At 43.1% G+C, this 129992-nt stretch overlaps 3 protein-coding genes and 1 long non-coding RNA gene across 6 annotated transcripts in view; 3 read left to right on the top strand and 1 right to left on the bottom strand.

Annotated features, from left to right (window-relative positions):
• Window positions 1-12419: 12419 nt before the first annotated feature.
• On the top strand, window positions 12420-22821 carry LOC306914385 (leucine-rich melanocyte differentiation-associated protein; the record flags this gene model as incomplete). The annotated part of the gene is made up of 5 exons (XM_079491380.1): window positions 12420-12455; window positions 13132-13286; window positions 15402-15584; window positions 16674-16751; window positions 22677-22821. 5 exons carry the CDS (start codon window positions 12420-12422, stop codon window positions 22819-22821), a joined length of 597 nt encoding a protein of 198 aa, XP_079347506.1.
• Window positions 22822-39333: 16512 nt separating this feature from the next.
• On the top strand, window positions 39334-114082 carry rap1gds1 (RAP1, GTP-GDP dissociation stimulator 1). Of its 3 annotated transcripts, XM_079491441.1 has the most exons (15): window positions 39334-39978; window positions 44500-44616; window positions 56649-56774; window positions 65943-66068; window positions 75128-75274; window positions 82174-82302; window positions 83104-83229; window positions 89384-89527; window positions 91094-91225; window positions 91804-91938; window positions 96698-96823; window positions 101584-101723; window positions 103170-103296; window positions 109822-109950; window positions 112264-114082. In XM_079491441.1, exons 1-15 carry the CDS (start codon window positions 39975-39977, stop codon window positions 112389-112391), a joined length of 1836 nt encoding a protein of 611 aa, XP_079347567.1. In that variant the 5' UTR covers window positions 39334-39974; the 3' UTR covers window positions 112392-114082. The 3 variants fall into 3 exon arrangements, with proteins under 3 accessions (XP_079347567.1, XP_079347568.1, XP_079347566.1); XM_079491442.1 differs by lacking the exon at window positions 75128-75274; XM_079491440.1 differs by lacking the exons at window positions 91094-91225; window positions 91804-91938.
• Window positions 114083-118636: 4554 nt separating this feature from the next.
• LOC306914182 lies at window positions 118637-119024 on the top strand. The gene is made up of 2 exons (XR_013788662.1): window positions 118637-118760; window positions 118794-119024. It is a non-coding gene; the product is annotated as an uncharacterized lncRNA (long non-coding RNA).
• Window positions 119025-126979: 7955 nt separating this feature from the next.
• The window catches only part of LOC306914384 (tetraspanin-5-like), a gene marked incomplete at its 5' end in the record, with an annotated part of 11190 nt that continues 8177 nt past the window's right edge, over window positions 126980-129992 (bottom strand). The window contains 4 exons of the mRNA XM_079491379.1: window positions 126980-127161; window positions 127278-127305; window positions 127341-127530; window positions 129578-129622. The remainder of the gene's footprint in view (window positions 127162-127277; window positions 127306-127340; window positions 127531-129577; window positions 129623-129992) is intronic.

The raw sequence follows: 129992 nt of genomic DNA, 5'->3' as shown, positions 1-129992 counted from the left end.
AAACAGAAAACGCCTCCACTCCTATAGCTCTGTCATCATTATAAATAGACATTGTCTTTATCTGTTATAAATACTGCAGTCTTGAAACACATGTTTCACTGTTTCTGGATGCCCACACTGACATAGCCTTGTGTCGCATGTTTCCCTATTAAAAACAAGTTCTTATTTAACTCAAGGGACCTCTCCTCACCCCTTTAAAAAACACAATGTATTGTGCCTTTGTTGTAAATATCCGCAGGTTGACAATCTAGACACGGCTAATATGCTCTGGACACTTCATTATATATCGTGAAAACATCCATGGATATTTTTCTACCCGGAAACACCCGTTTGTTTACAAGCATTCAAACATTTTGATGGTCTATATACAAATTACAGAACCAGCCTACAGCTGACTTCCCCTTCAAGCTGTTACTTGTGTGTGTCTAACAGAAGTAACCCAACCGTAAACCCATGGTAGTCGATGTAGGCCTACCTGCAATGTGCAAGTGAGTAGGCCTAGTTGTGTACGTATGTGTAGCAACCCAGGACTCTCCTTCGCGTTTGAGTAAATGCTCCACGCCTCCCTCGTGACTTTCCCTATACTTGCGGGGACTTTACTTTATTTGTTTATAGGCCTATCTCACAGCCCCCTTTCCACGCCCCCTTCCGGTAGATAGTGGTGTCATTTAACATTAGCATTTACACGGTTTTTTCTCTGGAGAATCTAAGTACATGTCCTAATGTAAAAATGTGACAGACCAATATTATTTTGAAGCAAACAAGATGGTAAATCAGCTCGAACAGATAGAACAAACCTTACCTTGAGAAAACAAAAGTTGTAGACTTCTTATACCTCTGTTAACATGTAGTGTCTATGGAGTGACGTCAGTCATGTCACGCTATCACCACTAACTCCGAAAGGGGGCGTATTAAGGGGGCGGGGAAATTCTGTGAGATAGGCCTATTTGGACAGGACAATGCATATTCATGGACGTCACATGGACGTAAATACACCGGATATAGCACAGTTGCTAATTTTCATCCGCAGTCCTCACAAGAAACACAAAACGGAAAAACAGACAGGCAAACAGTGGAATACATTTACATAACATTACATAGGGAACACAGCATGAAAAAATAAATACACCTAAAATAATCATGAATGGTTTGCAGCTTTGGTTTTCAAGCAACCAGGACGAGGATTTACTGTCCATATCGGGTTGCAACTCGAACGGGGCCGAGTCGGCCGAAGCGAACTTCGCAACGCTCGAAACGGCAACGTGGCTCAAGTTCCCTTGAGACGGCGCCCCTCCGCCGCGGCCTAAAACACCGTACTGTATCCCCTACTGCTAGTAGGTGAGGGGGCGTGGCCATTTACTCAAACACGAAAGAGATTCCGGGCAGTATTATGCGTGTCTTAAGTACCAGGTCTTATTACTTCACTTAAGACCTGGAGGCGTGGTCAATGCCGTTTGGCCACTCAGAATAGCCAAATGGCATTGATTACGCCTCCAGGTCTTAAAGGACCACTTCGCCACTATTCAACCTAGTCTGTGTGTTTTTAATCATTAGCATATATGCTAAAATGCGCCCGTTTATTATCATTGGTGTTCTGTAGCTCCGTGGGCGCACTTCCAAAGCTGTCCACCATGTACGTATTTGTCCAAAAATGACGTAGGTGGTGGACACTCGGTAGGCTTTCAGAAACTACAGGGACAATGGACAGGTAGGCTTGCCGTAGCTAGCCTAGCCGCGAAGGACACCCCTGTCTACACAACAACAAACGAAAACAACGAGTCAGTATGGCTGCTCCAGGGGATTTTTCCCTTACACATATTGGCAGAATCTGCGTTAGGGTCGTTATATGAACCAGAAATATACGGAGGAAGAAATGCAGTGACGGGGACAAGAGCAGCTGCTAGTTGCCTGCTGGAGCGACCTAGCTAGTAGCTTTCCCTGGTCCAGTGCGTCGCACATGCAAACCTTTCTGCCCAGGAAAAGTTTTTTCTGCCCAGATAGTGTTTGTTGACTGTGTTACTGGGAACCTGCGTTCAGGATGCCTAAATAAACTGGAAGTTGCAACCGAAGCCTGATGGACGAAGAGGGACATTCAGATTGAAGTAAGTGTTCAATGTATTTACAGCTTATTTGTGTACGTGTGTGTCGCCACACCGTATTGTTTACATAAAGTGTCAGAGGCTAGGCACGGCTTCAGCCTACAACTTTTCGGTCCAAACATCTTCTATTCGTTCAACTATTCATTAATTCAATTCAAAACTGTATGGCATGCCATCTGAAGCAATGTTAGCCATGGGCTCGTATGTTTCAGGGCTAGCAATGTAAACATTCAAGTGTTATACCTGTGTCCATTAGGTCATGGGTACAGAAGGCTGATGAAGCTGAAGATGTCTTTGATGGACTGATGGTGAGCCATACATACTCAACTCAAACTTTATACATAAAGCACATTACTGTATTTGCTGTATTTTGTTTGACCCCCTAGAAAACTAGATGACACGTCTCAAGGGCATATCATTTTCAATAAAGGTTCATATATTTATATATGCTTTTACAAAGACCAGTCAGTGGTCAACCAAAGTCCTGTAAAATGTAGTAAATATACTGTCATTTATACTATAGGCCTACTGTGTCTCACACAGACGGTTTCACACTGTAGTATTGAATTGTATCTGTAAATCACACTAGATGACAGTGAATTGACTTTTAACCTTTTGTAATATCTCAAAAGAAAAAAGATCATTACTGCATCAAAAGTAATCAACAAACTATAAAACTGATGACAACATTGTACAAATTACACAAGCAAAGTGCCTTGCACTGAATAATAATAAAACTATTTGTATCGCACCTTTCATGACATGCAATGCAGCTCAAAGTGCTTTACAGAGCAATGGTGAAAAAAAAGAAACGCAAGGCATAAAACATTGAAATGGCAGTAATGCAATAGTGAGGACATGAATAAATCTAAAAGCAAGAGTGTATAAGGTGGTCTTGAGCTGTGCTTTAAAATGTCTAGAGACTGCCTGTCAAAGGTACAGTGGGAGTTTGTTCCACGCCGTCGGCCCGTAGAAGCTGAAAACTGCTTCACTGTGTTTTTTTGTTGCCATTTGTTAGGCACATCGAGCAAGCCAGCTGTGAGGACCTGAGGGGGTGGTTTGGGACATATCTAGGCAGGCAGTCATGTAGGTCGGTAGGTCACAGATGCAGACCAATAATTGTAAAATCAATCCTAAAAACAACCGGAAGCCAATGCCGTGACACTCTTAGTTTTAGTTAAAACTCTGGCTGCCGCAAGTTGTAATCGGTCAGTTGTTTTCTTTGGCAGTCCAGAATAAAGTGCATTGCAGTAATCAAGCCCAGAAAAAACAACGGCGTGGATCAGTGTTTTTGCATCATCTAATGACTGACAGGCTCTGATTCATACAATATTTCTAAAGGTGAAAAAGGCAATCTTGGTAACATGATTGTGTGAATTAAAATTCAATTCAGAATAATGACCCCCAAGTTCTTTACTGTACTGTTACTTTCTACAGTCAGGTTGCCAAGTCTGCTTATTATTATGATTGATATGTGATACTCAGTTGTAGCCTACCTACTCATTTGATCAGTAAAGAAACATACTGTACATAGCCTACACACTCAATCGTCCATTCCAGTAATCCTTGAGTGCTTTCACCATTACTGACTCTACGTCTCTCACCACAGCATGTGCGTCTGCTCCTGTCCTGTCTCGGCCAGAAGCAGCTCCAGTGACGTGTCATCATGCAGAAAGCCTGGAAAAACCACCTGCCTCAGTGACCTCTGACTATAGAACATCTAGTTTGTTAGTTTCCAGTTCAACCATAGACCCCTGTTTTTATATATATCTGTAGATTTATGTAAATCAGTACTATTAAAAGATAGTTGATTTGATGACAAGTTTGTTTTATTTTATCTCATGTAGGCGTATGGTATTTATACATTTTGACCAATTCCTAATACTCATTCACATCTGAATGCAAACAAGACCACAATGGAAATAAGTGAATAAGTGAATGTGTTTTATTGTACTGTAACATAAGGTTTAAAAAACAAGGCCACACAGGCAAAGTTTGTAAAGTATCAATATTGCTATATAGAAATACAAGTAAAAGTCCAGAATTTAAAATGTACTTCAGTAAAAGCACGACAATATTGGTAAAGGCTTAAGAGTAGTACATTGATTTATCAATCCAGATTGTGTACAACAGCAACATACAAAGTAAATTGTATCTATATAATATACTGTATACTTCATGGGAGTTCCTTGAAAGCCACTTCTTCATCTCTTGAGTCGAAGACAGCCACCGAGACCTCAGCTCCTGCATCAAATAAAGTATTATGCAATTATGGGCCTATCTGACCAATCATGAGACAATATGGTAAACAATAAGGTTTTTCATTTTTGCAAAAATGTTGAAAAATAGCAAATGTATACAAGCTCGCAGCACGGCACCAAGTGACGCACTGAGCTTGTATATCTGCTATTTTTGAATAGCCAATGCTAATACAGATGCTTTCCCGGTTTTAAATGCTTTTATGTTTGGTTTGTAGTTTGAAGCTTGATATGGAAAAATGTAGCTCTGGTCCATAGCCTTCTGCAGGGCTATGGACCAGAGCTAGGAAAAATGGTGGTGTTTATGTGGAGGGTGTTCCAGTTACAAACAGCAAAAAAGGTCTTTAGCTGTAAGCATCAGAGACACTCGGCATGTCAAATTCATTTATAGACATCACAACAACAACCACGTGTAACAACAACCATGTATTTTGAAAGGAAATGCATGTGGTCGTAGCTTAGTTTATTACGACATACCTCTGTTCTGCTTCGATGATGATGATCCGCGTCAATTCTTCCATTAGATTGCGGTCGAACTGGAAGATATCTGCGGTGGTGAAATGTTCACTGCACACCCAAAGTGGTCCGAGTACAGTACAGAGTAAAGCTGGATGATTGCATCTGTATTTTCGTCATAACGAGTTCTAAAAACAAAGCCAGCCAGTGGCATCTCGAGTCCGACGCACGTTCGAACTCACTACTATTACCGCTACTTACTTACTACCAGAGACTAGGCTACTAACTACTATACCACCACTACTGCTGTTACTATTACTACCGCTAAATATTAGCTATTATTACTTCTATCGCTTGCAACTCCAAACAACAACAACACGAGAAACTTTCAGCTTCCTGGGTGCCTGGGGCTGCCTGTCTGTCTGTCGCGCAATGCACTGTGGGTAATGTAGGAAATGAGCGCACCGTTCCTCGGCTCGTTACATGAGCCGTTGTCAGCCACTATATCGCCAAATGAAAATATTTATATTTTTTTCATGAACGCATATCATACTAAAGCATGACAAATGCCATGTTATAGTGGCGAACTGATCCTTTAAGTTAAGTAATAAGACCTGGTACTTAAGACACACATAATACTGCCCTCCATGTTCACGACCTATAAATGTAAGCTAATTATTAATTTGTAAATGTATGAGAAATTAGTCATTTGAAGTGACATTATTACTGCTGTATGTATGTGTTGAAGATATTTAGTTTTTTAGTACAGTATTTTCTATTTAGTGTTTTTGTTTGTGTTGTGCTTATTTTAAGGTGTATGTAGTTTGTCTCAGAGATTACATACATTTCTGCATTGTTTAAATATTGTGAAATATCATTTTGTCTTTTTTATTTTGATTTCGTTTTTTTTTTTACACAAATCATGTTTTGACAAGCTTAGCGCTAAACTACTGTATACAGAAATACATATTACAATATTAATTTGTGATCTAAAAGTGTGTACTGAAGTCCTGACGTCACTCGCTCATCCCCTGGGTTGCGGAAGTCATTTCTCTGTGGAGAATAACATTGGGTCATCTTGGAACCGTCTCATTTAAAGGGCCACTTCACCCCTTTTGCAACCAGATCTTATTTTAATGTATGGGAGACAAGAAGAAACACTTTCCTGGGTTTTTTATGTGGGTAATTTGTGTTTTTAGATATTTCAGTATTTCAAAGTGTCCATGGACTCCATGATGTCATGGACACTGGGCTCACTTCCTTCCTGGACTACAATTCCCATAATGCTCTGGTGCACTGCTCCTCCTTGTGGATAGTGGGAGGGCTGTCTTACTGAGACAACATATAGTCCAGGAAGTAACTGAGCCCAGTGTCCATGACATCATGGACACTTGGAAATACTAAAATATCTAAAAACACATATTACCCACATAAAAACCCCAGGAAAGTGTTTCTTGTCTCCGAAACATCATTAAAATAAGATATGGTTGCAAAAGGGGTGAAGTGGCCCTTTAAGCATTGTGGTCCAAAAATAAACAATGTCTCGTTCAGAGTATGGGTTTTTATGCCGTTCAGACTTCCATTGGCTTAGGAGGCAGCCAATCACGACTAGGTCGCTAGGAGGCAGCCAATCAGGACTAGGTCGTGTTTAGAGTCGTGTTTACAGTCGTGTTTACAGTCGTCAGTAGTGGTGCCAGGTGCGTGCTTCGCACCTGGCAAAAATAAGATCAAGGTTCCAGTATTTCAAATTCATATATTACATATTCACTCACATTTTATGAACGTAGTGATATGTGAATGTACATAAAGACACATTAAAGCCCTTTTAAATAAGATGAGAGAGCGATTATCAATAAAAACTAATTAAGCGTGAACTCGGAGAAGGCAGGCTGTAAAAGCCATCAAGGACATTCTGAAGCTATCGGTTGTTTGAGTGAGACAGAGCTGATGTTTGTCTGAACTTTTACACACTCGCATGCACTGCTGGCCGGTGGTGGAAAAAGTACTCAAATGTTTTACCTATATAAGTCAGGGGTTCTCAACCCGTGGGTCGCTACCCCTCGGGGGGGTCACCAAATTATTTTAGGGAGTCCCCAAATTATTTTCAAAAAAAAAAAAAAAAAAAAGGGGGGTTTTTTAGATTTTATTTTCACGATTTTTCAAAAATAGCAGACCTACAAGCTCGTAGCGCGCCACTCGGTGGCGCGCTATGAGCTTGTAGATCTGCTATTTTTCAATAGCTAAATTATAACAATGCTTAAAACACCAAAAGGGGTTCCCGCCCAAAATGGTTTAAGGTTATTGTAGCAGTCAATTTATATTGGGGGTCGGGAGGGGGCGGGGCGGGGGTCCCGAGACATTGCCAAAGCATTTCCGGGGGTCCCCGGCCAAAAACGTTGAGAACCCCTGTTTTACACACTCACATGCACTGCTGGCCAGTGGTGGGAAAAGTACTCAAATGTTTTACCTAAGTAAAAGTATCAATACAGTGTATAAATACGACTGTTACAAGTAAATGTCCGGAATTCAAAATGTACTTGAGTAAAAGTATTGGAATCAAAATGTACTTACCAAAAGTAAAAGTACTCATTATGCAGAATGTCCCATTTCACAAGTTTTTTTTTAAATAGCACTATAACAGAGCATTAATTCATGAAAAGAACCTGAAAAGATGAATCACAGAGATGCTGTACTAGTTTTGTTGACCAGCAGTGGCTACGTATATAAGGTATTTTGGTTGAAGAGATAATCGATTTGAACGTTCAAATTGTCCGTTTGATCTAGCTAGCCCTAGCTCTTTTCCGGGTCAAGTCTCATGCCAACACTTTTTATTTTTAATACCTTGTAATACCTTCTTTTTTTTTACTATACTATAATACAATTGTCGAATAATATACTGCTATTTTGTATTTTCACGATATTTATCTGTGAAACCGAGTCAAACTAAATGTAACGCCTCAACATTTTAGTTTGACTCATTTCCAATATTATCAAAATAGCTGATCTACAAGCTCTCAATGCCTTGCAACGTGAGACGTTGTAAGCTTGTAGATTGGCTATTTTCTCAATGTCTTTCTCTTTCTTATAATTATTATTGGAGAATTTGTCCAATGTTTGACCAGTTTTCAAGTTTGTTGATTACTTTTGATGCAGTAATGGTCTTTCTTTCTTTCTTTCTTTCTTTCTTTCTTCCTTCCTTCCTTCCTTCCTTCCTTCCTTCCTTCCTTCCTTTATATTTTGGTATAACCCCTTTTGGTATTTTAAACATTACGTTATCATTTAGCTATTGAAAAATAGCAGATCTACAAGCTCATAGCGCGCCACCGAGTGGCGCGCTACGAGCTTGTAGATCTGCTATTTTTGAAAAATCGTAAAAATGTGGCGCAAATCTTTGAATATATGAATGCCACAGACGAAAAACAGTCCACACTATTGATCCATAATGTATAAATGATAGATAAGGGTTCAGGACAACGAGGCCTTTTCGTGGAGGGGTCAGAATGAAATTTGGACTTAGACTGTTTTTCGTCTGTGGTACTATTCTTCCAAAGTTAATGTTTTTAACTCAGGTCTAAATGGGTTAAATTGTTGTCACTTCACGGTCATCCCCCCTCCATCTCTCTCTCTCAAAAAAAAAAAAAACATCCTGGGGGGGTCCCGACCCACAGGTTGCCCAGCGGTGCATGGTGTATAGAAGTGGGCCAATGGGGTGTTGCAGCATGCCTAGCGGAGCCAGATCGAGCAGCAACGCGGGGTTAAACCAGTGATTATGGTCCGTCATGTGATCCGCTGCTTACTGCCATGAATGAGCTCTTTTCTTCAAGCCTATTTTTTTTTTCCTTCTGACCATCTCATGTTCCTGACCGTGGTCTGCTTCTGTCTGGCCTGTACACTGCCTGCCTGCGTCCGATAGCTGCAACATGGTGAGTCCAGTTATTTATTAATAATAACACAAAATGTACTGAGGGAAAGAGAAGGCTTTCACCCAGTGGTTTTCAACCCTTTTCACATCGAGGTACATTATTTATTTCCGATTCGGCATTTGAGCCACGGACCACTATCTGATGAGATACTGTACTGTAACCTCTCAGACGCCAAACTCGGAATACTGTATGTTGTTATCGTTGGATTAACATTTTGTCCCCATGCTGTATTGATGTTGGTATATCATATAGGAGCAGGCAAACGTTGATCAACATAACAATTCTTCTACATCCTCTAATTGTGTAGACTTCTTGTAAATCAAGCAATGCTTATAATAATCAAACTCTAATTATTTCTAAAATGAAACTGGTCCATTTGTCCATTTTCACTCTCACTCAAGAGTTAAAGATCTAATATAAGGGGTCCATCCATTTGGTTATACCAACTCTCCGTGATTTAGCTGGGGGACCACCTGGATCCCCCTCGAGGACCACTGGCGGTCCCCGGACCATTGGTTGAGAACCACTGATTTCAACTAACATAACTGTAGCTTGTAACTTTTCATTATAGGTAAAAAATCCACAGTTCCAAAAAGATAAGTATATAGCGGCAACAGCCGATGTACAAGCTTACAACGCGTCACGTCGGTACAGTAGATCAGCTATTTTCATTACGTTTGCAGCGTGACACTCTGTCATATGTGACTAAATTTGACTGAGGGACTGCCATTGGATTTTTTTTAATTTTAGTTTTTTCATGTCATATGAAAGCAGGGAATCATAGCCTCAAATTGACATATTGGTTGTTCAGTTTGGCCCAACAGTTTTGGAGATATGGCTTATAGAGTAATGTCTTGCAGAAAACAGCGAGTTGAGAAAACAGGCTTGAAAGGTTCACTTCTGTGGTCCCTAACATTACACCTAGCTACATGTTTAAGCATTTATTTCATATTTACACATTCAGCTCTGACACTTATTTCAGACATGCTCTACTATGTGAAGAGTCTGCCTGTGCTATAAACTCATTTTTGGGGGGAAAAAAGGGACAAAAAAGTTTTTCTCCTCTGGTGAAAAGCTGGAATTTGCGCGATGGCAGTCTCTCAGTCAAATCTGGTCACATATGACAACGTGTACAAACTCTCAGTGAATCACACGGGTCATCAATGTGTCATGTACAGGGGTCAGGGGGTCATCAATATGTCCATGGTAATTAAAGACTTGGTCTTATCCGTGGCAATTTTCATATTTCCATTTTCTATGCACCATTATAATGTTCTTATTTTGATCATAAGACCCAATTACTGAATGTCAAGTCTCCAAGTTTTCGTGAAAAAAAATATGTATGACACTTACTTACTATACGACACTATGACATTATCCCATTTTGGGGCGGGAACCCCCTTTTGGTGTTTAGCATTATGTTATGCTTTAGCTATTGAAAAATAGCAGATCTACAAGCTCATAGCGCGCCACCGAGTGGCGCGCTACGAGCTTGTAGGTCTGCTATTTTTGAAAAATCGAAGAACCACTGACACATAGAAACATTAGCTTTTTCCGAAAACTGTCAGGTTGTGGAAGACATTTTTAGAATCTGATCTCAGGTCAAAATGGGTTATAGGCCTATAGGAGTCCAACTAGTACTAGTGGTTGTCAAATGTTTTATTTGCAACTAAGGACCCCCTTGACTCTCTGAGGGTGTACAAATGGACGCTAAGGGTCCATTTAGTTCCATTTATACACTCTCAGAGTTACAGACCTGTTATGGTCATTCAGGCCAAGCTCATTATGTGTTTCTGGTAATGTTATTGTCCACTCATTTTGTATGTCCGTGGCAAAAACTAATATTTTTGACAAAAAATGTCCAGCCCATGGCCTGGGCCATGGCTCAGTGGTCCAGGCACCTTGGCTGGTAATCCAGTCTGGCAGTGTGCCGCGGGTTCGACTCCCGATCCCGACGGCCTTCACTGCATGTGTTCCCCCCCATCTCTCTCCCCATTTCCTGTCAGCCTACTGTCTGTCCCTCCATAAAATATATAAAATAAAGGCGAAAGCCACAAAAAATCCATCCCAGGCCAGCATGGAGATGACCCCTGATCATGGAGAGAACATGTTGACTGTCTGTAACGCCAAGGCTCTCCTGTCATTTTGACACTGCCTTGGATTGATGGCAACTATACAGTAACTAATCTCGACTATACCTTATTAAACCCATTCACATATCTTACTGTTACAATTTAGGCATTTAGCAGACGCTCTTAATCCAGAGCGTTCTTTGCCTTCAGGTCTGTAGGAGGCAAAAACAAAGGAGAATTTTCTACCCCTTTTTTCTTTTCTTTTTTTTACCAAATATGGGTACCATATTAGGCGGAAAGCATTAGTCAAATCCAATAGGAGAGAGGGAGAGAGAGAGAGAGAGAGAGAGAGAGAGAGAGAGAGAGAGAGAGAGAGAGAGAGAGAGAGATACATCATGGCCTAATAATCATCTGAAATCCCTGATTCCCTGCTGATTAATGGAATGTTGGAGAAAGAACTCTTTGAAGTTGTTGTTGTTTTAGCCTCAGTTGTTCCCAGGGCAGCAGCACCATGAGGCCCATGATAGCAGCAGGTTGTTGACTGTGTTGCTGTTGTTTTAGCCTCAGTTAATTGTTCCCAGGGCAGCAGCACCAAGAGGCCCAGACCCATAGCAGCAGGCTGTTGACGGCACTGTTGTTTTAGCCTCAGTTGTTCCCAGGGCAGCAGCACCATGAGGCCCATGATAGCAGCAGGCTGTTGACTGCACTGTTGTTTTAGCCTCAGTTGTTCCCAGGGCAGCAGCACCATGAGACCCAGACCCATAGCAGCAGGTTGTTGACTGTGTTGCTGTTGTTTTAGCCTCAGTTGTTCCCAGGGCAGCAGCGCCATGAGGCCCATGATAGCAGCAGGTTGTTGACTGTGTTGCTGTTGTTTTAGCCTCAGTTGTTCCCAGGGCAGCAGCACCATGAGGCCCATGATAGCAGCAGGTTGTTGACTGTGTTGCTGTTGTTTTAGCCTCAGTTGTTCCCAGGACAGCAGCACCATGAGGCCCATGATAGCAGCAGGTTGTTGACTGTGTTGCTGTTGTTTTAGCCTCAGTTGTTCCCAGGGCAGCAGCGCCATGAGGCCCATGATAGCAGCAGGTTGTTGACTGTGTTGCTGTTGTTTTAGCCTCAGTTGGTCCCAGGGCAGCAGCACCATGAGGCCCAGACCCAGGGCTGGACTGGGACAAAAATTCGGCCCGGTCATTTTCGCGCAAATTTGGCCCAGAACAGCCCACCACAACCAGCGCGCAGATAGCAGAAACTATACCGCCCGCTCCGTCGAGGCACACACAAACAAAGCCCTAATACCACTACTTTTACAGAACAACATAAATTATACAAACCAACAGACAACTACAGAACCCTTTGTTGCTCTCACAAGAATGATGCTGGCAAAAGGATTCAATAATAAGATAGAAGAGGGTTTATTTGTCACTCACTGATACAGGTACAGTGAAACTATCATGATGGCCTGCCGCCTATTGGCCTGCCTGCCTGTTTATTTATTTTGTATATATTATGGCGGCCCCCTACGGCCGCGGCCCACCAGGAATATGTCCGGTACGTCCAATGGCCAGTCCAGCCCTGCCCAGACCCATAGCAGCAGGTCGTTGGGGGAGGCATACTATGGTCCAACGCAGGTCCAACGCAGGGAAGCTGGAGGTACCCTCACTAAAAACGCCGGGACAACGCTCCACACGTCCCAAACTCTTCTCCCTTCTGGCTCCAAAACTATGGAATGCACTTCCCATCACAGTCAGAACTGCAGCCTCACTCCCAATCTTCCGCCGTAGTCTGAAAACCCACCTCTTCAGACTCCACCATGGCCCGTAGCACTTGCCCTAGCCTAGCCCCTTAGATAGCACATTATGTAGACTTAGATAGTATTTTAAACAGACTTATAGCTTGTTACGTAGACAGCTCTAGAATTGCACTTTATGTAGTCATAGCACTTTATAGTACACATGTATAATATATTATATAGTATAGTATGTATAGTTAACATAGATACTCCACTGTTACGTTCTTAGTTTACGCATGATTCATGATAACTACTTTTTATATATGTGATGTATGCCATGCTTTTGTTATTGCTTGATGTAAGTCGCTCTGGATTAAGAGCGTCTGCTAAATGCCTAAATTGTAAATTGTAAATTGAAGGAGCATTGGTCCGAGGTGCGTTGGGGGTCGGGAGAGGGTTGGGGTTAGGTTTAGGTGTGCTGCCCCGGGGGAGGTTAGGGTTAGGGTGAGGGTTTGAGGTAGGTTGTCGTTCGGACCAATGCTCCGTCGGACCAAACACATGAACCCGGTTGTTGACTATGTGTTGCCCTTGTTTTAGCCTCAGTTCCCAGGGCAGCAGCAGCAGACCCATGTTCCTCCAGGCTCTCCCAGGCTGTCGTTGGCCTACCAGAACCTATCAGAGATCCCCTACGACAGCATCCTGAGCCGTGGACGTCTGGAGGTCCTGGACCTGAGCTACAATCTGCTGGACGAGTATCCTTTAGAGCAGTATAAATGAGCGTTGGACTCCCACTACGACGCATTTATCGTCTATCAATCGATTGTTTTTTCCACACAAGCTCCCTACAGTTGGAGGCCATCGATATTGTCCTTTTCTTTTTGCTGAGGTTTGCGTGATCTGCGCAAAAGGACAGTTAACCCATTTTGGGCGGGAACCCCTTTTGGTGTTTTAAACATTATGTTATAATTTAGCTATTGAAGAATAGCAGATCTACAAGCTCATAGCGCGCCATGAGCTTGTAGGTCTGCTATTTTTTCAGGATTTAGAAGGATTTTTAAAAGTTTTGAGGTCAGGCCTAAATGGGTCAAATGATAAGGGACAATATCGGTGGCACCCAACTGTATGTTGTTAATGGAAGGAAAGCAGGTCAGGTGCATGTTAAATATTCCTGATATGAGGTATGCTGTGATTGGTCTTACATATTACATTTGATTCACTTTCATTTAGTCACTTTTCAAGTGTGCTGTTGTTGTTTAAGTAGGCCTACAATCTATCTAATAATTTAGCGATCGCTGTCTGTCTGTCTGTCTGTCTGTCTGTCTGTCTGTACACTTCCGGGTCACCAGTGAAATGCATGTTGGGACGGACACAGATTAATACTGGGACACACTTTTCCACGTAACAGACCCACACGGGGAAAACAACCGCCCCCCTATCAGTAATGTGATCTATTACATTGCATTACCCACACTGAACATCATTTGCTGTTCATATATTCAGAACGGGTAAGGACTAGTATATAAAATGTATGTTTCAATTTATTTTGATACATCTAACTAAGGCACATATATTTAACCCTAGAACACTAAACCCAACTTTTGTCAAACCATCACTAAATCTGGGTATATATCCGGGTAGATCGCACCTGTAATGGCAGCGGACGGTGGGGAATCATTTCATTGACGGACCACAGGCGAGCTGAGCGTTACCTAGCAACGGAGACGCTGCTAGGCGGTGGATATCAGCGAGACCGTTCTTACTTAGGCTCATTAGGTCCACTGGCAGAGCCTGACCAGAGCCTTTTCTTGCGGTTCTGGACAACCATGTATCCGACCGACCGAAGGCCGGGCACTGCACTCCCTGTGGTAGTGTGGCACGCGTGTGTCAAGTCTTTACAGATGTACACATCTGTACACACACACACGTACAGACTACAGAGACGTGGTGCATTTATTTGTAAGATGCTATACTCCCCAAAACAATAGCGGAAATAGCTGATCTACAAACTTACAATGCATCACGAAGTGAAGTAAGCTTGTATAGATCAGCTATTTCCCCTTTTTTATGTATGAGAACTTTTCAACATGGACACGATTATGACAGAATAATTGCGATTATCTCAAATAATTACAATGAATTAGACAATGATATAATAATTGTGGAATCCAGTGGGTTAATGATCCTTTGTGCTAACTGGAACCCTGCCCTCCTGTATTAGTGGGTTTATGATCCTACATTCAGTGTGCTAACTGGAACCCTGCTCTCTCTGTATTAGTGGGTTTATGATCCTACATTCAGTGTGCTAACTGGAACCCTGCTCTCTCTGTATTAGTGGGTTTATGATCCTACATTCAGTGTGCTAACTGGAACCCTGCTCTCTCTGTATTAGTGGGTTTATGATCCTACATTCAGTGTGCTAACTGGAACCCTGCTCTCTCTGTATTAGTGGGTTTATGATCCTACATTCAGTGTGCTAACTGGAACCCTGCTCTCTCTGTATTAGTGGGTTTATGATCCTACATTCAGTGTGTTAATCGGAACCCTGCTCTCTGTATTAGTGGGTTTATGATCCTACATTCAGTGTGTTAATCGGAACCCTGCCCTATGTATTAGTGGGTTTATGATCCTTCATTCAGTGTGCTAACTGGAACCCTGCCCTATGTATTAGTGGGTTTATGATCCTTCATTCAGTGTGCTAACTGGAACCCTGCTCTATGTATTAGTGGGTTTATGATCCTTCATTCAGTGTGCTAACTGGAACCCTGCTCTATGTATTAGTGGGTTTATGATCCTTCATTCAGTGTGCTAACTGGAACCCTGCTCTATGTATTAGTGGGTTTATGATCCTTCATTCAGTGTGTTAATCGGAACCCTGCCCTCCTGGGCCAGCTGGAGCGCCTCAGCACGCTGGTCCTGGACTGCAACAACTACACGGCGCACGTCAAGTTCCCCTACATGCCCAGCGTGACCGCCGTGTGCATCAACAAGAACCGCATCACCAACCTGCCCGTGTTCGTGGAGGAGATACGGCGCAAGTTCCCCAACATCAGGTAGGCCCAGTCGGCCGCGTCCGATTACCTTTATATCGGCCATTTTGTTCCGTGATGTCGTTAACACCATGGAGTTATAAAGGATAGAGAGTGGGCCGGGAGCGACAGCCTCGCCCTCCTCGCTATTCATTTCAATGGAAGTTGCTCAGTGGCGCTTTGAAGCACCCGGAAGACTTCCGGAAGTATAATTATAACTCAATGGCGCGAGCGAGCGGAAGTTTAGCCTAGCCTAGCCCCGGACCTCAATTTTGAGGTCCGTGCTTTTCACGTGACGTCATGAACGTCCGTCCACTTCCATGAAAGTGCTGCAATTCCACATTTCGCCAGTAGGTAGTGGCATCTTCAACGTTGGATAGCCTTACTGGGGGCTTGGGAAGAACGCTCTACTGTACTTCCGCATTTGCCCAGCAACAGTTGGTGTTTAAAATGCGGAAATGCTAACGAGTGCTCAATGTTAAACCTGCAGCTGCGCAGGGTTTGCTAGTGCTAAATGCACTGGCCGCCTGCAGTACCAGCTTTGACCACTACGTCTCGGCGGCTTCAACATTGGCCAGCCGCTCTGGGGGCTTTTTTGGTCCCGATCCGATTCCGATCATTACATTTTTCCTGATTCGATATTTATATTTTTTTATAGAACACACAGTATAGGGTGTGTTCTTTTTTATAGAACACACACATAGTACAATATCCGAAATTACAGACAATATCCAGTCTAATATCATGAAATGGATATAATATTGATACTAGGGATGTCCCCATAAAGTTTATTTTGCTGCCGATCTGATTCCAATCATTTAAAAATGACATGAAGGACAACCCTAATTGATATCAAATCAATAGTTCTCACATTTCTTTGTACCAATGGCCAAAATGGAAACAAGACCGCAAGGGACTAAAACAATCAATCAATCAATCAATCAAGGACGTAGGCCTATTTACGTAACCCCCAGAAGAGAATATAATTATGTTGTCTGGAATTCTGAAGTATAGAAGCCATATATAGTGCGATAGAGGACTATATTTGAAGGCCTGGGAATCTACTCCAGTAAACGCACCGTTTATTTACCAGTTGTGTTTCTTTACATCCAGGATCCTCAGCATGATGAACAACGAGGCGGCACCGAGTTATTTCAACGGAGGAAGTCTCACGCAGTATAGAGATTACAGGTAATAGATTACAGGTAAACTCCATCACTCTCACTAGAGATTACAGGTAATAGATTACAGGTAAACTCCATCACTCTCACTAGAGATTACAGGTAATAGATTACAGGTAAACTCCATCACTCTCACTAGACATTACAGGTAATAGATTACAGGTAAACTCCATCACTCTCACTAGAGATTACAGGTAATAGATTACAGGTAAACTCCATCACTCTCACCCAGTATAGAGATTACAGGTAATAGATTACAGGTAAACTCCATCACTCTCACCCAGTATAGAGATTACAGGTAATAGATTACAGGTAAACTCCATCACTCTCACCCAGTATAGAGATTACAGGTAATAGATTACAGGTAAACTCCATCACTCTCACTAGAGATTACAGTATAGAGATTACAGGTAATAGATTACAGGTAAACTCCATCACCCTCACCCAGTATAGAGATTACAGGTAATAGATTACAGGTAAACTCCATCACTCTCACCCAGTATAGAGATTACAGGTAATAGAGTACAGGTAAACTCCATCACTCTCACCCAGTATAGAGATTACAGGTAATAGATTACAGGTAAACTCCATCACTCTCACTAGAGATTACAGGTAATAGATTACAGGTAAACTCCATCACTCTCACCCAGTATAGAGATTACAGGTAATAGATTACAGGTAAACTCCATCACTCTCACCCAGTATAGAGATTACAGGTAATAGATTACAGGTAAACTCCATCACTCTCACTAGAGATTACAGGTAATAGATTACAGGTAAACTCCATCACTCTCACCCAGTATAGAGATTACAGGTAATAAATTACAGGTAAACTCCATCACTCTCACCCAGTATAGAGATTACAGGTAATAGATTACAGGTAAACTCCATCACTCTCACCCAGTATAGAGATTACAGGTAATAGATTACAGGTAAACTCCATCACTCTCACCCAGTATAGAGAATACAGGTAATAGATTACAGGTAAACTACATCACTCTCACCCAGTATAGAGATTACAGGTAATAGATTACAGGTAAACTCCATCACCCTCACCCAGTATAGAGATTACAGGTAATAGATTACAGGTAAACTCCATCACTCTCACCCAGTATAGAGATTACAGGTAATAGATTACAGGTAAACTCCATCACTCTCACTAGAGATTACAGTATAGAGATTACAGGTAATAGATTACAGGTAAACTCCATCACCCTCACCCAGTATAGAGATTACAGGTAATAGATTACAGGTAAACTCCATCACTCTCACCCAGTATAGAGATTACAGGTAATAGAGTACAGGTAAACTCCATCACTCTCACTAGAGATTACAGGTAATAGATTACAGGTAAACTCCATCACCCTCACCCAGTATAGAGATTACAGGTAATAGATTACAGGTAAACTCCATCACTCTCACTAGAGATTACAGGTAATAGATTACAGGTAAACTCCATCACTCTCATCCAGTATAGAGATTACAGGTAAACTCCATCACTCTCATCCAGTATAGACATTACAGGTAAACTCCATCACTCTCACTAGAGATTACAGGTAATAGATTACAGGTAAACTCCATCACCCTCACCCAGTATAGAGATTACAGGTAATAGATTACAGGTAAACTCCATCACTCTCACCCAGTATAGAGATTACAGGTAATAGATTACAGGTAAACTCCATCACTCTCACCCAGTATAGAGATTACAGGTAATAGATTACAGGTAAACTCCATCACTCTCACCCAGTATAGAGATTACAGGTAATAGATTACAGGTAAACTCCATCACTCTCACCCAGTATAGAGATTACAGGTAATAGATTACAGGTAAACTCCATCACTCTCACCCAGTATAGAGATTACAGGTAATAGATTACAGGTAAACTCCATCACTCTCACTAGAGATTACAGGTAATAGATTACAGGTAAACTCCATCACTCTCACTAGAGATTACAGGTAATAGATTACAGGTAAACTCCATCACTCTCACTAGAGATTACAGGTAATAGATTACAGGTAAACTCCATCACTCTCACTAGAGATTACAGGTAATAGATTACAGGTAAACTCCATCACTCTCACTAGAGATTACAGGTAATAGATTACAGGTAAACTCCATCACTCTCACTAGAGATTACAGGTAATAGATTACAGGTAAACTCCATCACTCTCACCCAGTATAGAGATTACAGGTAATAGATTACAGGTAAACTCCATCACTCTCACTAGAGATTACAGGTAATATATTACAGGTAAACTCCATCACCCTCACCCAGTATAGAGATTACAGGTAATAGATTACAGGTAAACTCCATCACTCTCACCCAGTATAGAGATTACAGGTAATAGATTACAGGTAAACTACATCACTCTCACCCAGTATAGAGATTACAGGTAATAGATTACAGGTAAACTACATCACTCTCACCCAGTATAGAGATTACAGGTAATAGATTACAGGTAAACTCCATCACTCTCACTAGAGATTACAGGTAATAGATTACAGGTAAACTCCATCACCCTCACCCAGTATAGAGATTACAGGTAATAGATTACAGGTAAACTCCATCACTCTCACTAGAGATTACAGGTAATAGATTACAGGTAAACTCCATCACCCTCACTAGATATTAGATTACAGGTAAACTCCATCACTCTCACTAGAGATTACAGGTAATATATTACAGGTAAACTCCATCACCCTCACCCAGTATAGAGATTACAGGTAAACTCCATCAGCCTCACCCAGTATAGAGATTACAGGTAATAGATTACAGGTAAACTCCATCACTCTCACCCAGTATAGAGATTACAGGTAATAGATTACAGGTAAACTCCATCACTCTCACCCAGTATAGAGATTACAGGTAATAGATTACAGGTAAACTCCATCACTCTCACCCAGTATAGAGATTACAGGTAAAAGTATGGAGATTACAGGTAAACTGCGGGAGTCTTTAATGGACCATTTCATGACCACGCTAGACATCACACATCGGTTGGAAACCTCTTATGTCCTAAAAAACTGTTACTTTTCAGGATTCAAATTCAAACGCAGCAGATCGAGAAGCTCAAAGCACAAGGCCTTGTTTTAATGCATTTAGGGCAGCATGTGGGTGCATATCTTTGGTCCGACGTCCTAACAGCCCGACACGCAATAGTCCGACACCCTAACCTAACACTTAACCCTTAACCCACGCGGTCTTAAATCGGCCACATATGTCGGAGCCATGCACGGGTGAGTCTTAACCGGCCACGCATGTGTCTTAACCGGCCACGCATGTGTCTTAACCGCGGCCACGCATGTGTCTTAACCGGCCACGCATGTGTCTTAACCGGCCACGCATGTGTCTTAACCGCGGCCACGCATGTGTCTTAACCGGCCACGCATGTGTCTTAACCGGCCACGCATGTGTCTTAACCGGCCACGCATGTGTCTTAACCACGGCCACGCATGTGTCTTAACCGGCCACGCATGTGTCTTAACCGGCCACGCATGTGTCGTAACCGGCCTGACCTCAAAATTAAAAAAAAAATCTTCTAAATCCTCCAGTTTTCTGAAATAAATGTTTTCACGATTTTTCAAAAATAGCAGACCTACAAGCTCGTGGCGCGCTACGAGCTTGTAGATCTGCTATTTTTCAATAGCTAAATTATAACATAATGTTTAAAACAGCAAAAGGGGTTCCCGCCCTAAATGGGTTAACCGGCCACGAATGTTGGAGCCACAGGTGACGTGAGTCTTAACCGGCCACGTATGTCGGACTATTGGTACGTCGGTCTAACGTATGCCTCCGCGGCACGTACAGTGGGAAATCACAAATGGCTTCAGTCGTCACTATCAAGAGGGAAACGCAAATATTACAGTATGTGTCACGGCTCACGGGGCAGACCGTGCCCTATACTACATCAGGGGTGCCCAAAAGGTAGATCGCGATCTACCAGTAGATCACAAAGGCTGTGCAGGTAGATCACATGACATGCCCCTAAAGAGTATTTCATTTAAATATCTCCCCCTCTATTTCCCATTCCAAGTGCATTTGTCTTATACTGTACAGAATGTAACACGAACTCTACTATTCCGAAGCCCCCTCAGGTACATATTTAAACTATTTTCAGCAATGGTATAATAATTGATTTGGTGGGTAGATCTTGCAGAGCTCATTTTGAAAGTAGCTCTCAAGTCAAAAAGTGTGGGCTGTACATGCATCAAACTGCTTTCTATAACATTCAAGGACATGTTTTAAACTGGTGTATTGAAAACCGTATATGTTCACTGATGTTTGCAAAATGTCTCTCCTGCACTGCACTGCTGGTGGCATTTTCCCTTGATTAGGAAGGTGCAAGTGCTGTGCAGGGGTGGGGTGTTTCCTATGCTTTGAGTTTAATTTTCATTGAGTTTCCAACACAAGTTATACGTGTTTAATTGAAATGCATCTTTAGTGATGTTTAGATTACTTTTATACAAGGGGTTATTTATGGGAGAATTTATATTGAGGTATTTAAGAGGAAATGTTGCTACAGTATTTGTTTCTGTGACCTGCGGTAGGATCAGGACAGACAAAGTTAGTTAGACGTGGGCAGCAACACAGGTAACATACCTGAGGGAGAGCTCTGGTCCATAGCTCTAATGCGTTTCATTTAGAGCTATGTTACTCTCAACTTCCGCCGCTCGCATGAATGCAGACCAGCCTCTCTCTCCTCTTTAGCGTAAATAAAAAGAACGTTTTTGCTACTCACCAAAACAAAGGCGGGTTGTGTCATTAGAAAGCCTACTTTCCTTAGTGGACGCACTCTGAGCCCCCCACCACACGTATAAACGGTACTTTTTGGCCAGAAAGGGATTTATTTTCACCAGAGGAAAAATATTCTCTATGGGGCAGTTCTCTGGGCAATATCGGTAGAAGGCGCAGCGGAGTAACTAAAAGTATTTTTTTTCCCGGTGGAAACAAAATCGCCTTTTGGCCAAAAAGTACAGTTTATACGTGTGGTGGGGGGGGGGGGGGGGGGGTGGGACTAAGGAAAGTAGGCTTTCTAATGACACGACCCGCCTTTGTTTTGGTGAGTAGCAAAAACGTTATTTTTATTTACGCTAAAGAGGAGAGGCTGGTCTGCATTCATGCGAGCGGCGGAAGTTGAGAGTAACATAGCTCTAAATGAAACGCTTAGAGCTATGGACCAGAGCTACCTGAGGGAGAGCTACAGGGCCTTGTGTGATCAAGGAGAGTTCTCATCCTGTTTGGCCTCATTTGTTCAGTTGTTGGGCGCCTTAAGGTGAGACATGGTAGGTGAATAGGGAAAAAAGGTTAACTAATAGCTATCACAATGAAACTTCTCCAGTTGATTACTTATATTAAAACTAAGATTTTTTGTATTACAAGTTTTCTGAAATGATATGTTTAAATATGCAAATTAGGCATAATAATTAATTAACTAATTTGCATACTTTTCGGGACGATAAATCTGAAGATCGGATAAAGCCAGGTTCAAAATGATTGTTTCATTTTGTTGACATATTAGAGACAAAGAAAATTACAGAAGGGATTTTAGATATCTCTAATTATCAATTATCACTTTATTTTTGGCCAGTGTATAGTTTTGCTATTTGAAATGTCCTTTTTGCACTGAAGAAAACTGTCTGGAGTTTGGTGGAGGAGTTTTTGGAAAATAAAAACCCTTAAGCCCAAACCACACCAAAGGGTCGGGTTGGGGCAAATAATGCATATACAGTCAATCAGTGCGTCATACGTGTATCACACGTCTCGTCATAATAAAGACAAGAAAAAATAAAGTTAACAGTGCAATGCCAAACAATAAAGTGTCCATTTGTCAGTGCAAGAAAGCATAAAATGTGAGGGGGGGGGAATGTCTTAAGAGGTCAGAGTCATGAATGTAATATAATGTAATAATATGACTTTACTCTGAATACAGGCAGTATGTGATCAGCCAGCTCCCGGGCCTAGAGATCCTGGACGACACGGAGGTCGTGGAGAAGGAGAGAGCTCAGGCCAGGAAGACCTACCGGATCCACCACAGCAACGAGGGCAGTAAGAAGAGACGCGAGCTGCATCGATGATGATGACGACCATACCGTACACCTTACTGTATGTGTGTGTGAACAGGTCGCATTCCAATCGCTGTCTCGACAAACTCTTTCTGACTCTTTTCCGCTGGTCCGCGGATAATACATTTTCCGGGGGGGGGTGTCCTTATTGACATGAAAAGGTTTGAGAAACACTGTTTTGATGTATTTATTAGATCCCCATTAGCTTACTGTGCATCACAGCAGCTATACTCTTCCTGGGGTCTCGATCGTATCAAAGAAACAACATATTTCATATTATCACATGCACCATTTCATGATACAACGCAACAATACAACACAAAACATGAACTCATGACCTGTCTATTACATGTACGTGTGATAGCTCTACGGTAGGCCTACAATTTAATCGTCAACATTGATATCAAAATATAACATTATGGTCATAAGCCTGATTAAAACTTCACTCGACGACAATAACCGGTCTTCAAGTTAGCAAAGCTGAAGATCAGTTGTTTTGGAGAAGCGACATGCACCTTCACTCTAGGGGTATTTTAGAGAAACTATCATTACCATTACAGGTTGCAAGTCATATAAGACAGCCGTAAGTGTTAAAAAATATCAACAGTAGGCGAGTTCATTCCAACCCCTCATTGTCACCAATACTGTTGTTATGCACAAATCATCTGATATATATAATTGTGTCTAACAGGCTAACACTTAACCCATTTTGACCTGAGATCAGATTCCAAAAATGTCTTCTACATCCTGACAGTTTTCTGAAAAAGCTATGTTTCTGTGTCAGTCGTTCTTCGATTTAAAACAAAATAGCAGATCTACAAGCTCGTAGCGCGCCACTCGGTGGCGCGCTATGAGCTTGTAGATCTGCTATTTTTCAATAGCTAAAGCATATCATAATGCTAACACCAAAATGGGTTAACAGGATAACCTCTGCCTAAATGTTGTGCGCATCGATGATATGAGAATGACACATTTTATTGTAGAGAGCTTGATTGTTAACTAATAGCCAGCGGTACATTTTACTCAATGTACGTACAGTATGCTGTATACGTACTTTACTTGAGTATTTTCTTTTACATTTTATATACTACTCCAGAAACAAACAAGTACTGTATTACACCTTTTACTCCACTATATATGTTATGATGAGGTATTGTTATAGGTAAGTGGTTTTCAACCAGTAGTCCCGGGCCCGCGGGGACCACCAGTGGTCTTTGAGGGGGTTCCAGGTGGTCCCCATCAGCTAAATGACCAAAAGGACCCTTTTTTAACTCTCGTAAAATTAAACCAAATGGACTCGTAAGAATTGTTATTCTGATCAACGTTTGGCTGGTATCTCTCCTAATGGTACCAACATCAATACAGCAGGGAATTGGGGACAAAATCCTTCCCAACGATAACAACATAGTTTTGGATCCGAGAGGCTAAATGTCATGAAATGGTGGTCTGTGGCTCAAATGCAGAATAAATAATGGACATTGAAAGGGGTTGAAAATCACTGTTATAGGTTGAGGTACAGGGCTGTATTTTGAGTGTCTTTTTTTTTTTTTTATAATTTTTATCCCACAATTTTGTAACCCATTTTTCACCACTGTGTCAATTATCTAATGTGATCCTGGGCTCTACACACCCTCCGCCAACCTAGTCCCCATATATGGGGGACATGGGGGAGAGCACCGGACTTGAACTCATGCTTCCTTCATGCCTGAGTGTCCAAGTTGCTCCTTTACACCTGACAGGGGGGAGTTTCCCTGGTTGGACGTAGCGCGTGGAAGGAACACGTTATTCCAACCAGTTCCTTTCCCCTCCATCAGGCGCCCCGGCTATTTTAGAGTGAGTGTCTTAAGTACCAGGTCTTATTACTTAACTTAAGACCTGGAGGCGTGGCCAATGCTGTTTAGCTATTTTGAGTGGCCAAACAGCATTGGCCACACCTCCAGGTCTTAAGTTAAGTCATAAGACCTGGTACTTAAGACACTCAAAATACAGCCCACAGTGTTCCCACACATTTGTACCAATGAATTTCCAAAAGTTTTCCAGAAAATAGGCAATTTCCAGACCTATATATCAATCATTTAGCGCAATAATGAGTATATTACTCCTATGTGCAATGCCCAAAGACAGGCAGTGTAGCAACAATAAAGCATAGAATATATAACGGTATAATTCCATTACAAATGTCATGACTTTTTTGACCGCCTACCCTAGGGCATAGGATCATGCTGCAGTTTGTTATTTTTACGTCCGGTGCACATTAGCCCATTTTGGGCGGGAACCCCTTTTGGTGTTTCAAGCATTCTGTTATACTAAAGCTATTGAAAAATAGCAGATCTACAAGCTCATAGAACTTGTAGGTCTGCTATTTTTGAAAATCATAAAAATGCGGCACAAATCTTTGAATAGGTATATATTCTTTCAGAGCGAACGTTTTTTTTATTTCTACGTCGGGCCTAAATGGGTTAGGCTACAATCACGCAGCCGGTTCAGCGAAAAATGACTGATGTTACATATTTCATGTAATGTTATACGTTTTATAAAATGTTTTTTATTAACTAAATCAATAGCCAAAAACATGCAACAATGCATATCCAAATATTTTTCCAGGACCAGTGATAAATTCCAAGAACCTTGATACATTTCCAAACCTTTCCCAGGACTGGATTTTTTTTTCTAATTTCAAAATATTTCCAGGAATTTCATGACCGTGGCTCGGAACCCTGGAGGTAAAACCAGACCCTCGTTTACGGCTCCACTGTAACACTAAAGCGATGAACACATGAATGCATAATAGGATCATAATAATATGATTATGAAATGGACCGTTCGTTGTGCATATTGAGTACTTTTTACCTTTGATACTGTAAGTATATTTTGATGCCAATATTTTTGCACTTTTACTCAAGTACTTCCCGTATACCAAATTATTCTTAGCATTCTTAAAGAACAGAGCCATTTGCAACAAATTGTGAAATGTATTATCGTGTTTTTCAGTAAATAAATGGCTAAACTCATAGGATGTGTACAGCGCTGGTTCTCAACATGAGGGTCGGCACCCCCAGGGTCGTATGGATGGATGGATGGATGGATGGATGGTCGAATGGATGGATGGATGGATGGATGGATGGATGGTCGAATGGATGGATGGATGGATGGATGGATGGTTGGATGGACGGACGGACTTGATGTTCACATTCTATTGTCCACATGTCCACATCAAGCTCAACGCAGACCAGACTGAGCTTCTCTTCTTCCAGGTGAGTCTGGTCCAACTTCTGGTCCAATCTGCAGGTTGAACTGGCAAGAGTCTGGTCTAACCCAGGGGTTCTCAACCCGTGGGTCGCGACCCCTCGGGGGGGGGGGGGGGTCGCCAAATTATTTTGGGGGGGTCACCAAAATATTTAAAAAAAAAGAAAAAGAAATTGTGCAACTGAATGGCTGGAAAAAGGAAATGAAGAGTTTACATATAGTACATGCATACACCTTCCCTAATGTATATCAGTATTTATTAATGGTTTATTGTCTCTATTATTACGGTTATTGTAAGCAGTCAATTTATATTGGGGGTAGGGAGGTGGGGGTCCCGAGACATTGCCAAAGCATTTCCGGGGGTCCCCGGCCAAAAACGTTGAGAACCCCTGGTCCAACCAACACATTGTGATGTCCACAGTGCATAGTGTGTGGAATTGCACAGCGGACGCACAGAGGCAATCTCAACAACACCGCAGTGGTGGAACGTCTAACTAAGTACATGTATAGGCCTACTGTCCTTAAGTACAGTTTTGAGGTATGTGTACATTATTTCAGTATTTCCAATACTTTTACCTCTACTCCACTACATCTCGGATCCAAATATTGTACTTTTTACTCCACTACATTTATTTGACAGCTTTAGGTACTATAGTTACTTTGTATAGAAAAACATACATTACCCACCGTCCCCACTTCAGCCCCAATATACATTTCGGCCATTTAAAAATAGCCGATCTACAAGCTCACAATGCGTAGCAATGTGACGCATTGTGAGCTCGTAAGATCTGCTATTTTCAAAAGATGTTCATACATTTGAACACTTGAAATGGGATATTCTGCATACAGTTGGGTGCCACCGATATTGTCCCTTATCATTTGACCCATTTAGGCCTGACCTCAAAATTTTTAAAAATCCTTCTAAATCCTCCAGTTTTCTGAAATAAATATTTTCACGATTTTTCAAAAATAGCAGACCTACAAGCTCGTAGCGCGCCACTCGGTAGCGCGCTATGAGCTTGTAGATCTGCTATTTTTCAATAGCTAAATTATAACAATGTTTAAAACACCAAAAGGGGTTCCCGCCCAAAATGGGGTAACTGTCCTTTTGCGCAGATCACGCAAACCTCAGCAAAAAGAAAAGGACAATATCGATGGCCTCCAACTGTAGCTTGCGAGAACTTTCTACTTTGTCAACACTTTTGTACTTTTACTCATGTACATTTTGAATTCTAGACTTTTATTTGTAATGGAGTACTTTTATATTGCAGTATAGAGGGTATGCGCGTGACATCATCGTACCTGGAAGTTATGCGGGAGCGGGAACGCCCACTGAGTGGCAAAAAACTACTTTCTGGCCTTGACAGCCCATTCATCCAAACAGAAAAGTCCTGTCTGATTGGATTAAACAATGTTAAACTCACCAACATTGCAGCTGTACGAAAAGCTTGAATTATCCTCTTTCTATCTGCAAAGTTTTTGTTTCATAAAAATCCACCATAGAAACGTTATCAGCTACTTTCTGTCAAGAAATGCCCTGCATTTGATTATTTTTCTAAGTGTCAGAGTTTGGAAGTGCTTGTTTTTTTCAATAACACAACATTTTGCTGCCCCCTGCATTATGTGACATTTAGAAACAGGTGGTACGCAGGACGGTTGAGTGATTTCCAACGAGCGCTTCCAAACTCCAACACATGCTGCTCAATGTTTTGCCACTCAGTCTAGATGAGGGGGGCGTGTCCTGATGGGAAAATCATGCATGGGCATACTCTCTATTGGTATACTTTTACTTAAGCGTGACAAATGTGAGTAGTTTTTCCCACCACTGTGTATATAGCTGTATACTGTCCAACACTGTGTCACGTTGTTGAAAACGGTGCGTTCGTTCAGCACTGAACCTTTTCACAGATCCAGCGGAAACTGCGGAAACAAAACACGTCGGTCCATCCTCCAGACTTGGTATCAAACACCACGCATTCTTGTGTCGCGTTCGTATCGGCCTTTCTGTTGTCCGGCTGACCAGGGCTCCAGAACCTGTAGATATAATAATGGAACATTTCATTCACTATACGATACATTTACAGTAGTGGTATTCAACCAGTGGTCCTTGAGGAGGTCCCAGGTGGTCCCCAGCTAAGTGATGGAGTTGGTAACCAAATGGACCCACATAGGACTAGTATAGATCTTTAACCCATTTAGGCCTGACGTCGAAATAAATAAAAAGTCTTCTGAAAGAATATTATATTCAAAGCTTTGTGCCGCATTTTCACGATTTTCCAAAAATAGCAGACCTACAAGCTCGGTGGCTATTTTTCAATAGCTAAAGTATAACATAATGCTTAGTTAAAACACCAAAAGGGGTTCCCGCACAGAATGGGTGAACTCTTGAGAGTGTAAAATGAAACCAACTGGACCCGTTTTAAGATACCTTACATTTACAAGAAGTCTAAACACAATAGAGAATGTAGAAGAAATGACATGATTTGCCTGTTATCTCTTCTATGGTGCAACATCAATACAGCATGGAATTGCAGTGTTTCCCGCAGGAAAATAGCTTGGCATGGAGCATGGCATGGCAACGACACCCGCCACGCGGGGAGGCACTCAGGGGGACACTGGGGAGGCACTGGGGAGGTACTGGACATTTCATATCACACACACCATGATTCACTAGCCCCCCACAAAATAAATAAATAAATAAATGTTGTTGGCATGGCGCAGCGCCATGCCAACAACATTGTGGGGGAAACCCTGAATTGTAGACAAAATCTTAATCCAAAGACATAAAGACAACAAACTGAGAGGTCTGAGAGGCTATCGTCATGGTCTGTGTCTCAAATGCTGAATAAATAATGGACCTTGATGTGAAAAGGGTTGAAAACGTTTTATAATGATGGTTTTTCACTCTAAATGTTCCTTTTTTTGAGTGGTGAAAACCACTCCAACAACCAGCTTTGTTTGTATCCGTGTTTGTGTGTACCTGTACGTGGGCCCCAAAAGAATGAGCATGGTTACTATGGTCACTGACATTACGTCAGACCACAGCTGATCAGGCTATATAAGACCTTGCACCACTCAGTTCACACGGGTGTGATTTTCTATCATATCTCGGATTATACTGTATTAAATGCAGATTATCTGGATAGTGAAGTAGACACAAGACTGGGCCACATTTAGACTATGGTAGAGCAAACTCCAATTTAACTGCAGTAGTTCTATGGCTTCTCCCTAGCCCTTTTTAGGATATCGGACAGGACATAAGCAACGGACACTCAAAAGGAGTAGAGGAGAGGGAAAAAAAATGGAAAAAAAATGAAATGATGCATGTACATGCTACAGTATGTACTGTATGAGCTGTATGTCCACCATTCTGAAAATAAAACTGAACTGAACTGAACTGAATAGTTAGACAGCAGATAATATGGGCACAAAGTACAGGTTATGAAGGGGTTGGATTTAATCTCTGTATCATTCATGGGTATATTTTGGGCACAACGTAAACTAGACCAACCACAGTGTCGTCTCCCATTCCCTTTAAAGGACCACTTCACCACTTTTCAACCTATCTTCATATAATAGGTCCTCACTAATAATCATGAAAAACTGGCACGATTTTTTTCTACTCAGTCTGTGTCTCATAGGAGGGCTGTGGGCAGTTTAGAAACCGTCTTCCAGTGACATCATCATTAGGCAGATTATTTTTTAAACAAGATTCTTTTACAAAAAATATTTAGATTTTCATTATCGTGAGAACGATGGCTTCCATTTTCGCATTGCAACTTTTCAGGACTAGAAAGCCTGCAGTTTCTATTATATTAGCTTGTATTCCCCATCGATGATGTCACTGGAAGACGGTTTCTGAACTGCCCACAGCCCTCCTATGAGACACAGACCGAGTAGAAAATGTTTCATGATTATTAGTGAGGACCTATTATATGAAGATAGGTTGAAAAGTGGTGAAGTGGTCCTTTAATAGCGACATAATATATATAAACTTTATTACAGGCTCGTGGCCCACAAGGTAAGACAGTACATCACAAATAGAGAATAAAAATAAATAAAAATACAGTACATTTACCCAGCCCCACAGGTTACTACTCTAAGCGAGGCACTCGTGCCAGTGTCCTCTGATGGTAGAAGTGTACCTTACAGAACTACGGCCTGGGTCTGTCATCTGTCCAATGAGTCCATTCAGTGAGCGATCCAGCCTGCTCATGAATTTGAATGTTAGGTTCCAGATACAGATCTGATTGAACCCACTAGCCAGACCGACACACAACCTGCCGTACCAATATAAGGGCCGAGCCCGATTGGCATGAGGGCTGTTGTGGGCCGGGGTCTTGGCAGCAATGTTTTCTGTCTTTGAACATGAGAGTAGAATTGTGCTGAAGTTTGGATGGATTTGGACGGCAAGCTGCAGTGCAAACAACAGCTATGCAAACGCACCTACAGTATTTGGGTCAATGTTGTAGCCTACTGTCTGCTCTAGAGGTTAGGCTAATAGTTCCCTGGGAGACTGGGCTAGACTTTAGACCAGGCCAGAGCTGCTCTAACCCATTCTGACCTGAGATCAGATTCTAAAAAATGTCTTCTACATCCAGACAGTTTTCTGAAAAAGCTATGTTTCTATATGTCATCGATTTTTCAAAAAATAGCAGACCTACAAGCTCATAGTGCGCCACTCGGTGGCGCGCTATGAGCTTGTAGATCTGCTATTTTTCAATAGCTAAAGCATAACATAATGCTAACACCAAAAGGGGTTCCTGTCCCAAAATGGGCTAATCATGGGCACAATCACTTCTGACTTTTCTCAATCCATAACCCACACTGCATTTCTGGTAGAAATACATGCATCCTGACCACGACTCAATTTAAGACCAATACACACCCCGACCCTAAGCCACTAAGTACACAGCTAGCTAAGTAACGGTACTTACACAACATGGGTGCTGGGCATTAAGAAAAGATGACATCATTATAGCATTGAAGTGTGCTGCATTGCATATGGGCAGCCTTTGTGTACCATACAATATATCAGTGACTGTGTAGTATGTCCGCAAATTATTTGATAACAACATTTAATACCAATTAGAAAAATGTAGGTCAGAGTATGAGTAGGCCTAATTGAAATGTCCTTAATTAACCCATTTTGAGCGGGTTGGTGGTTACATACATTATGTTATAATTTAGCTATTGAAAAATAGCAGATCTACAAGCTCACCGAGTGCCGCGCTATGAGCGAAAATTGTCATGATTTAGAAAACTTTTTTTCCCAGGCCTGAATGGGTTCAAATGTTTGTTCAAATGAATAAGAGAAGGATGTACAGTGGAAGTCTTACGTCAGCGTGGTCAGTGTTGTTCCGTCCACCCACTTAAATAGATCTTCTTCCACTTTGTCGGTCAAACCCAGCCACAGCGTCTGGTACAAACGTGAAACAAAGTCCTGGACAGAAAAGGACCACCGATGGTTACTGATGTACAAACTGTATACAATAGATGTGTGTCTCCACTTTGGCCCCTTTTTCCACCAAAACAATCTTGGTTCTATAGAACCGGTTCCGTTTTAGATTATTGGAATCTTTGCTGCTTTCATGGAACCGGCGGTGATGTTTTGGTTCCAGTTCCGAACAAACTTTTTGGGATTCTGAACCAGTTCATTTTCAGTGGAAACGCTCTGAAATGGTTCAATAATAGGCGGGGAAAAAGGAACCGAACCGGTTCAACCCGGTTCAACCGGTTCAACCCTGGTGGAAAAGGGGCCAAAGAGGAATTAGGTTACAACTTACAGTACAGCACGCACGCACGCACGCGCGCACGCGCACACGCGCACACACGCACACACACACGCACACACGCACACACACACGCACACGCACACACACCTGTTTTTCTTTGCTGTTTATGACAATCAGGTCAGACTGTCTGTCTCTACACCACCGTCGGCTGTTCTCCCACGACGTCTCCCCGGCAGAGATGTAATAACACCCGCCGCCAAATCTCTGCCATCCAGGAAATTCTACATAAAGGACACGATAGAGTTATAGCAGCCAGCCGCTGTTCTTTCATTCGCTACACAAACTGATGACAAAATGAAGGAAAAACGGTGATGTCTCGTGCACTGACCAGTCACTAGTGGGTCGCTCTCCTTCGTGTTGGACTGAGCTGTAATGGGAACAATGATTTGAAAATGGGACATACCGTAATAATAATAATAGTTCTCTACATTGTCCCCTCAGGGATAGTCATCTGCTCCAACAGTAAAACACTAACCAGTAGCACCAAACAACATAGCACATAACAACATAAAACCTAGACAATACATGAATAGTATAGGAACTCTATGGAAAATACAGGATCAATCATAAAAACACTCCTTGGGCTAATAACGGCCATAGTCATCACAAATGCAGCTTTTTGCTTCTACGGGCCGACGGCGTGGAACAAACTCCCACTGTACCTTCGACAGGCAGCCTCTGTAGACATTTTTAAAGCTCAGCTCAAGACCCACTTTTACACCCTTGCTTTTAATTGATTTATCTGTCTTTAAAAAAAAATGTTATTCATGTCCTCACTGTATTGTTTATGCCCTGCTTTTCTTTTCTTTTTTGTGTAAAGCACTTTGAGCTGCATTTCATGTCATGAAAGGTGCTATACAAATAAAGTTTTATTATTATTATTATTATTATTATTAAATGTCAGCTCATTTGGGCAAGTGGCTATGGCCGTTATTAGCCCAAGGAGTGTTTTTATGCAAAACTAATGCTTGGAATGGATTCAGCATCATGAAAACACCCTAGTTTGACATGTCACATGCTACTTAAAGCAAAAGGAAATTTAGAAAATATTTGCCTTATATAGGATGTCTATGGTGGCCATACTGTACAGGCCATTTTCAACACTTTCCCCTCAGACAATTCCAGGCAACTTTTTTTCTGTTATTCAGGATATATTGAAGATACAAAATCTTCAATAAGAAGAAGTTTGTTTTTTTTCAATTAGTTTGAGGTCAAATTACATTATTACTGGACTAGTCCCCAGTACACACAACAAAATCACACCCGCGTGAACTGAGTGGTGCAACTCCCCTCTCCCCTCTCCCCCTGCCCCTCTCTCTCGCTCTCTCTCTCATTAGCAGGCAACAGTGCAGCACTATCTCTCTCTCTCTGTTTCTGGCACAAAAGCGCCACTTTTGCCCCTACTGGTACTCTAAACATAGTCACATAGTCCCACGCTCTAAACATAGTCACATAGTCCCACACTCTAAACATAGTCACATAGTCCCACACTCTAAACATAGTCACATAGTCCCACACTCTAAACATAGTCATATAGTCCCACGCTCTAAACATAGTCACATAGTCCCACACTCTAAACATAGTCACATAGTCCCACGCTCTAAACATAGTCACATAGTCCCACGCTCTAAACATAGTCACATAGTCCCACACTCTAAACATAGTCACATAGTCCCACGCTCTAAACATAGCCACATAGTCCCACGCTCTAAACATAGTCACATAGTCCCACGCTCTAAACATAGTCACATAGTCCCACACTCTAAACATAGTCACATAGTCCCACGCTCTAAACATAGTCACATAGTCCCACACTCTAAACATAGTCACATAGTCCCACGCTCTAAACATAGTCACATAGTCCCACACTCTAAACATAGTCACATAGTCCCACACTCTAAACATAGTCACATAGTCCCACGCTCTAAACATAGTCACATAGTCCCACACTCTAAACATAGTCACATAGTCCCACGCTCTAAACATAGTCACATAGTCCCACGCTCTAAACATAGTCACATAGTCCCATATTGACATTGCTGTTCCTTGGAGTGGTTAACTTGCACCACTCAAAAACATTCTATTAGCGAGGCAGTTTGTCGATGCAGCAATGGCTGAAGGGACAAAACTTCTCCTAAAAAAACATTTTTTCCTATTTCAAACCGTATCCTTGTCGTGATGACATGCCTTAATATTCATATCAGAAGGTGTTGGTGTGACTCACAGTCACTAGAACACTAAACAAGGGTGATTTCCCCCCCCCCGGCAAATGTTGTCATTTTCATAATGTTGCTGATGTTTGAGGTGGGTGGGTCTTTCAGTGCCTTCATAGAAAGCAGGTTTGTGCCCACATCCCTGTTTTTTTTTTCTACAGGCAGACATTGAATTTCACCCGTGTTTAGTGATAGTGTGATAGAGACAAGGACCAAACTGGCCTGGAAACGCCACGGGATCCCCCAGGAGGAAGTTAATGTTGCTCTGGAGCAGTGGCGTATCCAGGAATTACGTTTTGGGCAGGCAAGATCATGTGTTAATTGTCGTCTCCCCGCGCACAATCGTAGCACTAAAGGTTTTCAAAGAGATATACCTGCCAGACGAGTAGCATACAAAGGCTGAAAGGCATGCATTTACATTCCAATGGGTGATTGAGGGTCGCGCTCTACCGCAACGGCCAATCAGCTGTCCATTAATAGTTCTCAGGTCTTGTTTTTGTCCTCTTTTTTCTCATTGTATGGATTTTGGCCAAGCCAGAAATGGATTTGGACAGGCGGACGCCTGCCCTCGCCTTATTGTAGATACGCCTCTGCTATGGAGAGGGAAGGCTGGAGCTCTCTGGTGGAGCTGTTGCCCCCGTGACCCGACTCTGGATAAGCGGTTGAAGATGGATGGATGGATGGATTGTAATAAAATGCATTGTGATGAAATGTGACTTACAGAGACATATTAACAGAACGATGTTGAGGAGAATCAGAACGGCACAAAGCACTCCAACGCTGACTCCAACTCGCCCCGACAGTCTGATGTCTGCAGAACACACGCACGCACGCACGCACGCACGCACAGTGACACATGGAGTTAGTGAGATCAGTTAAAATGTTTGAATATCTTGTTTCTTTTCATTTATGCATCCGTGCATGCATGCATCCGTGCATCATTCATTCATTCATTCATTCATTCATTCATTCATTTTTCGTCGTCATCATCATCATCATCTCTTATAGTATCTATAAGCTCTCAAGACCGATTCAGCATCAAAGGAATTTTTTTGTGTTAGCATTATTGGTGTTAGAATTATGTTATGCTTTAGCTATTGAAAAATAGCAGATCTACAAGCTCATAGCGCGCCACCGAGTGGCGCGCTACGAGCTTGTAGGTCTGCTATTTTTGAACGACTCGCATGGAAACATAGCTTTTTCAGAAAACTGTCATTTTCAAACAGACATTTTTTAGAATCTGATCTCAGGTCAAAATGGGTTAATCCCGGGTGTCTCTCACCAGACTGCAGTATGTTCAGCAGGCCTGTCAGTGTCCTCTGGGTCGTCCTGTTGGACTCAACGTCTTCCTCGTTCGTCTGGACGTCCAGGTGTTCGTACCCGACCACAGCCATGTCTGTCTACACCTATACAGTACCAAGCTATATCACCTACTGTACTGGATAATTAACTACCTACAGTATACCTATTTATCACTGTATATAACTATAGACCTATAGTATACATACAGCTATATCACCTACTGTACTGTATATCCTGTCTACACCTACCTATACCAAGGTTATTATAGTTGACGAAAACGTAAATTGAAAAAACATTTTCGTAACTGAAATAAATAAAAACTATAATAAAGAACGGTAACTAACTGAGTTGTACTTGATTGCGTGGTTACAAAACTAACTAAGACTAACTGAAATTATAAACAAAATGCCCTTAGTTCTTGCATATATATTTATTTAAATGGTATCTTTTGTTGAGTTTAGGCCTATGTTACTCTGACTTTTATTAATCCTGTGCACCTGCTGACAAATATCCCACGGTATGAAAAAAACAACAACTAAAACTAACATTAAAACTAATAAAAAAATTAACTAAAACTAAGCGTTGTCACACACATAAAAACTAATAAAAACTAGCTAACCCGTTCTAAAAATAATTCGAAAAAGTCTATATGAAAAATCCCCAAAAGATCATAACCTTGCTGTAGCTACCTACCTAATAGCTTCAGGAATATCACCTGCTGTACAGTATCCTGCTATGTCTGTACCTTATTATCACAGATCATGACCCTTATGATATATATGCTTCTCTGCTTTGTGTGTGCATTGGTCGGTCTCTCCCTCCCTGTGTGTGTGTGTGTGTGTGTGTGTGTGTGTGTGTGTGTGTGTGCGTGCGTGCGTGCGTGCGTGCGTGCGTGCGTGCGTGCGTGCGTGCGTGCGTGCGTGCGTGCGCGCGTGCGTGTGTGTGTGTGTGTGTGTGCGTGTGCGTGTGCGTGTGCATGTGTGTGCGTGTGTGTGTTTTGTGATTGCCTTTTGAACTGCAGGAAGGGGGTGTCGGTGAGTGGTCGTTCCTGATTGGTGCCCACAGATACAGAATATAGGACAGTTCAGGGTTCTCCAAATATATTGGCATAAAAGTGATACATATAGCCTACAGCAGTGGTTCCCATACTTTTTAAACTTGTAGTCTGTACAAGTACAGCAGTTGTTGGGAACCTCTGGCCTCAGCCATACCACCCATCCATGATACAAAATACCATTTTAAAACAGAATGTGAGACACCAGAGGGATAAATAAAATAGGCAATGGCCTATGGTCGAATATGACATCAAGGCATTTAATAGCAACTCAACCCATTTAGACCTGACGTCGACATTTAAAAAATGACAGTTTCCTGAAAAACCCCATAATTATTATGAATAATTATGTATTTGGCCACGGACACCCATCTGAAAACATAATTATGGGACATGGGCCTACAATTTACAATTTAGGCATTTAGCAGACGCTCTTAATCCAGAGCGATTTACATTAAGCAATAACAAAAGCATGGCATACATCACATATATAAAAAGTAGTTATCATGAATCATGCGTAAACTAAGAACGTAACAGTGGAGTATCTATGTAAACTATACATACTATACTATATAATATATTATACATGTGTACTATAAAGTGCTATGACTATATGAAATGCAATTCTAGAGCTGTCTACGTAACAAGCTATAAGTCTGTTTAAAATACTATCTAAGTCTACATAATGTGCTATCTAAGGGGCTAGGCTAGGGCAAGTGCTACGGGCCATGGTGGAGTCTGAAGAGGTGGGTTTTGTGAGGCTTGGGAGTGAGGCTGCAGTTCTGACTGTGATGGGAAGTGCATTCCATAGTTTTGGAGCCAGAAGGGAGAAGAGTTTGGGACGTGTGGAGCGTTGTCCCGGTGTTTTTAGTGAAGGTACCTCCAGCTTCCCTGCGTTGGCTGATCTGAGTGCGCGGGAGGGTTTGTAGGGTACGATCATACTTGTGAGATATGGGGGAGATATGGGGGAGATATGGGGGAGCCATGCCTTTGGTTGCTTTGAATGCCAGCATCAGAGATTCAAATATTCCACATGTCTGTGCTCGTGGCAGTTATTTTCAAATGGCCGATTTAAAAATATAGGATTAAAGTGGTTATAAGCTGATCTTGATGCTATATTGATAAATGTAGCCTAGGGGACACCCCGGAAGTCTCCTCCTCTGACCCCAGTACTTTGAGTACCACTGCTGTGTAGTGTGCAATCTGGTGACATCACCTCACTCAAAATAGTGCAGTACCGGTTTTCACCTTCCGATGTCAGGCTACACACGTATCCGTTGGAGTTTATTTGCACCAGCAAAAGAAATCCTCTATCTCTTAGATGTATCCTTCAGTCGGCTTCAGAACTTCCCTACATTCACATCTTGATTCAACTTGTTTACGCTTCTAATCTAAAGTCTAAACTGACAGTAGCAGTATTGACATAGCCTGGCTATAAAGCCAGACGGAATCAGCCGTTGGCAAAAGTATTGACATACACTGATTACTGTGCCCTTCTTTAACAGGTTGTTTAACAGCTGATGATGGTTTGTGGGGTGGGTGGAAGAGGGTAGGCAAGCTACATGTGTGTATAGCTATTAACTCTTGGCTACGAGACTCTCAATGTATTGCCTTCGCATGAAATGCAGACCAGCCTCTCGACTTCTGCTAAAATAAAAAGATTGATTTCGCTACTCACCAATACAAAGACGGTTTTGGTCAATGGAAAGCCTACTTTCCGCGGTGGACACACTCGGAGCCCCCCACCACATAATATATAAAATGCACTTTTTGGCCAGAATTTTTCTTTTCTTACCGGAAGGAAAAATCTTGTCTATGGGGTTTTTCTCTTGGCAATATCTGTAGAGGGCGGAGTGGAGTAACTAAAAGTATTTTTCTTCCGGTGAAAAAAAAAATCCTTTTCTGACATGCTTGAGAGTCCCAAGAGCCAACGTCAACCATGCCAAGTCAACTGTATCTGTGCACTGTATGTTTCTATGTATCTTGTTCCCCCTTGAAAATCAGCCTATGCTGCAACCTGCATCTCAAGGGGCTAGCTATCCCTTTAGTTTAATACAAATCTGAAATGTAATTTGGTGTCCTGCCAACACTCCTGGATCCTGCAGGATTCTCCTTGATTTTGACCGCATCTCCTTCTGGACTCCTGCCTCCTGGGTTGTCATTGCTCCTGGATTTGGTATCAAACTCCCAAATTGCACTGCTGTGCATGCAATAGGCCTATCTCACAGCCCCCTTTCCACGCCCCCTTCCGGTAGATAGTGGTGTCATTTAACATTAGCATTTACACGTTTTTTTCTCTGGAGAATCTAAGTACATTTCCTAATGTAAAAATGTGACAGACCAATATTAATAGCTTTCCACGAGAGATCTAAAAAATGGCATGGATTGTGTTTAAAGACGTACAAATATACACTTCGATGAAAAAGAGGAAATCATCAGTTAAATACAAAAATAAAATAAAATAAAAAAGGGAAAAACGTGTATATGAGTATGGGTTTTCGGGTCTGGGTTTTACATTGATTATTCAGTCATCAGATTATTCAGTCATCAGATTATTCAGTCATCAGATTATTCAGTCATCAAATCAATTTCTGCAGGCCAACTTTTGTGTGTTTAATGGATGAATTTACTCTTCAAGTCGTGATCTCGTGACCCATAATAAAAATTGTTCCTTGAGGACCGTGACCCACAACAAATGGGTCCCGTGACCAAGTGTTTGGGAACCGCAGAAGTGAACACAATCAATCACAGCGCGAACGACCCGCCCCCTCCGTCCGAGTCAGCCAATCACAGCGCGACCAACCCGCCCCCTCCGTCCGAGTCAGCCAATCACAGCGCGACCGACCCGCCCCCTCCGTGTCAGCACTCAGCCCAGCCAGCAGCGGCTCTTCCTTCCTGTCAGCAGCCGGTCCAGAAGCTCTGCTCCCCGGCTTGTTTGAAGCTCTGACCAGGCTGACCAGCGGTGGTGGAGGTGGTACTGGCACTGCTAGTATATAAATCTTCCAGCTGTACGCACGCACGTCGCACGCACACACACGCGCTCGCGCACACACTCACTTACGCACACACACACACACACACACACACACACACACACGCACAGCAGCCCCCGTACGTCCTTCCTCCTTGAAGTTGTGCGTGGTGGCCGTGCGCGTCGACATGCGTGGAAGGCGGATGTCTTAAAAAAAACAAAAAAAAACACCCAACTGCCCACCGCTGTGTGTGTGTGTGTGCGTGCGTGCAGCTGGTGCGTGCATTCCAGCCATCCTCCATAAGATATCCTATCCTCCTCCACGCACGCCCCCGTACCGTGTACCGTCCATCCATCCATCCATACACCCCGCGGCCCACCCGACCCAGTCTGGTGGTCCCTCCTCCTCTTCCCCGGTCCAGACTGCACGGAGCTCGGATCCGCTCGGCTGCTGGAGCCGCTCCTTCAATCAGACCTCCAGGACTGTCTCTGGACTATCCATCCGTCGGTGGTGCTTTTATCTGGGCCGACTCGAGCTGATCATCCCCCCCGGATCCAGAGCTCGATTTTCGGATACTGCCGTGATGGGTGAGTGGGTGGTGGTGGTCGTCCGTGGTAGCCCAGAGGCTAGGCTAACCCTGTGCTAACGATGCTAAATGTTCATGTTATTATAATATAAATGAATGGCGTAATGAGTGGAATAAAGATCTATATAAGGGTCCATTTGGTTACCAACTCTCCATCATTTAGCTGATGGGGACCACCTGGAACCCCCCTCAAGGACCACTGGTGGTCCCCGGACCACTGGTTGAGAACCACTGTATAAATGAATGGAGTTGGTGGTGGTAGGCTGGTAGCCCAGATGCTAAGCTAACCCTGTGCTAACGATGTTCATGTTGTTGTTGGTTTATATGGTTTATTTATAACCATATATTTATATATGATTTATATTATGGTTTTGGTTTATATCTATTTGATTATAAACCAAATGGACCCATTAAGGGTTATGCCTATGGGTCCATTTGGTTTCATTTTATACTCAAGAGTTAAAGGTCTACAAGGGTCCATTTGGTTTAATTTTACACTCTCAAGAGTTAAAGATCTAATAAGGGTCCATTTGGTTACCAACTCTCCATCATTTAGCTGCATGGGGACCACCTGGAACCCCCTCAAGGACCACTGGTGGTCCCTGGACCACTGGTTGAGACCGCATACTCACTCTGTGTTGGTGCCCAGTGGATGGATGGTGGATTATTTTTTTTTGTAGCTTTCGCCTTTATTTTATATTTTTTATGGAGGGACAGACAGTAGGCTGACAGGAAATGGGGATAGAGATGGGGGGGAAGACGTGCAGTAAAGGCCGTCGGGATCGGGAGTCGAACCCGCGGCACACTGCCAGACTGGATTACCAGCCAAGGTGCCTGGACCGCTGAGCCATGGCCCAGGGTGGATTAATTTTGATTGATTGATTATGTTATTAACAGTTTGTAGAGTTCAACGTAAGTACAGGTCAATGCAAACAATACAAACTGCTACGAGGATGAAACCAGAAAAAGCACTAAGACTTGTTTACATCGGGGTCCTCCATTTTCAATTAATCAAAAATTAGAACATTTAAAGACATGCATATACAGTATACACTTATGTACTGTATATTTATGCATGCACAACATAAGTGCACTACACACGTGTGTGTGTGTGTAGTGTACTGGGGATAGAACAGTGGTGTGTGTGGGTGTGTGCGTGTGCGGTAGCCGATCGCTACAACATTCAGAGCGATGCTCTGCATCCAGTGAATAAAACGGATAATTCAACTCGCGGTCCTTCATATAACTACCACATCTGTAAAATACATTTTAACTACGACATCTTTATTGTAGAGTAATACTTTTTATTTTTCATATATATTTTAGTGAATTGATGCACTGATCGGTTGAGCACTTAATTTCATTGTACATGTTACAACGACAATAAATATCTCTGTCTGTCTGTCTGTCTGTCTGTCTGTCTGTCTGTCTGTTAATGCAGTATAACTTAAATACAATCTGTATGGTAGAGTATGTTAATACAATATCACTTATACAATCTGTATTGTAGAGTATGTTAATGCAATAAAGCTATGGTTATAGACTGTGATAATACAATATAATGTCTACATGTGCAGAGGTTGTGGTCTCCTGGTTAGTGTAACGCCCGGGATTCGAACCCGGGGAAGGACTCTGGTTTCCATTGGGGTCCTTCATACTCAATTCATTCTCAGGAGGAGTTTTTACCGTGTCGCTTAAAGGCGAATTCCATACTAGAAGGCTTTCTTACCTTTTATTTGTAGTTGTTACGTCCCCACCAAAGAGGTCCAGGTGTTATTTTGTGCAAAAGCGCATTATTGGCTATTTCCCCTACCATAAGCCCCCAATTAATTGCATTTAATTGAATGGGGCTATGGGGTGTTATGCTAATTCGCTTATTTCCATCGCTCAAATATATATATATTTTTTGTATATATTCTCTCTTCATAATGTAAATAGTATCCCAAGCGGCACACTTTACTACCTATTTCGATGGAAATAAGCGAATTAGCACAAAAACCCAACCCCCATTGAGGGCTTATATTAGGGGAAATAGCCAATAATGCACCTTTGCACAAAATAACACCTGGACCTCTTTGTTGGGGACGTAACAACTACAAATAAAGGTAAGAAAGCCTTCTAGCATGGAATTCTCCTTTTAAGAGTGATGATCAAACATTCTTTGTAGATGGAGAGATGGCAGCTACAGCATACTCCATCGCTACCACAGCAGCACTGCCCTCTTTGGCTTTTTAGACCAGTGGGTTTCGCGTCCGGTGCATACTTAGTGTAGACTAGTCATTGGTTAGACATGGGTTAAGGTTAGTTTTAGGTGTGCTGCCCCGTGGGAGGTTAGGTTTAGGTTGAGGGTTTGAGATAGGTTGTAGTTGTAGGACTAATGACTGGTCTAACCAATGACTAGTCTAAACCAAAAACTAAACTAAACTAAGGCCCCCATTTACACTGGCAGCCAAATCCAGCCTGAATCAGATCTGAGCCACATCCAGACTGGAATCTGATTTGTTTAAATGAGTCACGTGACATGTTGGACTCATTTAAACCAATCGGATTTCAATCTCGATGTGGCACAGATCTGATTCAGGCTAGATTTGTCTGCCAGTGTAAATGGGGCCTTAGTGCTGCACCCGTTTCATATCAAGGTCCATTATTTATTCGGCCTTTGAGCCACGGACCAACCATTTGATGAGATGTTTTCTCTCCTGCAGCTCACACTGAATAAGAACTCCCAAGAGGATGCGGGACGTGACAGCCAGTTCTCCATAAAACCAAATAAGAAGGGAGAAAGTTCATGAGATGACATTTCAGTTTTGGGTGCTGCAGTTTTGGGTTTATTTTTCTTTCTTTTTTTAGGTCAGCAGCATTTAGGCGTTCCACTTCTGGGCATATGCTGTGCTGTAGTTACTTAGTCATCCACACGAATAATTTAAAACACAAACCTCCGTCCACTCAAGTGTTGCAGCACCGTTTCCAGAAGTGAGCTCCTTGCACTCTTAACACGCCTGTAGGGCTGGGCAATTAACAGCATATATCCAAACTGACATTTAGAACAGAGAGAGAGAGAGAGAGAGAGAGAGAGAGAGAGAGAGAGAGAGAGAGAGAGAGAGAGAGAGAGAGAGAGAGAGAGAGAGAGAGAGAGAGAGAGAGAGAGAGAGAGAGAGAGAGAGAGAGAGAGAGAGAGAGAGAGAGAGAGAGAGAGAGAGAGAGAGAGAGAGAGAGAGAGAGAGAGAGAGAGAGAGAGAGAGAGAGAGAGAGAGAGAGAGAGAGAGAGAGAGAGAGAGAGAGATAAAAAGATAAAAACCCCGGTGTGCTATCTCCCAAAACACCCCGGTTCTGGGTTTTACCATTTATTTATTTCGCGGTCGTATTAGTCGAAATGGGCTGTATTAAACAATTTTTATAATCAGACTGCTATTAACAGTCTATCGCCAAAGGATGGCCCCTTTCGCCTCTCTGTGCCTGCCGTGTTCTGCTGTCATCTCGTCTGTTCATTTTAGCCTCGGTAGGCTGTGTTACAGCCAAATGTACTATACTTTTGTATCTACAAGCTTATAGCACGTTGTTGTGGGTGCGAGTTGACGCGCTGTGAGCTTGTGGATCTGCTATTTTCTGTGAGCGGGGCAAGGTATAACCCTAACCACACCAAATGATTCGCCATGCAACTCCATAGAGTTATAAACGGTTTCCAGAGCAATGGTTTTTGCAACGTATTGTAAACCGCTGCAAACAAAGTGTTTTTGCAACTTGACGTAAAGCAACACGCAAGCACACCGGACAGAACACAACACACACACACACACACCAGAGCCGGGTAGTTGTTGGATGGAAATTATCGTTATTTGACGCTGCCATTCTCTCTACTGCTTCCAATCCGTGAACGATAATCACGGGCATCCAACGCACGTGTCACGGTTTAGCCGACAAGACGTCAAGATTTCATGAAACCGTATTAAACCGGAAAACCGTGCAACCTTACTTCGGGCGGTGGTGGTTCAGGGGTAGAGTGCCTGGATGGAAACCGCAAGGTTGCCAGTTCAAACCCAGGCTCCCCCAGAGTTGGTGTCGAAGTGTCCTTGAGCAAGACACTGAACCCCTAATTTCTCCCGATGTGCTAGTTGGTGCCTTGCATGGTCTCCGCTGCCATCGGTGTATGAATGTGTGTGTGAATGGGTGAATGGGTGAATGTAATGCACAATCTCTGTAAAGCGCCTTGGATAAAGGCGCTATATAAATGCACCATTTACCATTTTTATTTTACTTTGTGTTATTGTGGAGCAAACTTGTGCTGAAATATAGCTTGTCGTTCTGCTATAGTTTCGGCAAAGGTTTGCCCCACAACACGGATGCTGGAAGTGGTTTTGGAAGACATGCACTGCTGCAGAAAGAGATGAGATTCATGAACTTGTGATGTGTGTACTGTGCTGTATGTAGCCTTCTTAGATACAGGACGGGGCAGGACAGGACAGGTGTCACTCTGTCCATGGCTTTATCTCAGACCTCTTCCCTGCGTGTTTGTCTTCTCCAGATAACCTGAGTGATGCTCTGGAGAAGCTGAAGCTGTCCTCGTCTGCAGCAGACAGGACCGGTGACGGTGTGACGGAGAGCTGTGTGGACTGCCTGCTCAAAGCGCTCGCCCACAACAGTAAGTGCTGCTTCCCTAATAGTTTATTGTTACGGGTGCCTGTTTGGTCCGACTTACTAAACAGTGCTACAGTCATGAGTCCAGCACACCCCAACCCTAAACCTAACCTCACAGGAAGCCATGGGCTAGTTTTAACCTGCCACGGGCTAGTTGTAACCTGCCACGTATGTCAGGAGCCACGGGTTAGGCCATAAACGTGATTTTTGGTAGTCTGATCGAATACCATAATATTCAAATATTAGTTGATTATTCTGAGGTAAAATATGTTTTCATCCAAATCAAGCATTAACCCATTTAGGCCTGATGTCGAAATAAAAAAAAAACAAAGATTTGTGCCGCATTTTTACGATTTTTCAAAAATAGCAGACCTACAAGCTCGTAGCGCGCCACTCGGTGGCGCGCTATGAGCTTGTAGATCTGCTATTTTTCAATAGCTAAAGTATAACATAATGCTTAGTTAAAACACCAAAAGGGGTTCCCGCCCAGAATGTGTTAAACACAGTGTTCTAAGCCTTGAAAACAACCAGCGAGTAAAGGGTTAACTATATAGGCTGGGCCGGAGAACAGCAGCTGCCGTTCTGATTGGCCTTACTCACAGCAGCTGTGCAGAATCATAGTATACAAGTCCACAATGCGTCATGGATGGACGGACGTGTCGTGAGCTTGTAGATCTGCTATTTTCGATGTGGAACACCATTCTACGGCGCAGCATAGCATGTTACGTTGTTGGTGAGAGCATTACGCCAGGGCTCCACCGGACGCGTTGCGTCTCCGTCGCGTGCGTCAAAAAACGCACCGGTTCAATTTGAATGCTCGCGTCTCCGTCAACGCAGCGCGGGCAGTGGAGCCACCCTTCATTGATTAAAAAGGGAACATTCCCTGACGGTGACGGAGACGCGACGCTGACCCGCCCGGTGGAGCCCTGGTGTTAGAGTTATAGGAGCGGAGGAGAGACATGGGACGGCACTGGTTGAAAATAAATGTATAAGCGATGTTATCATATCATCATATCATACTATCATCATCATATCATACTATCATCATCATATCATCATCATATCATATCATCATCATCATCATACTATAATTCAGTCAATGTCTGAATGTGTGTCTGTCTGTCAGAAACACCGCCGTATCTCCTCACTGCCTGCACCAATCGCTCCCACTTTTCACACAGGCATTGACCATAATAATATGGAGGTCTTAACGAAGCCCTTTTTCCAATTTAACAAATTATAAATGAATAATTAATTTATTAGTGAATTAAAAATGCGAAACGCACCAGGGCACAGTAACCCCGCGGCAACAAGGGGGGGGGGGGGGGGCAATATCTCACAACGGGTAAGGGCTAGTTCATTAAATTCATACAAGCGTATATATGTTCAATAACAACCACAGAGCCTTCGCTCTTTGTAATAATTAGACTTCTACAGTGCAGTGTTGATTTCGTCGACTAAAACTAAGACGAAAAATGTTCGTCGACTACCTTTTTCCACTGACAAAAACTATTAGAAACTAAATGAAAACTAAGCTATGATGACTAAAACTAAGACTAAATATACTGGCAATTTCGTCAACAAATAAAAACTAGACAAAAATGTTAGGAAGGGACTAGTGGACAAGAGATCCAGTATAAGCCATTTTACACTTGGGTTGCATGCTGAAAATAGCCGATCTACAAGCTTGTAGATCGGCTATTTTCAGCAAGTGTAAAAATAGTCATTACGACGGTATCAAGGCCCGCCAAAATACATTTTAGTCGACTAAATCACCTGTAGATTTAGTCGACTAAAATCTCATGACATTTAGTCGACTAAAACTAAACCAACACTAACACATTCCAGGTGACTAAAATGTGACAAAAACTAAGTGGAAACTATTCAAGAGACTACGACTAAAACTAAAATAGAAATTTGCTGCCAAAAACAACACTGCTACAGTGCTGCGTTGCTCCTTGCCTATCGGGGCTGGTTCTTTAGCCTCTTTAACCCATTTTGGGGCGGGAACCCCTTTTGGCGTTAGCATTATGCTATGCTTTAGCTATTGAAAAATAGCAGATCTACAAGCTTGTGGGTCTGCTATTTTTGAAAAATCGAAGAACGACTGACATAGAAACATAGCTTTTTCAGAAAACTGTCGGGATGTAGAAGACATTTTCAGAATCTGATCTCAGGTCAAAATGGGTTAAGCGCATTTCGGATACATAGGTCCCGGTTTTGCCTTCCGTCCTACAGTAAAGGTGGTTGCACACGCGTTTTTCGGAAAACCGACGGAAGCTAAAAATCCGAAAAACGCAGCGGTGTGCAGGGACCTTAACTCTGGGGACCCTCAAGGGGTCCCGTACCCCCCCTGTTGAAGACCCCCCTGCTGTAGACCAATGTGTCGGTGTGTGTTGCGATCGAGAAAGGCCGTCATAGGCAGACCTGTATCCCGAGAGAAGACAGACTATGCACCCACTGCACACAAAATGAAGTGGAAACCGAGCTATACTTCCTAACCATCTGTCCATTGTACCAAGACATCAGAGACACATACTTCCCACAGATTACAACCACACACGGAGATTTTGAAAACATGACCAATGACAAAAAACTCCCATATCTGCTGGGCGAAGTACAACAATGTGCAAACACAGCAGCAAGATTCGTGAGTTGCTGTGATAGGAGAAGGATATCAAACGGAACACAACCACCCTAAAGACTAATCATTGTGTATATTCCTGCACTATACCTGCATCCAGTGATCTTGGTACAATATAGAAATTGATCTATTGAAGATTCTGACATTCAAATGTACATATTTTTTGTTTTGATTGTATTGCTGTATTGTTGTATTGTGCTTTCTGCTTTGGCAATGTAAACGTATGTTTTCTCATGCCAATAAAGCCCTTTGAATTGAATTGAATTGTGTTGTCACGGAGAGAAATGGTTAGCCTCGTTTTTTAGGGATTGTCTGGGCAACGTCCTGAAGCTTCAATCAATATCCTGTTATCGTCACCGTCGGCCAAATCCTTGTTTCTTCTTGTATCCAAAACCATGACTTTTCAGGGGAAAAAATATCACTCTTCCAACGGTTCACAACGCCTCACGTGGTGGTTGGGCATTAAGCAACTAGTCGACTAGTTTACTAGTCGACTAGTTTACTAGTCGACTAGTTTACTAGTCGACTAGTAAATCCACTAGTCGACCTTGTTGGTACTAGTTGACTAGTTAAAAAAAAAAAAAAAAAAAAATATTTTTTTTATTTTCCCCCCGATTTTGTAGGCCTCAAGATCAGGTAGATTATAGTTATAGTCACCATGTACACAGTTTTTCAATGAAAACGTTTTTTTTTTAAATTTATTTTATGTTTTACATAATGGGTAGTTAAACAACTAGTCGACTAGTAAACTAGGCAACTAGTCAACTAGTAAAAATGACTAGAAGTGAATGCCCTACGTGGTGGAGCTGTGTAGATCTGCTTTTTTCAATTATTTATCCGCGGAGCCGAGTCAAAGTAAATGTAATGCCAAGTGCTTTTTGGGAGTTCAAATAAAAAAAAAATACGATTTTTTTCCCCCCCCAGTTCAAATATGATTATTTTGGGGCGGGGTCACGTCCTGAAAGGGTTGAGAAATAGGGAAGTCGGCAACGGATAGTTTTCCATCCCGATAGCCGATGCCATTATCCGGTTAACCCATTTTGACCTGAGATCAGATTCAAAAAATGTCTTCCACATCCTGACAGTTTTCTGAAAAAGCTATGTTTCTATGTCAGTCGTTCTTTGATTTTTCAAAAATAGCAGGCCTACAAGCTATGAGCTTGTAGATCTGCTATATTTCAATAGCTAAAGCATAACATGATGCTAACACCAAAAGGGGTTCCCGCCCAAAATGGCTTAAATAACGTTGAATATGCATTTAACAATAAAAATAAATATTTGTAGGCTTAATCATCAATAAACAACGCATCATAATCTGCACGGATCTGCGTCTCTACCTACAAAAAGAATACGCTGTCCAGATCTGCTTGAGGAGGATGCTGTGAACCAGGCCAATGGATTTAATGCCGAGTGGCTCTCCACTCCATTGATAGGTTTCGACATGTTGTCGTCTCGCTAGGGCATTAAGCAACTAGTCGACTAGTTTACTAGTCGACTAGTAAATCCACTAGTCGACCTTGTTGGTACTAGTTGACTAGTTAAAAAAAAAAAAATATATATATTTTTTTTTTATTTTTCCCCCGATTTTGTAGGCCTCAAGATCAGGTAGATTATAGTTATAGTCACCATGTACACAGTTTTTCAATGAAAAAGTTTTTTTTTAAAATGTATTTTATGTTTTACATAATAGGTAGTTAAACAACTAGTCGACTAGTAAACTAGGCAACTAGTCAACTAGTAAAAATGACTAGAAGTGAATGCCCTACGTGGTGGAGCTGTGTAGATCTGCTTTTTTCAATTATTTATCCGCGGAGCCGAGTCAAAGTAAATGTAATGCCAAGTGCTTGTTGGGAGTTCAAATAAAAAAAAAAATACGATTTTTTTTCCCCCCCAGTTCAAATATGATTATTTTGGGGCGGGGTCACGTCCTGAAAGGGTTGAGAAATAGGGAAGTCGGCAACGGATAGTTTTCCATCCCGATAGCCGATGCCATTATCCGGTTAACCCATTTTGACCTGAGATCAGATTCAAAAAATGTCTTCCACATCCTGACAGTTTTCTGAAAAAGTTTCTATGTCAGTCGTTCTTTGATTTTTCAAAAATAGCAGGCCTACAAGCTCGTAGTGCGCCACTCGGTGGCGCGCTATGAGCTTGTAGATCTGCTATTTTTCAATAGCTAAAGCATAACATGATGCTAACACCAAAAGGGGTTCCCGCCCAAAATGGCTTGATTTTTTTTTACCCCAAATTGAATATGCATTTAACAATAAAAATAAATATTTGTAGGCTTAATCATCAATAAACAACGCATCATAATCTGCACGGATCTGCGTCTCTACCTACAAAAAGAATACGCTGTCCAGATCTGCTTGAGGAGGATGCTGTGAACCAGGCCAATGGATTTAATGCCGAGTGGCTCTCCACTCCATTGATAGGTTTCGACATGTTGTCGTCTCGCTAGGGCATTAAGCAACTAGTCGACTAGTTTACTAGTCGACTAGTAAATCCACTAGTCGACCTTGTTGGTACTAGTTGACTAGTTGATAAGAAAAAAAAGAAGAAAAATATTTTTTATTTTAATTTCCCCCCCCGATTTTGTAGGCCTCAAGATCAGGTAGATTATAGTTTTTTTTTATTATTATTATTATTTTTTTTTACATAATAGGTAGTTAAACAACTAGTCGACTAGTAAACTAGGAAACTAGTCAACTAGTAAAAATGACTAGAAGTGAATGCCCTACGTCTCGCCTGTCACTCGCTTTTTGACTACCGCAAAGCTCCCGTTTTTGGAACGGCGTAATTTGCGCTGTTCTCGAGCCACCAGGGGGGCTGGGGAATGTTGAAGCCGCCATGGGGCAGTCTCCACACTCTAGTCCAGGGGTTCTCAACGTTTTTGGCCGGGGGGGACACCCGGAAATGCTTTGGCAATGTCTCGGGACCCCCGCCCCGCCCCGCCCCTCCCGACCCCCAATATAAATTGAATGCTACCATTTTGGGCGGGAACCCCTTTTGGTGTCTTAAGCATTGTTATAATTTAGCTATTGAAAAATAGCAGATCTACAAGCTATGAACTTGTAGGTCTGCTATTTTTGAAAAATCGTGAAAATAAAAATTAAAAAAAAAACTTTTTTTTTTTTTTTTGAAAATAATTTGGGGACCCCCTACAATAATTTGGCGACCCCCCGAGGGGTCGCGACCCACCAAACTTTTTTGGACCAGGTACCCCTTTTTGGGGTAGACATTTTTCCAGGTACCCCCTCATCTGAAGCGGCCGTAGAAACCTTCCAAGTGTCCTGAGTGTTGTTGTTTCTGCAGCATGCGTCCTGCTGTTACTGTTTGGGGTCACGACAGGTTGACTGATGTTTTAGTAATCGTGTCAGCTATTGGCCCAAAGCAAACATGGGAGAAACACAATGAACAACACAAACAATATGTTTATTGCGCAACTTGGCAGAAATGACCACGTAGATAAACATAATTTTAATGTTAAAAAAAGTAAATAAAAAATAAAAAAAACCTTCTGGGAATTATTTCGGGTACCCCCTGGCTATGCGTCGCGTACCCCTAGGGGTCCGCGGACCCCACTTTGGGAACCACTGACGTAGACTACTCTCTTGCGCCTCCCTGAGTGTGTTTAGAATAATGAAATCTCCCCATAGCCAAATGACACCATCAGGAAAATGCAGAACACGCATTTATTATAATGCAAATTAACCGTAAAGCCGGCTAAGCATATTTGGATATTTTTTTTAACAAGTGGCTAACAACCGGCTATCCGGTTAACTGTTGACATCCCTAGGTGAGAACCACTATCGTAGGAAGACGGATCAGGCGTGGTGTTTTAGAGCATGACATGCTGGGCGGTGTTGTGCCACAGTTTAACCCATTTTGGGGCGGGAACCCCTTTTGGTGTTTTAAACATTACTAGCCCTTACCCCTGGTTGCCGCCTGGGGTACTGCACCCTGGGTGCGTTTTTAATTCACTAATGCATTCATTATTATTTTATAATTTGTTAAATTGGAAAAAGGGCTTCGTTAAGACCTCCATATTATTATGGTCAATGCCTGTGTGAAAAGTGGGAGCGATTGGTGCAGGCGGTGAGGAGATAAGGCGATGTTTCTGACAGACAGACAGACAGACAGACAGACACACAGACATTCGGTTAATTATAGTATAGATGATATGATGATGTTATAATTTAGCTATTGAAAAATAGCAGATCTACAAGTTCATAGCGCGGCACTCGGTGCCGCGCTATGAACTTGTAGATCTGCTATTTTTGAAAAATCGTGAAAATATTTATTTCAGAAAACTGGAGGATTTCGAAGATTTTTATTTTTATTTTGAGGTCAGGCCTAAATGGGTTGAAGTCATGCATGGCAGGGTGGAGGTGGTGGTCAGGCAGTGTTGATTTTGACAGCAAATCTCTTTTCTCTAATTTTATGTCATATAGTCTTTTGAATACAATTCTGTCACGTTTTAGTCTTATTTTAGTCACCTGGAATGTTCTACTTTTAGTCGACTAAATAGACATACCATCATTTTTTTAAGTCGACTAAATCTACAGTTGATTTTGTCGACAAACATGTATTTTGGTGGACCTTGAATGTGTCGTAATGACTGAGCTTGTAGTGTGGCTATTTTCAGAGCGCAACCAACCATAAAATGTCTTTTAGTTCTACTGGATCCCTTCTCCACTAGTCCCTCCCTAACATTTTTTTTATCCTACGATTTTGCAACCCATTTTTTCACCCAGTGTCAATTATCTAATGTAATCCTGGGTGCTACACTTCCTCTGACAACCTGGGGGGGGCAGCGGACTGACCTCATGCCTCCTTCTATGCATGAGGAGTCCAAGCTGCTTCTTTTCACCTGACGGGAGAGTTTCCCCGGCCGGACGTAGCGCGTGGAAGGAACACGTTATTTCGACCAGTTCCTTTCCCCTACTTCAGGCTTGCCAGGGGGAGGTAGTTTAGAGACCAGGATTACTGCATGTTTTTTGTGAGGGTACCTACCCTATAGGGGACACAGGGAGAACATGCAAACTCCACACAGAAAGGCCCTTTCGCCAACCCCGCCTCGGGTATGGGCACTGATGACGCGGAGGAGATAACACGCCCCCAGCACCCACAGCGTCCCCAGCGGGAATCAAACCCAGGACCTTCTAGCTGTGAGACGACAGCACTACCGACTGTGCCACCGTGCCCCCCTCCCTAACATTTTTGTCTGTTTTTTTTTTAATCTGTTGACAAAATCGTCAATATATTACTAGTTTTAATCATTATAGTTCTGTTTTTATTTAGCTTTCGTCAGTGAAAAAATCACACCCGTGTGAACTGAGTGGTGTAAGGTTTTATATAGCATGATCAGCTGTGGTCTGACGTAATGTCTGACGTAATGAAATCACACCCGGATGTGATTTCACAACTGGCTTTTTCTGTGCAGAAAAAATTAGCATGGTTGCTACGGTCATCCAGTTCACCCGGGTGTGATTTAATTACGTCAGAAATTATTTTGAACATAGCAACCATGCTCATTTTTTCTGCACACAAAAGCCAGTTGTAGGAGTGGTTTACACCACTCAAAAAGGTAGTCCGAACATTTTTCGTCATAGTTTTAGTCTACGAAATCAACACTTTTGTAGCAGGGCTGCCAGCCTCGGCCTGGTGGAGTTTGGCATGACCAGGCCTGCCAGGTGGGCATGGCAGGTGGCGAGGGCCGCCTGATGGTGCTGCTTCACACACTGGCACGGATTCAGAAACACACTAACAAGTGTCTCTACTACGCCACGGTTGATGTTGACATCACATTTTGATTTGGTTTTAGTCGGAGCCATCGAACGAGTCCGAGCCCGTTCAACTACTAGCCGAACTACCTCGACACCTTGCGAGCTTGTAGATCAGCTATTTGAACAATTTTAGAGAGCCCACTACCTTAGAGCCCCTCCCACCACTAGGGCTGTCACCAATCACGATTACAAAATTTAAGCTGACAATTAATTGTCACGCAAAATGATTGCGATTGCGTTGAACAATGGAACGTTACAATTTGTAAAAAGTGCGCAGGATATATACAAAGAAATCACTGGCACATTTAATAATGTTTTATAATCATTTTCTTTCCAAAATATATCCAAATTGGCGGAAATAGTTGATCTCCAAGCTTACAACACGTGAAAGTGACGTGTTGTAAGCTTGTAGATCGGGTATAGGCTTTAGTTTAGACATACTATTGGTCCGACTGTCATTAGACTGACAACCTACCTCAAACCCTAACCTAACCCTAACCGCAAGCACGGGAGCAGCACGCGGTCGGACACGGACGTGTCAGACCGCTGTTTCCGCATGTCGGTCCGTTGGTGTGTCTCAGAGTAATCTAGTAATGACACTCCCGTTGACTCTCATTGTAACAATGGAATGCGGAAGTGCTCATTCTATCTCAATGGAATAGTTCCAGCCATAGGAGCAATGTTTGGAACTATCGCCCATAGGTACCCGCTTTGCGGCGAGATCAAAGCGTGTCACCACTCTCTTACTAGATTAATCTGGTGTGTCTAATCTGCGTGTGCAAGTGTAGATCTGCTATTTTTGAAAAATGGAAACGATTGATGATCATGCAGACATAATTGTGATAAGTGATTTATCTCAAATCATTGCAATTAGGCGATTATTATGTAATAATTGTGACAGGCCTAACCACCACTAGCACCAGAGACCTTTTTTTTTTTTAAAGGAAAAAAAAAGTCAAATTAAAGGAGAATTCCATACTAAAAGGCTTTCTTACCTTTCTTTGTAGTTGTTACGTCCCCACCAAAGAGGTCCAGGTGTTATTTTGTGCAAAAGCTCCTTATTGGCTATTTCCCCTACCATAAGCAATGAATTGCATTGAATTGAATGGGGCTATGGGGTGTTGTGCTAATTCGCTTATTTCCATTGCTCAAAATTATATATTTTCTGTATATATCCTCTCTTCATAATGTAAATAATATCCCAAGCGGCACACTTTACTACTTATTTTGATGGAAATAAGCGAATTAGCACAACACCCCATAGCCCCATTCAATTCCCATTCAATGCAATTCATTGAGGGCTTATGGTAGGGGAAATAGCCAATAAGGAGTTTTTGCACAAAAAAACACCTGGACCTCTTTGGTGGGGACGTAACAACTACAAAGAAAGGTAAGAAAGGTAAAAAAGCCTTCTAGCATGGAATTCTCCTTTAACTCTAGTGTAGGTCATGCCTTCCTAGTCCTAATGTGGACTTATGAGTTCAACGGGGGCCATTTTAAGCCACGACTAACTGCTTTAGTGATTAGGTCGTCCTGAGAAGGGACATTAAGGGCTTCCCAGATTGAATAGATGGAGGCAAGGAGAAAGGGTGACAGAGGATGGTCATTTGTCATTGGGGTTTTTTTTTTTCTGGCCTCAGCTGTTTGGCTGCCAACATCAGGCTGACGCCAGGCATTTAGGGCGGCTCGTCAGCCCTGGGCCAGACACCAGCTGTGTGGAGTGCGTAGGTGTTTAATGGGCACTTTTCTTAAAAAAAAAAAAAAATACAATCTCCAGACGAGATCCTTCCTTTTCTCCTATACGGGACTGGACTGAGTCATCTCCATTTTGACCAAATGCCACATCATGGTAAATACATGGTAAATACATGGTAAATGCATGGTAAACGGTGCATTTGGATTGTTCATTACATTCACCCATTCACACACACATTCATACACCTTTACACATAGATTGTGCATTACACACGCACACACACACACTCACACACTCACACTCACACTCACACTCACACTCACACTCACACACACGTACACTTTTACATAGATTGAGCATTACATTCACCCCCCTCCCACCCCCATACACACACACACACACACAAACACCTTTTCATAGATTGTGCATTACATTCACCCATTCACACACATTCATACTGTACGTACATCTTTACATAGATTGTGCATTACACTCACCCATTCTCACACACACACACACACACACACACACACACACATGCATACACCTTTACATAGACTTCATTACATTCACCCATTCACGCATTCACACCGATGGCGGAGGAAACCATGCAAGGCACCAACCTGCACATTAATTAGGGGTTCAGAGCTTAGAGTATATATTAATGGAGACAGCACCGGATTTCTCCTCCCATCCACTTAAGTTGCTCAAAAGCGCATGAGGCGATTTCACTCCTCCTTCCGGGTAGGAACAGAGTGCATTCGGGATTGATTGGGCCAAACGCATGAACGCGCTGGCCGTTGACTATCATTGCACTCGTTCAGCGTTCACGTGTCATCATGAACGTGCGCAATGATAGTCAACAGACCAGCGCGTTCATGTGTTTGGGCCAGCGCTGCAATACCAAATTCGGCCACTATGTTCATTTCGCCTCAGGGTTTCCTCCGGGTGCCGTCTCTATTAATATATGCTCTTAAGGTTCAGAGTCTTGCTCAAGGACACTTCCGACACTAACTCTGGGGGAGCCTGGGATCGAACTGGGAAACTTCCAGACGGTTCTAACAAACAAAATGGTCTCCCTGGCATGTTGTGGGCTTGTAGATGTGCTATTTTCACTACTTCTGGTGAAACACTGCTGGTCTTAGGAGTATTTGTACTTTTGTGTAATGGATTAAATCAGTTACTTGTAGGCATGTAACGATATATCGTATATCGCGATATATCAATATTATATCCCGACGATATGTATCGATTTATTAAAATTATTTTTTAGGGGGGACTAGTGTGTGATATGAAATGTGAGCTGTAATCATATTCCATCATATTCACGCTTTTGGAGAGAAATGAGACAGACTCCATGCAGTCACTTTCAGTAGTAGAGGCCTGCAGAGGGGAGCTGTATGTATGTGTCTGTGACACAGGTGATGGTCGTTATTGATGCTCATTAATACATCAAGGAAGGCAATTATGTTTCTGCACTGTCAAATAGGTCTACATCTATCCTAAGATGCCATCAAAGAAAAGAAGAAATGTTAACTCGAGCTAGGTTTAAACATGAAGGCATGTTTACAGTTGTTGCACAGAAATTAAGTAATTTTACATGAAAAGTAATGCTACTTTAATTTTGCAATGTAATTAAATAAAAAATGTGAAAAAAGCTTGGGGGGGGGGGGAAGATAAATCATTAAAAAAAAATCGTCATTTGTCTGGAAAATAATTGTGTTGAAAATATCGTGAAAAATCGTATCGTGAACCTCATATCGTGATACGTATCGTATCGTGAGTTGAGTGTATCGTTACATGCCTAGTTACTTGTTGTAACTAACTGATGCTAACTCCCGCAGACACAGAGGCTGGCGTATAACGATGCTAACTGTTGCTCTGCTTCCATCTCTCCTTCCTCACAGACACAGAGGCCAGTATAAAGATGCGGGACATGGGAGTGCTCTCCCTGTTGCCCGTGCTGCTGACCGGGCCCCAGTCGTCCTGTACCCCCAAAGTAGCCAACATCATCGCGGAGCTGGCCAAAAACGGTGAGTGGTGTTGATTTTGACAAGCAAATTTTGATAGGGTCTTTTGAACATATTTTAGTCATTTAAATTGTTTTAGTTTTACTCTAGGTTTTAGTCGACTACAATGTTATCTTGTCGGTGGCTTGATGGCGTCGTAATGCCTGACTTTACACTTAGACTTTGTCTTAGTTTTAGTCAGAGCCATAGAGTAAGACAGAGTTACGACAACTCCGTTCACTTGGTGCCAGTCCAATGGCGGCTCTTCCACATAGACTTCTATTGGCGAATAGGGACGCCGGACGTTTACGGAATGCATTGGAGTCTATGGGCTCGCGCGAGCCGAGTACATGGCCCCCTCAATGTCGCAACTCTGTCTATACTCTATGGTTCTGGTTTTAGTCATATAGCTTAGTTGTTATTTAGTTTGTTTTTAGTTTTCCTCTGTGAAAAAACTTAGTTGACGAACATTAATTTTATCATCATAGTTTTAGTCGACGGAATCAACACTGACTGTGAGCTTCCCGTCATTGCACCCTCCATCCAGGAGGGGGAGCAATGCTCACTTTTTGCTTGTCACCGTCTGGCCGCCATGTTCTAACTTTTTGTGTGTGTTTTTAGTTTTAGTTTTCTTTGACTTTTTTGTGCTCAACCGTTCTATGTCTTCATTGAATTGTAAGGGCCGATTCATACTCCTATTTTACCGCTGTTTCGGCGCTGTAGTGCCGAAAGGATTTCGGCTCGTCAGAAATTTTCAGTATCACCGAAGAGCCGACTTTAGGACGGTACCCGCCCCCCCCCCGAACCTAAAATGACGTCACATTGTAGGCTCTACAGCGCCCAACCGACTTTTATTCGGCTCTAAAATAGGAGTATGAATCGGCCCTAAGTCTGTTCTCCTATTCTGTTACCACAATATATCACTCATTCATCGAAATGTCTTTATGCCTTATTTGTGTCTGTCCTTCACCGGCTGAGTTCCCTACAGATTTAAAAAAATGTGATATACTTGCTCAAATGCCCATGTGGTCTAGGATATGTTGGCAAGACCAACAGGGCGTTAAAGACACGCATGTCCGAGCATAGAAGCAGCATTCGCAACCAAGATCCAAAAAGCCCGGTTGCAATCACCCTGGGCAAGACCTACGCTGAAAAGACTATCAGCGGAAGTGGCGGAAGTGTTGCGTGTAAGATAACTACGTCACGCGTTGCGGCTGTGTTTACTAGTCCCCACCGAAACAAGGAAATTACGTTGATGCTTTACAAATCAGTTCACATTCTCCGCGAATGAAACAAGTGTTGTGATTGGTCGGGAAAATATCGTATCCGGGGGAAATACATCTGATGGATGTTCCGGAGGATACGTCCGCCGATAGCTTCTTTGCCTTACGTTGTGACCAGGCTCTTCTTTTTCGCAGTTAAGTGAGCCTGGGACCGAGGCTAGGTTGCAATGCACTTTCTGTCCGCAAAACACACTGTGGCCACTTTGAGATATCAGGGTATTGAACATGTAAAATGCCCCAGGCGAGGAGGTGATCTGAATAGATTATTACTACAACGTGAATCCTTTTGGATTTACACTCTAAATACAATGTCCCCAAAGGGAATGAACGAGGACTTCCCCATCAGCCATTTTTTGTAATTTCTTTATTGTATGCTGTATATATTTGAATTGTTGCCTAATTAATAATACCTGATTATGTGAATCACTCTTAGATTCTATAATAATCATGATGTCCTTTTGCTTATTCCACTGTTGTGGATTTGAGAAATGTGTAACACTGTATGTAATGATATTTCATTAATTGATCTAATGACCGTGTTGTGTTGGTTCCACCCACTGACGTGTAACGTGACCCGTGGGTGTCTATTTAAGTGCGTGGATCACTGACAACTTGAGTTTGACCAGATGAAGAGCCTTGGCTCGAAACGTCGTCAATAAATGTATCTTTTGGAGCATAGGAGTGTGCGGGTTCCCTTCTCTTTTCATATGTAATTTTTCGAACCCAGCACCTCCACAAAGTGATGTGCGTATTATACTATAGTTTCCCTACAGATTTCCCACCCGTTTTGTTGGGCCTGAAGAAAGTCATAGAATTAGCCCTTCACTAAATCCCACCCCAAAAAGCGATTGTCCAATGCCAATCCAAATAGTTTAGCAACGGTTGCTATGCAGGTCAAGCTTTCATTCGCTGCTAACGTGCCTATTGGACAAGGATGGGTTGGGGAGGGACTTAGTGAAGGGCTAATTGCACTGATGAACGCGCCGGGCCAAAAGCATGAACGGAGCACCGTGAGTCGTTCATTTGTGCGTGCGTGCGTTCGTGCGTGCGTGCGAGTGTTTTAGGCCCAGTTCGGCTCGAGCTGCAGTACCTCAGATCGGCCAGCATGTGCATTTGGCTTGAATGAGCTTCCTCTCATGGCCGGGGCTTGATCCCTATATTCTCCATAGCATGCCTGTCTTGTACCTCGGTACCTGACACCGCTGGTCTGTGCTCATGGCGTCTGCAGCTAAAAAGCCACTTTAACCCATTTTGACCTGAGATCAGATTCTAAAAATGTCTTTAAAAACATCCTGACAGTTTTCTGAAAAAGCTATGTTTCTATGTCAGTGGTTCTTCGAATTTTCAATAGCTAAAGCATAACATAATGCTAACACCAAAAGGGGTTAAAACGGTGTAATCGCTTTGTGTAGTGTTGAAAACACATTCCACAGCGGCGATCACAACAACAGCCCACTCAGCGCACGGCTTGTCCCTCCGGCAAATGCGCCATTGTAAAAAAAATGGGACTCAATTTCCCAGAAACCTTTGCACGCCGGCACGACGGACCTTTTTTGCGACGACGTCATCAAAACGCGTCTCGTGTCCCATTCTGTCCGGTGGATTGCCCGTTGACTTAAAACTGATTTAAAAACGTGGATTGAACAATCGGGCAACTCGCGAATCGCAAGGAAAGTGTTCTACAATTAATTAACTCGGGCAACTCGTTAATAGAGGTCAAAGTGTTAACATAGCTCATCATTGTTTAGCCTATTCTTTCCCTATAAGAAAACACAGATTCTAAAAATGTCTTCTACATCCTGACAGTTTTCTGAAAAAGCCATGTTTCTATGTCAGTCGTTCTTCGATTTTTCAAAAATAGCAGACCACCGAGTGGCACGCTACGAGCTTGTAGATCTGCTATTTTTCAATAGCTAAAGCATAACATAATGCTTACACCAAAAGGGGTTCCCGCCCAGAATGGGTTAAAACATAAATGTAAAAACAAAAGGGAAGAAATACTGTATACCTTTTGTATGGACAATTGGAAATGAGTAATCGGGAAATGGAAATCGGTAACATGATGACACAAATACAGAAGGCCTTGTCGTGTGGCCTTCCTAAAAGCTCCCAATTGAGCTGAAAGTAGCGTGTCAATGAAGACACATGAGTGCCATCAGACGCAAGGACATCAAATCTCCTGTCGTCATGGAAGCCGGTCACTCCATAGCAGATCTGTCTTACACGGTTATTGACCAAATTAAGAAATCTAGAAGAGGTGGTGATTTAGACACTAAACTCCTCCAAACTGAATCTAGATGGATTTATTATTTACAGTCTGTCAATCCAGGTGGCTTGAATGAAGATCTCTCCCTCCAGTGCTACCTATAAGGAAAAGGTTATTTTCAAAAAGTGATTGTATTAGTCTGTCAACATGTGATGTATTGATTGAAAAAACAGTTTGCAGAATTACAGTACATTTCAAGCACAAACTCAATACAAAGGCTGTTAACTGTGAGTGGACGACCCAATTAAGCATTACACTTGTTTACAGGGTCCACCATGTTCAATTCATCAAAACATTAAGAGACGTACAAATAGACACTTCTATATAGACAAAGAACAGTACAGGAATTCATCATAATGGAGGTAAAAAGGGAAAAGAAACATATACAGTGAGGGGAAAAAGGGGGGAGGGGGGTGATTCAGATTTTACGGCGGCCAGTTTTGAATTGCAGCCATCCGTAGGTGCCCTTTGAGAGCGGTTTTGAAGGAGTCAAGGGATTTGCATGTCTTAATGACTGTTGGTAGGGCGTTCCACATTTTGGTGGCATAGGAGCGAAAAGAATTTAGTCCCTTGTTTGTGCCGAATCTGGGTTGAACATGGTTCGTTGCACTCCCTCTGGTGTTGTGGGTGTGGACTTCGTTAACATTAAGGAAGTATCTACACAGGTACATGGGTATCTTGGTGGAGTATCGAATCTTGTGGACCAGACCCATTGCAAGATGCTGTACTCTGTCGCCGACCCTAAGCCATGCCAGTCTGTCAAAGTGGGCAGGGGTGAGGTGGGTTCGGGGGGTGAGGCCAAGTAGGAGCCTGACCAGTTTGTTTTGGGAGGTCTGGAGTAGGGATGTCGGTAACGGATAATTTCCCATCCGGTTAGCCGACAGGATTAACCGGGTCATTAACGGATAATTGGTTGATTTTGTTTTTTAAATAGGCTACCCCAAATGTAATGTGCATGTATAGGCTACATAATTAAAGTTGGTAGACGAAATGGTATACATTTATTTATGCTCCTTTTTAAAAAGACAAACAAAAAAGCAACATTTAACAATATAAATAAATTGTAGGCTTAAACAACGCATCGCATCTGCATGCATCGCATCTGCGCATCTACAGTACAGAGGTCCACAGGTTCTAGTCCAAAACATAAATAAGTCCAGTCCAGATCTGAGCAGCCTATACCTATAAAGCCACTGGACGCATGGGCTAAGCCTTTTTTTTAATTATTATTAAGGAAGATCAGCATGTCGCCGTGTTCTGTTTGTTGACTTTTCGCTGACGAGAAAACCCTCAAACATCGATAGCACATGGCTAACTTGATAGCCGGGAGGAGGAGGAGGAGGAGGAGGAGGAAGCGGCGGCGGCTGTAAACGTTCTCCCTCCAGGCCATTAATGGATTTAATAATGCCAAGTAGGTCTCTGCATTGATACGGTCGACATGTTGTGTTAATCTCGCCTCGCTGTCACTCGCTTAAGTTTTGACTACCGCAAAGCTACCGTTGTAGCCAACTAGCCATTTGAAGTACAACAGAGAACTTTGGGACAACGACATTGCGGGGGCAGAAAACAGCGAGAGCGCTGCTGTTCATGCAGCCTGGAGTGTGACAAGCTGGCCGGCGCAAATAACAGCAATTTTAGGCATGTGTGCAACATGACAACTGTTTTAAAGTATTGTACAGTGACAACTACAGTCTCTTTAATGTTTATGTTGTACTATTACTAAAAACGATCTAAAATAAAAGGGGTTTAAGATCAGAACACGCATTTATTATTATGCAAATTAACCGTAAAGCTGATAAGCATACCCGGATATTTCTTAACGGTCGGCTAACCGGCTAGCCGGTTAACCCCCGACATCCCTAGTCTGGAGCCTAGTTTTAAGGGCCTTTGAGGTGCTGTGGTACCAGGAGGTGCATGCATAGTCAAAGAAGCCTTGTACAAGGGCTCCTGTTAAGGTCTTCAAGGTGTTTTTGTCGACCAGTGAGGAGATCCTGTAAAGGAATCTTGTTCTGGAACCTAGGTAGGTAATTTCATCTTTACGTGTGATAACATTGTCACCCACTCTAACCAAGAAGCCATTTGCCTTGCTGAGATTACTATTAGATCCAAAGAGAATGGATTCAGTTTTTCCCAGGTGTAAAGATAGTTTGTTATCAGCGAGCCAGGTGCAGATTCTACCGAGTTCAGAGCTGAGGGCATTTTCAACCTGCAGTTTGTCCCTGTCCGAGACCAGCAGTGCTGAGTCATCTGCGAACAGGAACAAGTTGCAGTCACAAGCTGAAGTCATGTCGTTTACATATATTAGGAACAGTAGAAGCCCTAGTATGCTTCCTTGTGGAACGCCACAGCTCACTAGGAGGGGGGGGGACAGTGTACCGTTCACTTCCACCATCTGTTCTCTCCCCTCCAGGTAGGATTGCATCCAGCTCACTGATGTGCTATCGAAACCAATTGCTTTTAGCTTGTTAACCAGTATGGAGTGGTTCACGGTGTCAAAAGCCTTTTGGAGGTCCAGCATGACCATGCCGCAGTATTTGCCAGCGTCCACTTCTTGTTTGATGTGGTCGCTCAAATAGAGAAGGCATGTGTCAGTGGAGTGGGATGTTCTGAAGCCAGATTGGAACTCGTACAATAATTTATTAGTGGCAAGATACTTTTCAACCTGTTCATAGACTATTTTTTCCATCACTTTCGAGATGGAGCTTAGAATAGAAATAGGGCGGTAGTTGCCGGGGTCTAATTTACTCCCTTTCTTGTGCAGGGGGGTTACGTTGGCCAGTTTGAAATCTAGGGGGACCTGTCCCTGTTTGATGGAGAGGTTTACTATGTGGGTGATGATTGGAGCTATAGAGATGGCTGAGTCTCTGAGAAATGTATGCAGTATTCTTGTTTCCTATGTAACTGTGTGAATTTCTATATCTATTCTGTAATGTCCACGCCCCACCATCTGGTGATGTCATCAATTAGTAATCAGCAATTCTCAGCACCTGAGCTGTATTGTTTTAGAGCTCTTTAAGAGCAAGTTCTTTGTCTGTGAAAATCATATAGCACTGACGAAGGTCCTAGGACCGAAACGTCCTAGGACCGATACGTTTGCTTTTTAATTGCACTTTGAGCACAGAGCACTTTATGAGCATGATAAAATAAAGAACAAATATATATATATGTCTCAGTTTAAGGAGTTTTACTTCTATTTTCTATACGGTGAGCGAGTCTTTTCCTGTCAAAGTTTCCCTTATGTTTTTGAGGCTACCGTAGTCAAGTTTGGAAAGAAAAAAAGGACGAAGAACAGTTTTCTCAGTGCTTCAATGTAAGGTACACTTCTACCATCAGAGGACACTGGCATGAGTGCCTCACCTAGAGTAGTAACCACCGAGTGGCGCGCTACGAGCTTGTAGGTCTGCTATTTTTGAAAAATCGTGAAAATGCTGCACAAATCTTTGAATATATATTCTTTCAGAAGACTTTTTTTTTATTTCGACGTCGGGCCTAAATGGGTTAAATCTGGGGTTTGAGAGGCTAAATGTCATCAAATGGTGGTCTGTGGTTCAAATGCAGAATAAATGATGGACCTTGATAGGAAAAAGGTTGAAAAGCACTGCTCTGACATAATCTCTCTCTCTCTCCCTCCCCAGAGTTCATTTGGGGTACGTGCATGGACCCCGGTCTCATCCTCTCTGACATATTGTCTATGTCTCTCTCTCTCTCTCTCTCTCTGGACCCCGGTCTCATCCTCTCTGACATATTGTCTATGTCTCTCTCTCTCTCTCTCTCTCTGGACCCCGGTCTCATCCTCTCTGACATATTGTCTATGTCTCTCTCTCTCTCTCTCTCTCTGGACCCCGGTCTCATCCTCTCTGACATATTGTCTATGTCTCTCTCTCTCTCTCTCTCTCTGGACCCCGGTCTCATCCTCTCTGACATATTGTCTATGTCTCTCTCTCTCTCTCTCTCTCTGGACCCCGGTCTCATCCTCTCTGACATATTGTCTATGTCTCTCTCTCTCTCTCTCTCTCTGGACCCCGGTCTCATCCTCTCTGACATATTGTCTATGTCTCTCTCTCTCTCTCTCTCTCTGGACCCCGGTCTCATCCTCTCTGACATATTGTCTATGTCTCTCTCTCTCTCTCTCTCTGGACCCCGGTCTCATCCTCTCTGACATATTGTCTATGTCTCTCTCTCTCTCTCTCTCTCTCTGGACCCCGGTCTCATCCTCTCTGACATATTGTCTATGTCTCTCTCTCTCTCTCTCTCTCTGGACCCCGGTCTCATCCTCTCTGAAATATTGTCTATGTCTCTCTCTCTCTCTCTCTCTCTCTCTGGACCCCGGTCTCATCCTCTCTGACATATTGTCTATGTCTCTCTCTCTCTCTCTCTCTCTCTCTCTGGACCCCGGTCTCATCCTCTCTGACATATTGTCTATGTCTCTCTCTCTCTCTCTCTCTCTCTCTCTGGACCCCGGTCTCATCCTCTCTGACATATTGTCTATGTCTCTCTCTCTCTCTCTCTCTGGACCCCGGTCTCATCCTCTCTGACATATTGTCTATGTCTCTCTCTCTCTCTCTCTCTGGACCCCGGTCTCATCCTCTCTGACATATTGTCTATGTCTCTCTCTCTCTCTCTCTCTGGACCCCGGTCTCATCCTCTCTGACATATTGTCTATGTCTCTCTCTCTCTCTCTCTCTCTCTGGACCCCGGTCTCATCCTCTCTGACATATTGTCTATGTCTCTCTCTCTCTCTCTCTCTGGACCCCGGTCTCATCCTCTCTGACATATTGTCTATGTCTCTCTCTCTCTCTCTCTCTCTGGACCCCGGTCTCATCCTCTCTGAAATATTGTCTATGTCTCTCTCTCTCTCTCTGGACCCCGGTCTCATCCTCTCTGACATATTGTCTATGTCTCTCTCTCTCTCTCTCTCTCTCTCTCTGGACCCCGGTCTCATCCTCTCTGACATATTGTCTATGTCTCTCTCTCTCTCTCTCTCTCTCTCTCTCTCTGGACCCCGGTCTCATCCTCTCTGACATATTGTCTATGTCTCTCTCTCTCTCTCTCTCTCTGGACCCCGGTCTCATCCTCTCTGACATATTGTCTATGTCTCTCTCTCTCTCTCTCTCTGGACCCCGGTCTCATCCTCTCTGACATATTGTCTATGTCTCTCTCTCTCTCTCTCTCTGGACCCCGGTCTCATCCTCTCTGACATATTGTCTATGTCTCTCTCTCTCTCTCTCTCTGGACCCCGGTCTCATCCTCTCTGACATATTGTCTATGTCTCTCTCTCTCTCTCTCTCTGGACCCCGGTCTCATCCTCTCTGACATATTGTCTATGTCTCTCTCTCTCTCTCTCTCTGGACCCCGGTCTCATCCTCTCTGACATATTGTCTGTCTCTCTCTCTCTCTCTCTCTGGACCCCGGTCTCATCCTCTCTGACATATTGTCTGTCTCTCTCTCTCTCTCTCCTCCCCATGCAGAGTTCATGAGGAGTCCGTGCGTGGAGGCCGGTCTCATCCTCTCTGACATATTGTCTGTGTCTCTCTCTCTGACATATTGTCTGTGTCTCTCTCTCTCTCTGACATATTGTCTGTGTCTCTCTCTCTCTCTCTGACATATTGTCTGTGTCTCTCTCTCTCTCTCCTCCCCATGCAGAGTTCATGAGGAGTCCGTGCGTGGAGGCCGGTCTCATCCCGCCGCTGGTTCTGCTCCTCAGCTCGTTGGACCAGGAGGTTCTGCTGCAGACGGGCCGCGCCTTGGGGAACATCTGCTACGACAGCCGTAAGTAGCATGGCCTTCCTCCTGGCTGCATGGAGGAACCCACACCGTAACCAATCAAAGTCCCCCGAGACTTCTTCTCTGTTACCGTGCGGAAAGCTTTTGGCTGGAAATGGCAGTTTTCCTGCCATGGGGTTTTGGGGTGTCTGGCTTGTCGCCACTGTCACTGTATTCCCCTGAATTGGGAGTGGGCGATATTGTGATAAATATTGTCGAGACGATACAATGTCCCCGCGATATGTTAAAATATGGAGATGAGAGGTTTCTGCCCGACAGGAACGGTATATTACTTTCCACACATTTAACACTTTTTTTTGCCACCATTGTTGTCTCCACCAGGCCGAAGGCATGGGGAGAGAGTATGTTTTGCACTCCGTCCGTGTGTGTGTGTGTGCGTGTGTCCGTCCTTCCGTCCGTCCGTCCGTTAACGGCTAATCTCCGGCACCGTTGGCCCGATCCATGCCAAACTTTGCACACACTCTCCCTGGATGCCAACGACGAACCTCTGCCCCAAATATTCCTCAACGTCCTGTTATAGCGCCACCATGAGGCCGATTTAGGCAAAACGCATTTCTGTAGATTACTCGTACACATTTTATCCATACAATCACACAATTCGGTATACACTATCTCCATAGTCATGTGATCAACACGGATCTGCGCCATTTCCCATCTTCCATCCTGATTGGCTAAGATTGGCTTCCAAAGCTCACATGATTGGTCCGTTTCGAACAAAATGGCACAAATCACAAACGCAGTGTGCAATTTCCGTGAAATTATACACTCACATTTCCACTAGGCCGAGGACGACATACCACTCATTTTTACCACTCGGGACACTTTGGGTTTGGTGGCTGCATCTTTACACAAGGACACTTTTACTGGGGAGGGTTTGGTGGCCACATCTTTACACAAGGACACTTTTACTGGGGAGGGTTTGGTGGCTGCATCTTTACACAAGGACACTTTTACTGGGGAGGGTTTGGTGGCTGCATCTTTACACAAGGACACTTTTACTGGGGAGGGTTTGGTGGCCGCATCTTTACACAAGGACACTTTTACTGGGGAGGGTTTGGTGGCCGCATCTTTACACAAGGACACTTTTACTGGGGAGGGTTTGGTGGCCGCATCTTTACACAAGGACACTTTTACTGGGGAGGGTTTGGTGGCCGCATCTTTACACAAGGACACTTTTACTGGGGAGGGTTTGGTGGCTGCATCTTTACACAAGGACACTTTTACTGGGGAGGGTTTGGTGGCTCCATCTTTACACAAGGACACTTTTACTGGGGAGGGTTTGGTGGCCGCATCTTTACACAAGGACACTTTTACTGGGGAGGGTTTGGTGGCCGCATCTTTACACAAGGACACTTTTACTGGGGAGGGTTTGGTGGCCGCATCTTTACACAAGGACACTTTTACTGGGGAGGGTTTGGTGGCCGCATCTTTACACAAGGACACTTTTACTGGGGAGGGTTTGGTGGCCAAATCTTTACACAAGGACACTTTTACTGGGGAGGGTTTGGTGGCTGCATCTTTACACAAGGACACTTTTACTGGGGAGGGTTTGGTGGCTGCATCTTTACACAAGGACACTTTTACTGGGGAGGGTTTGGTGGCTGCATCTTTACACAAGGACACTTTTACTGGGGAGGGTTTGGTGGCCGCATCTTTACACAAGGACACTTTTACTGGGGAGGGGTGCCTGTATCTGGGGCACATACGTTGGTCTGACATGCAACAGTCCAACACATGCGTGGCCGGTTAAAACCCACCCGTGCCTCCCGACATGTGCTACCGGTTAACCCATTTTGACCTGAGATCAGATTCTAAAAAATGTCTTCTAAATCCTGACAGTTTTCTGAAAAAGCTATGTTTCTATGTCAGTCGTTCTTTCGATTTTTCAAAAATAGCAGACCTACAAGCTCGTATCGCGGCACTCGGTGCCGCGATACGAGCTTGTAGATCTGCTATTTTTCAATAGCTAAAGCATAACATAATGCTAACACCGGTTAAGACTCACCCGTACCTTCCCTGTGAGGTTATGGTTGGGTTTGGGGTATAGGGTGTCGGACCGATGCCTGTCTAACCGTTAGTATACGTTGGAACAAATTAAACGCATGCACCCCCCCCGCGTCTTTATACACAAGGACACTTTTCATTGCAGCTGTCATTTTCTGTAGCATAGTTCATCTCGTGGAGCACGGTGGTGGACGTCAGTGGTATGTGTGTCAGGAAAGGGGATCAGACATTTGTTAAAAAGGAGGGGGGAGGGGGGGGGGTCATAGAATGTAACATATAAAGGACATAGAACAAGAGCTGTGTCTGTCTGTCCTTAACCCATTTTGACCTGAGATCAGATTCTAAAAATGTCTTCTACATCCTGACAGTTTTCTGAAAAAGCAATTTTTCTATGTCAGTGGTTCTTCGATTTTTCAAAAATAGCAGACCTACAAGCTCGTAGCGCGCCACTCGGTGGCGCGCTATGAGCTTGTAGATCTGCTATTTTTCAATAGCTAAAGCATAACATAATGCTAACACCAAAAGGGGTTCCCGCCCAAAATGGGTTAATGCTGCATGTGTTCAATATGGTCAACTATACTCTAACATTGTGTGGCTGTAGTTTTGGGTTAAACTCTGTATCGTCACTGTTGTGGGGCAGAAATCTCCGTTTTCAACATGTATACCGTGTATATGTATTTTTCGTAAATGAACGTCCAACTTGGTCATACTACGTTGCGTTGCACGAAAGCATCAAAAGCAGCAGCAACGATGTGCGATTTGAGCTTATAGATCTCCACTAGCTTTTGATACTTTTGAACTTGAATACGTTTTGGGCATATGAAGTTTCCAGAGTTCAACGGGACCCCACAGGTCTTGGTCTATATAAGACAGTGTTTCCCTCTAAATCAAATCTCTTCTGCGCAAAATAGCCACTGCATCGCCGGCTGCACTAATAACTTTATGGCGGGCCCGTCTAGAGTTTGAATGGACAGGTATCGGTCAAAAAGGAGACATCGAAGAGGAAGGACGGGTGGGGGAGGATCAACATATGGAATGTCACAACAGGTCAACTCCATGGAGATCAGAGGGTTTGAGGTTTGAGGTCAGAGTTGCTGGCCGGCTCCATATATGCAGATCTTTCTCCATGTATGGCTGTCCAGAGTTTCATGAGGTCCTTATATGGAGCGTGTCACGAGCCGTGTCGGACTGACGGCCATATATGGTGCCGTGACGGACGGATCAACTGACAAGTTTTGCAGGTTTTCATAGTAATCTGCGACCTACCGTCGCAATAACTAAAGTTTTCAAATAAATGTAGTGGAGTAAAAGTACAATAATTGGATCTGAGATGCAGTGGAGTAGAATTAAATGTACTGAAAATTGGTAAAGTACAAAGTCCTCAAAATTGTATTTAAGTAAAGTACAATTGCACTCATTTTCAACATTTTACTATGTCATTAATATACCTTAGAGCTGAGGAAATAATAAAGTCCCCCCCATTCTGTGTTTCCTAGAACTGGAGGTCTGAAGAAAATCATTAACATTGTGAAGTACATCTTGATGATGTCATCAAGATGTACTTAAACCATGTTAATGATTTTTTTAAGCTCTAAGGTATATTAATGACATAGTAAAATGTTGAAAATGAGTGGTATTCCCCTTTAAGTAAATGTACTTACAACACTGGATATTAGTCTGGTTCCCCACAGTGTTTAGATCTTTTCCAAGGGGGCGGTTACTAAAAGATTCAAACGGACTCTATTGGTTAGACCTACAACCAATCAGAGCAGCGCAGCCCGCTACGTCACGGCCCTGGTTGGTTATAGCCTGGTAAGCCCGCCCTAAATTTGCGTACTGGGCCTACGAAACATACCCACAATTGAGCGACACCAGACTCAATCTGCCCGGGGAAATAGGCATTGCAATGGCAGATTGAAGGCTGGCTACGCGAGGCTACAGCCAGACTATCCGGACCCCTAGACCGGTGGCTCTCAAAGTGGGTGCCGTGGCCCCCTAGGGTGCTGTGACGCAAGCCAGGGGGGCCTCAGAACACTTCGATAATATGTGGAATGTATCAATATCACTTCAGTTTGACCACTTACATAATACTATACTGACCTAAATAGCACTTTATTGCACATTGTTTGTTTTTGAGGGACGCTAGCCCTTCCTATGCCCAGCTTATCGTGTTTGTATAAATAAACACACAAGACAAACGCAAGGACAGAAAAGTGAAGACGCAAATTGTGATTGGCCGGAATGACATTTGCGATGATTTTCATTGGCCGAGCACGGTATGTGACGTATGACGATAAGAGCGCCTCTCACTTCACACGGGTGTGAGTTTTTTTCGATCTACAACCACATCTCTTCATCAAAAACAGCAGATCTACAAGCTTGTAAATCTGCTATTTTTGATGAGTCCCCCCCCCAGAGTGGTTAACCCTTTTGGTGTTTTAACTAAGCATTATGTTATACTTTAGCTATTGAAAAATAGCAGATCTACAAGCTCATAGCGCGCCACCGAGTGGCGCGCTACAAGCTTGTAGGTCTGCTATTTCTTGAGTGGTGTAAACCACTCCTACAACTGGCTTTGTTAGTCTGTCTGTCTGTCTGTGCTCAAAAAATGAGCACGGTTGCTATGGTCACCCAGTTCACACGGGTGTGATTTCATTACGTCAGACATTACGTCAGACCACAGCTGATCAATCTATATAAGACCTTACACCACTCAGTTCACATGGGCGTGATGTTTTTTTAAATCGTGAAAATGCGGCACAAATCTTTGAATATATATTCTTTCAGAAGACTTTTTTTTTTATTTCGACGTCAGGTCAAAATGGGTTAAACGTAAACTGTAACATTATTTTCAATCGGTCTGTGGAAACGGTTCGTCCTCTCTCTTTCTTTCTCTCTCTCTCTCTCTCTCTCTCTCTCTCTCTCTCTCTCTCTCTCTCTCTCTCTCTCTCTCTCTCTCTCTCTCTCTCTCTCTGTCGCCTACATGAAGGGTAAACTCCACTGCAGCAAAGCCACATAAAAAAAGAAAAAAGGAAAAAAACGGAGCGAGGCATGACTGATTGTGTCTCCCTGCTTGGCCGTCCAAGGCCATCTCTAGTCTGACTCTGCACACGAGTGGTGGCAGCTGGAATGAATGAGTGGCTTTTGGGAGAGGTACAGTATATGTACCAATGGGGGGGGGGGGGGGATGGGGGAGGCATCCCCAACCTTGTCAGCTTGAGACACACTAGACAAATGTTTAGCCGGAGGAGGTCTGGTGCGCCGTCTTACTAAGTATAAGAGGGTTTTAGTGGTTAAACTGAAGTGATGAATGTGATGAATTCCACGTGATACGTGTTTCCGAGGCTGCCCACTTTTGAGAAACCCTGTGCCTATAGTGAATGTCAACCCAGGGGGGTCTGCGATCGCGTCCAGTGGAAGCCTGTGAGATGAGAAAGCACAAAGGCCCTATTTTGCGTGTCTTAACACATTGAGAGCCCACGCAATACTGCCCAAAATCACTTTCACCTAGAAAATCCATTCACATTTTTGAGTGGTGTAAACCACTCCTACAACTGGCTTTTGTGTGCATAAAAAAATGAGCATGGTTGCTATGTTCAAAATAATTTCTGACGTAATTAAATCACACCCGGGTGAACTGGATGACCATAGCAACCATGGTCATTTTTTCTGCACAAAAAAAGCCAGTTGTGAAATCACATCCGGGTGTGATTTCATTACGTCAGATCAGAGCTGATCAGGCTATATAATACCTTACCTTATATAATACCTCACATCGGACAAAAACTCCAGCTGAATCAACCTTACACCACTCAGTTCACACGGGTGTGATTTTTTTATAATTCAGCTGACTGTGGAGACACATGCTGGAACTTTTTACTTTGAAATGTTTTATAGTTTCTGAGTTATTTAATTTAAACGCCAAATGCATTCTCAATGGCGAAAACACAAACTTTGGCACCAAGTGTTTTGATTTTTCTGATTTTTTTTTAATAAAAAAAAAAAAAAAAAAAAGACTTCCACAGACGTCTTGGGCTATGCACGTGCGGTAATACCCAGGACGTCCACAGACGTTTTGGGCACAAAATGTGTTAAGTAACCAGGTCTTATGACTTAACTTAAGACCTGGAGGCATGGTCAATGCTGTTTGGCCACTCAGAATAGCCAAATGGCATTGACCACACCTCCAGGTCTTAAGTTAAGTAATAAGACCTGGTACTTAAGACACGCAAAATAGGGCCCAGTGAGTCATGACACCCCCCCCCCCACCCACCCAGTCATCACCATGATGCATTGCATTCTTCTGCATCGGAATATCATCATGTACAAAATGTAATGTAATGGGTTTGGATTGTCTTAGATTGTACACTGGAAATGAAGGCTATCCCTCAACTGTACTCCCCAGTATGAATAATGGTGGTGATGGTGGCAAAACCATGAAAAAAAAATCTATGAAAAAACGAATCCATGAAAAAAAGAGATAGAATTTAACCGTTTTTTATATAATTCAAAATGGCGGGTGATCTAAAGGTGAGAGGTCAAAAGTAAGAGCATAATACTTGTTCGGCATGTGTGTGGAAGTTTCATAGCCGACCGTCAAACGGTTCATGCGCGTTCAAAGTTTGCATTTTCAATTGAGTGCTATAGCGCCACCCTTTGGCCAATGGTCGTGGGCTTCGCATCGTCACCGTTTGGCATAGCTCTCTACCAGATTACCATAAGTTTCGCGAAAACCGACTGCACGGTTCAGCCAGAACCTTTGGCGGAAGAAGGAGGAGAAGAAAAAGACAGACAAGAACAAGGGGCCAACGTCCCTTAATGGACGGGCTTGGTCCCTTAAAAACTGACAAATGGGCTACAATAAGGGACCAAGAAGTCCCTTCGGACTTGGTCCCTTAAAAACTGAAAGGGTCTCCTCCCGATGAAGATAAGAGGGCATGCTTACATATACAATTTTAATGATTTTATATGTCTGGCTTGATGTCAGGCCAGAGGTTCTACACAGCACCAGAATACTGTTTTCTTTTAGGAGGAGGTCGTATGGAATACCTTTCCTTTTTTGTGTGAAAAACATTTCCTGACATTTAGAATACACTTGAAATATGTTGCTGCTGTGTTCTACCACCTCCATACACGATTGTTTGATATCGACTTCTTCACACCCCTGTATTTGATATTGATTTCAATGTTTGTTTTGAGCCCGATCTCACCCAGACACTGCAAAATAGCACGGATTGCTCTTCTGTACAGTCATGGACGCCTAGAAAACCCGGCATTGCCAATCCGTTGCTATTTCTCCGTGCTTGGGAGAGTTCGGGTTTCATCACATTCTGTTACTATTGGGTTACAACTCGGACAGGGCTGAGTCGGCTCTACCGAACTTCGCAAACGCTCGACACGGCAACTTGCGCGCTCTAGTGCGCTCGGTGGCGTCTCTTGTGGCTCAAGTTCGGTAGAGACGACGCCCCGCCGTCACAGTCTATGTATGGTGAGGATCTCAGTGTAATATGTACGTACGGATTTTGGGGTTTTCTAGACGTGTACAGTATGTACGCATTGCGGAAATGCCAATCCATGCTATTTCACCGTGTTCGGGTGAGACCGGTTTGTTGTTTTACTTGCTTGCTTAACCTTAATTTTAATTCATTTCAGGCTGTGTCTTTGTCCGATTTGTTTTATTTCTTTTTCGTATCATTTTTTTTAGGGATGCACCGATATGGAAATTCTTGGCCGATACCGATGTTTACAATTTAGCCAATACTGATACCGATATTAGTTGATTTGTTTTTTTTTGGTGTTATTATTTGATCTATTAACCCCTTTTGTGCCAGGGAAACAAATTCATCTTCATTATAAGAAATACATGTTCAGAATCTACAGCTTGGTAGACTGCAGATAAGTTGAGATAACCCAACACACCAACATAGCCAGCGCAAAATGTATGCTTATCAACGACAGATAAATATCGGCTACTGCCATCGGTTAACCCATTGATGCCTGAGCAGTGGCGTGCACAGATAGACACTAGGGGGTGCTAGAGCACCCCCTGCCCTCTTAGCAATGTGCCCTTTTCAAAAATAGCAGACCTACAAGTTCATAGCGCGCCACCGAGTGGCGCGCTATGAGCTTGTAGATCTGCTATTTTTCAATAGCTAAAGCATAACATAATGCTAACACCAAGTTTCGCACAAGGTGCCCTTTTTTAACTTGAGCACCTGCCCCTCTAAATGTCTGTGCACGCCACTGTGCCTGAGGCCGAATCTGGGAACGCCTTTTAGGGCCCGACCTAAGGTTTCTGAAAACCTTCAAATTCTGATTCTTTAAATTATTATTTTTTACAGTGGTGGAAAGTAATTAAGTACTTTTACTTAAGTACTGTACTTTACTTTATTCTGTACATTTACTTCTATTCCACTACATCTCAGAGGCAAAACATTGTACGTTTACTCCACTACAATTATTTGTATAGTTACTTTGTAGATTACAAAACATACATTTAGGCCATTTGAAAATAGCCAATCTAAAAGCTTGCATTGCGTCGCAATGCGACACATTGTGAGCTTGTAGATCGGCTATTTTCAAAATATGTTTTATACATTTGAAAACTTGAAATGGGACATTCTGCATAATGGGTACTTTCTACTTTTGGTACTTTAAGCACATTTTGATAACAATACTTTTGTACTTTTACTCCAGTACATTTAAAAAGCAAGGCTTTTGCACACCTACAGGCGACAGGTGCGTAGGAGAGGGTACGGTGCCCCCTACAGGCGACAGGTGTGTAGGAGAGGGTACGGTGCCCGACAATAAAAAAGAACAAACACCCGCACACTGTCTTCAAATGCAGTGAAAAAACTGTAATAGGAATACGGCAACGTTTCGGCCTATGCCTTCATCTACTTTCATCTAGATTGCAGTATTGACACTTTTACTTAAGTAAAATAATACTTTTTCCCACCACTGTCGGTGCATCCCTAACTATTTTCTTTTCGTTGTGGTTTGATTTGTTGCCTGTTGTGTTGAACCTCTTTGTTTTGCAGATGAGGGCAGGACTGCGGTCGACCAGGAGGGCGGGGCTCAGATAGTAGCCAATCACATTAAGTCCCTCTACCTAGATACTGAGCCGGCCAATCAGAAGCTGTTGACTGTCTTTTGTGGCATGCTGATGAACTATAGCAATGATAATGGTAAATAATGAACGAATCCTCACCGATGAACTGTAGCAATTATAATGGTAAATAATGAACGAATCCTCACCGATGAACTGTAGCAATAATAATGGTAATGAACGAATCCTCACCGATGAACTGTAGCAATAATAATGGTAATGAACAAATCCTCACCAATGAACTGTAGCAATAATAATGGTAATGAACGAATCCTCACCGATGAACTGTAGCAATAATAATGGTAATGAACGAATCCTCACCGATGAACTGTAGCAATAATAATGGTAATGAACGAATCCTCACCGATGAACTGTAGCAATAATAATGTTAAAGGAGCATTCAGTGATTTGGAAAAAAAAACCCGGTCCGCCCCGGTAACAAGATGTGCACATGCACACGCTCTACAGTGGGGGAGGTACAACAGCACGTGCACCAAGGCCCACCCCACTCGATCATGATTGGATGAAGGCCCCTCTCATCCTGATTGGATGAAGGCTTTGCCACCAAAAGCCCAAACCGAAACTAGGGTTTTTTGACCCCAGGGGCTCACTGGGGACAGGGAGGAACTCCTTATATGGTCAGCACCATTTATAGTAGGGAGGATTATCCAAAAAATAAGTGCTATTTGAATTAAGTGAAATCACTGAATATACCTTTAATGGAAGAATCCTCACCGATGAACTGTAGCAATAATAATGGTAATGAACGAATCCTCACCGATGAACTGTAGCAATAATAATGGTAATGAACGAATCCTCACCGATGAACTGTAGCAATAATAATGGTAATGAACGAATCCTCACCGATGAACTGTAGCAATGATAATGGTAAATAATTAACGAATCCTCACCGATGAACTGTAGCAATAATAATGGTAATGAACGAATCCTCACCAATGAACTGTAGCAATAATAATGGTAATGAATGAATCCTCACTGAACTATAACAATGATAATGGTAAATAATGAACGAATCCTCACCGATGAACTGTAGCAATAATAATGGTAATGAACGAATCCTCACTGAACTATAACAATGATAATGGTAAATAATGAACGAATCCTCACCAATGAACTGTAGCAATAATAATTGTAATGAACGAATCCTCACCGATGAACTGTAGCAATGGTAATGAACGAATCCTCACTGAACTATAACAATGATAATGGTACATAATGAACGAAACCTCCACTTAACCCTGCAGAGAAACAACTGCTAATGTGCCTAATGCCACGCCAATAATAACGCTTTGATAATTTAAAGCAGTTCACCCATCTTTACATTCCTAAACCTGTAATTGACGACCGCATCATCGATCAATAAGATACTCAATAGGAGACGGTCTCCTACCAGGCACTCAGCTGCACATAAGGGGAACACCTGCTTGCGCACTGCGGCCGGACGTCTCTACCACCACAGCGTTTCTTTAGCCAGCATGATACAGATAAAATGACCACCTCGCCTAATGCCGCGGAGGTTCCAAGAGTTTTAACGTACTTCCAAAGTGTGTACATTGTTTTAACCAATTTAGGCCTGACGTCGAAATAAAAAAAAAAAGTCTTCTGAAAGAATATAATATTCAAACATTTGTGCCGCATTTTCATGATTTAAAAAAAAAAATAGCAGACCTACAAGCTTGTAGCGCGCCACTCGGTGGCGCGCTATGAGCTTGTAGATCTGCTATTTTTCAATAGCTAAAGTTTTTACATAATGCTTAGTTAAAACACCCGCCCAAAATGGGTTAAGTTTTTGATTGATTGATTGAAATATTTATTAACAGTTTGCAGAATTACAGTACATTTCAAGCACAAACTCAATACAAAGGCTGTTAACTGTGAGTGGACGACCCAATTAAGCATTACACTTGTTTCCAATAGGGTCCACCATGTTCAATTCATCAAAAACATTTAGAGACGTACAAATAGACACTTCTATATAGACAAAGGACCGAACAGGAATTCATCATAAAGGAGGTGAAAAGGGAAAATAAACATATACAGTGAGGGAAAAGGGGGGGGGGGGGGGGGGGGGGGGAAGTCACAGTATATGGTTTTCATATCGTGAATATTATGAACTTTGACACAAATCTCGTGTTTAATCCACGTGGATTGTGGTTGACTACTTGGTTATACTAGCACTTTGAACGGCGTCATAACAACATGTCATGAAGGCTTGGTTACAACCAAAACAGACTTCCCCTTCAGAATAAGAGCCCCGGGGGCGGCCAAATAACATGTCATTTTTGGAGCACGATAAAGGTTTTGAGAACCACTGTCCCCATAGAATCATGTTATCACAGCAGCAGCGGCGGTGGTGGGTGGCCTTCCTTTATGCCATTCTGGGCGGGAACCCCTTTTGGTGTTAGCATTACGTTATGCTTCGGCTATTGAAAAATAGCAGAGCTACAAGCTCATAGCGCGCCGCCGAGTGGCGCGCTACGAGCTTGTAGCTCTGCTATTTTTGAAAAATCGAAGAACGACTGACATAGAAACATAGCTTTTTCGGAGAACTGTCAGGATGTAGAAGACATTTTTTAGAATCTGATCTCGGGTCAAAATGGGTTATGACAGCAACTAGGAGTGCTATGGCTAGCAGTGAGCATGCTATGTAATATGACAGCCTCAAAGTGGCTGCTGCCAAGGCCCTAGCTGGCACCCCTGGCTGACAGGATGATCCATCTGACTTGTCTGGCGGAGGGTGAGATATATATATATGGCTTTTCACTGTCTGGGGTTTGTGACGGTGCAGGCCAGGGCACTGCGGCAGCAACCCAGCACGCGGGGATGTGGAGTTTACAAACGGCCATATAAACGCGTCCATCCACAATCAATCGAGATCACAGATACAGCTGAGCTGCAAATGAACCACAGATATCGTCTCTTTCAGGTGGAAACCTGTGGAAAATGTTACTTCTAAGGATTCAAAATTAACCCATTTTGACCCGAGATCAGATTCTAAAAATGTCTTCTACATCCTGACAGTTTTCTGAAAAAGCTATGTTTCTATGTCAGTCGTTCTTCGATTTTTCAAAAATAGCAGACCTACAAGCTCGTAGCGCGCCACTCGGTGGCGCGCTATGAGCTTGTAGATCTGCTATTTTTCAATAGCTAAAGCATAACATAATGCTAACACCACAAGGGGTTCCCGCCCAGAATGGGTTAAAATGTAGCAGCAAGCAGCGATGAGACGGGGGCCAATCGATAAGAAAAATCACACCCGTGTGAACTGAGCGGTGCAGGCTGCTCAACAACACCGCTGACTGCCTGGCTACAGTTCTAGTTCTAGTGCTCAGTGTGAACGGCCTTATTGGGTGCTCGACAGTGCCACTTTCATTGGCTCGTAAAACCTTCATTTTTAAACTTAAAAAAATACAAAAGCCCAACATTGGTGATATTGGTCCAAAGGTTTGAGTGTAGAAATTCCCGCGGATTTTGATCAAAGATCGTGGGGATAAAAAAATATAGATAAAAAAAAAGGATATCAAGTTATTTTGGAGTTTGTTTGCTCCATTAACTCCTCGATTCTTTCACCACTCCTCCTCATTCCTGTGTTGTGTTTCTGACTCTTACCTTACCTTCCCCACTGACTCCATCCATTATACTGTACTTTACTGTATGTCTTAATGAACTAAATGCTTTCCTCTCCTCTGTCACTTGTACTTGTACTGTACTATAGCAGCTCTACTGTATAGACACGTGTGGTCGCAGTGACCAGGGAGATGCGTCTACACTGTTCTTTTTGTTTTTTGGTGTCGGTGTTGGTGCGTCTTTTTTTTTGGGGGGGGGGGGGGGGGTAGATTTGTCCAACCTTTCTCAAGACATGCATGACAGGGTGGGAGTCGGTTTCAGTTAAGTGGGAGGGAGGGTCTTGAGAGTATTCACTTGTAACCATTGGTTTAAACTATTTAAAAATATTTGTGGTGGAATTTTTGCCTACAATGACACGAATGAAAAACTGCTAGGAGGAAAAAGCACTAAGACCAGGGTCTCTCATTTTCAATTCATCAAAACATTTTAAGACATACAAATATACACATCTATGCAAAATAAAATAAAATACAGAGTTAGAAAAAAAATAAAAAAAAATAAAAAAATAGCCGGGGGGGTTCATATTCTGTTTTTGGGTTCAGTTTGGGAACGGACTAAATCAGAACCGACTCCAGCCTCGTTTTCTGGTCTCGTTTGCGGTGCCATTATTATTACCAGCACAGTGGTTCTCAAAATGCTGTCCATGAAGAGGTTCCAAATGTCTGTAACTCTGAGAAAATGGAACCAAATGGACCCTTACAGGTCTGTAACTCTGAGAGTGTAACAAATGGACCCTTACAGGCCTGTAACTCTGAGAGTGTAACAAATGGAACCAAATGGACCCTTATTACAGGTCTGTAACTCTGAGAGTGTAACAAATGGACCCTTACAGGTCTGTAACTCTGAGAGTGTAACAAATGGACCCTTACAGGTCTGTAACTCTGAGAGTGTAACAAATGGACCCTTACAGGTCTGTAACTCTGAGAGTGTAACAAATGGAACCAAATGGACCCTTACAGGTCTGTAACTCTGAGAGTGTAACAAATGGAACCAAATGGACCCTTACAGGTCTGTAACTCTGAGAGTGTAACAAATGGAACCAAATGGACCCTTACAGGTCTGTAACTCTGAGAGTGTAACAAATGGAACCAAATGGACCCTTATTACAGGTCTGTAACTCTGGGGACCCTTTTCTACCAAAAGAACTGGTTCCGTTCCAGATTCTTGGAACCATTGCATTTGGACCGCCGGCCTATTCCGAACCAACTTTGAGGGTTCTGAACCAGTTAATTTTCAGTGGAAACACTCTGAACCGGTTCAATATTAGGCGGGGGGGGGGGGGGGGAGAACCGAACCGGGTCAACCCCGGTGGAAAAGGGAGCACGAGAGTGTACACACGGAACCAAACATGTAGCCTTGTTACGACAAGTCCATTTGGTTCCATTTGTACACACCGGGCGTTCCGTAAATTGAAAACATTTGAGAACTGCTCGCTGCGTGTGTGTTTGTTTCGTTGTCCGAGAACGTCTCTTGCTTCATCCTTTTGCTTTTTGTTACAATTCCACAGTTCAGTCATGATGATAATTCAATGGGTTGCCTTAACCTTAACCTTCTTATATCTGTTAACCTCTCTCGCTCTCTCTCTCTCTGGATTCTTACAGCTGTACTGTTGGTGACTGGGCCTGTCACAATCATTACATAATCGCCTAATCGCAATAATTTGAGATGATCAATCGTCAATTGTTTCCATGTTGGAATGAAAAAATATATATGAAATGTGTCAGTGATTTCTTTGTATATTTAAGTTATTTGTCATATCTGCCCTGTGCATTTTGTGATTTACGAAGCCTAAAAGGCGAACAGAAATACAAATTGTGACGTTCCGATGTTCAATGCAAAAAAACACAATTAAATCGTTAATCGCAATTATCATCGTGACATCAAACAATTAGCGACTGGTTGGGTTGAGACTCTAGTGACTCGTCATGAGGGAGATTTGAAAACGGAGTTTTGAAAACGTTTAAAAGTTGAGAGTTCACAGTATTATATATGATATAATATATTATATATGATACACAAAGAATATAATAGCCTCTCTGTCGGGTGGAAACATATGTCCAAAACTGTTATTTGTTGTTTTTTTGTATGTATCAAATCAACAAATCGGCACAAATAACTTGTTGTAATAGATTTTATCTTCTGAACTACTTAAAGGGGCATTCCACTCATTTTCAACATTTTACTATGTCATTAATATACCTTAGAGCTGTTGTGTGGAAATAATAAAAAAGTCCCCCCATTCTGAGTTTCCTAGAACTAGAGGTCTGAAAAAAATCATTAACATGGTGAAACGCACCTTGATGATGTCATCAAGATGTGTCTCACCATGTAATTTTTCATAATTACAGTTCTAGGAAACACAGAATGGGAGGATGGGGGGACTTTTTATTATTTCCACACAACAGCTCTAATGTATAATAATGACAAAGTAAAATGTTGAAAACGGGTGGTTTTCCCCTTTAAGCATTGTAGTATACATTGTCTTGTATAATGTTGACGTTCAAAAATGGCTGATCTACAACCTCACAACGCAATGCATCACGGCATGGTTGCGAGCATGTAGATCTGCCATTTTCACGGTGCGCTTAAAGGGATAGTTCAGATTTTTTGAACTTAAGTTGTATGAAATACTTGTCATTAATATAGTGGTTGCAACTGTATTAATTGATTGCCCGAGTCCCATGGTGGGAGTTCTGCTCTGGTTTTGGTCAATATTAAGTAGTTCCGGTCAATTTGTGGGGGGCACTGGGGCCACGCAGTAAAACTAAATTAATCCACAAAACGAACGTAATTTGTATTGTTGACCTATTTCTAAAATATTAGCGCGACTTTCGTTCAACTTTGACCCCTCTATCACATGGAACTATTTTTTGGGCGTAGTGATATGGACACAAAAAACATAGTTCTGTGTGATAGAGGGGTAAAAAAAGAACGGAAGTTGCACTAATATTTTAGAAATAGGTCAACAATACAAATTACGTTAGTTTTGTGGATTCATTTACTTTTACTGCGTGGCCCCCAGTGCCCCCCACAAAATGACCGGAACTACTTGATATTTCACCAAAACCAGAGCAGAACTCCCACCACAGGACTCGGGCAATCAATTAATACAGTTGCAACCACTATATTAATGGCAAGTATTTCATACAACTTAAGTTAAAAAAATCTGAACTATCCCTTTAATAATCGTTCGTTAATTGTAATCGAGGTGATCTTGGTATCGCTCCCTAGCCTTTCAGCCACAGTCAAAGAAACACGTGTTTGTGTGTGTGTGTGTGTGTGTGTTGTGTGTGTGTCTCTCTCTGTGTGTGTGCGTGCGCGTCCCTCCAGACTCCCTCCAGGCTCAGCTGATCAGCATGGGCGTGATCCCCACCCTGGTCAAACTGCTGGGACTCCACTCTCACAACACGGCACTGACCGACATGTGTCTCATCGCCTTCGGAAACCTGGCCGAGCTCGGTGCGGATTACCTTCACATTTTTAAGAATAGTAATAATAACAGCTTGAATCTCAGAGTCTAAATCTGTTACTTTTTCAGGAAAAGGAGGAGAAAGAAGCCGTGATCCAATGGATCCATAATGTGGTTGTTTTTTTGAGTGGTGTAAACCACTCCTACAACTGGCTTTGTTAGTGCAGAAAAAATGAGCATGGTTGCTATGTTCACCCTGTTCACCCGGGTGTGATTTCATTACGTCAGACATGATTTCATTACGTCAGACAGGCCTTACACCTCTCAGTTCACACGGGTGTGATTTTTTTAGTCACAAGCTCTTGTTAATACTAGAACCAATACAATTATTTTAAAGCCAGTGGGTTTTACATACTGTATTATATAAAACCCACTGGTTTTAAAATAATTGTATTTCTGGAAATCTCCATTGGAGAAAAAATCATGTGCTTTTGATTTGTGGAACCACAAAATGGCCGCCACTGCTATGCCCTATACCTAATAGGCCTTCTTACCTATATTGTCTTCACACCTGTTTTGTTTAGTGCATCCACTACCAACAAGTCAGATTGGTCGATGCTAGTCTTGCGTAGCCAGATAATCAGAAATCTGCGCCTGCTCACAACACTCTACATTGCAGCATGTTAGATTATTTCTGGACATTTTTAAAGCATAATTGCCGATTTCGACGTTGTCAAATAATGGCCGATATATCGGGGAAAAGCTTTGTCCTGGTAAAACCATACCAATTACCAAAGCAGTGCAAAATGAAAACTCGCTGTCTTTCTGCCCGGCGGTCGATGTGTTTTCAGAGTCCAGCAAAGAGCAGTTCGCGTCCACAAACATCGCGGAAGAACTGGTGCAGCTCTTCAAGAAGCAGTCGGAACACGAGAAGAAGGAGATGATATTCGAGGTCCTCGCTCCTCTGGCGGAAAACGGTAGGCGCTTGTTTTGTTGTTTGGTTTTCATTATCGTGAAAGATTCCACAGAGGGAACAGATCTCATCAAGGGTCCTCCTATGCTGGTATGGAAACGTGTGGGATTACATTTCATACTTCTTCCAGGTCTGGAAAAGTATGGAAAATGTAAAATAATGTATGAAAAAATATTTGTTTCCAGACTGACTAGGGATGACCATTTAGAGAAATGTCCTTAACCCATTCTGGGGGGGAACCCCTTTTGGTGTTCTAAGCACTATGTTACGCTTTAGCTGTTGAAAAATAGAAGATCTACAAGTTCATAGCGCGTGCTATGAACTTGTAGGTTTGCTATCTTTGAAAAATCGTCAAAATGTGGCGCAAATCTTTGAATATATATTCTTTCAGAGCGTTTTAACTCAAATCTTTGCTTCTGGGGGTCCCTGGAACAGCATATTTTGAGATGGGGTCGGCGGCCAAATACATATAATTCTAGGGGTCATTGACATGAAATAGTTTAAGAACTACTGATAGGGCATTTGTAGAATCGTCTAAATGGGTTAATCGGTAAAAGTCGGGTTAACCGTATTAATGCCAGGAACGTTGGATACTGTGTGAAGTCTGAGCTTAGTTGTGAGGACAGCTAGTAGCTTTGCCCCCGAGTCAGCTGATCTGCTGGACCTGGAGGTAGTAGCCGAGGTTTAAAAAGTCATCACTGGAAAAGGTCTGGAGGAGATTTAATTATCTGAATCGCATCAAAGCGCGCACTCACGCACACGATGCAACAATGCTTATCTTCTGAAAGTGAACGAACGCAGCTTATCTGCGCTTGTCTAGTGCAAATCAGTTTGAAGCGGCCGTGCCAGAGACCCCTCAGTGGACTAGGGTGTCCACAGTGGGTTCCTCAGGAGTGTGCGTGCGTGCGTGCGTGCGTGCGTGCGTGCGTGCGTGCGTGCGTGCGTGCGTGCGTCATCATCTGTAGCCTGCAAACTGCAGCGTCATGGCTAGCCAAACGGCATCCCATCGCCTACACGCTTTCAGCTGCTGTTTTTCAAACTGTGTCAGCCACTCTCTGCTCGCGCACGTGCGTGTGTACTTTATTGCTACATTTGTGAGCCTGCGCCAAATGTTTGCCACAGATATAGAGCAGCAGAATTTGAGAAGCAAGCCAATTTTGAGGACCATTTCGCTGGTTGTCACAACGGTTTAAAAGTGTTTCAGAGTTAGGCTAAAACATTTTTTTTTCAAGATAGTAAAATAAAGAAGTTTAGGGATACAGGGTAAGGGGGTAGCACAAGGTATAGCTGCAGCACCTAGAGTTTAACCCATTCTGGGCGGGAACCACTTTTGGTGTTTTAAACATGTTATAATTTAGCTATTGAAAAATAGCAGATCTACAAGCTCGTAGCGCGCCACCGAGTGGCGCGCTACGAGCTTGTAGGTCTGCTATTTTTTGAAAATCTTAAAAATGTGGCGCATTTTCCAGGGTTGGCCTGGAACGACATATTTTCCGATGGGGGTCAGCGGCCTATTACATATACTTTTTGGTGTCCTTGACATGAAATATTGAGCACCACTGATACAGAAACATAAGGTTTTTCGGAAAACTGTCAGATTTTAGAAGACATTTGTTTCATTTCGATGTAGGGCCTAAATGGGTTAACGTATGACCTGTGTGTCTTCCCCCTCCCTCCCCCCCCCCCCCCCCTCCACCCAGATGCTTTAACGCAGTGGTGTTCAACCAGTGGTCCGGGGACCACCAGTGGTCCGGGGACCACCAGTGGTCCGGGGACCACCAGTGGTGGGTTCCAGGTGGTCCCCATCAGCTAAATGATGGAGAGTTGGTCACCAAATGGACCCTTATAGATCTTTACCTCTTGAGAGTGTAAAATACCGGACCACCGGTGGTCCGGGGACCACCAGTGGTCCTTGAACACCACTGCGTTAAAAGCATCTGGGTGGAGGGGGGGGGGGGGGGGGGGGAGGGAGGGAGGGAGGGGGAAGACACACAGGTCATACGTTAAGGCATGGACGCACTACACGTCACGCTATTAAGCCTGATTTTAGCCTGATTCGTCACCCCCGACGAAATTCCTGTGTCGGGCGCAATAATTAACTCCCAACAAAGTAACGTGCGTCTTTAAATCTTGTGACATATCAAAAAGAAATATATTCGGCCTCTGCGACGCCCACGAGAATACATCGTCAATATTAAACATGTTTAATTTTTTGGGACATTTCCTCACCTAGTGTGACATGCCTTACTATGCGTTCATTGCGATGACAAATGCAATGACCAATAGAATAGGCCTATCTCACAGCCCCCTTTCCACGCCCACTTCCGGTAGATAGTGGTGTCATTTAACATTTACACTTTTTTTCTCTGGAGAATCTAAGTACATTTCCTAATGTTAAAATGTCAAAGACCGATAATAATATGAAGAAAACACAATGGTATAACAACTCAAATAAGTAGAATAAACCTTACCTTCACAAAACGTTAGTTTGTGGCTTGTAAAAATACATTTTAACATGGAAGCCTATATGGACCGCAGAAAAAAATAACACCACTATCTCCAAAAGGGGGCGTAAAAAGGGGCGGGGAAATGCTGTGAGATAGGCCTATTACAGCTCTTTGCAGTAATGTCCCTACGGAGTTTGGGATCACATCATGGCCCATAGCACTTATCCTACCCCCTTAGACAGCACTTTTTAGACTTATATAGCATTTGAAACAGACTTATAGCATGTCATGTAGACAGCACAATAATTGCATTGTATATAGTCATAGCACATCATAGTAGCCTACATATGTATAGCATAGTATAGTATATATGCATAGTTAATATGTATAGTGTCATTATATAGATATGTTCTAGTTACGTTCTTAGCTTACGCATGTTTCTTGATAAATGCATTTTATATATGTGATGTATTCCCATACTTTTGTTCCTGCCTAATGTAAGTCGCTCTGGATTAAGAGCGTCTGCTAAATGCCTAAATTGTAAATTGTAATTGTACATCACTGTCCGTGCACCACTTGGGCAACATTCAATTTTCGAGTAGACCTACATCACTCATTACAATAATTCTGATTCTGTGTGTGTGTGTGTGAGAGTCGGGTTAAAGCGTGCGTATAACGCACAATACCAGACAGTACGCTACAACTATGTCCACTCTACATGAGAACCATAACGGATCAAACTTTAATGGTCTGGCGGAGCTGAAGCTGGAGTTCACAGTGATGGTGGAACAGGTCAGACAAGAAAAATAAAATAAAAGGATATCGCTGACAATGGCGAAACAATATCCCATTAGTTATTATTATTATTGCGAACGCAGTGAGCATTTACTATGAGACCCAGCAGATCATGTCTGTGTGTGTGTGTGTGTGTGTGTGTGTGTGTGTGTGTGTGTGTGTGTGTGTGTGTCACGCTGTAACACCACCCGCCCACCACCAGAGGGCGCAACTGTATCACACACAAAAACACACATGCACGCACACACACACACACGCACGCACGCACGCACGCACGCACGCACGCACGCACGCACACACACACACACACAAAACTTAACTTAAAAAAAACTTAACTTAAAAAGAAAACTTAACTTAAAAAAAAAACTTAAGGAAAAACGCACACACACACACACACAAAAAAACGTAACTTACAAAAAAACTTAACTTAAAAAAAAACTTAAAAAACACAAAAAAAAGAACTTAAAAAAAACCTTAAATTACGTAATTTATTCTAATTGTTGTTTTTGCAATTTACGAGCTGCGTTCGCTTCCCGCGTTCGCGCGTCTTACTTGTTAGTAGTTAATTCAATGTGAGCGAATTGTTTAATCTGTTGTCTATAGCTGTCCATGGTGGAAGTGCATATTTAACCCATTTTGGGGCGGGAACCCCTTTTGGTGTTTTAAATATTATGTTATAATTTAGCTATTGAAAAATAGCAGATCTACAAGCTCATAGCGCGCCACCGAGTGGCACGCTACGAGCTTGTAGGTCTGCTATTTTTGAAAAATCGTGAAAATATTTATTTCAGAAAACTGGAGGATTTAGAAGATTTTTTTTTTAATTTTGAGGTCAGGCCTAAATGGGTTAAGCACTATTTTGGTTATTAAGATATTTTGATAATTGCTATGGCCTTATGAACACACAAGCAATCCAACTTGGGTGTGCGTGCGTGTGTCGGAACAGCTGCCCGGCCGGGGACCGCGGCTCATTTCCGAGAACGTGTCCCCCGGCGTGAATATGTCGGGGAATGTGAAAAAACGTGTAGTGTGACCAGTCTCGAGAGAAAGAAACGGCAAGGATGTGTTCCATTTTAATCAGATAGTCTGACACTGTACTTCGTGAACGATAATCAAAAACCGCGCAGTGCGTACAGGCCTTTAGAGGTCCATTTGGCTTCAAGAGTTAAATTTTTTGTAAAAAATCTGCATCACGGAACCCCTTTTGGGCGGGAACCCCTTTTGGTGTTAGAATTATGTTATGCTTTAGCTATTGAAAAATAGCAGATCTACAAGCTCATAGCGCGCCACCGAGTGGCGCGCTACGAGCTTGTAGGTCTGCTATTTTTGAAAAATCGAAGAACGACTGACACAGAAACATAGCTTTTTCAGAAAACTGTCAGGATGTAGAAGACATTTTTAGAATCGGATCTCAGGTCAAAATGGGTTAAGGGAATTACGTCGCCAGTTAAGACTGAGCTTAGGGTTAGAGTTGGGGTTAGATTTAGCCGTTACGGTTATATAGTCGGACAACGCGACCAACACCACGTCAGACAATGGCTGAAAACAACGTCAGTATGTGGAAATGTCCATACTGGCTGCGTTGAATGGTGTCGATGACGGCTGATGACGGACATTAAATATGGAGATAACATCTGAAAGCGCTCGTTCAACTTTTTTCAATTGGCTAAACCTCAATCAAATGTGACTAAATTTGACTGAGGGACTGCCATTTATTTTTTGAATTTTCGTTTTTTTTATGTCATATGAAAGCAGGGAATCATAGCTTCAAATTGACATATTGGTTGTTCAGGCTTGAAAGGTTGACTTCTGTGGTCTCTAACATTACACCTAGCTACATGTTTAAGCATTTATTTCATATTTACATGTCTTCTGTGGTCTCTAACATTACACCTAGCTACATGTTTAAGCATTTATTTCATATTTACATGTCTTCTGTGGTCTCTAACATTACACCTAGCTACATGTTTAAGCATTTATTTCATATTTACATGTCTTCTGTGGTCTCTAACATTACACCTAGCTACATGTTTAAGCATTTATTTCATATTTACATGTCTTCTGTGGTCTCTAACATTACACCTAGCTACATGTTTAAGCATTTATTTCATATTTACATGTATTCTGTGGTCTCTAACATTACACCTAGCTACATGTTTAAGCATTTATTTCATATTTACATGTCTTCTGTGGTCTCTAACATTACACCTAGCTACATGTTTAAGCATTTATTTCATATTTACATGTCTTCTGTGGTCTCTAACATTACACCTAGCTACATGTTTAAGCATTTATTTAATATTTACATGTCTTCTGTGGTCTCTAACATTACACCTAGCTACATGTTTAAGCATTTATTTCATATTTACATGTCTTCTGTGGTCTCTAACATTACACCTAGCTACATGTTTAAGCATTTATTTCATATTTACATGTCTTCTGTGGTCTCTAACATTACACCTAGCTACATGTTTAAGCATTTATTTAATATTTACATGTCTTCTGTGGTCTCTAACATTACACCTAGCTACATGTTTAAGCATTTATTTCATATTTACATGTCTTCTGTGGTCTCTAACATTACACCTAGCTACATGTTTAAGCATTTATTTCATATTTACATGTCGATTTCAGCTCTGACACTTATTTCAGACATGCTCTAGTATGTGAATAGTCTGCCTGTGCTATAAACTCATTTTGGGGGGAAAAAATGAGTTTTTCTCCTCTGGTGAAAAGCTGGAATTTGCGCGATGGCAGTCTCCCAGTCAAATCTGGTCACAAATGGTGGTCCGTGGCTCAAATGACGAATACATAATGAGCCTTGAGATGGAAAGGGTTGAAAACCACTGCTTCATTAACGTATGGCCCTGTTGTCTCCTCCACCCCTCCATCTCCTCCTCCTCCTCCGCCCCCCAGACGTGATCAAGCTGCAGCTGGTGGAGGCGGGCCTGGTGGAGTGTCTTCTGGACGTGGTGGCCCAGACTGTGGACGGGGACCGAGAGGAGGACGTGGCCCAGCTGAAGACGGCCTCCGACCTGATGGTGCTGCTGTTACTGGGAGGTAAGACCCGATGGTGCATGCAGGACTTGACATTTACACTTTAACCCATTTTGACCTGAGATCAGATTCTAAAAATGTCTTCTACCTCCCGACAGTTTTCTGAAAAAGCTATGTTTCTATGTCAGTCGTTCTTCGATTTTTCAAAAATAGCAGACCTACAAGCTCGTAGCGTGCCACTCGGTGGCGCGCTATGAGCTTGTAGGTCTGCTATTTTTCAATAGCTAAGGCATAAAGTAATGCTAACACCAAAATGGGTTATACACCGGTTACCAGTGGCCAGTGCCAGAGAAATGTACGACATGAGCAGACAAAGAAGAGCCGTTGTACTTTTTGAACTGGAAGTGTTAATGACGCATGTTCTGCTAAGGGTCACACAGCCATGCTAGCTAGTAGCGATCGATTGTTTTGTTTAGCGGCAGCTCGAATTAATGTTTTATTAAGCTCCGAACATGGTACTTTATCCCATTACGAGCCATAAAGTCACTAAAGACACGTGCACGTGAACGGAGGTTTACGGATTTTGGCTGTTCCTTCCATGGATGCTAGCTGTGGCTATAGCGGCGAAGATAAAATAAGGTAACAGATGGAACACAGAACATTCGTTTGATACGTGTGTATGAGGCCTCAGAGATTCCACAAAAAGAACAGAACAGAACAAGCTCACAACGTGCTGCAGTGTGATCCTATGCCCTAGGATAGGTGGTGTAGCAAAGACATTTGACAATAACATTTGGAATGGAATTATACCATTCTATTCTATGCTTTGTTGTTGCTACACTGGCCTGTCTTTGGGCATTGCACATATAGGAGTAAGAGACTCATTATTGCACATCACGAAACTGACTTACATGGCCGGTTAAGACTGATTTGAGGTTACAACCCATTTTGGGCGGGAACCCCTTTTGGTGTTAGCATTATGTTATGCTTTAGCTATTGAAAAATAGCAGATCTACAAGCTTGTAGAGCGCCACCGAGTGGCGCGCTACAAGCTTCTAGGTCTGCTATTTTTGAAAAATCGAAGAACGGTTATAACGTCGGACAATGGCTGAAAACAACGTCAGTATGTGGAAATGTCCATACTGGCTGCGTTGAATGGTGTCGATGACGGCTGATGACGGACATTAAATATGGAGATAACATCTGAAAGCGCTCGTTCAATTTTTTCAATTTTCTTTTTATTCTTTATTTACCCAGGGAAGTAGCTGAGCACAGCTGCTCATTTTCAGCAACACCCTGCACATAGAAACACACACACACACACACACACACACACACACACACACACACACACACACACACACACACACACACACACACTACAACCTGGGAGCTGACCAGTACAACCACACCAGTCTTATACTGTTGGCCACTAAGCAGCTCCAGGGGGAGCATTTGGGGCTTCAGTGCCTTGCTCAAGGGCACTTAAGCTGTGTTGGGGTGAGTGATGACCAATCACTTCCCCACCCAGATTTGTCCTGCCCGTCCGGGGAATCGAACCGGCAACCTTTCGGCGACAAGGGCGCTCCTCTAACCCTTAGGCCACCGCTGCCCATGTCTCTGTAACAGATGAGTCCATGCAGAAACTCTTCGAGGGGGGCAAAGGCAGCGTGTTCCAGAGGGTGCTGTCCTGGGTGCCGTCCCACAACCACCAGCTGCAGCTGGCGGGGGCGCTGGCCATCGCAAACTTCGCCCGCAACGGTGAGTATAAGACCGTCCTCTTCTCTTCCGTCATTGGCTCGTTGGATTGGGGACCGTCGCGATTACAAATTTAGCTTGACGATTAAAACCCATTCTGGACGGGAACCCCTTTTGGTGTTTTAACTAAGCATCATGTTATACTTTAGCTATTGAAAAATAGCAGATCTACAAGCTCATAGCGCGCCACCGAGTGGCGCGCTATGAGCTCGTAGGTCTGCTATTTTTTGAAAAATCGTAAAAATGCGGCACAAATCTTTGAATATATATTCTTTCAGAGCGAACACTTTTCTTATTTCAACGTCATGGCCTAAATGGGTTAACTCATTTACTGCTCATTTAATGCGCACAGTCTAATGACGCTCCCCCGCCGCCCTCCACCTTGTGTTAATGTTTTATCACAAATCTTCTCTTCTGAAAACTAAAAAAAAAAACATTTTCAGATGGGGGGACCCCCAAAATTGGATACGTATATCAATTGTTGTGTCCTCTTGTTGTGCTCCTTGTGTGTGTGCCTTGTGTGTGTGTGTGTCCTCATATGGTCTCTCTCTCGCTCTCTCTCCCCCCCCCTGTCTTCTCAGACGGGAACTGCATCCACATGGTGGACACCGGCATCGTCCAGAAGCTGCTGGACCTCCTGGACAGACACGTGGACGAGGGCAACGTCACCGTGCAACACGCAGCGCTGAGCGCACTGAGGAACCTGGCTATACCTGGTGAGTAGGCATGTAACGATACACTCAACCAGGGCAGGAATTTCACGGCGGCCACGGCGGCCATGGCCGTCGTTGCCCCTCTCTTTGGCCGTGTGCCCCTCGAAAAAGTATATGCCCATACGGCCACAGTGGCCGTGGTGCCCCGACCGGCGCCCACAGAAGTTCATTTTACCGTTTATCCTCTGCGCAATTTTCCAGTCATTACGGTAACCAATGTTCCCCTCACGTCCCGCGCAGAACAAATCTGTGTTGTAGTTGTGTTGCCATTTGCAAAGTGGTTTGATTATTTTGCGGTACTTTGCCTTAATAACTACCCCCGCTGCCGCTGGTCGTCATGACGCGCGCATACACACACACACACACACACACACACACACACACACACCCGCACGCCTCCTCCTCCGCGCCACACATACACGCACTGACAGAGTAAACAGAGGGCATTTAGCCCACACGCTGCCTACTAGTGTAGCTAATCTAGCTATCCGGTCAAATTGCAACTATCACTCAAAACAAAACAATGTTTCCTACAGTTGCGACAGTGTGGCGGTCCTACGTCACATGTATTAACGTTGGTCGCTGGTCGGACATGGTCCAGCTGATTTCCTTTTGTCTAATGCGAAACAGCGTGGCTGTCCATACAAGGAGGAGATCTACCGAATCTATCTAGCCCACCAAAACAAACATAAATGTACTTTTGCGTCGCATTATGGATAGCGACAGAAAGACACCATGGATATAATTAAACAATTGTTCCCCTGTGCACAGCACACACTGTCTCCAGGTAAGAACAAAAAACTGATTTGAAGCTGCACTTTCACTTTGTGTTGACTTACTGCAGAGTCCTCAGTCCTGCAGCGGTGCAGCCCCACAATGGAGAAATTATCTTATCTGTCACTAACCTCTCTACAATGCCATGTTATTCAATATATTAGTTTAGCACAAAATATAGGCTTTTCTAAACCAAGCCCTTATTCAAAAGTTATGTAGGCTGTCATTGTATTTTATGTGAATTAACTCACAGTTTAACCCAATGATCCTCAGCCATTTAAATTTCAAGGACCCCCAAATTAAATTTATATTAATTAGCCTAGGGTGACAGCCTGACAGGGTCCTAGGCCATTTCATTATGATTTTCATCTCTGGACTGGGTCCCCAAAACATGTTTACAATATTTTACAACAGTAGCTACTTATATTTTGTTATTTAAAGCTGTGATTATTTATTTAAGAAGCACTGTTCTGAACCAATGTTCATCGGAAAATCATTTTTTAATTGATGGCCTTCATGCCCTGGCACTTGGCCTTGTGCCCTCAAAAAGTTGACCACACTAAAGGCCAAGTGGCCTTGCCCCTAAAAGGATGAAATTCCAGGCCTGCACTCAACTCACGATACGATACGTATCACGATATGAGGTTCACCATACGATTTTTCACGATATTTTCAACACAATTATTTTCCAGACAAATGACCAAAAAAATCTTTTTTTGAATGATTTATCTTCCCCCCCCCCCCCCCAAGCTTTTTTTTACAATTTTTATTTAACTACTTTGCAAACATAATTGCCTTCCTTGATGTATTAATGAGCATCAATAACGACCATCACCTGGGCACAGACACATAGCTCCCCTCTGCAGGCCTCTACTACTGAAAGTGACTGCATGGAGTCTGTCTCATTTCTCTCCAAAAGCACGTGAATATGATGGAATATGTTTACAGCTCACATTTCATATCACACACTAGCCCCCGCCTAAAAAAAATATATATATATATATATATATATATATATATATATATTTTTTTTTTTTTTTAATAAATCGATACATATCGTCGGGATATAATATCGATATATCGAGATATACGATATATCGTTACATGCCTACGTAGCACTGAGAGTGCTGAGGAACCTGGCTATACCTGGTGAGATATACCCACACCTGTCACTGTGCAACACGCAGTAGATGGGGTGAAAAAGCTGTCCCAAGTGGAGAGCCAACTCGGATCCAGTTCACGGTTTAAACGTGGTTAATCCATTGAGACCTGGATGGATGGTTCCTGAGTTCACTATTGTTGAAAGGGGGCTTAAATTATGCGAAGGTTTGGGAATCCCTGCCTTACAGAATAACCCTGCAACAAAGCAAAGCAAAGCAAAGTTACTATATGTATTATTTACCCAGGGTAACTGGACTAAGCATCAGATACTTGTTTCCAGCCAGGCCCTGCTCATAGAACATTTCATGGTAGTGGTTCAATGCCTTGCTCAAAGGCACTTCAGCGGTGGTCATTTTAACGTGCCGATCCGGGGATACGAACTGGCGACCTTCCGGTTTCAAGACCGCTCCGCAAACCGTTCGGCCACCGCTAATGTCTTCTTCATTTGTCCTGCTTTGATCACAAATCTGTTTCTCAGTGGTGGAAACTAACTAAGTACATTATAATTTTGAGGTTTTTTGTACTTTACTTGAGTATTTCCAATTTCCACTACATCTCGGAGACAAATATTGTACTTTAACTCCACTACATTTATTTGAAGACTTTAGTTACTAGTTACTTTTGAAGATTTTCATTATTATTACAAAACGTGCATTAATCACTTATACGCCCAATATACATTTCGGCCATTTGAAAATAGCAGCTATACAAGCTGTGAGCTTCCAGATCTGCTATTTTCAAATTATTTTATACACCTGAAAACTGCAGTCTGCAACACTACTTCTTCCTCTGCCAGCCCACGATCCATTTTTTAACGTTGCACATTCTCCCCGTGGTTGAAAGTATATCTCTCGTGACTTCACGATCCATTTTTAACATCCTCACACTGTCTCCGCATGCTTTGCAACCCACTAATCAAACACGTCCTCTAATACTTGAGAGGTATTTTTAACCAAAACGCACTGCTGTGATTCTTCACAAAATCACACAGTGCTGCCACCTCGCAAAGCCTATATTTTCCTTTTTTCATAGAGATAGCCCTCCCTCCCTCTTGTCTGTCTGTCTGTGGTGTAATTGTTATGTTTCTCTTGGTCTAATAATCGTTTGGTAGTTGTAGTTACGTGGGTTTTTTTTTTAGCTCTGTGGTTTCCCGTTTCTTGTCACTGCTCTAACCCATTCTGGGCGGGAACCCCTTTTGGTGTTAGCATCATGTTATGCTTTAGCTATTGAAAAATAGCAGATCTACAAGCTCATAGCGCGCCACCGAGTGGCGCGCTATGAGCTTGTAGGTCTGCTATTTTTGAAAAATCGAAGAACGACTGACATAGAAACATAGCTTTTTCAGAAAACTGTCAGGATGTAGAAGACATTTTTAGAATCTGATCTCAGGTCAAAATGGGCTAATGTGAAACGGTGTTTTGGGGTGTTTTGAATGAATGTTTGTATGTTGTTTAGGGATGTACCGATGAGACATTTTGGCCCATATCGATATATCCGATATATTCGATATATCCGAATTAATTGCTGATATAGTCGATAACCTATATAACCGATGATATGATTTCATTCTGTATTAACCCATTTTGGGCGGGAACCCCTTTTGGTGTTAGCATTATGTTATGCTTTAGCTATTGAAAAATAGCAGATCTACAAGCTCATAGCGCGCCACCGAGCTTGTAGGTCTGCTATTTTAGAAAAATCGTGAAAATGTGGCACAAATCTTTGAATATATATTCTTTCAGAGCGAACGTTTTTAACTCAAATCTTTGCTTCTGAGGGGTTCCTGGAACAACATATTTTCAGATGGGGGTCGGGGGCCAATTATATATCATTTTTGGGGTCCTTGACATGAAATATTGAGCACCACTGATACAGAAGCATGAGGTATTTCAGAAAACTGTCAGAATTTAGAAGACATTTTTTAAACGTCGACGTTAGGCATAAATGGGTTAAAAATATATAATAATTTTGTCCATTCTGAAAAAAGGCCTATAAACACTGAATTTGAAAAAGCTCTTTTTTCCAAACCTAGGGATGCACCGTTATTGAAATGTTGGCCCGTATCCCAACATCAACATCTTTAACCCATTTTGACCTGAGATCAGATTCTAAAAATGTCTTCTACATCCTGACAGTTTTCTGAAAAAGCTATGTTTCTATGTCAGTGATTCCTCGATTTAAAAAAAAAATAGCAGATCTACAAGCTCATAGCGCGCCACTCGGTGGCGTGCTATGAGCTTGTAGATCTGCTATTTTTCAATAGCTAAAGCATAACATAATGCTAACACCAAAAGGGGTTCCCGCCCCAAAATGGGTTAATGTAGTATTTTTATTTAAAAATGTTCCAACTTGTTGACTTGAAAGCTTCCCCAGAAAACACTGATATAATTTGCAGCCTTCATCATCACAAAAGGCCTTTTCAGGCTTTTTTATTTCCTTTTTCCAACATAATTATTATAAAATAAAATAAAACCGATATATTATTTCGATATCGACCCAATACCGATTTTGCACCCATTTAGGCCTGACGTCGAAATAAAAAAAAAGTCTTCTGAAAGAACATATATTCAAAGACTCGTGCCGCATTTTCACGACTTTTTCAAAAATAGCAGACCTACAAGCTCGTAGTGCGCCACTCGGTGGCGCGCTACGACCTTGTAGATCTGCTATTTTTCAAAAGCTAAAGTATAACATAATGCTTAGTTAAAACACCAAAAGGGGTTCCCGCCCCGGAATGGGATAAGGCCATTATCGGGCCGATTCCGATGTGATGACCGATTAAATTGCCCATTCCCTGATGTTGTTTCCCGTCCCTCTCTCGTCACAGTGGTCAACAAGTCCAAGATGCTGTCCGCCGGCGTGTCGGACGTGGTGCTGAAGTTCCTGCAGTCCGAGATGCCTCCGGTCCAGTTCAAACTGCTGGGCACGCTGCGCATGCTCATAGACACGCAAGGTAATGTCACTGTGCACGTTAGGATTCATGCGCATAGACACACAGGGTAATGTCACTGTGCACGTTAGGATTCATGCGCATAGACACGCAAGGTAATGTTACTGTGCACGTTACGCATGCTCATAGACACGCAAGGTAATGCTACTGTGCACGTTACGCATGCTCATAGACACGCAAGGTAATGTCACTGTGCACGTTATGATTCATTCTCATAGACACGCAAGGTAATGTTACTGTGCACGTTACACATGCATGCTCATAGACACGCAAGGTAATGCTACTGTGCACGTTATGATTCATGCTCATAGACACGCAAGGTAATGTTACTGTGCACGTTACGATTCATGCTCATAGACACGCAAGGTAATGTCACTGTGCACGTTATGATTCATGCTCATAGACACGCAAGGTAATGCTACTGTGCACGTTACGCATGCATGCTCATAGACACGCAAGGTAATGTTACTGTGCACGTTACGCATGCATGCTCATAGACACGCAAGGTAATGTCACTGTGCACGTTATGATTCATGCTCATAGACACGCAAGGTAATGTTACTGTGCACGTTACGCATGCATGCTCATAGACACGCAAGGTAATGTTACTGTGCACGTTACGCATGCATGCTCATAGACACGCAAGGTAATGTTACTGTGCACGTTATGATTCATTCTCATAGACACGCAAGGTAATGTTACTGTGCACGTTACGCATGCTCATAGACACACAAGGTAATGTTACTGTGCACGTTATGATTCATGCTCATAGACACGCAAGGTAATGTTACTGTGCACGTTACGCATGCATGCTCATAGACACGCAAGGTAATGTTGCACGTTACGCATGCATGCTCATAGACACGCAAGGTAATGTCACTGTGCACGTTACGCATGCATGCTCATAGACACGCAAGGTAATGTCACTGTGCACGTTACGCATGCATGCTCATAGACACGCAAGGTAATGTTACTGTGCACGTTATGATTCATGCTCATAGACACGCAAGGTAATGTTACTGTGCACGTTATGATTCATGCTCATAGACACGCAAGGTAATGTTACTGTGCACGTTATGATTCATGCTCATAGACACGCAAGGTAATGCTACTGTGCACGTTACGCATGCATGCTCATAGACACACAAGGTAACTAACTACTGTGCACTTTGATTGATTGATTGAAGAATGTATTAACAGTTTGCAGAATTACAGTACATTTCAAGCACAAACTCAATACAAAGGCTGTTAACTGTGAGTGGACGACCCAATTAAGCATTACACTTGTTTCCAATAGGGTCCACCATGTTCAAATCATCAAAACATTTAGAGACGTACAAATAGACACTTCTATAGACAGAACAGGAATTCATCATAAAGGAGGTAAAAAGGGAAAAGAAAAATATACAGTGAGGGGAAAAAGGGGGGGGCGGGGGGGGGGGGGATTCAGATTTTACGGGGGCCAGTTTCGAATTGCAGCCATCCGTAGGTGCCCTTTGAGAGCGGTTTTGAAGGAGTCAAGGGATTTGCATGTCTTAATGACAGTTGGTAGGGCGTTCCACATTTTGGTGGCATAGGAGCGAAAAGAATTTAGTCCCTTGTTTGTGCCGAATCTGGGTTGTACATGGTTCGTTGCACTCCCTCTGGTGTTGTGGGTGTGGACTTCGTTAACATTAAGGAAGTATCTAGACAGATACATGGGTATCTTGGTGGTGTATCGAATCTTGTGGACCAGACCCATTGCAAGATGCTGTACTCTGTCGTCGACCCTAAGCCATTCCAGCCTGTCGAAGTGGGCAGGGGTGAGGTGGGTTCGGGGGGCGAGGTCAAGTAGGAGCCTGACCAGTTTGTTTTGGGAAGTCTGGAGCCTGGTTTTAAGGGCCTTTGAGGTGCTGTGGTACCAGGAGGTGCATGCATAGTCAAAGAAACCCTGTACGAGGGCCCTTGTTAAGGTCTTCAAGGTGTTTTTGTTGACCAGTGAGGAGATCCTGTAGAGGAATCTTGTTCTATGGTTGACTTTTTTGATTACGTTGGTGGCCATTTTATCACCGGAAAGGTTAGCCTCCAGGATGGAACCTAGGTAGGTAATTTCATCTTTACGTGTGATAACATTGTCACCCACTCTAACCAAGAAGCCATTTGCCTTGCTGAGATTACTAATAGAGCCAAAGAGAATGGATTCAGTTTTTCCCAGGTGTAAAGATAGTTTGTTATCAGCGAGCCAGGTGCAGATTCTACCGAGTTCAGAGCTGAGGGCATTTTCAACCTGCAGTTTGTCCCTGTCCGAGACCAGCAGTGCTGAGTCATCTGCGAACAGGAACAAGTTGCAGTCACAAGCTGAAGTCATGTCGTTTACATATATTAGGAACAGTAGAGGCATGCTTCCTTGTGGAACGCCACAGCTCACTGGGAGGGGGGGGGACAGTGTTCCGTTCACTTCCACCATCTGTTCTCTCCCCTCCAGGTAGGATTGCATCCAGCTCACTGATGTGCTATCGAAACCAATTGCTTTTAGCTTGTTAACCAGTATGGAGTGGTTCACGGTGTCAAAAGCCTTTTGGAGGTCCAGCATGACCATGCCGCAGTATTTGCCAGCGTCCACCTCTTGTTTGATGTGGTCGCTCAAATAGAGAAGGCATGTGTCAGTGGAGTGGGATGTTCTGAAGCCAGATTGGAACTCGTACAATAATTTATTAGTGGCAATATACTTTTCAACCTGTTCATAGACTATTTTTTCCATCACTTTCGAGATGGAACTAAGAATAGAAATAGGGCGGTAGTTGCCGGGGTCTAATTTACTCCCTTTCTTGTGCAAGGGGGTTACTTTGGCCAGTTTGAAATCTTGGGGGACCTGTCCCTGTTTGATGGAGAGGTTTACTATGTGGGTGATGATTGGAGCTATAGAGATGGCTGAGTCTCTGAGAAATTTGGAGGGAATGTTGTCATGGCCTGTGGCCTTGTGGGGTTGGAGGGCACTCAGTTTCTTAATTACCTCATCAGTTGTTACCATAACTAGTTTAAAATCGTCTTTACAAACACCTAGGTTTCTGTAGAAGGTTGTAATGTTCTCTACACCAAAGAGCCCAGAGTGGGAGGGCAGTTTGTTAACCAGCGTTGTTGATATGTTTGTAAAGAAGATATTCAAGTAGTTGGCCACATCAAGGTTGTCAGTGATGAGAGTGTTGTCCGATTTGATGTTTATGTTTGAAAATCTGGTTTTTAGTTTCTGACCATAGCTTAGTTGATTGTTTAGTAGCTTCCAGAGCTCATGAGGATTGTTTTTGTTTTCCTGAGCTTTATCATTAATGAAGTTACTTTTAGCTGATTTGGTCATGGCAGTTACATTGTTTCGTAGCTTGATTCGTTGGGTATTTAGGTTGTTCAAACGAGCTTGGCGAACACTGTCGAAGCGCTTGGCTAGCTTTGACTTGCATTTTAGAAATTCAGAGCATTTTTTGTCTCTGGCTTTCATTGCAGCCAGTATGTCCGAATTCATCCATGGTTCCGAGCGGGTTTTGCCCCTGGTGGTTCTCAAAGGAGCCATGTTGTTCAGTACTGATGTAAATTTGGTTTTGAAGCCAAGCTTCTTCGACAAGTGTGCTTTTAAGCACGTTATGATTCATGCTCATAGACACGCAGGGTATATTTCCCAGGACTTTGTATTAAATCGTTGCAGTCGGCCAGAAACCTCTTATCTCCATATTCTAACTTTTTTGTCTTTTTATTTTCGTAAATTAACTCCTCGAGGTCCACCAGTCGACCTTGAGGCTTAATCAGCCATATTCGCCTGGGCCGTGGCTCAGTGGTCCAGGCACCTTGGCTGGTAATCCAATCTGTCAGTGTGCCGCGGGTTCGACTCCCGATCCCGACGGCCTTTACTGCATGTCATCCTACTGTCTGCCCCTCCATAAAAAAATATAAAATAAAGGCGAAAGCCACAAAAAGAAAACATAAAAAAATATATATATATATATATTCAAAGATTTGTGGCGCATTTTTAAGATTTTTCAAAAATAGGCGCGCTACGAGCTTGTAGATCTGCTATTTTTCAATAGATAAAGTATAACATAATGCTTAGTCAAAACACCAAAAGTCCAGAATGGGTTAAGTAACTTTGACCATAAACGACAGACATGACAAACAAACATGCACCCAACCATACCATCCTGCTAAAATAAAATCCAGATTAGTGAGGAAAACAACTTATCACAAACAAATCGACAAACAACAACCGGAAATGTACCAAAGTTGAAATACAACTTTCATACAACTCTGCATAGTGAGCTTGTAGATCAGCTATTTTTTTTGGCGAAGAGATTATTTAGTGTAACAGAAAAAAGTGGCCCAGTTGCAGTTTGCGCTGCTTGTTTTCTAACAAGACACTTATGGTGTGTGTGTGTGTGTGTGTGTGTGTGTGTGTGTGTGTGTGTGTGTGTGTGTGTGTGTGTGTGTGTGTGTGTGTGTGTGTGTGTGTGTGTGTGTGTGTGTGTGTGTGTGTGTGTGTGTGTGTGTGTGTGTGTGTGTGTGTGTGTGTGTGTGTGTGTGTGTGTGTGTGTGTGTGTGTGTGTGTGTGTGTGTGTGTGTGTGTGTGTGTGTGTGTGTGTGTGTGTGTGTGTGTGTGTGTATTCTGCTGGCACTGGGTCCAGGCATTGGTGGCGGGCGGTATTGAGTGACAGCAGTTCCTTCCAGCGGTGAAATGTCCCTTTAACGTTTCCCCCCCCCCCCCCCCCCCCTCCCTTCTTCTCTGTCTCGTGTGTGTTCAGCCGAGGCGGCGGACCAGCTGGGCACCAACGGGAAGCTGGTGGAGAGGCTGGTGGAGTGGTGTGAAGCCAAAGACCACGCCGGGGTGATGGGAGAGTCCAACAGACTGCTGTCGGCCCTGATCCGACACAGCAAGTCTAAGGTCAGTGTGATGGGAGAGTCCAACAGACTGCTACAGTCTGCAGGGTTCCCATGGTCATGAAATTCCTAGAAATATATATATATATTTTTTAACCCATTTTGACCTGAGATCAGATTCTAAAAATGTCTTCTACATCCTGACAGTTTTCTGAAAAAGCTATGTTTTTCTTCGATTTAAAAAAAAATAGCAGACCTACAAGCTCGTAGCGTGCCACTCGGTGGCACGCTATGAGCTTGTAGATTTTTCAATAGCTAAAGCATAACATAATGCTAACACCAAAAGGGGTTCCCGCCCAAACAATAATAAAATATTTCAGTCCTCGAAAAGGTTTGGAATTGATCAAGGGTCCTGTTTTAGTTGGCTAATGCTTTGTCCTTGTCCTTTCCCAAAACATGTATAACATTAGACACAAGTAAGACGCGCGAACGCGGGAAGGGAACGCTGAGTGTTTTTTTAAGATTTATTTTTTTAAGTTAAGTTTTTTATTACGTTATTTTTTTAGTGTGTGTATGTGTGCGTGCATGTGTGTTTTTTTTTTAATTTTTTTTTTTTAAGTTAAGTTTTTTTTAAGTTAAGTTTTGCGTGTGTGTGTTTTGTGTGTGATACAGCTGCGCCCTCTGGTGGCGGGCGGGTGGTGTTACAGCGTGTCACACACAGACAGACACACAGACATGTTCTGCTAGGTCTCATAGTTACTAGTTAGTGCTCACTGCGTTCGCAAAAAGCAGTTTTTCGCCGAATGGACAGCGTGATTGCAGCCTAATGTGTACCTACCAGTACGTGACAAAAATAAACAGATCTACAAGCTCACCACGTGCTGCAGCAGCGTGACCCATGCCCTTGAATAGGTGGCGTAGCAAAACATTTGGCACGAAATTGGAATGGAATTATACAAGTCTATATTACATGCTTTATTGTTGCTACACTGCCCGTCTTTTGGCATTGCACATACAGTAGGAGTAAGAGACTCATTATTGCACTGAATGATTGTTAGATAGGCCTGGAAATGGTCAGTGGTTCTCAACCTTTTCAGCCAGCAAACCCCTCCATAATAATCTTATTTTAACCCATTTTGACCTGAGATCAGATTCTAAAAATGTCTTCTACATCCTGACAGTTTTCCGAACAAGCTATGTTTCTATGTCAGCCGTTCTTCGATTTTTCAAAAATAGCAGACCTACAAGCTCGTAGCGCGCCACTCGGTGGCGCGCTATGAGCTTGTAGATCTGCTATTTTTCAATAGCTAAAGCATAAAATAATGCTAACACCAAAAGGGGTTCCCGCCCCAAAATGGGTTTACTGGGGACCCCCTACCCTGACAGGCACTGGAATTGTCGAGGCATTACATTTAGTTTGACTCGGTTCCACAGATAAATGTCGTGGAAATGGCACAGCTCGCAATAGCAAGCTGAATGTGAGGCATTGTGTGTGTGTGTTCTTTTACAGGATGTGGTCAGAACGGTCATCCAGGGAGGCGGAGTCAAGCACCTGGTAACCATGGCGACCAGTGAACACATGATCATGCAGAACGAGGCGCTCGTCGCTCTGGGCCTCATCGCCGCTCTGGATCTGGGTGAGGAGAACCGCTCTGCCACCATGACACCTGTTTAAACCTGTTTACACCTGTTTAAACCTGTTTACACCTGTTTAAACCTGTTTAAACCTATTTAAATCAGGATCTGGGTGAGGAGAACCGCTCTGCCACCATGACACCTGTTAACACCTGTTTAAACCTGTTTACACCTGTTTAAACCCGTTTAAACCTGTTTAAATCAGGATCTGGGTGAGGAGAACCGCTCTGCCACCATGACACCTGTTAACACCTGTTTAAACCTGTTTACACCTGTTTAAACCCGTTTAAACCTGTTTAAATCAGGATCTGGGTGAGGAGAACCGCTCTGCCACCATGACACCTGTTAACACCTGTTTAAACCTGTTTACACCTGTTTAAACCCGTTTACACCTGTTTAAATCAGGATCTGGGTGAGGAGAACCGCTCTGCCACCATGACACCTGTTAACACCTGTTTACACCTGTTTACACCTGTTTAACCCATTTTGACCTGAGATCAGATTCTAAAAATGTCTTCTACATCCTGACAGTTTTCTGAAAAAGCTATGTTTCTATGTCAGTCGTTCTTCGATTTTTCAAAAATAGCAGACCTACAAGCTCATAGCGCGCCACTCGGTGGCGCGCTATGAGCTTGTAGATCTGCTATTTTTCAATAGCTAAAGCATAACATGATGCTAACACCAAAAGGGGTTCCCGCCCAAAATGGGTAAAATCAGGATCTGGGTGAGGAGAACCGCTTCAAAAAAATAGCAAAAGTAGCAGATCTACAAGCTCAAAAACGCGTCGCTTCGGATCTGCTACTTTTGATGCTTTGTGTGATGCCTGCTGTAGTACGATAAAAACAAGTAAACGGTGCATTTATATTGTAACTTTATCCAAGGCGCTTTACACAGATTGTGCATTACGTTCACCCATTCACACACACACATTCACAGAACGATATGCAACACACGGCGAGGAACAAGGCACCAACCTGCACATCGGGAGCAATCAGGGGTTCAGAGTCTTGCTCAAGGACACTTCGACACTAACTGTGGGGGAGCCCACAGGGTTCGAACTGGCAACCTTGCTGTTCCCATCCGGTCACTCTACCCCGGAGCGGTCTTGATACCGGAAGGTCGCCAGTTCGAATCAGCGGTCCGACACGTTAAAATTACCACCGCTGAACTGAAGTGCCCTTGAACAAGGCATTGAACCACTACGATGAAATGTTCTATGAGCAGGGCCTGGCTGGAAACAAGTTCTTAGAGCTTAGCCCAGATACCCTGGGTAAATATAGTAATCATTGTCTCCACCAGGCCGAAGGCATGGGGAGAGAGTATGTTTTGCACTCCGTCCGTTCGTCCGTGTGTCCGTCCGTCCGTCCGTCCGTGTGTCCGTCCGTGAACAGCTAATCTCCGGCACTGTTAACCCGGTCGATGCCACATTTTGCACACACACTCCCTGGATGCCAACGATGAACCTCTGCCCCAAATTTTCCAGAACGGCCTGTTATAGCGCCACCAGGAGGCCGCTTTGTGCAAAACAAGTTTTTGGACAGTACACCTACAGATTTTGTCCAAACATCACGCAAATTGGTACACAGTCTCTCTAGAGCCATTCAACCAAACAGAATTTCTCAGACTCCATCCTGATTGGCTAAGATTGGCTTCCAAAGTTCGCAGGAGTGTTCAGTTTCAAACAAAATGCTGCAAATCATGAACACATCGTGTGATTTCCGTGAAATTGCGCACGCACATTCCCACTAGGCCGAGGAAGAAATGCCACGTGAACATTTTCAACTCAGCCTCATGGTGGCGCTATAACTGGCCGAAAAGTGTTTTTACCTCCAACTGCACGGATTTGTGGATATCTTTGTATGCCAACTCCCTAGAGGCCAAGGAAAAACCTTTGCCTGGAATTTTTCACATCTGCTCTTTATAGCGCCACCAGGAGGCCGACATATGTAAAACACATTTTCTAATATTACTCCTTCAGATGTTATCCAAATTTCACGCAAATCGGTACACATGCTCTCCATAGTCATGTAATCCACCTTCATTGCCTACGATTGGCTTCTAAACTTTTCAGGAGTAGCCCGCTTGGTACCCGTTTTGTACAAATCGCCACAACTACTCAACGCAGCGTCCGATTTCGGTGAAACTGTGCTGCATATTCCCACTAGGCTGAGGAAAAAAATGCCACTTGACAGTTTTCAAATCAGCCTCATGGTGGCGCTACAACAGGCTGAGCTGTGTCTCACACACACACACACACACACACACACACACACACACACACACACACACACACACAAAACATGATTATATTACTCCTAAACATTTTGCCAAACATCACACACACTCCTATCCTCCTGGTGGAGACCTGTGCCCAGAAGGGCACTTTTTCTAGTTTAATTTCATTTCCCCAAGTAGGATTTTCATTTACAAAAAAAATGCTAAAAGTTCAAATATGCCCGACAGCAACCACATAATCTTTTACTGGTCTATGTTTTCACACTACCTGAGAAAAAAGATGTCAGCACAGGCAGCTGTTTCTCAGACGGTGTTGTTCTCGTCGACTAAAACTATGACGGAAAATGTTCGTCGACTACCTTTTTTACACTTAACTGACGAAAACTAAATGGAAACTACATGAAAACTAAGCTGTGATGACTAAAACTGAGACTAAATGTACTGACGATTTCGTCAACAAATAAAAACTAGACTAAAATGTTAGGAAGGGACTAGTGGACAAGAGATTCAGTATAAGTCATTTTACACTTGGTTGCATGCTGAAAATAGCAGATCTACAAGCTCACAACGCGTCGCGCTGCGACGCGTTGTGGGCTTGTAGATCGGCTATTTTCAGCAAGTGAAAAAAAACAGCCATTACGACGACATCAAGGCCCTCCGAAACACATTTTGTTCGACTAAATCAACTGTAGATTTAGTCGACTAAAATCTTATGATATTTAGTCGACTAGAACTAGACTAACACTAAGACATTCCAGGTGACTAAAACGTGACTGCTCAAGAGACTATGACTAAAACAAAAATCAAAACTTGCTGCCAAAAACAACACTGTTCTCAGAGTAATCTTTATTATTAACCCTTGAACTCCCGTTGACGGATTTGACGGAATTAATCAATAAATCCAGACCTCCCGTTGACGGAATTGACGGGCTGTCAATCGGGAGCCTAATCGGGACCTTAATGTAGCAAAATTTAGCATGTTTTGGCTAATTTGGCTAACGGCCGATGTAATGTTCCTAAAACCGGCCGAAATCCGCGCGTGCATGGTCGATCACGCACGCGCATGATCGCGCATGCATCGCTGCGTAAAATGCGATGTTTCGGGCTTGATTAGAGCTTAATTTGACTTAGTTATGAAAAATACGATGATAGCTTAGCATTCCGGACATCTGATGTTGTTGCACAGTAGCAAAGATACTACCGGATATTTTGATCCAAACCGGAAGTGGTCATCGTTCACTCGCTCCCTTTGGTCAGAATCGGCACAATGGTGACGTTACCGCCACCATCAGGACTGATTGTCCCAATACTATAGTCTTGCCCCGTCAAAATGAGATATAGTGTGTAAATCGCGGATTTTTCTTTTGGCATTAAAATGATGAATTAAAAATATGAATATATGTCACAAAAGGGCTGCTATTGGGGGTGGCACCCCAAGGGTATTAAGGAGGGCAGAACAAAGAATACTAGTTACTACTTTAGTATTCACACAAACCTTTTGAAGAAGCTCCCGTCCGTTATCGTCAGTTCCGTGTCATGACAATCCGACTTTCAAATGGTGCGATGGTTTGTTAAGACACCTTAGAAGCCCGGAACTATTTAATCCATTTCATCCAGGGTGCCCATCATTTGTAGCGCACGGACCACTTTTACCGGCGCACCGGAAGCTGGTGTGCATGTCTGTGTAGCAGCTAACAATAGCCACACCACGATCGAGTCGATCGACAACAACGGGAGGTAAGAATAAATCTATCGCGACTAGCGACTGGACCGCTGAGCGCCGTCTAACACAGGATCTTTTTTCAGAATTAGACGGGATGATTTAGATCGGGAGTTATGATCGTTTTAAGATTTTAGTTTTCGTCAGCTAAACAGGCAGGGGAGATTTTCGATGACGTGTCACTTTTTGACACGTCATCGGATCGGGCAACAAGCGCTCCAAGGCTCTAGAGCGATGCGAACGGTTTTGTTTTCATTAATCTCCATCTTGTTTATTAATCTCCGTGTTGGGCACTTGACCGTGACCTTGAACTTGGACGAAGAACTCCGACTTGGACACTTAAGGTGTTAATAGTGTTCGATAACAACCAGCGAGGAACAGGGAAGCACAGGGGCGGAGCCAATGCCTCGGTTTCCCAGAAGCAAGCCCAGTGACTCATCGATTTCAGCTTGCATCATCCCAACGCGTCACCCGCGTCCACCATCTCCAAGGAAAACCCTGCAAGTCTTAAAAGTTATCAAAACATATAAAACAAAAGACGGATTTAGCGTGTTCAGCAGGGAAAGACGATGGGGGAAAAAAAGACTGATTTAGTGTGTTCCGCAGGGAAACTGTAAACCCATTTTGACCTGAGATCAAATGACCTGAGATCTCAAAGATCTCTATATCAGCAAAATGCATTATTGAGGGACATTAACCCATTGTGGGCGGGAACCCCTATTGGTGTTAGCATTATGTTATGCTTTAGCTATTGAAAAATAGCAGATCTACAAGCTCATAGCGCTGACATAGAAAACATTTTCAGAAAACTGTCAGGATGTACGTAGAAGACATTTTTAGAATCTGATCTCAGGTCAAAATGGGTTAAGATACTCAGATTAAAAAAACCCCCAAAAAGAAACCCAAAAAAACCAAAACGCTGCTTATCGACTAACCATCGATTGATCGATAAGATTATCAAAATGTATTAACGATCAATTAATCAATGAATTCCCATCCCTAATATGGAGATGAGAGGTTTAATTCTGCCCAACGACATCCATTTCCAGAGAAATGAGGTCACCCTCCCTTCCTTCCTTGCTTCCTTCACGGAGATTATTTTCTGCAGTGGCGTGCACAGATAGACACTAGGGGGTGCTAGAGCACCCCCTGCCCTTTTGGCAATGTGCCCTTTTGAAAAAAAAAATGAACTTTTATTTTTTTTTTATTTTTTTCAAAAATAGCAGACCTACAAGCTCATAGCGCGCCACTCGGTGGCGCGCTATGAGCTTGTAGATCTGCTATTTTTCAATAGCTAAAGCATAACATAATGCTAACACCAAAAGGGGTTCCCGCCCAAAATGGATTAAGGCAACCGGCCGGTTCCACGCGCTGCACAAGGTGCCCTTTTTTAACTTGAGCACCTGCCCCTCTAAATGTCTGTGCACGCCACTGAAGAGCAGAGCTCTCATCTCAATATGACACACAAGTACCAATCTGTAAGGTCCCCCAGGTGGATATGTGACTAACTAATGACACTTGTAATTTGTTAATTAAGATTAATCGTAGTTTAATCATTTCTGTGGCTCGACGTGCACGTTCTTGTGGCTGTTAAAAAAACCCTACAGTCTGCTGGGGGAAAAAAAGGACATTGTATCTCAGAGTTCATTGGTACGCCAGATTCGGTGACTTAAAGGCGCATTCCACTCATTTTCAACGTTTTTTCATCGAGATGTGATTCACTATGTTAATGATATTTTTTTCAGACCTCCAGTTCTAGGAAACACAGAATGGGGGGGACTCTTTTTATTATTTCCACACAATAGCTCTAAGGTATATTAACCCATTTAGGCCTGACCTCAAAATTAAAAAAAATCTTCTAAATCCTCCAGTTTTCTGAAATAAATATTTTCACGATTTTTCAAAAATAGCAGACCTACAAGCTCGTAGCGCGCCACTCGGTGGCGTGCTATGAGCTTGTAGATCTGCTATTTTTTCAATAGCTAAATTATAACATAATGTTTAAAACACCAAAAGGGGTTCCCGCCCCAAAATGGTTTAATGACATGTTGAAAATGAGTGGAATGCCCCTTTAACAAATTCTGGGAGACTTTCGGCAAGGCAAGGGCACTTTTATTTGTGTAGTTAGTACATTTCAATGACGAGGCAATGCACAGAACATCGAGCACAGGTGACACGATTATACAATGACATCAGGATGCATGAACCAGCTCAGTAGACTCTCTGCCTCTCTCTCTCTCTCTCTCTGGTCATGAGAACTTTGGTTCTAGAACTGATTCTTGGAACCTTTTGTGCATTCACGGAACCAGCGACCATTTTTTGGGTTCCAGTTCTGAACCAACTTTTAGGGTGCTGAAGCAATTCATTTTTCAGTGGAAACATAAATATAACTGGTTCAATGTCAGGCAGGAACAGGAACGGAACCGGTTCAACCGCGGTGGAAAAGGGGCCTCTGTCTTTGTACTCGCAGCAGAGAAGGACTTAATGCATTCGTTTTCTGAAACGCTACTTGCTCTCTCTCTCTCTATCTCTCTCTCTCTCCCTCTCTCTCTCTCTGTCTGTGTCGTTGCAGTTGCAGCAGAGAAGGACTTTGTGGGGTCCAGTCTGGTCCCCGTGCTTCACAAACTGCTGTCGGACGAGAGAAGCGCTCCGGAGATCAAGTACAACTCCATGATCCTCGTCTGTTCTGTCATGGGATCAGGTGAGCCATACTGTACTGTTCATTACATTCTATGATTGATTGATTGATGGGCTGTTCTGATCGTGCCACTGATTGCGGTAAAGCACAGCCTCTCGTACAATATTGCATACCTGTAAATAGCAAGCCCGTTCCTCTCCTGTTGTCTCCTCGGAACCAATCATAACAAACCCCTTCCCCTCACTTGCCATAGCTCTTGCCCTAGCCTCGACGACCTTACGGGCGTATGCAAAGGCTCAACTAGATAGCATTTCATGTAGACATACTCTATAGTGTATACTAGGCATGTAACGATTCACTCAACTCACGGTACGATTCGTATCACGATATGAGGTTCACGATACGATTTTTCACGATCGATATTTTTTCAAAAAATATATATATTTTAATGACCGTTTTTTTAATTTTATATAATGTATCTTCCCCCCTGAGATTTTTTTATTTAACTACATTGCAAAAAATTAGCATTACTTTTGACAGTGCAGAAACATAATTGCCTTCCTCGATGAGTATCAACGACCATCATCACCTGGGCACAGTCACAGACACACACAGCTCCCCTCTACAGTGCTCTACTACTAAAAGTGACTATCATTTCTCTCCAAAAGCACTTGAATATGATGGATTTTTTATTTATTTTTGTTTTTGAAAAATCGATTTTTTTATTTCAATTAATCAATTCATATCGTCGGGATTAATATCGATGTACGATATATCGTTACATGCCTAGTGTATACTCATAGTTTCATTGTACAGATATTCTACTGTTAGACGGATGTTAGGTTCTTAGCTTACTTATATTCCTTGATGACTATTTCTTTACTATTTGATGTGTTACCATGCGTTGTTCTTGCTTACTGTACAGTCGCTCTGGATTAACCCATTCTGGGCGGGAACCCCATTTGGTGTTGTAAACATTGTGTTATGATTTAGCTATTGAAAAATAGCAGATCTACAAGCTCATAGCGCGCCACCGAGTGGCGCGCTACGAGCTTGTAGGTCTGCTATTTTTGAAAAATCGTGAAAATGTAGTGCAAAGCTTTCAATTATATTCTTTCAGAGCCAACGTTTTTAACTCAAATGTGCTTCTGGGAGGTCCCTGGAACAACATATTTTCCGATATTTTTGGGGGTCCTTGACATGAAACTGTTTGAGAACCACTGCTATAGAAACATGAGTTTTTTTCAGAAAATTGTCATGATTTAGAAGTAGACATTTTTTTAAATTTCGACGTCGGGCCTAAATGGGTTAAGAGCGTCTGCTAGATGCCTAAATTGTAAATTGTCTCCTGACATCAGAGCCTCTGAGCAGAGAGGTCCAGTGCCTGGGACTTATGGGCGGCTGTGGCTCAGGAGGTAGAGCAGGTCGTCCAATGATCCCTGGGTCGGCGGTTCGAATCCCGGCTCCTCCTGTCCACATGTCGAAGTGTCCTTGGGCAAGACACTGAACCCTACATTGCCTCCAATGAGTCGGTCGGTGTGAGCTCGCCACCATTGGTGTGTGAATGTGGGAAGTGAGGACGCTGGCGTCGACTGTTCGCCGCTTCATGTATGAATGAATGAACCATTGTAAAGCGCTTTGAGCACTTGGAAAAGCGCTATAAAAATGCAATTCATTATTATTATTATCCACATGGTCACCAAGCTGTAGAACCAATGTAATTAGGGACATTTTGCGAAATCTACCACTACCTTTCTTCACAAATGTGTAAGGTACTAATTGGCCATAGCCGTCATCACCAATGTGATGAGGTCATCACATTTGGAAAAAGTGGCATAAAATAAGTGGCGTTTTTAGCCGAAGGAGTGTTTTTTCGTGCAAAACAAATGCTTGCAATGGATTCGGAATCATGAAAAAAAAAAAACTAGTTTGACACGTCACATGCTACTAGAAGCTGAATTAAATGTTGTACATTTTGGTTGTTAATGGTACCCCAACTTTCACAATGTTTCCCAAGGGAGTTGGCCTGGGAACAAAATCGAGAGGTGATAGTAGACACCTTTTTTATAAACACATTTGTGATTAACCCATTTTGGGCGGGAACCCCTTTTGGTGTTGGCATTATGTTATGCTTTAGCTATTGAAAAATAGCAGATCTACAAGCTCATAGCGCGCCACCGAGTGGCGCGCTACGAGCTCGTAGGTCTGCTATTTTTGAAAAATCGAAAGAACCACTGACATAGAAACATAGCTTTTTCATGAAAGCTGTCAGGACGTAGAAGACATTTTTAGCATTTATTTTGCAGATTTGCCACGAATGTCGCTAACTCTCCCTAACTAACCATAACATCCTCTCCCTGTTGTCTCCTCGCGCAGAACCCCTGAGCAGAGAGGTCCAGGGCCTGGCGTTCATAGACGTGGTGTCCAGGCTGCGGGCGCACGACAACAAGACGGTGTCTCACCAGGCGTCGCTGACGGAGCAGCGGCTCACCGCCCAAAGCTAAATGACTCTGACCCCCACCTCCACCAACCCCCCCCACCCCCACCTCCACCCCCAATGCTTAGGGCTGTCACGGTTATTACATGATCACCTAATCGCTGTGTTTTTGAGATAATCGCAATTATTTTTGCGTGATCGTCAATCGTTTGCCACGTTGAAAAATGACTGCTTTTTCAAGCAGATCAGCTACTTCCGCTATATTGTAACGATTTTTCAAAAATAGCAGACCTACAAGCTCGTAGCGCGCCACTCGGTGGCGCGCTATGAGCTTGTAGATCTGCTGTTTTTCAATAGCTAAATTATATCATAATGTTTAAAACATCAAAAGGGGTTCCCGCCGCAAAATGGGTTAAGTTATCTGTCATATCTGCCCCCCCCCTGTGCAATTTGTGATTACGAAGCGGGTAAACGGAAATACAAATTGTAACATTCCAATTATGTTCAATGCAAAACACAACAAAACGCAATTAGATCGTTAATCGCAACTATTCGTGTGACAATGAATGGTCGGTTCCATGTGTAACGGTGACAGCCCTACCCATGCCCCCCTGCACCACCCCCACCTCTCTGCCACGCCGTGCCCGCCAACCATCGTCATGTGCCAAGGTATCCCCCCCCACCCCTCGCCCACTTCAACTGCCAGCTGGCCCGGGCGGACGGTTGTTTTCTTATTTTATTTGTTGTCCCGTCCCGTCCTTTCGAGCCCCGAGCACACCCCCCTACCCAACCCCCTCCTCCCCTCCACACCACCGACCAAAAACCCTGTTTATTATCCTACCAACCCCCCCCCCCCCCCCAAAAAAAGAAAACCATTACCACTGGGGGTGTAACGATAACATTTTAACTCATTGACCACCACTGAAACCCTAGACCATAGACGCGCTCTTTCACTTTGAGAAACAAGGCCGTTTTCCCGTCCCCCAAAAAACACTTACAAACGATACAGTTGTTGCCGTTTACATATCGATATACTTTGTTTTCTTGAAAGTATATATTCCCTGGCTCTACTAGCGCCACGGTAAAAAAAAAAAGAAGAAAAAAAGGCGTGGCCTGTAGGTTGACGTTACCATATAAGTGCGCATCGCTGTTTGATGACGTTGCGTAGAGTGGTCCTAATGAGCGAAAAAGAGGTGGCTGAAATGTGCCTGAATAATGCGTTTTTATATTAACTGTACAATATGTGAAGACATTGAGGGCGGGATAATAAGCCTATAGTTTATGATTAGTCCTGGGGGAACGTTGGGAGGCGAGTGGAGCTATTCCGATTCTGGCAGTGGGATAAAAAAATGTTTTTTTTCAATGCAGTTACTATATCGTTACATCCCTAATTACCACCAACAGCCCCCCCCCCCCTCCCTCCCCCCAACCCTGTGCATGCCCCCCCCCCCCCCCCCCGTCTCTATGGCGAACACAAGGCGCCGTGGAGTAGACAAAACGTCAACCGCAATAGATAAAGAACACGACGACTCTCTTTTTAATGACCATAGCTGTGATGATGACGAGGAGGAGGAGGAGGAGGATGATGATGATAATGCCACCGAACGAATAGCCCGCCAGTAAAAAAAAAAAAAAAAAAAAACACAAACAAAAAAAAGTACAAACACAAAAAACAATCTTGTTGTGTGTGTGCAGAAGGTTTTTTTTTTGTCTTCTTTTTATTTAAAAATGTAATAATAATAATAATAATAATAATAATAATGATAAATGAAAAAAAAAAAAAAAGCCATTCATCATGACGTGACCAATCGTGTCTCCATGTAGCTTGGATATCAGTTGACTTGAAAAAAAAACGTGCATGTTTTCGTCCTGTTTGACGATGTGTCGGTGTTCATGTTCATAATACCGCCACCCTACCTCCTACCTAGCCCTCCCCCCCCCACCGCCATCCTCTCTTTCTCGCGTACTCTGAAGTACTGAGCCCCCCCCCCCTCTCCCATCTGCTTACTCTAAGATATGTCTTTATTTGTTTGTTTGTTTTCTACACTTTGCCTTTCGGGGGTCTCAAACTCTTTTGATTTTAATGACTATTTTATTTCCGACGTCGCTACTCAAGACGCACACATTTGTTGCTGTTCTCGACCACCGCTGCTGTCGCCACCCGCTGGCCCGACGGAGGAAATCGGTGGCGACCGCAGGTTTCGGCAAATCACAAGATGCTTACGTACGTGGAATGTGATTTTGAGCGGTGCAACCGCTCCAATGACTGGCTATGTGTGTCCCCTATGTATGTTTGGAGTGTCAACAGCTGCAATACCGCTGGGTGACCTAAAGTGGCACTGTTGAGCAGCCTAAACACACACACACACACAGAGGGAGGAGGGCTTGACACACACGCACACTGCACTGCTCAGTTTGCACGGGTGCGATTTGTATTAACCCCTCCAAGAAACATAGCATGTCGACGACTCCAGATGTGGATTGTTGTTTAATTCCAAAGCTCGATCGTAACAGAGAAGGTATTATTTATTATCGCGGTATGGATCTCGGAGCTGTAGAGGTCAGCGGTGAGCTCGCCGTCGGCACTCCGTACGCTAAGCTCGGCTCTCGCGTAGCGCCTCTCGTGTCCGCGGTTAGGCACGGGACGATGGCAGTTATGGTTTATCATGGGCAAAAAACATTTTTAATTCATTGTGAAATTGTCCTCAGTCACACACTAGGATGAATTCAGCTTTTGTTGCAGCTGCAAAATCCTCTTAAAACCATTTTCACCTGAGATCAGATTCAAAAAATGTCTTCTAAATCCTGTCAGTCGTTCTTCGATTTTTCAAAAATAGCAGACCTACAAGCTCATAGCGCGCCACTCGGTGGCGCGCTATGAGCTTGTAGATCTGCTATTTTTCAATACTAAGCATAACATAATGCTAACACCAAAAGGGGTTCCCGCCCAAAATGGGTTAAACCTTTACTTCACTTGATAAAGTGGAGATGTTAAAAAGCGCATTTGGTACTACGCCCTTATTTCACTCTGTCTGCACAAATCCATTGCCAAAATTAGCCGATCTACGTAAGTAATCGTCTATTTTTTGGCGAACATTCCCACCCCTGGGTGTTCAAGTGGTTACATTTTTAAGTTTTAAGCATATTTCAATTATCATAATATCGTTAATGGCAATTATTTTTGCCACAATAATGGAAATGTCATTTCCATGTCGTCTCGAGAGCGAACGTTTATTTATTTATTCTTCTCCCGCTGAGTGATTGGGTTGCCATGGCGATTGGGTTGCCATGACTTTGCAATTAAGCAAAGGAACGGATCTCGCAAACACAGGGGGAAAAGGCGTTGGGAGTCGACGTATGGACTTCGTGAGCAAGCGCGCCATCGGTCGAGTTCGTTGGGTGAAGCCCGCCCACCGTGTGTGCGTGTTGTATTTTTAACCCATTAAAGGACCACTTCACCACTTTTCAACATCTCTTCCTATAATTGGTCCTAACTAATGTTCATCATAAAAAATACCACAATCTTTTTCTACTCAGTCTGTGTCTCATAGGAAGGCTGTGGGCAGTTCAGAAACCCGTCCACCAGTGACCTCATCGATGGTGAATCCAAGCTAATAGAAACGGAAGGCTTTCTTTTCCTGAAAAGTTGCAATGCAAAAGTTGATGCCATCGTTCTCACGATAATATAAATCTAAATATATTTTAAAACAAATCTTGTTTAAAAAAAACATCTGACTAATGAGGATGTCACTGGTGGACGGGTGTCCGAACTGCCCAAAGCCCTCCTATGAGACACAGACTGAGTAGGAAGAAATGGTGGTGTTTTATCATGAACATTAGTGAGGACCAATTATATGAAGAGATGTTGAAAAGTGGTGAAGTGGTCCTTTAAAACCGGGAAAGCATCCGTGTGTCCTTGTAGACTTTAGGGGGGGGGGGGGGGGGGGTGGGGGGGGGTAGAACACGAGGAGTTTGGGGAGGCAACGGCAGGTCAACGGGGGGGTTGGCGTGCATTTACCGTGCGCTACAGCGTTGGAATAGCTACAGCGCTAGCACATAATTTTTTTTTTGAGAATGGCTAATAGAATGCAGCCAACACAGGTCAACACTCTGTCACTGTCTTTGTACCGTCGCAAAGTCGCCTAGAAGATGATTATTCATCGTAAAAGTCGTGCTGTGTAAACGTTTCATTTCGGTAGTCTTTTTTTTTCTTTTCTGGCGACACCTCTCGGACTGGTCTGCGGGTCCGTTTAGAACTGCGATTCCCAGAATTCAGTTGGGTGTCTCGTGGCTCAAGTTCGATCGACGACGGCAGCCCCTCCGTCGCACTCTAAAACTGTACTTTATCCCCTACTACTAGTAGGAGGTGCGCGGGACCATTTACTCAAAGGCAAAAAAGGCGATTCCGCACTCGCGTACGAGAGAGATGTCGGATCGCAGCGGGGTCTTATTGCGAGGATATGGCGGCGACGGCGTCACGCTGTGTTCACACGGGCAGATACGAAGCTACGAGCTGCCGTTTGTAGCCAGCGACATGAAGATATACAAAGATAACAACCGACATTTGTAGCTGCTGCAGAAGCGGCTACAAACAAAGCTACAAAAGAAAGTTGAGCTATAGCTTCAACTTCGGCTACAAAGATACGACGTATCTTTGAATCTGCCTAGTGTGAAACGATGTGTTTTTCCGGTACATTTCTGGCGCCATTTCTGTCGTTCTGGCGTGAGCGTCGTGGGCAGACGGATGCAAGAAGAGTGGCCACTTCGATCTAAAGCTGGCTATTTTGTCCGGAATGTTTACAAAGTGTAATGTTTGAAAAATGGGCTGAAGTAAGGCGAAGTGTACATGATTTGAACACGCACGCTCATGGGTTAACCCATTTAGGCCTGACCTCGAAATTTAAAAAAAATCTCCTAAATCCTCCTTTCAAAAATAGCAGACCTACAAGCTCGTAGCGCGCCACTCGGTGGCGCGCTATGAGCTTGTAGATCTGCTATTTTTCAATAGCTAAATTATAACCTAATGTTTAAAACACCAAAAGGGGTTCCCGCCCAAAATGGGCTGGAGACGGCAAACGCGACTACAGAAAGCCCAGCTAAGGTACAATATGCAAGAGAATGGAATGCAAGCTGATATATAATTACTTTTTTTTTTTTACATTTGGGGGGGGAAATAGCCAATCGAGGTGCCTACTTTTGGGCAGACCCCCCCACCATGAAATACTGTTCAGAGAAGTATAAAGAACATATTTATGTAGAAATGGTTATTGTGGGGGGAAAATACACCGGTGAAAGATTCTATCACAAATAATTTGAGTTACACAGTATGGCTTTTGAATGGTGTGATATCGTAAGTTGGTTCTTTCTGGAATTCCTTCCGACAACGCGCAAATGATCACGGATCACGGCATGTCGGATTACCGCGGTGGTTCTCAACCCCCCCCCCCCCCCCCCCCCCCCCCCCCCCCGCCCGCCCGCCAAAAAAATTATAATCGTATTTCAACTGGGGGACCCCCCAAAATAATCGTATTTCAACTGGGTTACCCCCCAAAATAATCGTATTTCAACTGGGTACCCCCCCAAAATAATCGTATTTCAACTGGGTACGCCCCCAAAATAATCGTATTTCAACTGGGTTACCCCCCAAAATAATCGTATTTCAACTGGGTACCCCCCCAAAATAATCGTATTTCAACTGGGTACCCCCCCAAAATAATCGTATTTCAACTGGGTACCCCCCAAAATAATCGTATTTCAACTGGGGACCCACCCAAAATAATCGTATTTCAACTGGGTACCCCCCCCAAAATAATCATATTTCAACTGGGTACCCCCCCAAAATAATCGTATTTCAACTGGGTACCCCCCAAAATAATCGTATTTCAACTGGGGGCCCACCCAAAATCCCCCCCATGCTGACAAGCACTTGGACTTGTAGGAGTTGAGACATTCAACGTAGTTATTTTGCCTAAATATTGTGGGGAAATTGCCGATCTACAAGCTCACACAACGCCCGTGAGCTTGTAGATCAGCTATTTAGCAAAACGTTTGCCTCTTTCTTAAGTCATTTGACAATAATTTGGCCATTGCTTGACCATTTTATAGAATCGTTTGTTGATGACGTTTGATGCAGTAATGGTCTGTTTTCATTTCATTGCGTTTATTTTCTTTCTTTCCTTTTTTTTTGGAGGTATTAAAAAGGTCTTAAAAGTCCTTAAATTGCCTGTCATCTGGGGACCCCCCCCCCCCCAAATATCACGTGGGGACCCCCGGGGGGCCTCGACCCACCGGTTGAGAACCACTGGGATACTGTACTAGCACTCTTCTTTACTGTACATGTACATGTTTACTGTAACATGTCTCACACTGTACATGTGCATCGTGTTTACATGTACTTGTACATGTTTACTGTACACGTCCCACACTCACTGTACATGTCTATTGTACACGTCCCACACTCACTGTACAGGATCTCTTTTGTCAGGTATGAATGGTTATTGATGGAGATTTGTACCCTTCTAATGACATGTCCAAATAAAGATGTATAACCCACAAAGTAACTGCATAACAAAAGAAATAGTACTATAAAGTTTAAATGTTTGTTGTAAATGTCACAAGCTGTACATTTGGAGGAGTCTGTAAAGTCAGCACACATAATTAAAAAAAGATGATTGCTGGAGATCGTGTGTTTTCACCGTTATTGGAATTGTTTTTCTACTTATTTACATATGGTGATTTGCACCGAGGATGCCCCTCGTAGCCACGTCTTGTAACGGGCGAGGCGCAGAGCGAGTAGAGCAACGCTGTCATCTTTAGGCCCAAACCACACCAATGAGTCGCCGTGCAAGTAACTGCGACGCCGGTCATATCGCACACAAGTGCGCCGAGAGGTGCGCCGAGCTGCAACGAATATCTGTTTTTAACCCGCATGGGTTTCTGCGGCGACAAGTAGTCCAGTAATAATGTAATTTGACCTCAATCTAATTGCAAAAAAACCAAACTCAACTGATTTTGCATCTTCAATATATCCTGAATAACAGAACAAAAGTTGCCTGGAATTGTCTGAGGGGAAAGTGTTGAAAATGGCCTGTACATTGACATCCTATTATAAGGCAATATTTTCTACATTTCCTTATGCTTTAAGTAGCACGTGACATATCAAACTAGGGGGCTTTCATGATGCTGAAGCCATTCCAAGCATTAGTTTTGCACAAAAACACTCATTGGGCTAGTTTTTGCCACATCATCACATTTGAGCAAGTTGCTAGGGCAAAATCTAGTTAATTTTTTTTGCAATTAGATTGAGGTTGACCCTGTATTTTCCATAGATTTCCTGTACCAAGTGTTTTCGCGACTTGATTGTAAAGCGACACGCACACCAGAGCCGGCTAGTGTGACACACACACACACACGCGGATCACTTGGATGGAAACTAGTTTTTCTCATGCCAACAAAGCTCCTTTTGAATTGAATCACTTGCGACGCAATGCAACGACATGTGGCGACGTCACGTGCAACGGGACACGTCGGAGCGCTGCGACGAACACACGGTTGCGTCTGGAATCATTGGCGTGGTTCGGGCCTTACGATGAGAGTCATTATATTGTCTCTGATGAGTGGAAACCTCATATGTTGGAAAAACTTGTTACTTTTCAAAGATTCAAATTGAAAAATACTAGAAAAGTAGCAGATCTAGAAGCTCAAACGTGTTGATTTGCGCCACGTTTCGAGCTTGTGGATCTTCCGCTGTTGATGCTTTTGTGTGACGCTGTAGTTAGTACGATAGAGTGGGAACAGAGTGGAATACCGATGCACCGCCATTCTAACTATGTGGCTTCCGCGTGCGGACAGGGTTAGTAATGAGTGCGTCGGAATAGAGGGCTTCAGAATGCCTCCATTTTAAATATGGAGATAATTAGCTCTGGTCCATAGCCTTCTACTGCTTCTACGATTCTGCCCTGCACTTGGGACAAATCGAAATCAGACCAGCCTCTCCTCTTTAGTGGAAATCTCACGAACGTTTGACCTACTCACCAATACAAAGACTGGTTGTGTCAATAGAAAGCCTACTTTCCTTAGTGGACGCACTCTGAGCCCCCCACCACACGTATAAACGGTACTTTTTGGCCAAAAAGGGATTTTGTTTCCACCGGGAAAAAAATACTTTTAGTTACTCCAATGCGCCCTCTGTCGATATTGCCCAGAGAACTGCCTCATTGAGAATATTTTTCCCCCGGTGAAAAAGAAGGGGGGGCTCAGAGTGCGTCCACTAAGGAAAGTAGGCTTTCTAATGACACAACCCGCCTTTGTTTTGGTGAGTAGCAAAAACGTTATTTTAAAATACGCTAAAGAGGAGAGTACGCTGGTCTGATTTCGATTTGAGATTTAAAACCGAAAGTCCCATAGCGTTATACTGCATAGGGCAGAATCGTAGAAGCAGTAGAAGGCTATGGACCAGAGCTAGGAGATAATAGGCTTCTGCCCGACAGCGACGATATGAAGATAGGTTGGAAAATGGGTGAAGTGGTCCTTTAAACACTATGAGTTGAGTTCAAGTGTCACTCGTGTGAGATTGACTGGACGAGGCGTTTGGCCGTCAGTCACCCTCATTTATTCGATATTAAGCTTATCTCAATATTAGACAGGAAATGAGGTCAACGTCGCACAGGAAATGAGGAGCGGAGGACAGGGAGGAGGTAGTCACCGGTGGAATTCTGCGTTATCTACGTTATCCAATTTCCTGGAGATGACAACGCGACCCGACGAGTTTCCTACGGGAGCTGACGAGGGTCATTTCTGCACCCTTCATCATTAAGCCCGGGTTATCGTATAGCTTGTTGTTGGGCAGAAACCTCTTATGATCTTTTTTGTCTTTCCTTAGGAATGCATATCAGACGATATTTGCAGGTATCGGCAGATGAAACTGACATTAACCGATATGTATCTGTTGTTGATGAGCATACATTTTGCATTGGCTATGTTGGTGTGTTTGTTACCTGCAGCCTACCAAGCTGTAGATTCTGAACATTTATTTCACAAAAGGGAATCATCGGCCAAGATTTTCCCTATCAGTCCTACTTTTCATAAATGAATGCCCTTAATGATCTACAAGCTCACAACGTGTCGATGTAGCTCGGCTAGAATTGTACACAAAAGAGGCAAAGAAGTTTAGGGATAAGGGGTGAGGCAGTGATGAAAATAGGGCCACATATAATACCTATATGGCTGGACCGTCAGGACATTTCACTGAACCTGTTATAGTCGTTGCAACAAATGCCACAATAATGGATCAAATGACCATGACCATGGATCTACTCGTACTGTCTATGCATGTGTCTATGAAAGGGTAAAACATTTAACTCCCTTCGTCCCGTGTTATGTTCTGACAGATCAACCAAGTGCAAGAAAGGAACAAAAACATATTTCACAAACCCTCCATCGTAGGGCATCGTCAGGAAACCTGGTGTATCTCATAGAATAGTTCTCCCGTAACGCCGGGGCTCCACCGGACGCGTTGCCTCTCCGTCGCAAAACGAACCGGGGCAATTTGAATGCAGTCACGCAACGCGTGCAGTGGAGCCACCCTTCATTGATTAAAAAGAGAACATTCCCTGACGGTGACGGAGACGCGACGCTGACGCGCCCGGTGGAGCCCCGGTGTCACCCATTCATAGTAGTCATGAATTGAACATGGTGGACCCTATTGGGTCGTCCACTCACAGTTAACAGCCTTTGTATTGAGTTTGTGCTTGAAATGTACTGTAATTCTGCAAAACTGTTAATACATTTTTCAATCAATCAATCAAAAAAAATTCAGTAACTGACTGTACAGTACTTCTTGTAGGGATACAGGACAGGTGGGCACCTCGATGTAAAATTGGCTATTTTAGCCCCGGACTGTTAGCTCAACCGCATGGGCACCTAGGCTGCCAAACCAGCCGGACGGCGTGCCGCGGGTTCGACTCCCGAGCCCGACGGCCTTTGCCGCGTGTCACTCTCCATTTCTTCCCCCATTAGAAAATGGCAAAACAATTATTTAGACAAAAAAGTCCACAACAAGCCAGCAGGTGGTGTCATGGTAACCCCTGCTTGTAATGGTAAAGTATACATGATGTGAATATGCACGGTACATCATTATCAGACTTCATTTTTTTATCCGTCAACTTCTTGTTAATGCCCCAAAAATGACTGGATGTACAGATTTGTGTAGCAATTAGTAGAAACATTACAACTTAATTGTGGAATGTTTAGTATGTTCTAATCATGTATACTTTGCTTTACTTTAACAAAAAAACTATCCCTGCTAGCTGTTACCATTTTGTAGGACGTCGTTGTGCAAGTGAAATCTGGCGTTCATCAATAATAAAAATATGCCATATAGACTTTGCAGGAGGGATTAGATTTTTTTTAGTCATTTAATTCAGTAGTCTTTCATTTAGTGATCATCTTTTGACATTTTATACATTAGCAACAAGCACATCGGCACCGGTTCCATCAGCGGAATTAGCAAAATGTTTTCGCTGTCGGGATAGAAGCCTTGTATCTCCATTTTATTTGTATTTATCTCTTATTTTTTTAATGTATTGTTTATATATGGCATATCATGACAGGGTCGTGCAAAAGCAGCCAATCTACAAGCATCACCTGTAGATACCAGCTATGTTTACGTTTCTTTGCGTTAAATTCAAACATCTTATCCCACACCAGCGTCTAAGGATTACTGCATGTTTTTTTCGAGGGTACCTAGATACCCTAGGCTCTGTGTGGAGTTTGCATGTTCTCCCCGTGTCCCCTAGGGCCTAGGGCAGTGTTTCCCAACCTGTGTGCCGCGGCACTTTACTGTGCCGTTTGATGTGTCCAGGTGTGCCGCCTGATTTGACCGAAAATAACACTAACCCTCCCCCGAAAGCAATATTATAGCTACTGGGCTGCAGGCTTCCTATTGTTGCGTCGTTGTTGTCACACGTCTAACCATTAGACGTGCGATAACGACGGAACAATAGACTCTACGACCCTCGGCCATTGAAATGTTATATACACATACATACACATATGTATGTATATGTATATAGATAGGCCTATACACCGTATATCTAGGTGTGCCCTGAGAGTTTTAGGCTATGAAAAGTGTGCCCTGGGACAAAAAAGGTTGGGAAACACTGGCCTAGGGGACACGGGGAGAACATGCAAACTCCACACAGAAATGAAGGCCCTTCTTTGCGTTTATAATGACATGCCATAAATAGGGATACCAGGTGGAAAGTGGTTAAGTCTGTTTTTAATACAATGGTGGAAAGTAACTAAGTACATTTAATTAAGTACTGTTATTACAATTTGAGGTATTTGTATACCTCAAATTGGTATTTGAAAATTTCCAATAATTTTACTTCTACTTCACTACATCTCACTCAGAGGCAAATATTGTACTTTTACTCCACTACATTTATCTGAAAACTTCAGTTACTTTGTAGATTTTGGGGGGGGGGGGGGGGGGGCTAAATAAATTAGTGGCATTTTGGACATACAAGATTTCCACCCGACGGCGAACGGCGTTCAGTGTGAAATGGTCGTATTTGGGTGTGAAGGTGTTATTTTGGAGATCAGATCTCCACATAACCTCTCCACAGAATCAGGCCTTTTCTGGCACGTCCAAGTCCAACCCAAAACCCTTTAGCAAAAAGTCTACAATACTGTCCCTATTCAAATCTTCACCCAAACCTCGCCATCTAGTGGCGAAGCATTGAAAGGTGTCCGTGAATGAACATATGTATATGTATACATACATACATACATACATACATACATACATACATACACATACATACATACATGCATACATGCATACATGCATACATACATACATGTTCAGTTTCAGAGACCTCGCCATCTAGTGGCGAAGCATTGAAAGGTGTCCGTGAATGAACATATGTATACATACATGCATACATGTTCAGTTTCAGAGACCTCGCCATCTAGTGGCGAAGCATTGAAAGGTGTCCGTGAATGAACATATGTATATGCATACATTCATACATGCATGCATACATACATGCATGCATACATACATGCATGTATGCATGCATACATACATGCATGCATACATGCATGCATGCATGCATGCATGCATGCATGCATGCATGCATGCATGCATGCATGCATGCATGCATGCATGCATGCATGCATGCATGCATATACATACATACATACATACATACATACAGTTTCAGAGACATATTAACGCTTTTTGTTTTGCCTTCCCCATCCATCCACCCATCCATCTAGGATGGTTAAAACACTACTATTAAACCTGTTCTGGGGTAACAGGGCTACAAACGGAGCTTAATATTTCACAGTGAAAAATACCAATCTAATATCAAAAGCATCGTCTTCGTCTTCCTACGTGTAGCTATCAAAAAAATGTGTGAGTGCCGTGAGATGATAGCATGCAGTGTGCAAACTACACCTATCCCCTTTGACGTGTTGATACAGACTGATCTAACATTCAGACCACGATAATCGCATTATGAATATGAACGGATCGCTACTCGAAGACGCAGATTCCGCGACAGTGGAGATAACGGCACTCTACACTTTTAGGAGTAGGACGACGGGTTCCACGTCCTCCCGGTGGGGGCTCCTCACTGGCAGGCGAGTCAGTATAGGATACGACATTATGTCCTACTCCCGGTGGGGGCTCCTCACTGGCAGGCGAGTCAGTATAGGATACGACATTATGTCCTACTCCCGGTGGGGGCTCCTCACTGGCAGGCGAGTCAGTATAGGATACGACATTATGTCCTACTCCCGGTGGGGGCTCCTCACTGGCAGGCGAGTCAGTATAGGATACGACATTATGTCCTACTCCCGGTGGGGGCTCCTCACTGGCAGGCGAGTCAGTATAGGATACGACAGTACGTCCTCCCGGTGGGGGCTCCTCACTGGCAGGCGAGTCAGTATAGGATACGACAGTACGTCCTCCCGCTGGGGGCTCCTCACTGGCAGGCCAGTCAGTATAGGATACGACAGTACGTCCTCCCGGTGGGGGCTCCTCACTGGCAGGCGAGTCAGTATAGGATACGACAGTACGTCCTCCCGGTGGGGGCTCCTCACTGGCAGGCGAGTCAGTATAGGATACGACAGTACGTCCTCCCGGTGGGGCTCCTCACTGGCAGGCAAGTCAGTATAGGATACGACAGTACGTCCTCCCGGTGGTGGCTCCTCACTGGCACGCGAGTCAGTATAGGATACGACAGTACCTCCTCCCGGTGGGGGCTCCTCACTGGCAGGCGAGTCAGTATAGGATACGACAGCAGCGAAGAGACATAAATACTGTACGTTTGGGAAGTCTGAATCAATTGGCAAAACCACTACATTTGGGTGGAGAGGTTTTGGACATACTAGGTATATCTCTGCTGTCTGGAAGAAACCACCTAACTCCAAAATGTTCATTTTTCAGGAAATAAAAAAAAACATTTTTAATACTTTTCATTGGTTCAATATTTTTTTAACCAACACACAGACGTAAAAGGGTGTTCAATAGCACTGATTTATGAGGGGAAAAAAAGATGGCTAAACAGGCGGAGTTAGCTGGTTTGGCAGATGGTTTGAGGATCCAATGGAGTTGGGAGGTTTTTGCCGAAGCACTTTTTAACAGGCTACTTTCAATTGGTTCAAGTAAAAGTGTAACCAACACACAGACGTAAAGGGTGTTCAATAGCATTGAATTATGAAAAGAAAGAAAAGAAAGAAAAACCCCAAAATAGAGTTAGGTAGTTTCTTCCGGACAGCAACGATATGATTATTGATGTCTGAATATGAATCGGTCTATTGATAATATACACCCCCCCCCCCGCCAATTATCTATCCTTTACAATATTCACACACACACACACACACACACACACACACACACACACACACACACACACACACACACACACAGTGTATTACACAGAGAAATGTCACATTATTAGTGCATTAAGGAAATGTGCCACTTCCTTCAGGAGGAATGTGATCAACGGAGTCCTCTCTCTGTCTGAACACGCCGCTAGACGATCAGTGTGGAGTGAGTCCTCTTCTGAACACGTTCAGAGCACCCGCTTCAAATGTCGTCAACCCAGAAGACCATGCGATCCACCTGTACTGCATGTATATACTGCAGCCTAACTGGCTTCCATCAGGGAACACGGAAGTGAAAACATTGGGACTTACGTACGTGGCGTACAGTTAACCCTTTTAGGCCTGACGTCGAAAAAAAAAAAAAAAACGTTCGCTCTGAAAGAATATATATTCAAAGATTTGTGCCGCATTTTTTACGATTCTCAAAAATAGCAGACCTACAAGCTCATAGCGCGCCACCGAGTGGCGCGCTATGAGCTTGTAGATCTGCTATAACATAATGCTTAGTTAAAACACAAATGCGGTTAATTTAGGACTGAGGCCAATTCTAAAAACACCTTCTAAATCCTGACCTAAGTTTTCTGAAAAACTTTAAATATTTATTAATAAATTGTTTGTTGTTTTATGGGTTTGTTTGTTTTTAATCAAAAGGGGTTCCCGTCCTGAATGGGTTAAGAAGACTGATATGAGGTTCGGGGACTTGCGTGGCCGGTTAAGACTGAGGTTAGGGTTAGAGTGTAGAATGTAGATTTAGGGAGCAATAGTCGGACAACGCGACCAACGCCACGTCGGCTACGTCTCCGCCTTTCCTGATCGCAGCCAGTAGACTTCCAGTATGCATGCAGTAGGTCGATAAGATCGTCTCGATAAGCAACCTACTGGTCATTATCGGTTGATTTTCATCCGAATCCGCTATTCGTAGATGATCACTGGTCGTCCTCTTCTGAACACACACACACACACACTCCTGGTCGTTCTGAACACACACACACATTTGTTCTGAACACACACACACACACACACACACTCCTGGTCGTTCTGAACACACACACACTCGTTCTGAACACACACACACACTCGTTCTGAACACACACACACACTCGTTCTGAACACACACACACACACACACACACACACACTCCTGGTCGTTCTGAACACACACACACATTTGTTCTGAACACACACACACACACACTCCTGGTCGTTCTGAACACACACACACGCTCCTGGTCGTTCCCACACGTCATCCACGAAGATGGAAGTTTAGTTCTTTTGATGTGCAATGAAGTCAAGCTGCCCGCAGAGTCCTGCTGGGAGAAGAAATGAATTTAAACATTAATTATGACAGCCGTTAAGACAATTTGTCCGTACACGGACAGCTGTGTCCGTGGCAAATGATTCTTATTTTGATCATAAGACCCAATTAATTACTGAATGTCAAAAGTCTCCAGGTTTTCTTCTGAATGTGTATAACACTTATTCACTATCTATGGCACATTAGGAGTCCAGCTAGTACTATTGGTTCTCAAATGTTTTATTTGTAAAGGACCCCCATGACTCTGAGAGTGTACAAATGTACGGGTCCATTTTGGTACCATTTTTACACTCTCAGAGTTAAGGCCACTGTTCGGTGAAGAGGTGACCACCGAAAACTCCAACATGACGTCACGCTGCCGCGGTGGTCACTGTTCACACAACACATCTCTCTGTTTTTATTAACCACCGTGGCAAAAAATATAATTTTTGGCAAAAATGTCCACCACAAGACAGCATGGTGATGACTCCTGGATGATGATTATTACTATTAAAGGCAGTCCTGAAAGTTTAATAATTTTTTCAGTTAACCTTTAATCCCTGTTTCAGACTCATTTCATTGGTTTTCACTCATTGAGCTCCTCATCCGAATCTGGTATATTTTCTGGTTTATACGCAGTCAATTCATAAATCTTTATACCCACCTTATCATTAGTTATCCTTGCGCAACTTGCTACAAAAACACTGAATGATTTCGCTTGTTAGCTCGGTAGGTAGAGCTCTTGCCTTTGTAACACAAGGTCATGGGTTCAAATCTGGGCACCGCCAACTCTGTGTATGAGTCAGTTCAAGAACCCTTACCTGCCTCCCACTATAAAAAAACGACCCTGTCACAATTCCATGGTCTTTTTCTCAAGTTTAGTCTTCCATGTTTCTTGTGCATATTATTCTTATTGCCTTCCTGCTTGGTCCTGCCTTATCGCTGCTTGCAGCGATCCTTTTCTAGTTATTATTATTGTTGTTGTTGTTGTTATTGTTATTATTATTATTATTATGAAAGGGTTTGCTCGTGCAACCAGCGATGGACAAAGTACAAAGGCTATGAAATCTGATCAAACCTGATTAGTCAAGCTGCTGACATATTATAATGGACATGAAACGGTTTCGATGATAATCTATTTTTAGCCCTGAGCCCTAGGCAACGCCTTGCTCACCGCCGCCCGCACCAAACATGCTCAATCGGCGAAATCATCTGTTATCAGCACGTTTGAATGGTGCCAAAATGTCCATACTGGCATCCTCACCACATAGCCTGGTCAAGGTTTCCCCCTGGTGGACGTGTCATTTTGGTGCATGGAACTAGGAGCTACTAATATATACTATTCTCTGTCTATCAGGACGTAACTCGAACGGCGCTGAGTCGGGTCTGGTGGCCTTCGCAACGCTCGGCACGGCGACTCGCTCGGCTAGCGACTCGCTCGGCTAGCGCCTCGCTCGGCGGTGCCTCACGTAGCTCATGGCCACCAGACACGGCGCGCCTCCGTCAGGACATCAGTGATAATGACAATCGCTGATAATGACATACTGAACAGTATGGACATTTTGGCACCATTCAAACGTGCTGATAACGGATGATTTCGCCGATTATATGGGGCGATACCAGTCGAATGGGGTGGCTGGCTTGTGGTAGACATTTTTGTCAAAATTCTATTTTTGCCATGGACATACAGTACAAATGAGCGGACGATAATATCACCAGAAACACATTGACCTGAGATCAGATTCTAAAAATGTCTTCTACATCCTGACAGTTTTCTGAAAAAGCTATGTTTCTATGTCAGTCGTTCTTCGATTTTTCAAAAATAGCAGACCTACAAGCTCGTAGCGCGCCACTCGGTGGCGCGCTATGAGCTTGTAGATCTGCTATTTTTCAATAGCTAAAGCATAACATAATGCTAACACCAAAAGGGTGTTCCCGCCCCAAATGGGTTAATAACTTATTTGATTTAAGGTCTGTAAATCTGAGAGTGCACAAATGGAAACGAATGGACACGCCGGGCCGTAAGGGTTCTTGAAAATAAATGCAAAAAAGCACTTTACCTGTTAAGAGTGTGAAGAACGCTGCCGCTGCGTTAGGTGAAGAAGCTGCGGAAAATAAATGAGTACAGTTTAATATCCTTGAACAGAGAAATGTGATCTATTGAACCTCATGGGGTCTTCAACGTTTCTCAGGCCAAGGAAGAACCCCTTTAGCTGAGAGAGTGAGATGAAGCATAGAGAGACCACCAGAGCAACCCATTTATAGGCCTGACGTCGAAATAAAAAAAAAGTTCGCTCTGAAAGAGAATATATATTCAAAGATTTGTGCCGCATTTAAAAAAAATAGCAGACCTACAAGCTCGTAGCGCGCCACTCGGTGGCACGCTACGAGCTTGTAGGTCTGCTATTTTTCAATAGCTAAAGTATAACATAATGCTTAGTTAAAACACCAAAAGGGGTTCCCGTCCAGAGTGGG

The sequence above is a fragment of the Electrona antarctica genome, assembly GCF_951216825.1.
Source record: "Electrona antarctica genome assembly, chromosome: 21".
Classification (NCBI taxonomy): Eukaryota; Metazoa; Chordata; class Actinopteri; order Myctophiformes; family Myctophidae; genus Electrona; species Electrona antarctica.
Note: the sequence above shows the minus strand (reverse complement) of the source record. Positions and strands in the feature narration are given on the sequence as shown.

What these genes read in the sequence shown, in the direction of transcription:
- rap1gds1 (XM_079491441.1), top strand. An exon ending in GAACATCTGCTACGACAGCC is followed by an intron (nt 66,069 to 75,127) that starts GTAAGTAGCATG and finishes TTTGTTTTGCAG; the next exon opens with ATGAGGGCAGGACTGCGGTC. An exon ending in CTGTTCTGTCATGGGATCAG is followed by an intron (nt 109,951 to 112,263) that starts GTGAGCCATACT and finishes CTCCTCGCGCAG; the next exon opens with AACCCCTGAGCAGAGAGGTC.